Source organism: Cryptomeria japonica, chromosome 7 (genome assembly GCF_030272615.1).
Source record: "Cryptomeria japonica chromosome 7, Sugi_1.0, whole genome shotgun sequence".
In the NCBI taxonomy this organism is placed as follows: domain Eukaryota; kingdom Viridiplantae; phylum Streptophyta; class Pinopsida; order Cupressales; family Cupressaceae; genus Cryptomeria; species Cryptomeria japonica.
Genome location: NC_081411.1, coordinates 322,853,060 through 322,997,238, shown reverse-complemented (window position 1 = coordinate 322,997,238; position 144,179 = coordinate 322,853,060). Strand labels below are relative to the sequence as shown.

Genomic DNA, 144,179 nt, shown 5'->3' with positions numbered 1-144,179 from the left:
CATCTCCCATATCGGTTTCCATCCTATACCAGTTGACATCAATGACAACACAATGCCAACAATAAAGGGAAAGAGTGTGTCTCTTTCCTTTGGCTTTCTTGTGGTTGATCTCCTCTTGTATAGCTTTCAACGAAGCCAATTTTTTTAGAACCATCTCATGGCTTCGATTATACATCTACTCAAAAAAAAAATTCAGTATCTCCTAATTTTCCTTTAAATCCAAAACCTTCCTATCTTCATTCTTCTACAACACCTTTTGTAAGAGCTCATTTATCTTCTCTACCACCTTCTCCCAATTTTCCAACTTCTCAGCAATGTTTCTCACTACTTTCCTAACATGTTCATTCGTTAAATCCATGATCCATTTATCCACTCTATCCCCTACCTCTACCATTGCCTCAAGTCTATTATTTTTCCTGATATCCACATCAAACTGTGAAACAAGTCATTTGATAACCAATTCATGTCGTTCCACATTCTTTTCTAGCATTAAGACAATATATTCCTAAATAATGGGGCTCTTTTCATGGTGAAGATTCTCTTGTTTAGGGAGAAGAGGGAAAATCTTCTTAGAAGTCATCGAGGACCATTTAGATTCTGAAATATAAGAGGACTCTGAAACCTCCACCTTCTCCTCATTACCTAACTCTAGCACCTCCACCTTCTTAGGAGGTGTAGTAGAAGTTTTCTACTTCGCTTTCCTTAAGGGATTAAAGTGGGTGGGAATGAGATTAGGTTTAGAAGAGGAACCAATAATAGGGTTAGAATTTTCTATGGGGGGCCCAAAAATATCGATCACCAAATTTGGGTCTAGGAGAGGGTTAGGAGAATTTGGCAGGGACCCACCAAGAGGGGTTAAGACAAGGTGAAAATTATAAAGCCTAAGAAACAAGCCCTGATGAAGGGGCAAAGAGTTTTTGGCTTTACCCATAGAAACAAATTGAGATAAAGAAGAGAAAACCCAACAAGCAAAGTTCATGTGAATACCATACCATAGGTAGTTAAACATAGGGAAAATATGAGTGTGAAACCTATGGTATGATTGTTATCCATTGAGGTATGTACCGAAAATTCCAAATTACATGTCTAGGTTAGTATATTCAAGATTATCATTTTTTGACACTTTTATTAATAAATATCATATTTGAAAAAGTTACTATAAAGTAATCATTTAACACGTCATAATTTGGACTAAGTTTTAGTAGCATGAAAGAAACTAAATAAATCAACATACTTTACCCTTAGTGTATATCTCCATTTTATCTTTATTCAACAACCTCAAGGACTATCACTATTAACAAATATCTTAAAATGACCCTAAACTTGGTTAAGGAAGCTCTTCCCTCTCCCAACATAACATTCTCAAGTAGTTGTTTGAGGATGACAACCATATGATATTGAGATTGGATTTTTATTTAGGAGAAGTGGAGCAACCTTATGCCTAATGGTAAAGAAGAGGAGGAATAAATCCTACAAAAATGGGAGAAATTACCTAAAGATAATTTCATGGGTCGTGGTGTATGGGATGACACTATGTTTCTAGAGAATTGGAAACTAAATATAGAGATTTGATTGGAGACATTGGAGAATAATTTTCAAGACATTAAAAGAAATCTTTCTAAGGTTGCATACATTAGTTGATACTCCATCTAGAATAGTACTAAGAGCAACTATATCCTATCCAACTATGTTGGCATTTTTAGTTTGTTGGAATTTTGCATATAGATTGCATTAATGATATGTTGTCATTGATGTCAATTGAACCAGTAATGGTATTCATGTTATTGTTGATATTGTTGTTTTTGATATTGGCTAGTAACCAGTAAGAAGAGCTTTGTGGAAGATATTGTAAACCAGTGTGTTAAGTTTGTGAGTTGAACCCGTAAACCAGTGTAAAGGGTTAAATCTTTCTATGCAATGTAACCGGTAAACCCTATCAGTTGTTAAACCCTGACCAATCAAGTTTGTTGGTTTATTATCTTATGAGCGATAATGATGGAGACATGTGTGATCATTGTGTGAGGATAAGTTCAAATTGTTTTGGCATGTTTTTTTGTTGTCTAGGGAAGGAGAAAAGTGGATTGCATCTAATGCATAGCTCATGATGAGTTACAAATTTTGATGAAGCGGTGATCATGGAGTGGTTGAAATTTTCTTCAAGAATGTGAAGAGATTGTTATGATTTCTAATGGTCAAGATTGTACTGACTTGTTTGTAATCTTGATGATGAGAATTAGGTTTTTATTGTGTTGCCGACCTAATTGATTTGCATTTTAAGGTCGATGAAGTTGTTTGTAAAATTTGTTAGCAAGATTGGCATAAACCTTTTGAGTGTGTAGTTGCCTAACCGGTGAATGGATGTGCACTTTGAGTAAGGCAGATAAAATCTTAAAAGGATCTGATCAAGCAAATGTAGTGCTATTCAAACAGATCAAGAAAACCTGTTGTTTTCTAACAATTACATCAGAAGTGAAATCCCTTAACCGAGTAAGCTCTAACAAGCTTGGTTACTTATTAAATCCTCTAACAAGGTGGTCCATTAGCTTGGATTCTTAAATCCTCTAGTGAGGTTACTTTTAACAAGGTATTGTGCTTTTCATCAAGGCATATTTGTAAATCCCTTAACCGGGTGATTCCTAACCAGAATTAGTTCTTAACAGGATTTATTGTAAAGCTTTAACAGGCTTGGCTCCTAACAGGGTGAACTTTAGAAGAGTTCAGATAGCTATCCTTGTGAGCCTCATCTCACCATGGTTTTTACCTATTAGGGTTTGCCACGTATAAACATTTGTGTAAAGTGGTGAATGTTTTTGTGGTTATGATCTTATTTGTTGATTTGATTAACTTTTGATAAGGCGTGATAACTAGAAGCATTAAGAGATGAATATGTTGAGATATGTTTAAGCATTGTTGATGTTTACAAGATTGGAGTTGTTTACTATTAAGTTGTCATAACAGTCAAACCGGTTGATGTCAAGTATTCTTATGAATATTGATCTTAACTATGATATGTTTACTTTGTGTGATTGAATTTGAGTTTGCAAACTTTGTATCAATTTTTCAGTATACTGATTCACCCCCCCTCTCAATATTCTATCGGATGCTTATTCTTTCATCATACCATCAATTGGTATCAGAGCATCTCGGGTCCTCTTTAATCTAAAAGCCTAACAGCTTGAGGAAAACATCTTGTAGATCATGATGAAGAAAGAAGGTCTGAAGTTCAACAAAGATAACTATAGAATATGGAGCGATAGAATGAATATTTACATTAAGAGTCTTGGTAGTCAGTATTGGGATCATATAGGAACTAAGTATATTACACCTCTTAGAACCCTAACTAATGATCAGAAGAAAGAACGGCAAGAAAATCACCAAGCATTAGAGGCTATTATCAGTTCCATGTCTGATGCTGAATATGTAGATGTTCATGGTCTTGAAATTGCATATGAAGTGTGGAAAAAACTTGAAGAGATTTATAGCGGTGATGAACATGTTAAGATTTCTAAAGAGGAGAGTCTGAGAGGAAATTTTGATGACATGAGAATGTCTGAAGGTGAGAATATCCAGCAGTATGGTCAAAGGATAAAAGAGATAGTTGGTGAAATAAAGAGTGCAGGAGGGAAAGTGGAAGATGCCACAGTGATCGGTAAGGTATTGAGAACCCTGCTACCAATCTATGCTATCCGAGTTGCAACTATTTAGGAGCTGAAATCCATTGACAAGATAAAGGTATCTCTTGACTTTATTATTGGCAAACTTACTTCTTTTGAATTAAATGGCTATGATGGTAGTGTACAAAAATCAGAATCCGCATTCAGAGCTTTTGTCTCTAACCCATCTCTAAGAAGAAGTAAAGATATCGATCATAGCTATGAATCTAGATCCAGCAGAGATGTTGATGATGAAGACAGCTTAGTGGAACATGAAGCATTGTTGGCAAAATGACTGCCTAGAAGCACTAGTAAATATAGAGGTAAGATACCTTTGAAATGTTTTTCATGCAACAAGATTGGTCATATAGCAGCTAATTGCCCTAATGGTGAAAATGAATACAAGAGAGACAAATTTAAGAAGTATAAGGGTAAAGGCAAGAAAGATTGTCTTGTAGCTATTGACAGTGGTATTATTGATAAAGAATCTGATGATGATGCTAGTGAAGATATTGTGTTTGTAGCTATTAACGAAGAAATATCAGATCAGAAGGCACTAGTATCCAGGATGGATAACTTTGATGATTGGATCATTGATAGTGGTTTTTCACATCACATGACCGGTGATCGGAGCAAATTTCTTTCCCTGAAGGAATTTGATGGCGATGTTGTTAGATTTGGAAATGACTTGCCCTGTATGGTTAAAGGTAAGGGAGTTATTTCTCTTAATGGAAAAAGAATTGCTGACGATGTCTATTGGGTTAAAAGCCTAAAGCACAATCTTTTGACTGTGACACAACTTAATGATAGAGGATACCCACTGGAGTTTAGAAATGGTATGTGCAAAAGCTTTGACAACAAAGGTGAATTGATTGCAATTAGGAAACAGACCAAAGGTAATCTATTTCATCTTAATCCTAAAGTTAGCAACTGTTTGATTGCAAAAATAGATGATAGATGGCTTTGGCATAGGAGATTTTATCATATAAATTTTGACAATATTGTTAAAGTAAGAAAATCTAAGATAGTAAGAGGTCTATCTCAGCTAGACAAACCGTTTAATGCTATTTGTAAAGAATCTCAGTTAGGAAAGATGACTTCTTCAACTTTCAAGAGCAAGTCCTTCTCAGCAGAGAACTTGTTAGATTTGGTTCATACAGATCTATGTGGACCAATAAGAACAAGAAGCATTCAAGGTGATAAATATTTCATGATCTTCACTAATGATTATTCAAGGATGATGTGGGTCACATTCTTGAAGGATAAGAATGAAGATTTTGGTAAATTCAAGGCATTCAGGGCCTTAGCTGAGAAAGAGAGTGGAAAAAAAATAAATGTCTGAGAACAGATCAAGGCAGTGAATTCACTTCTGCAGAGTTCACTAAGTATTGTGATGATAATGGTATCAAGCGGCAACTTTCTGAACCAAGGACACCACAGCAAAATGGTATAGCAGAGAGAAACAACCAGTTAGTGGTTGAAGCTGCTAGAACTATGTTGATACAAGGAGGTGTGGCAAAAACATTTTGGAAAGAAGTTGTAAGTACAACTGTCTGCACAATGAACCGAGTTTTGGTGAAAAGACGTAAGGACAAGACCCCTTATGAATACTGGTATGGGAGATCACCTGATGTTAGTTATTTTAAGATATTTGGAAGCAAATATTTTATTAAAAGAGGTGATTACATAAGCAAGTTTGAAGCTAAGAGTGATGAAGGCATATTTCTTGGCTATTCCACCAAGAGTAAGGCCTATAAATGCTTCAATAACCGGACATAGATAATTGTTGAGAGTGTTGATGTTTGTGTAGATGAATGTCCTAAAGTCTCTAAAGGAACCAATTCTGAGAAAAAGGATAAAGATCCTTGCATTTTTCTTTTGGAACCTGAAACTGTTAAATCAGAAACCGGTAAAGCAATTCTTGATGTACTTGTTCAACCAACAAATAATTTTAGAAGAACATGATAATGAAGAAGTTGAACCTGAAGAGAATGACCATGTTATTCCTAGGTATGTGAGACTAAATCACAATCTTGAACAGATTATTGGGGATAAGGATGTTGAAGTCCTAACTAGAAGGAGAATAAGAGAGAACTCTTGCATGATCTCCACCTTTGAACCTAGAAGTGCTAAGGAGGCATTTGGTGATGATCATTGGGTTAAAGCTATGGAGGAGGAATTGGATCAAATTGAGAAGAACAACACTTGGACCCTGGTACCCCCGACTGGTAAACAAGAATGTTATAGGTACTAAATGGGTGTTCAGAAACAAGTTAAATGAAGATGGTGTTGTAGTTCGCAACAAGGCAAGATTAGTCTGCAAAGGTTATGCACAAGAAGAAGGAGAAGATTATGGAGAAATTTTTGCACCAGTAGCAAGACTGGAAGATGTCAGAACTTTACTTGCATTTGCAGCTCATAAGAAGTTCAAGGTATACCAGATGGATGTTAAGTTTGCATTTTTTAATGGGATATTGGAAGAAGAGGTTTATATAGAGAAGCCTGATGGCTATGAATTGACAGATAAGGAAGACATGGTATGCAAATTACATAAAGCTTTTTATGGATTAAAGCAAGCACCCAGAGCATGGTATGAATGGCTTCATACACATCTGATGAAGATAGGCTTTGCTAGAACCAGTGATGATATCAACATTTATCTCAAGTCTGAATGAGATGAAATACTGGTCAGTGAAGTATTTATTGATGACATTATATTTGGAGGTAATGACGACATGAGTAATTGTTTTGCAGATGAAATGAAGAATGAGTTTGAGATGTTATTAGTAGGGGAAATAAAAAAATTCATAGGCTTGCAGATACAGCAAATGAAGAATGGTATTTTCATTACTCAATCTAAGTATGTGAAAGAGGTTTTGAAGACTTTTGGTATGAGTGACTGTAAACCACTTGGAACCCCAATGGTTATAGATTGTAAGTTGTCCAAGGAAGATGCATCTGTGTTTGTAGATGAAAAGGAATACAGGTCAATAATTGGCAAATTATACTATGTTGTTCACAATCGACTGGATATTGCCCATGCAGTTGGTATTATTGTTAGATTTCAGAAGAATCCAAAGGAAGCACATTTGATGGCAACCAAGAAATTTTTTCCATATCTGAAAGGTACTATTGACTATGGGTTATGGTATCCATATGGTGAAAATTTTGATTTGAAGGCATACACAAATGTTGATTGGGTAGGCAATATTGATGACCGGAAGAGTACTACTGGTGGAGCATTCTTTCTAGGAGGACGGCTAGTTTCATGGAGTAGCAAAAAGCAGAGTTGTACATCACAATCTACTGCTGAAGCTGAGTATGTAGCAGCTTATATGAATTGCACACAAGCTATTTGGATGAGGCACATTTTCGAAGGTTTTAAGATGAAAATATCAAAACAATAAATATTTTGTGTGATAATACAAGTGCAATAAACATTTCTAAAAATCTTGTTTTGCACGCAAGGACTAAGCACATTGAATTGAAATATCACTTCTTGAGGGAAAAATTTCAAAGTAAAGATGTTATCTTGGAGCATGTTTCTACCAAGGAGCAGCTTGTAGATATCTTTACCAAACCTCTACCTAAGACCACTTTTGAGTATCTTAGAAGTCAATTGGGGGTTGTCCCTCTTCATGAAGTTAATTGAGCATGATGTTGATTTCATCAGTCCCTGAATTACTTGTAGAATCTTACATGGATTGATGAAGGAGTGGATGTATTCCACAGGGGGAGCATCAAGTTGTAGTATGTTGTTGATGCACAGTGAGAGCAAAATTACCTATTTTTAATTTCACTTTGGCACGGTTGTCAAAGGGGAGGAAGAATTATGTGATTGAAGAGAAGAATTATGTGTATGATTAGGTGAACTAGCGGCAGGCTGAAGACAGGCAGAGAAAGGTGAATACTTAGTAATGTAAACTGGGATTCCTATTCACCAATCTCAACAGCAATCAGAGGCATTGATATTTGTATTGCCATCAATGCCAAAGGGGGAGATTGTTGGCACTTTTAGTTTGTGGGCATTTTGCATATAGATTGCATTAATGATATGTTGTCATTGATGTCAATTGAACCGGTAATGGTATTCATGTTATTGTTGATATTGTTGTTTTTGATATTGGCTAGTAACCGGTAAGAAGAGCTTTGTGGAAGATGTTGTAAACTGGAGTGTTAAGTTTGTGAGTTGAACTGGTAAACCGGTGTAAAGAGTTAAATATTTCTATGCAATGTAACCGGTAAACCTTATCAGTTGTTAAACCCTAACCGATCAAGTTTGTTGGTTTATTATCTGAAGAGCGGTAATGATGGAGACACATGTGATCATCATATCAAGATAAGTTCAGATTGTTTTGGCGAGTTTGTTTGTTGTCTAGGGAAGGAGCAAAGTAGATTGCATCTAATGCACAGTGTGTGATGAGTTACAAAGTCTGATGAAGCAGTGATCATGGAGTGATTGGAATTTCCTTGAAGAATGTGAAGAGATTGTTATGATTTCTAACAGTCAAAATTGTACCAACTTGTTTGTAATCTCGATGATGAGAATTAGGTTTTTGTTTTGTTACTGACCTAATTGATTTGTATTTTAAGGTCGATGAAGTTGTTTGTAAAAGTTGTTGGCAAGATTGGCAGAAACCTGTTGAGTGTGTAGTTGCCTAATCGGTGAATGGATCTGCACTTTGAGTAAGGTAAATTGAAGCTTAAAAGGATTTGATCAAGTAAATGTAGTGCTATACAAACAGATCAAGAAAACCTATTGTTTTCTAACAATTACATCAAAAGTGAAATCCCTTAACCGGGTAAGCTCTAACAAGCTTGGTTACTTATTAAATCCTCTAACAAAGTGGTCCATTAGCTTGGATTCTTAAATCCTCCAGTGAGGTTACTCCTAACAGGGTATTGTGCTTTTCATCGGGGCATATTTGCAAATCCCTTAACCGGGTGATTCCTAACCAGAATTAGTTATTAACAGGACTTATTGTAAAGCTTTAATAGGCTTGGCTCCTAACAGGGCAAACTTTAGAAGAGTTCAGATAGCTATCCTTGTGAGTCTCATCTCACCATGGTTTATACCTATTTGGGTTTTTCACATATAAACATTTGTGTCAAGTGGTGAATGTTTTTCTGGTTATGATCTTATTTGTTGATTTGATTAACTTCTAATAAGGCATGATAACTAGAAGCATTGAGAGATGAATATGTTGAGATATGTTTAAGCATTGTTGATGTTTACAAGATTGGAGTCGTTTACCTTTAAGTTGTCATAACAGTCAAACCGGTTGATGTCAAGTATTCTTATGAATATTGATCTTAACTGCGATATGTTTACTTTTTGTGATTGAATTTGAGTTTGGGAACTTTGTAGATCAGTTTTTCAGTATACTGATTCACCCCCCTCTCGGTATTCTACCGGATACTTATTCTTTCATCATACCATCAAACTAAATATCTTGTTTCTTAATCTAGGCTCGGGATCCCAACGCTAAACGGGATCCCATTTCAAATTTTGGCTCAAGATCCCAACATGAAAAGGGACCCCATTTCATTTCTCATGTGCTTCGTGTGATTTGCCATTTTTTTGAAGTGTAAAACTTCCACACTAAGTGGACACAACTTTGTGCACTTACCCTTCAAACAACCTACAAATCCAACATACCTATGACATATCAAAATTAGCAAAAAATCATGACTAATGTAGTAACAAAACCAAAGAGAAATATAAAACTCATATATATAAAATAATCTAACACATAGATTCAACAAAATATTGATAAAATGCAAAAAAAAGACAACAAGAATTAATATGTATATGTATTATGTCTCAAGGATTACATTGGATATAAGTCCAACCTAACATAAATTCACAACATAATAATGAGAGTTTAGGAACCCAACAAGAAAAACCATGAAAAAGGTTGAACACACTTGATACTCATACACGAAGAAGATTAGAACTATACTCCTCAAATCATGCATAAACCTTACATGAAAATATACAACTATCTACATCTAGAACAGTTATCTCCATAGATCTACAAAATATAAGTTATGATTAATATGTAAATCTTGTAAAGGTACACATGTAAATATGATTCAATTTGATCAAATTTAAAAAAAAAAAATTAAAAAATCCCAATTCTATACAAAAACAATACTTCAACATCAAATAAGCATAAACAGAAATTTGTAAAATCCATAGAACCAAATAAAAAGAATTGACAACATGTAAGTATAATTATTAATAATGATTAGAGGGTTGTCTAAGAAATATGAGTGGCCAAAAGATCAATTCCATAACCCACATGCAACTAGGACTAATCATGATATAATACTTCCACATATCTTGGTATTTAAACCATAAATTCAATGCAAGTTCTCCTAATGATGGTTAACATAGTGATTTCTCATGCAACTGGGGAGACAAAATCAAGCACCCAATCCAAGCACTCTTTTACCACGAATGATCAAAGGATAAAATAATGTACAACATCCATGCCAAGGAGGAGTTCAACATTTTTAAATAGGATTTCCATGTAACATGCAAATGCATTAACAACATGATCAATCACCTTGATCTTTCAAGGTGCAATAGTGGTTTCATTAAACCTTTCCACCTTTATACATCCTCTCAACATCTTATTTATTGAAACAAAAAACTAGATCCACTTTAAAATTCCACTCATCCATGGATTAACAAAAAAACAATCTCCTCTAATAGATTCCCATGAACTTGCAAAACTAAGACTTTTGAGTGAGGAATACCCAAAACCAAATAACAATGTATCAGTCATATTTTGTCACATTCAAGCACATGTAAGAAAAATTAATTATATTTTCAAATATTGTGTAAGTACATGAAAACTATATAATAATTTGTCTCTAGTTTTAAATGTTAGGGAAAGTTCCTACTAACCCATTAGTAATTAATCTCAAAGAAAAGTTCAACAACTAAACATATAGGTACTCCATGAAATGCTTTGGTTATAATATAATATAAACCAAATCTATAGAAAAAAAATAGAACCATTCTAATATGTAAATATCACTTAAAAAATGAAGAAAGAGAAAAAAATAAAAATAACTACAAGAAGATAAGAGACAAAAACATAGCACGAAAATACCTTCTGGATAACTATTTTTCCTCTAAAGTATTAAACATCTCAATGTATCATGGTTACATTACATTCATAGAGATTCTCTATGAAATACTTCAATAAGGTCAACAATCTTGCTCCTCTTGTATAAAATTAGTATTGTAACCTTGTAAAATGTATTCCTTTACATCCTCTTTACCATGCATCCCATATATTGACTTAAATAGGCCTATATAATAACCAAACAATAATGCCTTTGGGTCCAAAAAAGTGTTGAAATGTGGCAACTGATTAGCAAAGTACTGTACACTCAACATGTATCCTCGCCGGGGTCCGGGGCAGGGGTTCGGGGGTGGCAGCCCCCGAGAAAAAAAAATTGGGTATTTTTTTGATGAAAATCGACATTGTAATAAAACCCTAAAAAGGCTGACTTTGTTTTTGCCCTAAAAATGCATGTTATAAGCGGTTGGGATGCTTAAGGCATTGTAATGTTGATGTACTATTTTTGCTAGATAATAAGAAAGATTGGACGACTGTGTATGGTGGACGTAACCCATTCTGGGTGAACCACGTTAAATCTCTATGTTATCTGTATCCTGTTTTATTTCTTTATCTTTTGTATTTAATTCTGCATATAATTGTTAGTTCAAATTTGCTTCGGATCTGCTTGAAACCCTAACAATTGGTATTAGAGCGAGGTTTTCTGTAAATTGGCACAACTTTTAGATTTGAGTGGGAGCAATGGAGGATTCGAAATTCAAGGTCAAAAAGTTTAACGGCCAGAATTATCAGTTATGGAAAATGCAGATGGAGGATTACCTATATCAAAAGGATTTGTGGCAGCCATTGGAAGGAAAGGCAAAGAAACCGACCACAATGTCAAATGAAGAGTGGGACATTTTAGATAGAAAGGCACTGGGATCCATTCGATTGTGCCTTGCACCGTCTATAGCATTCAATATAACAGAAGCAAAAATGATTGTAGATTTGATGGTGACATTGGCTAAGTTGTATGAGAAACCCTCAGCTTCGAATAAGGTATTTCTTATGAAGTGTCTGTTTAATTTGAAAATGAGTGAGGGAGGATCTGTAGTGGAGCACTTAAATGAATTTAATACAATTACCAGTCAATTGTCTTCGATAAAAATTACTTTTGCAAAAGAGGTTAGGGCTCTCTTGATTTTATGTTCTTTGCCAGAAAGCTGGAATAGCTTGGTTATGGCTGTAAGTAACTCTGTCTCTGGTAAAAATACTTTGGTATTTGATGATATTGTTGGTTTTAATTTTAAGCAAGGAAATGCGTAGGAAAAGCACTGGTGAGACTCCAACATCATCGGGTAGTGTTTTGAATGTGGATAACAGAGGAAGATCAAAGGAAAGAGGAAAAGGCCCTAGGAATGAGAAGTCACGAGGGAAGTCAAAGAAAGGACGCTCTCAATTTAGAGGAAAGAAAGATTGCTGGTACTGCGGAAAGCCTGGTCATCTAAAGAAAGACTGTTGGTCTCAAAAAAACAAAGAAGGAGACAAAAATGAAAATGACAGTAAGGAAGCTAATATTGCAAGTAATACTTTACAAGATGCTTTAATCTTATGTTTGGATAATGTTAATGATTCCTGGGTAATAGATTCTGGGGCTTCATTTTATGCTACACCCCATAGAAAATATTTTCTAGATTATGTTCAAGGTGATTTTGGACGGGTATATTTGGGTGATGATGAACCCTGTCAAATTGTTGGAAAAGAAAAGATAAAGATCAAGTTGCAGAATGGAAATGACTGGTTTCTGTAGGAGGTAAGACATGTTCCTAATTTAAGAAGAAATTTAATTTCTGCAGGGCAACTAGGTAGTGAAGGTTGCATAGTCACCCTCTCAGACAGTATGTGGAAGGTCGCTAAAGGATCGTTAGTAATAGATAAAGGTGCAAAGGTAGGCACATTATATCTGTGTACAACTAACACTTACTCTATCCTAGCTGCTACAGATAAAGTTATTGCAGGGACAACAACAATAAATGTTGCAAGAACATATTCGATAATGTGGCACCATACGCTTGGGCACATGAGTGAGAAAGGGATGAAAACCCTTCACTCCAAAAATCTATTGCCAAAACTAAAGAAGATTGATTTAGAGTTTTGTGAAAACTGTGTTTATGGTAAACAGAAAAGAGTCAGATTTCTCAAGGTTGGGAAAGAGAAGAAGAGTGAGAAGTTAGAGCTTGCACATTCAGATGTATGGGGACCGGCTCAGGTATCATCTCTTGGTGGCTCTTGTTATTATGTTATTTTTATTGATGACTCAACCAAAAAAACATGGGTATATTTCCTAAAACAAAAATCAGATATTTTTGAAACTTTTAAGAAATGGAAAGCTTTGGTTGAGAATGAGACAGGAAAAAAGTTGAAGTGTCTCAGATCGGATAATGGAGGTAAGTATTGCAGCAAAGAATTTGAAGATTATTGCTCCTTAAATGGGATTCAAAAGTAGAAGACAGTTCCAGAAACTCCACAGGAAAATGGTGTGTCAGAGAGAATGAATAGGACTATCATGGAACGTGCAAGGAGCATGAGATTGCATGTTGGATTGCCCTTACATTTTTGGGCAAATGTTGTACATACTGATGTCTATTTGATAAATAGAGGACCTTCAACCCCTTTGGATGGTGGTATTCCAAAGGAGGCATGGACTGGTAAAAAGGTAAATTATTCTTTTCTAAAAACTTTTGGTTGCGAAGCTTTTATCCATGTTGATAAAGAAAACAGAACCAAGCTTGATGCTAAATCTCAGAAATGTACCTTCATTGGATATCGGATAGATGAATATGGCTATCGGTTATGGGATTTTGAAAATAAGAAAATAATTAGAAGTAGAGATGTTATATTCAATGAGAAGGTCATGTATAAAGAACAGATGCAGGAAAAGAAGCATGAGTAGGATAAACAAGAATATGTGGTGTTGGATGAGATTCCTGAAAATGAAATGCCATAGGTACCTGATGCTCAGCAACAATAGATTGTCCCACAAACTCCTGCAAGTGTTAGACGTTCTACGAGGACAAGTAGACCCCCTGAAAGATTTTCTCCTTCTTTGTATTCTATTTTATTAACGGATTCTGGTGAACCAGAAGAATATGAAGAAGCAATGCAGGTAGATGCCAAACAACAATGGGAGCTAGGCATGAAAGAGGAGATGGACTCCTTGATGAAAAATAAGACTTGGGACTTAGTCCCTTTACCTGCAGAAAAAAAGAGCCTTGCCTAACAAATGGGTTTATTGGCTAAAGGAGGAGGAAGGAGGTCAGAAAAGATATAAGACCAGACTTGTGGTAAAAGGTTTTGCACAGAAAAAGGGTATAGATTATGATGAAATATTTTCTCTAGTTGTAAAAATGACTTCAATTAGAACTGTACTTAGTCTTGTGGTTGCAGATGATTTACATCTTGAACAATTAGATGTCAAAATAGCTTTTCTCCATGGAGATTTGGAGGAGGAAATTTACATGTTGCAACCATAGGGATATGAGGTCAAAGGTAAGGAGAACTTGGTGTGCAGGTTGAAGAAAAGTCTATATGGCCTAAAGCAAGCACCCTGACAATGGTATTTAAAAATTGATAGTTTCATGGCTGAACACGGTTATCATAGATGTCATTCTGATCATTGTGTATATTTTAAGAGATTTGATAATGGCAATTATATTATCATGTTGCTTTATGTTGATGACATGCTTGTTGTTGGGTCTAACATGCAACATATAAATGATCTTAAACAAAAATTAGCCAGGTCATTTGCTATGAAGGATTTGGGTGCAGCTAAGCAAATTCTCGGTATGAGGATTACACGGGACAGGAAAAATAGAACCTTGAATTTGTCCCAAAGTGAGTATATAAAGAAGGTGTTGAAAAGATTTAACATGTAGGATGCAAAAGTAGTTAGTACACCTTTGGCTAGTCATTTCAAATTGACTAAGGAGATGTGCCCAAAGGCACAGGAAGAGGTTAATAAAATGTCTAACATCCCGTATTCATCAGCTGTTGGCAATCTGATGTATGCAATGGTATGCACAAGGCCAGAAATTGCACATGCAGTGGGAGTTGTGAGCAGGTTTATGAGTAATTTGGGTATGGAACATTGGAATGTTGTGAAATGGATTCTTCAGTATTTGAAAGGAACTACTACGAAGGCATTATGTTTCAAAGGATCTAATGCTACTCTGAGTGGATTTGTTGACTCTGATTTGGCAGGTGATATTGATTCACGGAGGAGTACTACAAGGTATGTTTTTACTATAGGGGGAACTGCAGTCAGTTGGATTTCTAGGCTGCAAAAGGTTGTTGCACTTTCAACCACTGAAGCTGAGTATGTTGCTGCTACAGAAGCCAACATGGAGATGATTTGGTTGCAATGTTTTCTGGAGGAATTGGGTTAGACACAAGAGGATAGTCCATTGTATACTGATAGCCAGAGTGCCATTCATCTTGCGAAGAACTCTGCTTTTCATTCAAGGACAAAGCACATTCAACTCAGGTACCACTTCATCTGGACTATTTTGGAGGAGGGTTAGTTACGGCTTGAGAAGATTCACACAAGTGAGAATCCTGTTGATATGTTCACAAAGGCAGTTCCATAGGAGAAGTTAATTTCTTCATCAGTTTATGTTGGTCTTCTTGATTGATAATTGAGGAATTTATACCAGTCAAGTCCTAGTGTTTTATCCAGCGGATGTTGCATGTACAGTGGTGTCATGTAGTATTAGTCTCCAAGTGGGAGATTGTTCGGTGTGGAGCCTGATCAGTCTTCAAGTGGGAGATTGTTGAAATGTGGCGACTGATCAGCAAAGTACTGTACACTCAGCATGTATCCTCGCCAGGGTTCGGGGCCGGGTAGGGGTTCGGGGGCGATAGCCCCCGAGAAGAGCGGGGGTTCAGGAAGAAAAAAAATTTGGGGTATTTTTTTGATGAAAACCGACATTGTAATAAAACCCTAAAAAGGCTGACTTTGTTTTTGCCCTAAAAACGCATGTTATAAGCAATCGGGATGCTTAAGGCATTGTAATGTTGATGTATTGATTTTGCTGGATAATAAGAAAGATTGGACGACTGTGTATGGTTGACGTAACCCATTCTGGGTGAACCATGTTAAATCTCTGTGTTATCTGTGTCTTGTTTTATTTCTTTATATTTTGTATTTAAATCTGCATATAATTGTTAGTTCATATTTGCTTCGGATCTACTTGAAACCCTAACATAAAGTTCCCAAAATACCACAACATGAATATTCACAAGCATTGCATTTGTAGACCCATCCCTTAATTGAAAAATAACCCATACACAAGCTTCATTGCCTTCTTTCACTCAAGTTGGCATATATATCTTTGAAAAACTCCTTCATAAAGCATTGATTACAGTAAGAATACTCCCAAAAGAATTCTACCATTTCTTCTTGGTGGAAGGAGGTTGCTACTAATCTTCATCCATAGGTAATGTAGACTAATTCAAAGAAGGTTAAACTGATTTTTTCAACAGAGTTATGTGTTGCCCTCCATATGCCTGAGAAATGGCATAAGGAGGGACAAATATGCCCCTCTATCTCTCATATCAACACCTACACATGTGGATATTTTCCTAATATTAGGGTATAATATTAGAGACAGTTAGATTGTAATACAAAGAAAAAATCCTAAGAAAAAAATACACATGATATCTGGTACAGTCACCAGTTAGGAGGGACCTCAAAGAGATTAGTCTAGACTGGTCAGCAAGAGTAAACACAATGGAAACACAAGCAAATGATGGAGGAAATGTAGAACAGATTGAATTATATCATAAAAATTGATTACAACCAACCGCTAACAACCGAATTACAGTAACTGGCTCACAGGCCTACTAAAACACGCTCAAAATATAGATTAGGTCACAACCAGGACCTCAAATCTAAGATTCCTGCTTTTATGTTCTATCTAACTCCTTTGATACATTCTAATGCTCTATTACAATGATTTATATGATCCAAGGGGATCTGATCAGCCCAGAAAGGGATCAAAACCCGAAGAACAAAACCTAACGTGTAGAAACCAACAAGGTCGACCTTCGCCAAAGAAAATCCTCTAGGAAATCCAAAGAACGAAGTGAGAATCAAAGGAAAGGTCGGCCACACGCCAAGGAACAATGGAATCAAAGGAAAGATCGGTCACACGCCAAGGAACAATGGAATCAACTCTCAAGGCTCTACAAGCTATGGAAAGGATTAGGCAGATCACCGATGCAAATAGGTCCAAGCAACCGGTAACAGAAAATTGTCTCAAAAATCGGTAGTGATAACTTGCCAAAAAATGATCCAAATGCTCTATGGTTTGGGAATAAGGAAGATGATCAAGTCCTCAAGCAAAAATCCAATGCCACAGGTTCTGGTGAGCCAAATCCAGGAAACATAGAAAGAAATGTTGAAACTGCAAACAAAAAGAAAAATAGAAAGGAAATATTTTTGGTTGATGCAAGATTTCCATGAACCAAGGATGCTCCTGCATTAGACATCTAGAGTTGTTGAAAAAGGTGAGTCTCTCACTTTGTTGGGTTCAGAGGAAAACCAAGGTAGTCTACCTCTACCTGAGAAATCCAAGATGAATCTTCAACTGGTTTGTCCTTCCAATTCACAAGATACTCCTTATACTGACTTCTGTGGGTACTACACCCAATCCTACTATCCAAAATGTCTTCAATCTGATTTGGTTCCTTCCGGCGCAATTATTTCTTCAAGTCTGCAATATTGTCCTCACTGAATTCTGGTTCATGATACTGATGAAGATCTGTAATGTTAAACATAGGTGAAATACTTAGACTGTCTGGTAACTCCACTTCATATGCATTTCCAGAACTGAACTTTCTCAAAATCTTGCAAGGTCCAAACTTTCTCATCTGCAACTTGTTATAAGTTCCAACCGGGAATCTTTCTTTTCTCAGATACACCATCACTTCATCGCCAACTTCAAATTCCTTATGTCTTCTCTTCTCATCTTGTTTCTCCTTATGCTTGTTGTTCACGTCCTCCAAATGTTGCTTAACTTGAATATGTAAGTCCCTCATGTCATCTACAAATTCTTCTGCTTCTGAATTTCTTCGATTTGCACTGCTAATATCTCTTAATTCTGATATACCTCTGGGGTGTGATCCGATAACAATCTCAAAAGGTGTCCTTCCAGTACTCCTATTTACTAAATTATTGTAGGCAAACTCTACTTGTGCAAGAATCAAATCCCAACTTCCGATTTTGTCTCCAACTAAACATCTTAACAAATTTCCCAAGCTTCGGTTAACTACTTTCATCTATCCATCAGTCTATGGGTGAAAAGTAGAACTGAACTTCAAATTTGTCTTCATCTTCTTCCAAACTATTCTCCAAAAATAACCAACAAACTTAGTGTCTCTATTTGAAACTATGCTCTTAGGTAATCCATGCAATCTCACTACTTCCTTGAAAAATAGGTCTGCTACATATAATGCACTTGACGTCTTCTTACAAGGTATGAAATGAGCCATCTTCAAGAATCTATTCATTGCCACAAATATAGAATCATTCCCTCTTTGTGTTTTTGGCAATCCTAGTATGAAAACCATGCTTATATCCTCCTAAGGTCTTACTAGTACTGTCAAAGGTTTATACAATCCCACATTCTGACTACTACCCTTTGCAACTTGATAAACTCTACAACTTTGCATATATATCCTAACACCCTTATGAATATGGGGCCAAAAGTAATGCTCTCACCAATGCTAATTTTTTGTCAATGCCAAAGTGTCCGGTTAATCCTCCACTATGTTTCTCCTTTATCAGATTCTTCCTCGTAGAAGTCTTAGGTATGCACAATTGTATTCCTCGAAATAACATCCCATTTGGAATGAAGTAATCCAACCACTTGCTTCTATTATCGTAACCGGTTCTCTACATTCTCTCCAAGGTTCTGTAAAATTCGGGTCATCATCATACAAGGTCTTCAATTCCTCAAATCCTAATACTATTACTCTCATCTCTATTAGCAAATTCCTTCTACTCAATGTATCAGCAACATTTTTAGATTTCCCACTTCTATGCTTCAACACAAAGGTGGAACTCTGCAAAAATTATACCCCTCATATGTCTCTGATTCAACTTACTCTAATTATTCAAATACTGCAAAGCTTGATGATCCGTATACAACACAAACTCCTTAGGCAACAGGTAATGTATCCACTTCTTCAAGGCTTGAACTATGACATAAAATTCTTGATCATACACTGAATATCTCCTCCAGGCATCATTCAATTTCTCACTGAAATAAGCTACTGCTCTCCCTTCCTGACGCAAGATTGCTCCTATTGTTGTTCCACTTGTATCACAATCCACTTGAAATACTTTATTGAAATTCGGTAAAGCTAACATACGCTGCTCAATCACTTTTTGCTTCAACAGTTCAAAAAATTTGTTTTCTTCACTGGTCCACTTGAACTCCTTTCTATCTCCCCTCATTGTCTCAGTCATAGGGTTACAAACTGAACTAAAATTTTTGATGAACTTTCGGTAGAAACTAGCCAATCCATGAAATGATCTTACCTCTCCAATGCTTTCCGGTGTAGGCCACTCAACAATTGCTTTTACTTTCTCAGGGTCCATCTTCAAACCATCCTCAGATATCATAAATCCTGAATAGACTAACTCATTTTTCATGAAAGTACACTTCTTAAGATTTATCAGCAACTTTTCTTCTCTCAACCTCTGCAAAACTTGTCTCAAATGCAACAAATGCTCCTCTTTTGTCTTACCAAAAATCAGAATGTCATCCAAATATACAATAACAAACTTACCCAGGAATTTCTTCAATACCTCATTCATCAGCCTCATGAAAGTACTCGGTGCATTAGTTAACCCAAAAGGCATCACCAACCATTCATACAGTCCTTCATTTGTCTTGAATGATGTCTTCCACTCATCTCCTTCTCTGATCTTGATCTGATGATATCCACTCTTCAAGTCTATCTTTGTAAAGTACTTGGCTCCGCTCAAACAGTCCATTATGTCATCCATCCTAGGCAAAGGAAACCAATATTTCACTGTGATCTTGTTTATTGCTCTAGAATCAGTAGACATTCTCCATTCTCCATTTTTCTTAGGTGCTAATACTACTGGTACTGCACAAGGGCTTAGACTTTCTCTGATCAAACCTTTCTTCAACAACTCCTGTACTTGTCTATTCAACTCTTCATTCTCTGTCGGTGTCATCTGATGTGCAGCTTTGTTAGGCAAACTAGCTCTGGGAACAAGGTCCATGCAATGATTGATACTTCTCATAGGTGGTAATCCATCAAGCACATTATCTGAAATGATGTCTTCATATTCTGTCAACAAATATTTTATCTCTTCTATTTGTTCTTCTTCATGCTCTGGATTCTCAGTCTTCTTAGGAACTAAGGAAAAACATGCATTCTCATGTCTCAATCCATCCAGGAATTTCCTTCCATCCACCAAACAGATTCTAGCATTCGTACAGACTTCACTCTTCGTACAGACTTCACTCTTCAAAGGCTCCTCCAAGGGCAACAAGGTTTGCTTCATACCATTGGCCACAATAGTGTATGTATTATTCCTCCCATCATGTATTGCCTCTCTATCAAACTACCAAGGTCTACCCAACAAAAGGTGACAAATATCCATAGGCATAATATCACACAAGACTTCATCATGATAATTCCCAATTTTCAATTTCACCAAACATTGCTCACTTATTAACAACTTATGTTCATCCTGAATCCATGCTATCTGATAAGGCCTAGGGTGTTTCAATCTTTCCAAATTCAACTTATTCACCATCTCTTCTGAAACAAGATTTTATGAACTACCACTATCAATGACAAATTTACAACACTTACTGGATACCTTACATTTGGTCTTGAACAAATTCTTCCTCTGCAAGGGCTCTTCATCTCTCCCGGTATGACACAAAGCTCTCCTCATCATCAACAATTCTCCATCTTCCGATTTATTAGCTAGTTCGGTGGGGTTTTCTTCCACCACTACTATTCTTTCGGTATTCTTTGTCTTCTTACATTCAAAAGCATGACACCCTTCTCCTCCACACTTATAGCAAGTTCCTCTAAACACTCTCTTGTCTCGTCTTCTGTCGTCTTTTCCAAAATTCTCATTCCGATAGCCATCTGGGTCTCTCCTCCACTGGTATGAATTACCTTCTTTTCTCACTTCCTTGTCTTTGTTTTGATCCGTACAGGTTCCTCTACCTCCTATATATACTCTTCCTCCTTAAAATCTTCCTCCGAAAAACCTTCCACCTTTGCCTCTCTGTCTGTGCTCGTGTCTTTTGTTTAGCTTCTCTTTTTCTTTCAGGGCATACTGGTAAGCTTCTTCAACACTCTCCAATTTGATCAAACTAAGTTCATCTTGTATAGACACCCGCAATCCATTCAAATATATTGCAACTTGTAAAATGCCTCGGTGTACTCTTTCACACTAGATTCCTTTTGTCTCAAATTTTGCAACTTCCGGAATAGATTCACTTGATAATCAGCTAGCATAAATTTTGATTTCAACTTAACAACCATTTGATCCCATGTCTTGATCTTCTCTTTACCTCTTATTTGTCTATCAACCTACAAATGCTCCCACCAAAGAGATGCATGACCTTTCAACCGGATACAGGCATATTTCACCTTCCTTTCTTCTGCAGTGTTTTCAAAATCAAAATATATTTCTCCATCTCCGAAATCCAATCCATCAATTCATCTGAATCCAACTTTCCATCATATTCTGGTGGGGTAAAATGAGGTTTAGGATTCGCCCTACTCAAAACCCTCAAAAACCTTTCTTCATCCAGATCAACCACCGGTGGGTTTACTTGTTCTGTCGGGGCTTCTTCTCCTTCATCTTCACTTACATCTTCAATATGTCAGCCTCTTGGGTTGTCTCAACGGCTTCCAATCGGGATGCTATTCCTCACAACATTTCCATCACAGTAGGGTCTGCATTCCCACTCGCTCCACCATTCCTATTTCCTCTTCGCGCCATCTTTACGCCAGTCCTCTACAGCTGCAAGTCGGATCCACAGTCCACCACCCTACAACAAAAATCTCTTAGGACAACGCAATCTCCAAAATGAAAACTCACTCTGATACCACTTGATGCAGTCACCGGTTAGGAGGGACCTCAAAGAGATCAGTCCAAATCGATCAGCAAGAGTAAACACAATGGAAACACAAGGGCATGATGGAGGCAATGTAGAACAGATTGAATTATATCATGAAAACTGGTTACAACCAACCGGTAAGAACTGGGTTACAGTAACTAGCTCACAACCCTTCTAAAACATGCTCGAAATACAAAACAGGTCACAACCGAGACCTCAAATCTAAGATTTCCGCTTCTATGTTCTGTCTAACTCCTTCGATACATTCTAATGTTCTATTACAATGATTTATATGATCCAAGGGGATCCGATTGGCCCGGAAAGGGATCAAAACCTGAAGAACAAGACCTAACATGTAGAAACCAATAAGGTCGGCCTCCGACAAAGAAAATCCTTCGGGAGATCCAAAAGACAAAGTGAGAATCAAAGGGAAGATCGGTCACATGCCAAGTAACAACGGAATCAACGCTCAAGGCTTTGCAAGCTATGGAAAAGATCTGGTAGATCACCGATGCAAATAGGCCCAAGCAACCGGTAACAAAAAACTGTCTCAGAAACCGGTAGCGATAACTTGCCGAAAAATGATCCAAATGCTTCGTGGTTTGGGAATAAGGAAGATGATCAAGTCCTCAAGCAAAAATCCAACTCCACAGGGTCTAGTGAGCCAAATCTGGGAAACACGGAAGAAATGTTGAAACTACAAACAAAAGGCAAAACAGAAAGTAAATATTTTTGGGTGATGTCGCCATGAACCGGAGATGCTCTTGCATCAATATCATACTTTAGTCACATAACAAAATGAGAGAGAAAAATGAGAATCAAATATAGATCTGGGATAGCTCTTTTCTTGATTTTTGTCCTGGCACCCCTTCTTGAAAGTCTAGAGTGCATTCACTTGTTTCTATACTTTCTACTCTAATAAAACAAGTGTGTACCCTCGCCTCATTTAAAAATTAAAAAACAAACTTGAAGTCAAATCTTCATCATTCCATTTTAAACTTGAAGTCAAATCTTCATCATTCCATTTATAAATAAAAGACTAATTGTCTGTGGAAATCTAATATATCTTATTCAAATTTTACTTGAAATTATACCCTTCATTTTTCTTAAATAATCTAAACCAAAAGTAGATATTGTGTGTCCAGTTAGTTTACTTGTTAGTTATTAGTTATTAGATCTGAACATGGGAAATGTTAAAGTTGCCCCAAAAAAATAGAGTTGCTTCTCTAAATTTAGCATGAACGTCATTATCCAAATATAGTATTCTCATTTATATAGAACATGGTTAGCTATTCAGCACTAGACAGTTCATGTGTTCTCATGGTAGTACACTTAAAACGGATGGCTTAAATCACACACACTAAGCTTTGACTTTTAGACTTAAAAGTGTTAAACACTCAAAATTGACTGATATTCTTTAAACTTAATAGCTTAATATGTGTGATTTAAAACTGACCCACATAGCGCAACTATCATTTCCAGCCACTTACCAATATTGCATGTCATAATAAGAAATGACAGAGATGATGGCAGTCACAAATCATGATAACATTAGAAGTACTAGGAACTGAACTCTTTTCTAGCCCTCATCAATAGTATGAATTCGTGTCAATGAGTAAAGAGTTGATGGTTACGGGATATCTTGTCGTAAGTAAGCAGGTGGGTCATATTGTACGTGATTTCTCACTATTTCAGTAAGTGGGCACTTACATTTGCTTGAAAAGAAGAAAATATGAGTTGTCTTCTGATCCATTGATTTACAACATCCATTTGTACCGACCATGTTTTAGTCAATCAAAAACCAAAACAGAACAATGGAAATCTATTACGATGCTCCCCTTATGTACTTTCTCAGATTTTTTTTGCCGTCTAGCATCTTATTCTACAGTAACTTGATTGAACCGGTCTGCCGATCTGATTGTAAATGAAAATGGATTTTTAAATTTGTTTTAATTTTCTTTTTTAACCTTGGTTCATTTTGATGGTATTGAAAATCGTTTTAGTATATCTATTCAGCCTTCTTATAAATTAAAAACAAGTTTAATATTCATTAATTATTGTCTTTGGATATGTAGTGTCACGGTTAAAACATTTTGTTGGTGAAGCGATCATCAAGGTTCAAACCCTTGCTGGGTCATTGTGCTTGCAGGCCCATTGTGCTCGCGAGTTTGAACAAGTGAAGTGTAGAGATGAGGTCCCCTGTGATCTCACCTGTTACACTTTTATATCTTTTATGTTTATAAGTGATCTAGCCACAAATAGATCTTATGTATCCAGTTAGTTTACTTGTTAGTTATAAGATCTGGACATTGGAAATGTTAAAGTTGCCCCCAAAATATACAGAGTTGTTTCTCTAAATTTAGCATGTCGAAATATAGTATTCTCATTTATATAGAACACAGTTAGCTATTCAGCGTAGGCAGTCCATTTGTTCCCAGGTAGTAAACTTAAAATAGTCAAGTAGTTGTGTTAGCTAAAGCTGTCCTTACAAAACTGGCTATGATCTACAGTTGCTAACTGCAACTACTATTTCCAGCCAATGGCGAATATAGCCTGTCATAATAAGAAATGACAGAGATGATAGCAGTCACAAATCATGATAACACTAGAGGTACTAGAAACTGAACTCTTTTCTAGCACTCATCAATAGTATGAATTCGTGTCAATGAATAAATTGTGGATGGTTATAGGATATCTTGTCGAATCTCAAACGTAAGTAAGCATGTGGGTCATATTGTACGTGATTTCTCTCCATTTCAGTAAGTGGGAACTTACAGGTGCTTGAAAATCACTTGTTAAGAAGAAAATATGAGTTGTCTTCTGCTGCGTTGATTTACAGCATACATTTGTACCGACCACGTTTTAGTCAATCAGGAACCAAAACAGAACAATGGTAATCTATTACGATGCTCCCCTTCTGTACTTTCTTAGATTTTTGTCGTCGACTAGCATCTTATTCTACAGTTACTTGATTGAACCGGTCTGCCGATCTGATTGTAAATGAAAATGGATTATTGAATTTGTTTTAATTTTCTTTTTAACCTTGGTTCTTTTTTATGGACTGGAAATTTTTTTTAATTGGAATTTGTTTTTAGTATAGGGGAAGAGCATCAGTAGCCGTCATAGCTAACTTCGCGCACCCACAGATCCTAAATGGTACATCGGATTTTAAATTTTTTTTTTAGTTGTCTTCGTATGCAACTTAACTGCTTATAGCTATTGATCTGGCTTCTGGGTAGTAATGATGCACACTGTGGAATCAGTTATGCGCACAAAGGTCAAAAAGTACACATTTCAAAGTGTCGCCTGATACCTAACTAAAGATGTTCCAGTAACCGTCAATTCAAAATCGCTAGTACTTGTTGACAAATGTCCCAATAGTGGTGCACAAATGTCCCAATAGTGGTACACAAATGAGACAAATGTTCCAATAGTTGTGCACAAATGGGCCAATTAATTACAAAAAATGATCGGCTATTGGTACAAAACAAATTTATTAATGGTGTTTTCACTATGATGGCTATTGGGGGGTCAACATGACAATAAGGTGACGGTTATTGGAACTATGTTATCTATTGGTGCTCTTCCCCTATCTATTTTATGTTTCTGAATTTGATCGTGTATGAAATTATATGAACATCAATGTTTGGTCACACTATGTGATCTGTCTTCAGGATGACAGAGTGTTCTCTCTCATCCTAATAATGGATCACATAGTGTGACAAAACGTTGATGCTCATATAACTTTATACACAACCAAATCTGTTGATGTTCATACACAAGCAAATCTAAAAAGCATAGAACACCTTTTTAGTATATTGAATATATTTTCAAAATTATAATAAAAAGATGTTTGATTATTATTTTCTTATTTAAAATGATATATATTTGAAATATTATAATATAACAAAAAACTTTGCTTCTTTTCATAACAATTGTTTTTTGTTTCAACAAGACCACAATCATAACTCTCCAAATAAATAAAGTGTTCTTGTCCTCTTGTCTGTAATCTGTAATCGCTTTTCTTAACTTTCTCTCCTATCAATTATTTTCCTCTTTTCTCTTCTCCATCTTATTATCAACTTTCTACTTTAAATTTCTTTGTGATAAACCATTTCTCCCAAAACTAGTTTCTTGTTATCTTAAAGAACCTTTTATTAGACTGTTGTTGCATACAGTTCCTTGTATCTTCTAAACTCTCTCTCTCTCTCTCTCTCTCTCTCTCTCTCTCTCTCTCTCTCTCTCTCTCTCTCTCTCTCTCTCTCTCTCTCTCTATCTCTCTATCTCTATATATATATATATAATTTCCTCTGGCTTCTTTGGTACAATCTTTTGTAATAAATATCTCTTCATATTTCAAAAAATAGGTAAAGATGGTACAAGATATCTCAGTGATAACATATGTAACTTACTAAATAGAATTAATAATATCATTTTTTATGCAATTCGTTACATAAAATCAATGTTGTCATTTTTTAAATTTTGTTGTGGCATTCAAATTTAATCATTTAATATTTTATTTTAAATATTATCTTTTTATGATTATTTTTATTATTTTTAATTTTGGTAATTTTTTATCCAATGTTCTTCTTAAATGAAAATTTAAATATTAAACTTATTTATGTTTTATAGAATTACTAGTGATTTCATTTTCATTCTATCTAATATTTGTCAAATTATTAGTTTCTATATTTTCTTATCTTATCTTTCTTTTGCATCAAATATAGTATTCAATAAACTATCTTTATAAACATGAAATATTGACAAATTAAACATACACGATCTTTTCAAGAACCTTTCTTTTAATAAATTTGTATTTGTTCAAATAGATAGAGAAAAATTATAGTAATATAAGTAAAGAAATGACAAGGATAATTTGACAAATTGTTTGTCAAATACTTTATACAAGCTTTCAAAACCTCTTGTTCACTAATTCAATTACACGTGTTTGCACATACTTACATTTCTTTTTATATATAGAAAACTCCCACATAATTTGTTAGGTTCTAGCCTTAATATTTGCCATATATCAAACTCCATCAATTCTCTATCAAACTATAAACTATCATATTCATGTCAACTTGTAGAAAAATATTATGTATTACATCTATAAATTGCAATTTAATAACCATTCTTTACTACTAGTTTCTACTCATACTAATTGTAGACACCCAAAATTGTCTAGTCTAATTAAATAAATATTTTATTTATTTAATTATCTAAGCTTAATTCTTCTATTAATTAAATAAATCTTTATTTATTTAATTAATTCATTTATCCTCTGCTAGCCTTATTTCTCATTTAAATAAATACATTTATTTATTTAAATTATCCTTTTCCTATAATTAAATATATATCTTATTTATTTAATTGATCCCACTTCCTCTATTAATTATATAATATCTTATTTATTTAATTAATTCATTAACCTTTTCTACCCATGACACATGTCATTCATCTCTTAATTCATACACTACCTACCCCTTTCATTATTTTATTATTTCTTTTACCTACCCTCTAATCATAGCCGACCTCCTTTTACACCTCTCAATCTTATCCCGCCATTTCATATAGTATTTTCTATATAAGGAAATACTTCCTTCATTATCAAACCCTAATCATTTTTATGCACTTGACTACACTACGCTTTTGAGCATATGTGATCCTACTTGCAACCACATTTCGTTCTTTGTTGAGCTCTTGTGCGCATAAAATCTGAGAGCAAATATATCAAGCAAGATCAATGGAGATAGGAAGAATGGAGATCCAAACCCTATTGGACATGTGATGGTATAATCTTTGTGATTTCGTTTGATTTGCATTGTCTTAGGTAATCTTCATATGTTATGGTGGATCTTTGTTGTTGTTAGGCTAGGGTTTTGTGGTTGAATTCATTTAGCCTTTCAATATCGTTATTATTGTTATCCATTTTCACCATATACACTAACCATAACTACTTTATTACTAAAGTCTAATTCATCTCATATCTTGGTAATTTGTATACTTCATATAACATGTAAAATGACCAAACTAATTAATATGCTCTAATTGTTAACTTTATTTTTAAAATTTATCCACTTTAAAGGGTGGCAACAAGTGGTTCTCTAACTTAATAAATAATTTCAATTTAGAAATACTAGTTTTGCAATCTTACCGAACCATGGAAATGGTAGTAAATATATTGCACAAACTTAAACACTAACACTAAACAAAGTACACTCTCTATGGCATATACCTAGACTACAACCTCTTGCTCGAGGAACCAAATATTTGACCTTTCTTGTGTATCACATTGTAATGACCCAACCAATGATTTAATGAGAATTATGAGGTTTAAAAATGATGCCAATCAATTTTTACAATATTTCCTATGAATCAACACTATCAATGAACCAAAAGTGACTAAAAATTCTATAAATTCTATAGATGATATAAAATTATTTATTACATAAAAAATCTTTGAAATCGGAAATGAATAACACCAAAAAATACATCCAAATAGACCAATGAAATCTAACTAGTCAACACCAAGTTTTTAATTAATTTAAATCTTTAAATATAAAATAAGAGTGACTATTATGATAGTCTAATATGCTAACAACAACATGAAAAAATAAATTTCTGAAAATATTTTCACACTTCTACTCAAGATTGGATGATTTATAAATTATTGATTTTAACAATACATTATCATATTTCACCTAAACAACATAAAAAGAAAGCTACAACAAAATAAATTATACAAAGTGTTGAAAAAATAGAATTATGCACCTACAAAATCAAGCACTCCTACAACACTTCAAAAAACCAAAACTATAACTTACACTTGCACACCAAACTCTACATGAAAGCAATAAAATTGTTCAATTTGATGAAGCTCCAATGCACTCCATAAGTACTTGAATGTTCTTTAAAATAAAATTTATTTCATCCTATGACCCTCACAACCAATAGGTTTCCATCCACAAGTTGTATTCTCTTATAGATTTTCATCCACAAAAGAAATCGCAAAATAGAAATTCATAAATTATATTTTTTGGAAGATAAATTGACAAAACAATATGAAAATACATAAAATGGAAATACAAGAAGTGTCACACCTATTTGTGAGGGGAAAATACAATTTGAATTTACATACAAACTCTCATTATTTTTTTGCCAAGTGGCACTTGTTCTCTTCATATCTCAATATGATATGTTCATAACCACCACAAGTTCCTGTCCAAAATAGCTCCATAATTTGATTAATATTTAATATTTTAGACTCAAATTCACAAATTGAATTTAAAATAGAATCAAGATAAATATTAATTAAAATAATTTCTCTCAATTAACATTAACTCATTAGAAATATGAAAAATGAGCTAAAGTCCAACTATCTAGATTTTTAAATTTATTTGAGACATTAAAAGTCCCTCCTCAAATTTTCTCAGCCTCAAAATAACACAAGAGAGTAAATCATGCATAATCACTTCTATTGGTGGAAAAGCATTAGAAAAAATTGCTTTACATCGACGAAATCAAAAATATAATAAGATACATTGCGAAAAGGATTCTGATATCACATTTTGAGAACCATGCAGCCCTAGCAATGTTGATTTCTACCTTTATTTTTTGATAAAATAGCTATAATAGAGGTCAGAAATAATTGTCAAAATTGTTGGGTATGATTGCACTTTCAGAAAACATGTTTAATGGTTTCCAACTTGTGACAAAAAGGACATTTGGAGGAGTGAGAAGGAAGAAAAGTGAGATGTTCTCCAACAACAATTTTATAGTCAATGATCTTCCAAGCTAGCAATTGTGCCTTAGTTTAAAGTTTTGATTTCCAAACAAGAAGACTCGAAGTTGAACCACTTAAACTCAGACCAATTCACTTTCCATTTCAGATTTAACCTTGATTGCAATTGGATTGGAGGCAGAAGTTTATGATATAGAAGTTTGAGAGGAAAACTGTCAATATTATAGCCCAGAAACCATCTTCAATCCCTAAGAAAATTGCATGACATAGGACTAGAGATTTTTAATTAAAGAGATAGAGGGACAACCTCATGAACCTTATGTATGTCATTGATTAGAGTAGTGGACAATTTGAAGTCATTTTTGAGTTGCAAATCACTCTTCCAAGTTAATAATGAGAACTCCCAAATATCCCAAAATTCCATGATGCATTTTTTTGAATAAGATCTTGCTATGAAAATCAAGATTCAAAGCAAGAGACTTTCTCATGTAAGTAAATTAGTCTAATGTCACCATGACCGATACTAGAAAGGAGCAAAGGGTAACAAAAAACAAAACAACAAATGGAATTAGACTGAGACCCACAAACCATCTACAAAATCAAGTGTTAGAGTGTGGTAATTAAGTCCAATCCTACAAAACAAGATATCATCTTTAAAATATTTAAAATCCAACACCATGTTTAAAAGAATTACCACAATGTCTATGTTCTCCAAATTTATTTTTTTGGTACAAATCTATTACCTCTCTTCAATTTGAATTTACCTACAGCATCATATTCAAAAGAATTATCATATTCAAAAAAATTAGCTATACAAATCTATAGGCTCTCTTCAACTTTAATTGTAAAATACGGCCAAATTTGGCAGAAACACAGACCACAGACCTGACCCACATCCTTCATCTTTCTTGTCCATGAAAACGATCTTATCAGACACCTGTCGACTTGGGAGTTTTAGAAGAAAAGGAAACAGAAAATACAATGCAAAGCTGATCATGGTGGGGGACCAATTCCTTCATCCTAATTGAAGCAGAATACCAAAATAAAAGGTTTCCCGAAGTTGTCGGTTATTGTACTTGAAAGATATGATTCTATCTGATATACAAGCAAATGTGAGCCATGTTCTTGGAAAGATGTGACGTTAGATTGCACTGAACTTTTAGAATACCAGGGAATAGCTTTTATATGTATAATTTACGATTTGACAGTCTTGTGAAGTTACTCAACCTAAAGCTATATCCAATATAGCTTCTTTACTCTGTCGCCAACGTCAAAACACAGTGATAAGGAAAGAGAGAGGTTAGAGTGAAAGTCATATATATCTGCGAGGGCTTTAGTCCTTTGACAATGGCCTGCATGAATGAGCGTTACACATGTGAGCAGCACAACTGGTGAGAGAGCTTGACGTACATCTAAAGGAATCTCCACCATATGTCAGCAGATGGGTCATATTGCACTCAGATAATCGAATTTACTGAATGGTTCTGTGGGGGAGATCTGGCATCTGTCAACAAAATAAGCTGGTGAGTTGTTCAAACATATAATTGATTGCAATCATGTCATATCTCTAAACAGTCTCATAGGACCCATCTTTAAGTATTAGTATTAATGTTTCTTAAATGTTTCTTAAATGTCTATTGGATTCTAATATAATGATGATGGGAATATTTTGATAAAAATGACGTAGATTAAAATTTTATATAATATTTTTTATTGCGTCAACATAAAAAAGACGTGATAAGTTGGATACCCTGTTAAGTAGGGTTATCTGATAATTCGTCCATCCTTTGAAGGTTGTCATGATAAAACTAAGGCACGTGGATATAAATCATGATCACATTAAACTATTTAAATATAACTGTATATTCTTTAAAAGAATAACATGTTATATTTCTGAGTGACATGTGACCCAGCTTAAGGAATTAGTATTAATGTTTCTTAAATGTCCATTGGATTCTCATACATTGCTGATGGGATGTTTTGATAAAAGTGACTTAGATTAAAAATTTATTTTGAGTTTTTGGTATTGTTTCTATACAAACAAAAACTAAAATGTGATAAGTTGGCCACCTTGTTAAGTAGGGTTATCTGATAAATCGTTCATTCTTTGAAGCTTGTCATGATAAAGCTAAGGCACATAGATATAAATTATGAGCACATTGAACTATTTAAATATAATTCTTCATTCTTTAAACAGTGTCATGTCATATATCTAAGCAATGACATATGACCCACCTTAAGGAATTAGTAGTAATGTTTCTTAAATGTCCATTGGATTTTAATACAGTGGTGATGGGATGTTTTTGATAAAAGTGACTTAGATTAAAATTTGGTTTTGTGTTTTTTGTATTGTTTCAATATGAAAAAAATTAAAATGTGATTGGTTGGCCATTTAAGTAGGGTTATCTATAAATCATTCATCCTTTGAAGGTTGCAATGATAAAGCTTCCCAAGGTTTAATTACTAAGGGTATGGATCCTCAACTAGATCACTTATTCCAAGAGAATGTTGGTGCTTCCTCTAATCCAACTAATGACATTATTTACCCTCATTCTCCTCATAATTCCCTTGATGTGGATGAATCACTAACTAGGGTTACTATTGACCAATTGGAGAAGATTGACAATGAATTTGAAAATATTCAACAATGGATGAGTCAACAATACCCAACAAGTGAAGAAATCCCTTTACTTGAAGGATTACAAAGAATGGTGCAAAGTGATAAAATTGGCATTGATTTGTTGTGTGGCCTTGCTCATATTGTTGACACTAATATCATGCCAATTAAAAGTTGTGTTGAAGTCCTTGGTTACTCTTAACCCACTAGTCAAGTCAATCATTTCATTCCTATGCCTACATCCTTGCCTAGTGTTCCTACATTTACATCTTCTATCATGGCTACTTCCACACAAAATGTTAATCCTACACATGTTAGCCATGGGGGAAATCTTGGTAATCAATATTCTTACATACCTCATTTCGTGAGTCTTCCATGTGTATCCCAATCATCTCCCATACCAACATACCACAGTGTTCCACCTACTTATTCACAACCTCCACCTACATATAACAATGTTACTCCTCCATCACAATCTAACATGTCCAAATTCAAATCCATTCATTGAAGCAACAATCAATAATCTATCCCAAATTGTTGCATCCCTACAACAACAATTGGCTTCCATTACTCAATCCAAGTTTAATGTGCCCACATTTGATCTAGCAAGCCCATTATCCAATGATATTGTCTGTGCGGCTCCCCCTAAAAATATGGAAGTCCCTCAATTGGAGTTGTATAATGGAAAAGGTGACCCCTTCACTCATGTGAAGACATTTCAAACTTTGTGTAGTGATTTTTCTCATGATCAAATACTTGCTAAATTGTTTACTAGAACCTTTCGAGATAAATATTTGCAATGGTATTTCTCTTTGTCTCCTTATTCTATTACATCGTTTCAACAATTGCTTAATGCTTTCAAATTCAACAATTTCAAAACAATATTGATCCTAAAATTACTTCGATGAATTTGATTCATTGTAAGCGAGGAGTTAAAGAAAATGATGCAAAGAACCCAAGGGTGGATTGAATGACTCAACTCAACAAACAAACTTAGAGTGCAAGATCACAAGGCATGACTCATTCTTTGATTAAATAATCCATTCAATCTTAACCCAATTTACACCAAACTTGACACAACCTCCAAAAAAGATTGAGGAACTCAAGGGCAAGCTTTTAAAATTACTAAAGGCATCAATACAATTCCTCATATGCAGTGGTGTGACTCCAAGACACTCCCTTACAAGGTTTGCCTTGCATTGGCTCATACACCCTACTAGCCCTACTTAGAGGGTTTTTTGGCAATAACTCACAAACCATTGATTAGAGACACAAAAATAAAATGTTTTCAGATACCCATTAAGGATTTTGACAACATATGTGAAAACTCCTATAGGCTACTTTGGAACAATAGGGTCAAATTCTGACTATTGCAGGGTTTTAAGTGCACAATTAGGTCACTTTTACACACCAAGTGCCTCAAAAACAACTTACCCATACACAAAAACACTTATAAAAATGCAAACATATCATGAACAAATATTTTTCATAGGTTTTTGCAACCCCACAGTTTGTTTCGACCACAAACTCCAAACCACTCACCATACTCATGCTCCCATGACCTAACACATGAGGATGTTAGGCATTCAATGCCTCATACATGCTTCAAAACTTGTTCCCTGCAAAAATGGAAAAGAACCCATTTTAATAACCCTTATATCTACCATTACCCAAGATTTGGCCTTTTGATCTTAAAGGAATGGTGATTTATTTACATTTCTCAGTCTAAACCCTTGCACCCAGGGTTTCAGAACATTTTTGGAAAAAATGCCCAACAAATGCACAAATCTCAATGAAATCTCACAAAATTTGTCTTGAATTAAATTTGATTAATAGGGATTTACAATGAATCCAGTCTCACATCTTAGTTTGTTCGTACAAGAAAGTTATGAACGCTGCAACGAGACTGTTACTGGAAAAATCTGGAAATAACAGTCATTAAAATGACCATAACTACCTCAAATCTTAACCAAATGTGATGCCACAAGATTCAAAAGAAAGGTAATTCAATTATAATTCATTTCCAATTATTTTAAGATCGCCATTAATCCATAAAGGCATGTGGGAAGCAAAAGAGAAGCAAAAAACTAATTTAGATTGCAAGAAATTGAGATGCTTTATTGATTGTTTCTTCTTCAAACTTCCTCAAATCCCCCATGGTCAATGATAAAATTATTTTTAAAGGTTTCCCAATTATTTTTTAACTTTCCTTAACCACCTTTCAAATTAATACCTCATTAAACTTTATGCTAAGATAATGTCTAAAGTTGCTTGTCAACACTATGCAACTTTGACAACATTTTGTACTTAACCTCTAAATCACCCCTACTGACCTAAGAATGACTCAAATAAATTAAAAGTGGTCCACATGGACCTTATTACATCACAAAATGGCTTTCTTATGCCTAGACCCTATCCATTTCGCCCAAAATTACATCAAATTTTGAAAAAGAACTAGGTGCTCCTACACCAGAAAAAGTGATTGATTTCATTGGTAGATATAAAAATTTGCATTCTCAAATTGCTTACCAAGTGGCTAATTATGATGTTCCAAGAATTTTTATGCCTAATTTATAAAAATACATTAGAGATAAACTTATATTTTTTGAGTTTACTTCATTTACGCAACTATTTGCAATGCTTCATAATTATTAGCTTCAAGTGAGTCAATTTAAATCATCTCCTTCAATGGCTTTGATTGATAAGAATGAGAGTTATCAACAATAATTTGTGAAGTTTAAACCGAATAAGGGTTACATCAAGATAAATGACAACATCAACACTCAAGTGGCAGCCATGACATCTGGTGTGGCCCCTTTATCCAAATACTATTGAAAAGAATTTACTCCTCTTTCTGAATATTTTCATAGTATAATGTAGAAGTTGATAAATGCTAATGTGTTAAAACTTCCTCCCAACAAGCCCATTGATACTTCTAAACCGTTGTCATCTTATCATGATCCCAAATCATTTTTTCAATATCATCATCAACCTACCCATAATACTGAGAAATGTTATACATTAAGGAGTAAGATTCAAGACTACATTGATAACAATACTATATTTGTACTTGGTGTGAATTATAAGGGAAACAAGTTCGTAGCTCCTCCTAATCAAAACCTCCAAATATTTACCAATATTTTTCCTTCTCACTCTACTAATGTTGTTCAGTTTGATTCTACTAATGTTGTTCAGTTTGAGTCTCTTGCCTTTTCTCTCGATGACCTTATTGTGGAATCTAACAATGTTGTGAATCTTGTGGATAAACCTATACCTCCTAAAGATCTATGCATTGTGTTTTATCCTAGTGAGACTATTGTTGCACCTGATGGCCCATTGTATATCACTATGAAGATCAAAGACAAACTCTCACAAGGAATGCTCATTGATCTTGTGCGTAAGTTGAATATGATTACTAAAGAATATATTTATACTTTACAATTGCATCAAGTCACATTTGATAAATTTGATGTGACGGTCAAGGTGTCTGATGGTTTCTCTTGTCCTACAATTGGTTCTATTACTCTCCCTGTTGAGGTTGGTACTACATTCTTAGATGTGACTTTTGCTATCATTCCTACATCGGATCAGTTTAGTGTGAAGTTGGGACATCCTTATCTCTCTTCCATGAAAGCTATTCCTTCTACAATCCATAAATGTTTAAAATTCTGTCATAATGGCACTATCATAACAATTAATCACAACCTTTACCAACCCACAGCGAAGTGTGGTAATTTCACACTTGATTAATTTTAGCCTTAACAACTTGAACCTCTTAAACATTGAAGTGATATCCTTTTATTATCTTATCAGAAGTGTAAAATTGAGATGATCATATCCTTGAGTAAACCTAGAGATCTATTAGATATCCATGGATATTCCTCCTCATAATGGACCTAAGAATCTTCCTACTCCTTCTATTTCTCCCATATATGCCACAATCCTTCCTCCTACATCTTACAAAGGAAAGCGCTTGGCATCTTTTATGTCTCAACCTAGTAGGCTTTCTCCTGTTCCTCCTCCTTTAAAGGAAGACAAGAAACCTATGTCCATTGATCCTCAACCTTCACAAGTCTTGGCTGAAATGAAAAGGAATCGTTGTGTGAGAGAACGCTGACAAAGACGTTGTGCTAAGGCTCATGAATGCGTTTCCCAAATCATTTCCTCCCTAAAGACACCAAATTTTGACTTGATCCCATTTTTCCAACCTTCACCTAACCCTTGGGAGGAAGTTTTGTTGGATATTGCTGCTGCTAGGATATGTTGTTGTCATTGATGTCAACATATTCCTATGTTTTGGTACTCCGGTGATTACGGAGAGTTGATCTAGCTGGTTTATTTGTTTGGGATATTGAATCAACTAGAGATACTTCATTCTTTATTCTTTTCAATGATTCGGAAGTTTACTTGATCGTGTCATTTGATTCGGATTGAGGCATGGTTTTTATGTTCAGTGGTTGGCAGAGTCTATTATTTGATCCTTTGTGCTTTGGTGTGATCATATCTTTGGTTGCGCATTTGGGAGAGTGTTTGGGATGTTCATGTGTATCTTCATTTTAGATGGTTCATGATTTGGTGCTCTGCAAGTTATCTTTCTAATCCGAATTGTTATTGTTAATTGTTATTGAGTGTTAGCGTGTTGATCGATGAAGATTTGATTAAGTGGTGTTGGTGCCGCTATTGTAGATGGTTCTAATGTTCTTGTTGGTGTATCATAATTGTGTCCTGTTTTTTTTGGTAGTCCCCGCATTGATCATTGTTCACAGTATTTAATATCTTTTGGGTTCGGTGATATTCTTCATGTTATATGGTATTTTCGGTGGTATAACGTGTTGCAGTTGATCTTGACGAGATTTCTGGTGGTGTTGCATGTTCAAGGATTGATTTGCGTCCATTTTATGTTGTTTATGACATTGTATTAGTCTGGTGGTTGGTATATGTATCGTGGGATGTAATTTTGTAATTAGGTGTTGAGGGTTTGGCCAACCTTGTAGTCAATGTTGATTATTTGTATAAATAGCTGTTATATTCATGTAATTTAGGTGTGGTGGTTATGTCTACATTATCAAAGAGTGGTGTATGTGCGAATAAGCGAATTTATCTTTCGGTGTGATGTATTGAGCAAAGAATGTTATAGAGCAGAGAAATGAGCTTAATCGGAACTGTCATCAAGCATCGGGAGATGTTATTCTTTCAATTCATCTTAACCGAATTATAGTCCAAATATTATTATAAGGTAGTGAACCTTCCTGAGGGTTGTAGCCTTATGGGTTATCATATTTTGAGTAGTGAGCTCTAGGCAGTGTGCCTGAATGCATGTACATTCCCCATTATAATATTTACACACACTATTGCAGAGTATTATCTCATTATGGGTAGGTTCCCACTGTGGTTTTTCCCTTAATCGGGCTTTACACGTCAAAATCTTGGTTTTATGTGTTGTTGTTATTATGTTTATCTTTATTTTTGTTGCAGTTGATCAAAACTGAGATTTTTATTAAATTGTTTAATTCGGTGAAAACTGATTCACCCCCCCTCTCTGTTTTCCTTCATTGATGTTGCCAACAATTGGTATCAGAGCTAGATCCTTCGCAAGAAGCTTGACCGCTTGAGGAGATTTGGGATAGCAAGTTATGTGTTCAAGAAGGAGAGTCTGAGATTTGATGGAAATAATTACACTGTATGGAAGGACTGGATGGAAGTTCACTTGAAATGTCTTGGCGAAGAGTTTTGGAAAATTACAAAGAATACCTATAATGTTCCTTAGAATGGACCAGTTACTGTTGTTGAGATCAAGGATGCTTAACATAAAATAAGAGCTAAGGAAGCATTTTTGAGTGCCCTGACTGATTCAGATGACTGATGTGATGGGTTTGCAGACTGCACATGAGATTTGGGAGAAGTTAGAGACCTTGTATGAAGGTGATAAACATGTCAAAGTTGCTAAGCTTTAGAGTTTGAAGGGTAAATATGAGATGTTGAAGTTGGGATAAGATGATAACATATCTACCTTTATGGCTAAGGTGAATGAACTTGTCCTAGGTATAAGATGTGTTGGTGGAATTCTTGAAGAATATGAGATTGTTGCTAAAGTGTTGAGATCTTTGCCTCTTGCTTACAAGCCTAAACTAGCTTCTATTGATGAAATCCAAAGTGTGACTAGTATGACTAGAGACATGTTGGTTGGTAAGCTTGTTGCTTTTGAGCTGAGAGAGTTTGGAGAATCACATGGAAAATATGAGACTGCATTTAGAGAATTTGTATCTAGGAAGCAAAAGTATGAACCGAGAGAGAGTTCTTGTTGGATTTCAAGATATGAAAAAGAAAAGAGAGAGATGGAAGAGAAAGAAAGAGATTTGGATGAGCTTGAAGCACTTATTGCTAGAAGATTGCCTAACAGAGCCAGTAAGTATGATAGAAAATTGCCTTTGAAATATTTCTCTTGTAATAAGATAGCACATTTTTCTTCTAGGTGTCCTGAAAGAATGTCTAGGTATGATAAGAATGACAAATTTGAAAGGCATGATAGACTTGATAAGCATGATAGATATGAGAAGCATGATAAGTATGATAAGCCCTATAAGCCTAACTGGAAGTTCAAATATTAGAAGAGATGTTATTATGTAGTTGATGAAGGTGTGATAGATGAAGAGTCTAAGAATGGGAATTCAAAAGATGAATTTGTATTTTTTGCTATCAAGGAAGATGATTTGGTACTAGTGAATTCTACAAGCTGCATTGTTGAGGAGAAATCTTTGGCTACTAAGATTGAAGAGAAAGATGAATGGGTGATTGACAGCGGTTGTTCACATCATATGACAGGTGATAAAAGAAAATTTGTGAATATGGAGAAGTATGATTGTGGTATAGTGAGATTTGGAGATGATAAAGCTTGTGTGATTCATGGTAGAGGTTTAATTTTTTTTTATGGTAAGCATAATATTGATGATGTCTTGTATGTTCAAGGTTTGAAGCATAATCTTTTGAGTGTTGGACAGATGGTTGACAGGGGATATGTTTTGCAATTCAAGAATGGTAAATGCAAGATTCTAAATGCCTCTGGTATAGAGATTGCATCAGGGACTAAGACTAAAGGTAATATATTTCATTCGAATGGTGAGAAAAGTTGTTTGATTGCTCAGATTGATGAAAGTTGGTTGTGATATAGAAGGATGTGTCATGTTAATTTTGACTACATGATAAGGATAAGTTCTACTCAAGTTGTTAGAGATTTGCCTAGAATTGTGAAGCCATCTAATCCGGTATGTAAAGAATGTCAGTTGGGAAAGCTAACAAGAACTACATTCAAGAGTAAGTCATATTCATCTAATGGATTGTTATATCTTGTGCATACTGGCTTGTGTGGTCCTACAAGAGTGAGAAGCATGCAGGGTGACAAATATTTCATGTTGCTGATTGATGATTAATCTAGGATGATGCGGGTTACCTTTCTAAGGGATAAATCAGAAGCAATGGAGAAATTCAAGATATTCAAAGCTAAGGTAGAGACAAAGACATGGTTGAAGCTAAAGTGCATAAGATTTGACAGAGGAGGAGAATTTACATCTGGTGAGTTTGATTCATTTTGTGAGAGGAATGGAATTAGAAGATAATTATCTGCTCCTAGATACCCTCAAGAGAATGGAGTCATTGAAAGGAAGAACAAAACTATTTTGGATGTTGTCAGGACTATGTTGATTGAAGGAAATGTTGCACAATCCATTTGAGAGAAGTTGTTGGCACTTTTGTTCACACATTCAGCCGAGTGCATATAAAAGGTGATTCTGGTAAGACTCCTTATGAGTTATGGTTTAGTCATGTTCCTACAATTAGATATTTCAAAAAAATTGGAAGCAAATGTTATATCAAGAGAGATGAGGATGTAGGAAAGTTTGATGCAAGAAGTGATGAAAGACTCTTATTGGGTTATTCTACTAAGAGAAAGGCCTATCGGTGTTACAGTAAGAGGTTGAAGAAGATAATGGAAATTGCAAATGTGAAAGTTGATGAATGTCATCGAAAGGAGATCAGAGCATGTGGATATGAGTTTGATGATTAGGATGTTGTTTTAAAGCCTGTGCAGACTGAGATCTTAAAGCAAAATACTCTGGTAGAGATAGTTAATCTAGATATTACTGTTGTCGGTGAAGAAGTTCAAGAGCCTGACAATCAGAACAATCAGAAGACTCTGAGGTATGTAAGATTGAATCATTCAGAAAATCAGATTATTGGTGATAAAAATAAAGGTGTGATGACTAGGAGAAGGATTGTTGCTAAAGAGATATGTTTGATTTCAAAGATTGAACCTAAAGATGTTGCAAAAGCATGTAAAGATGAGAATTGGCTAAAAATTATGGAAGAAGAGTTGAATCAGATTGAGAAGAATAACATAAGGGAGCTTGTTCTAAGACCTAAAGACAAGAATGTGATTGGCACTAAATGGGTGTTCCGAAATAAACTAAATGAATTTGGTGAAGTGGTTAGAAACAAAGAAAGATTGGTATGTAAGGAATGTTCATAGATGGAAGGAATTGATTATGAGAAGACTTTTGCTCCGGTAGCTAGAATTGAAGTTGTTAGATTACTACTTGCATATGTTTCTTATAAAAATTTTAAAGTGTATCAAGTGGATGTCAAGTTAGCCTTTTTGAATGGTGATTTAGAAGAGGAAGTCTACATTGAGAAACCGGATGGATTTTCATTATCAAATGAAGGAGACATGGTATGCAAATCGAAGAAAGCACTGTATGGACTTAAACAAGCCCCTAGAGCCTGGTATGCTAGATTGGATAGACATTTGATGAAGTTGGGATTTTGTAAAGGTACCGCTGATAGTAATTTATACTTTAAGGTTGATAATGATAACATTTTGATTGTTGAATTTTTTGTTGATGACATTATTTTTTAAGGAGATGATGACTTGAGTATGAATTTTGCTGACTATATATATGCAAAAGGAGTTTGAGATGTTTATGATAGGTGAGATGGAATTCTTCTTAGGATTGCAGATTGCACAAATTGACAAAGGCATTTTCATTTCGCAATCTAAGTATGTGAAGGAATTGTTGAAGAAGTTTGGGTTAGCTGATTTTAAACCTGTTGGAACTCCTATGGTGACTGGATGTAAGTTGTCTAAGCATGATGAATCTCAGAAAGTTAATCATACCTAAAATAGATTTATGATTGGTGGACTATTATACTTGAGTCATACTAGGCCAGATATTATGCATGTTATTTGTCTCTGTGCTAGATTTCAAGATGATCCTAAAGAGACTCATGTTACTATTGTGAAGAGGATTTTCAGATACTTGAAGGGGACAATTGACTATGGTTTATGGTATCCAAATAATGATGATTTCATGTTATGTGCTTACACTAATGTTGATTGGGCAGGTGATGTTGTTGACCGGAAGAGCACTACGGGTGGAGATTTATTTCTAGGAAAGAAGTTGATTTCATGGTCCAGTAAGAAACAAGATGCTATATCTCTATCTGTTGCAGAAGTTGAATGCATTGTTGTTGCTAGCAACTGTACTCAAGTAGTTTGGATGAAGCAAATGTTGAAGGATATTAGAGTTTTTTATGATGAGCCTATTATTATATACTGTGATAATTCAAGTGCTATTAATATTTCCAAGAATCCAATACTTCACTTTAAAACAAAGAATATATTAATTAAATATGATTTCTTGAGGGAGAAAGTCAATGATGAAGAATTCAAATTGGAGTATGTATCTACAAAGGATCAGATTGTAGATATTTTTACTAAGCCTTTGCCTGCATATACATTTGTCTATTTGAGAGAAAAGTAAGGGGTCTCTGCCCCTCCTGATGAGAACTAGATGCATTAAGTTGCATCAATCCGGTGGACTTCAAAGTCTTATCCTCTTATCTGGATTGATGAGTGGGTGCTTCTACTCAGCCGGAGTAGTCAGTGAGTGATTCAAATGTTTATATTTATGAGTTTATACTAAGGGGGATAGATTGTCCTTCTTAGAGGGAGAGAATAATGATTTGTATTATGTCTTTGGCATTGTTGTCAAAGGGGGTGAGAAGCATGTGAAAAAATACCTTATCTTTGAAGCTTTGTGTGCATGATCCTAGGGGCGAGTTTGTTGGTGACTGTTGGTGTTGATTAATTCCTTTGCATTGATTGTTTTTCAAATTCATATGTTTCCATCGATACCAAAGGAGGAGATTGTTGGATATTGTTACTGCTAGGATATGTTGTTGTCATTGATGTCAACGTATTCATGTGTTTTTGTGATCTGGTGATTATGGAGAGTTGATATGGTCGGTTTATCTATTTGGGATGTTGAATCAACTAGAGATACTTCATTCTTTATTGTTTTCACTGATCTGGAATTTTACTTAATCATATCATTTGATTTGGATTGAGGTGTGGTTTTTTTGTTCAGTGGTTGGCAAAGTCTGGTATTTGATCTGTTGCGCTCTGGTATGATCATATCTTTGGCTGTGGATTTGGGAGAGTGTTTGGGATGTTCATGTGTATCTTCATTTTAGATGGTTCATGTTTTGGTGCTCTGAAATTTATCTTTCTAGTCTGAATTGTTGTTGTTAAGTGTTCTTGAGTGTTAGCGTGTTGATCGATGAAGATTTGATTAAGTGGTGTCGGTGCAGCTATTGCAGATGGTTCTAACATACTTGTTGGCGTTTCTTGATCATGTCATATTTGTTTTGGTGGTCCACATTGATCATTGTGAACGTTATTGAAGATCTTTTGGGTTTGGTGATATTCTTTGTGTTATACAGTATTTTTGGTGGTGTAACGTGTTGTGGTTGATCTTGGCGAGATTTCTAGTGGTGTTGCATGTTCGAGGATTTTATTTGGGTCCATGCTATGTTGTTTATGACATTGTATTGGTCTAGTGGTTTTTATATGTATCGTGTGATGTAATTTTGTAATTAGGTGTTGAGGGTTTGGCCAACCTTGTAGTCAAGGTTGATGATTTGTATAAATAGATGTTATATTCATGTAATTTAGGTGTGGTGGTTATGTCTACATTATCAGGTAGTGGTGTATGTGTGAATAAGTGAATTTATCTTTCGGTGTGATGTATTGAGTAGAGAATGTTGCAGAGCATACAAATGAGCTTAACCGGAATTTTCATCAAGCATTAGGAGATGTTATTCTTTCAATTCATCTTAACCATACTGTAGTCTAAATATTATTGTAAGGTAGTGAACCTCCCCTGAGGGTTGTATCCTTCCGAGTTATCATATTTTGAGTAGTGAGCTCTAGGAAGTGTGCCTGAAGGCATGTGCATTTCCCATTGTAATATTTGCACACACTACTGCAGAGTATTATCTCATTATGGGTAGGTTCCCACCATGGTTTTTCCCTTAACCAAGTTTTCCACGTCAAAATCTTGGTGTTATGTGTGTAAAAAATACTGGAGAAAAATGATGGTTCATACTCTTTTCGCATTAGAGATCCTATTTTTATTAATCTAGATAATGATATGGATGATGATGTTGTTCATGCTAGCAATGTTGATTCTGATGATTCTAATGACATGTATGAGCTTATTGATGTTAATCATGATTTATCTTCACATTTTTCAAAAGCATTAACTCTAGCTCCTAGTGACAAACAAAATGACTCATCATTAGAGCATGGTCCTTGTTTAGAACTTGCAGTAGCTCCATTTGTCATACTCAAAGTGCTTCCTCTTGCATATTGTCCACCTTTCCTAAATAATGTGCAGCAAGATTGGGAGGTGGATTATTTTCTTGATTAGCTTCATTGGTGTTGTTGATCCTCTCTTGTGTTCTTGCTTGTTCGTAATGTGTTTCCCATGTGATATGTTTTTGTGTTATATTAGGTTCTCTTTTGATGACCCTTGTTACTTTGTTGGTGCAAGGTAATAAAGAGGCCAAATTTTTTGTGAAATTCTTCTATTTTTATCTCAATTCTTCTTTATGTTTTGTCTTGTGTTGTCTACTTGGGGATGATGCAATACATTGAGATCTCTTTTGGTCTCTTCCATGTTGACTCAAAAAGACACATGTTCCCTTCTTCCATTGTGTTTGTAGTTTAACTACCTTTGGAGAATGAGGTCAATTCAATACAAATATCCTTGATATACATTATTTATCATAAGATCATACTGACCCCAAAGTTAGTGGATCCCCTATGTGTTTTTTCATATATGTTTTGTTTACCATTATCCTTTGATTTATCCTGTCTTGGGGGCATCTCATTGTGGTAACGTCCTTTTCTTTTGGATGCATGATACCTTAAAAAATTGCTCCCAATAAGGTGTATCCAATCACTTGAACATGGGGGTATACACTTCGTTGTATGTTACACTTTATTCACACACTATGATATGTTTTCATACTCAAGTTACTTTGCAAACTAAGCACGTTGCTTTGTAATTTGGTATTTTTCTTTTCATGACTCATAGTAAGCAATTCTTACTAGGCTAGTATAGTCATCTATTCTTTTTATTCTCCTTTATTATTTTGTCCCTTTTATCTCGATATTAGAGAAGTGATACACTAAAGTCCTTGGGAGCTTAGTGCTTCTTATCTCTTTGATATCTTGATAGAAGTTTTTCAATGCAACTTTCTACTTTACCATGAGTAGTCTCATACTCCCGCTAAAGTGGGGGACAATTGTAGCATCCTATATTATACTTGCCTATAATTTTGTCCTCACCTAGGCCTCACTTTGGCGTTCTAATTTCCAAGGCTTGGTTCCAATGTTGATTCTGCTCACACCAATTTATTTTGCATTTTCATCGATTTCCTAGTTCTACCCCCAATTTGGATTCCTAATTTCTAGGAATAGGATGTGCCATGTCCTGGTCCCAAATTAGGACCAAGGCATACCACAACCTGGGCCTCCTTATTGGGTCCCAAGTTCAACCCTCCTAACGATCATCATTGATGGGTGGGAATTTGGATCCCATGTTGGCCTGTTAGGAAATTTTATTTTATTTTCGACAGTAAAGTATAAAAGGAGGTCTACCCCTCTCATTTGAAACTGAATTGATCAATAATCATCTTAACGCTAGAAAATTCAAGTGAGCAAGCAATTATTCATTCAGCAAGCATTGGAGTAGAAGTGAAGTCAAGTTCAAGCATTGAAGATGGAATTCATGATCAATGTTTAATGAAGACATCCTACATGAAACCCTAAATGCTTTGTGTGAAGAGAAACAAAAATTCATAAAGGTAAACATTGTGGTTTCAAGTATTACATTTTAGATTCAGTCTTTCCCTCAAAAGGAAATTACTTTACTCCAATCTTTCAGTACATTTGTCAATTCAATTTCATGATTAATTCCATAACTAGGGTTTGACCTTAGGCAAACCCTTATTCCCAGCATATTTCCCTTTCTTTCTGTCTGCAAGAAATAGGTCTAGAGCTATACTCAAGAAATATGGCAGAGTCAACAGTGACAAATAGGTTTAGCATTCGACAGCAGAAAATTCGGAGGACTAGGGTGAATCTATGCTACCTAGTCCCAAAAAATCAGGCCAAACTTCTGAGAGTGTGACCTACACATCTCCTTTTGCCCAAATCCAATTTGGCTCAATGGGACATCATTAGCTTACTGTTTCTGTCAATTTACTTGAATAATTCATGGTTTTTCCCTAATTTCACAATTACATTACAAATTCAACTTAGAAAGAGGTTAATCATTCCCAACTAGTTGAATCCAATCAGAATCTTAGTCTCTTTCCCACAAGGATTGAATCTAGATATATTGGGTTCAACCCTCTTTCAATGTAAGTAGGTTAATTAGGTTAGTTAGTAGTTTTATTATCTTAAACCCTATTTCCTAATTTTCCCTATACTATACAGCAAGTGGTGTGGCTAGTAATGATTGTTCATAGAAGTTTGGTATTGCAGTTGAATTTCATTAATGATTCTATTTCAAGAGACATTATGTGAAAAGCTTTTGAATTATTTTGAAAAACACTTGATTATAAATATAGGTTAATGTGAAATATGAATAAGAGCAATGACATATTGATATTCTACTGATGATTTTGAATTATGAGTTTATTTTAATAGGGTTTCTAAAGATTGCAAACAATTTTCAAATTGTGAACAACTTGTTTTGCAGATTTTCGAGGACAAAGGAGCTCAATAGTACATGATGAAATTAACATTGTATTTGTGATAATTTGATTATGCATGCTTAATAATGTAGATGTAATAATTGAGATCAGAAAATTTGATAAGTTGTTTGATACTAATATTCCAAGGAAGCATTCAAATTACAAAGATATAAGTTATAAAAGTTTTGATAATTGTAGTATTGAATATCGGAAAATTGTCTATATACTATGTATAAGAGAATGTTTATATACTCCTTATGTTGTAAAGGTGTTGAGTTGGTGCTCAGGTTGAGAAATTGATGATTGAGAAGAATTGGTGCTCTAAGTAAGGAATTTGGTGATTCCTAAGGGTTGGTTCCCTTAAGCATTGTACTCAATTTTTTATGTGAGGTTGGATTAGGACAGTCGATCCTAGGAGCATTTCTCACTGTGGTTTTCCCACTTTGGTTTTTCATGTATCTTCTTGTGTATAGGTCCCATTGTGTGGTGTATCTTTTCCAAATTTCAATTTGGTGTTTCCATTTCAGATTTCATATTAAAAACTTTTAATAAGTTTGTGAAAAGATTTAATTAGATTAAGTATTTAAGTTTTATTTACTATTGATTCATCCCCACTCTTAGTAGTAAATTTGTGTTCTACAAATACATACCTACATCCACCACATACATTAGCTTTATCTCAAAGTCCACTACTCCATCACCTCAAATACTTAATCAAGATCAACAAAGGTACACATCCTTGAATTTATTCCAATATTCTTCCTCCATCACCCCATCCATAAGATCTCAAAATCATACATCCTCATGCACCCCTACCTTTTCTATTGGAAGCAATTTGGATGTCAAAGATTCTAAAATTCATAAAATCAAAAATCCACCAAATACAAGGATCATCATGTCGCATAAAAAAGACATGTTGAAGCAAAGAAAAATATGGTCCAAAAGAAAGAAAAATACAAAATGCCACAAAGACCCAAAAAGGAAAAAGAAAAAACCATGTGGATTCCCAAGCAAAGTAGAAGAAATGCATCTCAAATTGAAATCAAAATTGGCAAAACTTGTTGATCCAAAATCTTCTTCCACTCCATTTAAAAATAACTTAACTTTCAACTCCACTTTGGGTCCTTTTGTTAAAAAATCTACTATCCTAAGTCCATCAACCCCTTCATCTCTTTTGGGTCCTCGAGTCCCCAAATCCACATTTGATTCTTCATCTAATTAAAAACCACTTTTTGAAAAATCCATCACTCCTCAAGGTGTGTGCCAATGTCGATCTTCCCATCATCCTCATCCATTTATCCACAAGTCTTCCAATACCCCATAGATTATAGATAACATCCATCTTCCATAATTTCATCTTTTTCATGTAAGATTTTTAATATATCCTTATCTTTCCATCTCCTCATCCATTTGTACCAACATCTATCAGCATGCCTCTAATTATCATGGTCTATTATAGCACATCTTCAAAGGATGCCTTCAATGGAACTTGATGCTTGAATTCTTTCCACCATCTTCCTATCACACATTCACTACCCCCCAAATCCACTTATCTACATCCTTATCATCATCCATATTCATCCAAACTATTCCAAAACTTGTAGAAAAAGCATTAAAGAAAAAAAGGAAAGAGAAAAAATACATTCAATGGTGAAAACCACTTGTGGCACCTTGGCTAAGTGCACTGATGAAAACTTGGTAAACAAGTGTCATTTATAATCCTCATTCTCTTGCACTTTACACTTGGTGAAATCTCTATCCATGTTGTCCTACCATCCACAACCTTTATATTCCCTATACTATCTATGTCCATCCCCATTCCTCATATTTTATCTTCACTATCCATTCTATTTAGCCTTCATCTCCTATTCATTATCGTATCTAAGTCCTTCTCGCTTGTCTATCTTTGTCTATCTTTGATATTGACTATCCTATCCAAATCTTCCATTTCATGTACCCCATCCTATCTAAATCCATCCTCAATTTCTACATAGCATGATTATCATCTATCCCCTCTCTATATCTACATATCCATAAAAAATTATTGTATTATTGTCACTTGATAGAGAAAATATTGCATGATGGTCAAGGAAAATATTATACATTTTTCATGACTATATTGGGAACCCTAACTCTACCAATACCTTCATCTTCTAAAAATAAATATTAGCAATATGAATTTTCTCACCATTTGTATCTTTGAGAGTATAAAAAAATACTATTATTTGTAATGTGATTTGTGCAAGAAAAAATGAGATTTCAATTCTTATCACCATTATGAGAAATTAAGGCTTCAAAATAAACAAGGGCATAATTATTAGTCTTTTTTCTTAATTATCCATTCATTAAAACTTTTCGTGCCTTATTTTAGCTATATTGATGTGATGTATTGTGTCAAATGTCAAAATATTCTTTAGGGGCTTGTATTTTTCTTGTAGAGGAAGTTTGCATATTTTTACATTGTGTCTCTCTATTAACTCTATGATATAAATTAAGGAATAATATATCATAAGGGTTAATGAGATAAATGAGTGACTTTCGTATTTATCTATCTTCCTTATTCCCTCCAAAATCAATATTTTTTTATTGGAAGTCATCCATTTTAAAGAAGTATAGATTAATCATTTTAAAATAATCAAGTTGAGAAAATGGGATAGGTTCATATCAATAGGGTTCTTACCTTAAATTTAGCTCTCTCACTAGAGGCCACATGTATGATTAATTTTATTAAGAAATTGTCTTGTTGAATATGAAAAGTTACAAGCTTTTATTATGAGAAGCATATGTTCATTCAAAAATAGTAGCATTCTTAAATCTTAATTAAAATGACTTCTAGAATTATTACTAACTACTTATAGTTGCACCAATGTAATATTGGTTCAAAGAGATAGTTCATAAGTATAGAGCTATTTTTCTAGAATAATTCTAACTCTTTTGGATTATAGTATTGTATAGAGTTCATTATAAGCTTTCCAACCTTAAAAATGGATGAAAATAAACTTTGCATCGCAAAAATATGGTTAATTTCATGATTGATTTACTAGTACAAAAAAAAATCAAATATTTAAAACAATTAAAATTTTAAAAATTGGTTGGAAAACACCTCTACGCATCAAATATTCTCTTTTCTCACCACTTGTCAAATTGTGATTTGGTAGGAATTTGATCATTTTTATTTCATTTGAAGGGTAAACATAAAAATTTGTGTAGTGACATTCAAACATGTCAATCACCTCCATAAAACATGGAATTTGTGTCACATTTTGGCACATAAATGTCAAATCAAACTATTTAAAAACAAATAAGAAAGATTGCATTTAACCTTAAAAATTTGTCAACACAAATGTCAAATAACTATAGTTGTACATTAAATAGAATCATGTCATGTAAGCCTCAATATATACCTCATTAGCTACACAAATTAACCAAATAAACCTTGGGCTTCAAACTAGCAAGTTTAGTTGTATAGGGGATATGTTATTAGTATTTGGGATATGCCTTACATTCAATAAGGATTTGACACCTTGAGGTTTTGAATATTTTCAAGAGAAATCAAGCACACATTTTTCATGAATCTAACAATTGCTCCATGATTCCACACCTTCTTCACTCAACACTTCCATGGGTTTTAAATAAGACCTTCACTCGTTCATTTTCCCTAGCTTGCATTATAATTAAGAACACTACTAGCACTTTTGAACACCTACACTATTTTTTGGAGTGTTGTCATCAATGTCAAAGGAAATATCTAAGGACATCATGTTTCTACTGAAGCAGGGCCAATGTAGAATTTTTATACTCAAGCAGCGGTAAATAAAAAATAAGAAATCAAATTAATTTACTTAATTTTGGGTTGACCCCCTCTACTTTGGTGCGCAATTTAGAATTTTAAAAAGTGTCTATCATAAATGAATTCACATTTATTGTGTGGGTCGACCCTTGATATTTGTGTGCCCCTCCTTGCAATTGAATTTCAAATAAATGGTTTTCAAAGGGGGCCAACACTCTTTTGGTTTGAGTGCCCATTTATGGGGAAGGATTTTAAATTAAATTAAAAACTTTATTCCTACCTTGGTTGACCTAGAAAGAAGAGGTGCATTAGTTGATGAAGAGTTGCATTGGTTGGTGATGAGGTGGGTTTGTTGGTATAAATAAGAGATCATTTTGAGCATATTTCATCAAGATATTGATTGAACATTATTCATATTCATAGCATATCTACATTGGACCTTAGAAGCAAATCTAAGGTGAATGTTATAGCAAAATTGAAGGTGAAATATTCTAGACTTAACACATAATGTAAGAGAAATTTATTGCAAATCGAAGAGAAAAAAGTATTGAATATTACAAACAAATTTCAAGAAGCCTTTTTTTTAGCATATTTGCAAAGGAGGATCAGATCTGATTTGAAAAGAAGATTAAACACTTATCACTTTGTTCTTTTGGAGGTTGGCGCTTTGTTTTCAAAGAGATTGATTTCTCTTGCTAAGTTGGTGCTTAGTTGTGAGGATTGGTGTCTCCAATCGGTTGGTTCCTACAAATCATCTAAAGGGGATTGGTGCCTACAAAGATTGTAAGAATTTTCCTACAAAAAAGCAATATTTTGGTGTGGTTTACTCCCACAAGGGTTTCCATATAAATTGTGTTCTTCTAATGTTCCTACTTGTCAAATCTTGCTTTTGTGGATGATTAAGTTTTGAAGTTTTCGTATTATGATCAATTAAGTTTTGAAAAGTAAAAGTTCTTTATTATATTGATTCACAGCCCCCCACCTTTCGTCTCAATAAAATTGAATGCTCTTCACTATCACCAAATCATCAAGCATCTATCAAACATTATCATTATTAAGAGCTAATGCTATCATTATCAAGAGCTAGCACGATCATTATCAAGTGTCAAGGCTTCATACTATCATTGATGATATCAAAGTTGTGCTACAAAATCTGAGAGCGCATCTACATCAAGCATTCAAGCAAATCTCAAGTAGCAATGTAATCTCTTAAGGTCTTTGTCAAATTATCACTTTCATCGGCATTTTCAATCAAGTGCTAGCAACTATCAAGCATCTATCTATCATCCAGAGAGAGAGAGAGAGAGGGGGGCGGGGGGAAGTGAACAACGGAGAGCAAAGGGTCCAGAGAAAGAGAGAGGGATGTGGCGGGTCAGGGTGGGGCAAAATTGTAACTTTGTCATTTTTTGCTCATTCTAAGGATGTTGCAACTTAGGACCCTAAATTTTAAACATTAAATAATATATAACGTAAGTGTAAGTGGATAGATAGTCAATCACCAAAGTTGTCACTTGATCATCTAGACCTTGGTTACAAACATAACACCATTTTCATAATAGCTTGCCAATTGACCTTATCTATTACACAATTAATAAAAAATATAAAAATATACTAGCCTTCCACAATTTCAACACACCCAATGCACAACAAGATGCAATTGTTCGTATTTTTAAAATTAAACAAAACTGAATTACATAAGAAAAGGCAGCCAAAGACTACAAAAGGGAAGAATGTGACAGTTGTTTATCAAGAATACAATATAAATAACTATACAAAACTAGAAAATGCCTTACAAATAATTCATGCTCTTTAGCTTCCAACCTTTTGTCAAATTTTCTCCCTTTATAGCCCAATAATTAAAATTCATATATATCATCATGACACCATATAAAAGTCATGTAAATGGAATGTCGAATGGCATGAATACAATTCTATCATAGAGAACCATGAATTAAACAATCACATAGCTGGAAAAAAAAATCCAATCAAACATGATGAATAATGTTTGTGCTGGGGGATACAAGGAATGTGGGTAGGGATTAAGGCGGACATAAAGAGGTCACCCAATTTCTTGAACTTTAACTTGTGTAAGAACATGAATTCTATCTAAAAATTTGACATTCTATCTAAAAAATTGCCATATTTGATATTTATGAAGGCTATTACTTTTACATTCTAATATGTAGTCTAGTTTGATACCATTTTTTCTGATTTTTTTAGTAATGTTTTGATATACTATTTGCTAGTCCTTTCAACCATAATAGTTATGCAAATACAAAAATAACTTGCAACTCTTTGAATACATTAAACGTCATGAAACTCAAAAGAAATACTCTAAATAATTTCTAGAATTTATGACCCAAAAAAAGCAGCTTTCTTCACCAATCTAACAAAATTTATATTAGAAAGAGATTACTTAACAATTTCTTACGTACCTAGAACAGTTGTGCTGGAAAATAAGGATTTTTCTTTACAAATGTCAACAACAATAGTGCACCAAACCCTAGGCGCTCACAGTAGGAACCCAACAATAGTATGGTTGGAACTAAACAGTCACAACAATGAGAAAACATTTGGCAACAGCAGATTCGAGCCCTCAATAACCGAGCTGCTCCACTCCAAAACCCTACATCCAACAAAATCTGAAATAAATGCTTTAAATGGGACGACTTAAGCAAGTACAGAAAGATCCAATAAGTGTGGTTATAGTAGCAAATGAAATCTTAATCAAGCTTCCTCAATCGCCCTTCTACAATCTCCAAAAGGTTGCCAATCAAATCCTCTAACTGCAGGTTCTAATATCTATGAAGCACAATGTGTACCTTAGATGAAAACACCCAATGTATTATTCAAATTGTCTCTCTCAAGAAATTATCTCTAGCAATAAGCTCTCAAAATTCTTCCACCAAACATACCAAATGAACTTCACTAGTTTGTTTTTATAACATTCTCAAGGCGCTCCACTCTCTTTACCAATCCATGTGGGATAAAACATTTCTTTGTTAAGGACATAAAAGGGCCTCCTTTTAAAACAACATTGTGCAACTAGGCCAAGGGGTACAATTTACTTAAGCCAAAAGCGACAATATAATAGACTTAAGTAACTAAAAATCAAAATATATTTCTTTTAACACAATTAAACTTCACCCAACATCCAAGAATGACATATTTCATTGTTGGTAAAATACAGGTCGACTCACTGCTAAAAATAGACACACACTAAAAATAATGTGTCCAAACACCAAACTGGCCCAATTCGAGATGCACTAAACTTACTATAAATAGTAAGTGCTTAAAATGGCCACTACTAAAAATAGAAAGTCTCAGACAAGTTGTTTGAAATCACCCCAGAAGGTGTCATTCATCTCCATTAATCCATCTAAACTCACCGATGCATCAGAAAACCCCCAAAAGCCAACACCAACTGCACTATGAGAGAACCCTGAAAAAAATGGGGACATTACAATCCGCCCTTCCCAAAGACTACTTATCCTCAAGCAATGCCAATGCAATCCACAATCAACTGATTGATCCAAATTAAAACCAAGAATAATCCCAGGGTCCCAAGTCCACCTAGGATAATTGCAGTACCATCTTCTCCAAACACTATCCTGCTAAACACCCATACAAGAGACCTCCTGAACTCCACCTGAAAGAAGAGCAATCCAAAACTGCAAAAATTTTGTCAACTCCTCCGAGAATTGCCCTTCAAATATCCCAATTCCAGGCACGATCGGAGGAAGATCGATAAATTCATCATAAACTATCTCATTCTCAATACCTTGCATTCCTCCAAAACAACTGATAATGAACACTAATCTGTTGTTCCAAAGATGGGTACAATTTGAAATTAAGCAATAATAATAATTGGGTGCCCAATCATCCAACCAACGCTCAAATTGATTAACTAAATTAGTCATCATCCTCATCTGAGGTGCAAACATGGCTATGTCATTAAGTTGATTGGACTAAAAGTGCTCAAATTTGTTGTTGTGCAAATCTGAATTTTCAAGTTGCAACATCTACAAAGAAAAACTGTCACTGCATAACTGAAAAATCTTGACCAAAATTAATTTTTTGCTTGTACACCTGGCTAAAAGTGTCTTTCCAAAGGTTACCAACTCAATAGGATACCAATTCCTATTCGTAATCTCCCTCCAATCTACCTGCAATAACTAAAATGGGCTTCTATGTATTCTAAAATAAGGGATGGCAGCAGCAACAATATTACTTTTAAAGTCCCTGACTTCCAATGGAATGTTTCTTCAATCATCATTAATCATCAACAGCCCCTGAAAAGGTCCTTGTGTATAAATACTAATGCAAAGCGTAACTCCACCATGCTCAAACTGCTCTACTCTTACTCACATATGATGTCCACCAAGAGTGTAGTTGATAATGTTTGTAGAATCAACATCAATGGTATTTACTCTATCATTTTGTAAACCACAAACAAGCATCGACCCTAAATAATCCAATCCACAATAGTCCACTGCAAAAAGTAAACCATAAGTAATCCTAGGTGACCCTATATTCAACCCAGTTGGATCCACCACATTACCACATACTACAACTAAATCTTCATAAATCATCGAAGAGGAAGGATATGCATCACACATTAAATCATCAACATCAGAAAACACATTCCAAGAATTGAAGTGACATTTTTTTGCATCTTGTCCTATGCAATCAGCTGCTAACGACAATGAAAAGTCTGAACACTTAATGATCAACCTAATAGAACAACATATAATCATCAAAGTACTCGCTGAAATCCTTTGGGCCAAGTCAGAAAACTTCTTAATCTATTGCACACTTTTATTGCTGACATCAAAAGTCTCATGCGTCTCATCAACTAGTTTTGGTTGATCATCATCAATTGTTGATCTCTCAAATGTACCCCACTAAAATCTGTGTGCATATCCTGTTATAGCAGCAATCCCAAGGCTGCAATTTGTATCTTCATGTGATGAATGATCTTCCAAATTCAAGATTTCAGATTCTTGATGTATTTCCCAATTTCTATCAACATATTGGATCTCCTTAGTTTGGAACATATTGGAATCAATGTGCATTAATTCACCCTTACTAAGTGCGTTGATCCCTTCAACAATTTGTATGATCTCCATAATTTTTGTATTAGGTTGTCCTTTAGTAGGGATTGCCACAGGTGATTGATTTTCTGATTTGGATGATGAAGAATGTGCCAAAATCAACTCTAAACAAAACTCATCAATCTGATTTTCTACTTCTTGTAAGGCCACTTGAGTAGTCTCCAAAGAATTTTTTGTCTTCATAAGCTCATAGGTAAGATTGTCAACTTCTTCTTCTTTCCCTCTCAATGCATCAAAATATATTTCAACGAGATTGAGGAGATGGTCTCAATCTGAGAGTAGATGTAAATAATCTAATTTCATTTTTTTTATAGCCTCCTTCATTACCTGTAAATGAGAAGGTTCTCCTTCAAATCCCTTTTGCCTTCTCTCAAGTTGAACCCTCCAAAGGTGAGCTTCAACCATCTTACGAGTGTTATCAAAATGTGTTAATGTTGCCACTATCTTATCTTCATTGACCTTCAATTGGTTCTCCAATGTATGTGACTTACTAAGCTTATGAACTCCATCTGCTTCACATGATGAATTATCTAATTGGCCTTGAAGAACTTGACTCTCATAATCAATTGCCTCTATGATATATTCTTTGCACACTTGCTGATTAGAATTTGGGGCAGTGTTAGGCCCTAAAATAAAATCATCATTATCATCATTTGGTTTCAAAACACAAATAGGCTCATCCAATTTAACTTCCTCACTAGTTGGTGTCATGCACTTTTCATATAGAGAAGGTTGAACAACATTAGGATCAGGTTGTCAGCGTCTCTGGGAAAGGGTAAGAGAAAGATGGAGGAAGGCAGGCCAAGTAAGGAAGAGTTGATTCAGAACAAAAAGAGCAAAAGTGCTACTGGGTTGAAAAGTCAAGAGGACAAGGATACTCAAATGGAGACGGAGAATGTTTCAGAGGATATTGGAAAAGACGGCAGTGAGATGGAAACGGAGGAGTCTGGAGGGGAGGAAAGTTGTAAAGAAGAGGATGTGGGGGAAGAGGAAGGAGAAGCTGAGGATGTTTCTGACCAAGATAGTCCTACCTGCAGTGTTAGTTTAGTCAATGTCGATAGCCAACCAAGGGAGAAGGAGGATGATAAAATTAATAAGGAAAAAGATATGGATCTTGAACAGGAGAAGAATGAGCTCGAGCAGGAGAAGGACAAGGAGAACCCGAGCAAGGATAAGGAGTTTGCTGGAGAAGGGTTAATTCTGGATAATCTCAAAAATCTCTCTGATGCTAGAATGGCCTTTGACAGGTGGACTTATGAAGGTATCAAGAACCTTGAAAAAGTGGGAAGCACTAGGAAGAGGAGAGGATGAAAGATGAAAGGGATCAGAAGCAGGGGATGAAGGATTTGGAGGAAAAAGCTAAGAAGATGGAAGCTCAAATTGAGAAGCTGGAGGAAGGAAAAAATGCAATGAAAAACCTATTGGTTATGATCCCGGATATCTTGACTGCTGTTACAAAGAACTTAGAGGAAATCTCTAAGGTCCTTGAGGGATCCAGCACTCCTAAGCCAGTTGTGGACCTTGATATGGATGAAGATGCCATTGAGATTGGGACTACGGAAAGTGCTCCTGGTGGAGGTGCAAAGAGAACGAGGACGAGCATGAAGAAAGTTGTTGTGGCTTCTCCAAAGGAAATCCCTAAACTTAGGGATAATATTAAAGAATTGTATGGGATTAGTGGAAATTTGGCTAATGCCCTGAAAAACATCTAGTTGCTCCTTTTCTGGATTTTGTCTGTTTTTGCTAGTTGTTGCTGGTTTTGTGGGGTTTTTTCCTTGATTTTGATCGTTTCTCTGCTGGCTTTTTAGCTATTTGTTTCATCTTGTCACTTAATGCTTTTAAATCTTAAGGACCTTTTGTAAAGGGTTTCGGGGCCCCTTCAAAACCTGCTTTTACCTTAATCAAAAACATTAGGATCACATTTAGTGTCATCAAAAGAAACTATCATCTCACCAATTTTGTCAAGCCTAACCTCAAAGTTACCTACAAAGAAACTAATGCAATCTTTACCTAGAGGAACAATTGATTCTTTCTTGATTTCCTTAACATCATTGTACCCATATGTGATAGGAGGACATGAAGAAGTTACTTTATTTGCATTTTTACAAGCATCAAGCCCATCTGGAGCAATTTTTTCTTTCCCAGGCTTTCCTTTTGTGCATTTTTCTTCTGCTAACACCATACCCATTTCCCCTGTGCATACGTGATTAGGCTCTCAAGCCTCTTTGCAAGAAAAGCAAAGGTTTTGTCTTCTCAGATCGTTCTTACTGCTTTAGGGAGACTTTGCAACCTATAAGCCCATTGAGATTAGTTCATTTTCAGTCATCTGTTTCTTGAACCTTTTAATTTTCCGTTCAATCAACCCTTTTGAGAACTCATAAGCCATAGGTGAGATAGTATGCTCCTTTCTCCAAATGGCTAACAAATTTAATTGCAACTACCTGAAGATATCATCATCTTCATCCACAATTAAAGACAATAGTTTACATACTTGCTTTAACACTGTCTGAATGTTGTTTTCTGATTTTGGTTTAAAAGAATTGAAACATTTGAAGAATCAATATATCACATTTGAGATCCAACATAATGACAAATGATCTAGCTCTTGCCATAATTTATAAAATAGTTTACATATTATGCTCCTTTCTCCAAATGGCTAACAAATCTAATTGCAACTACCTGAAGATATCATCATCTTCATCCACAATTAAAGACAAAATAGTTTACATACTTGCTTTAACACTGTCTGAATGTTGTTTTTTGATTTTGGTTAAAAAGCATTGAAACATTTGAAGAATCAATATATCACATTTGAGATCCAACATAATGACAAATGATCTAGCTCTTGCCATAATTTATAAAATAGTTTACATATCATGCTCCTTTCTCCAAATGGCTAACAAATCTAATTGCAATTACCTGAAGATATCATCATCTTCATCCACAATTAAAGACAAAATAGTTTGCATACTTGCTTTAACACTGTCTGAACATTGTTTTCTGATTTTGGTTAAAAAGCATTGAAACATTTGAAGAATCAATATATCACATTTGAGATCCAACATAATGACAAATGATCTAGCTCTTGCCATAATTTATAAAATCTTAGCCCTCTTACCAAAAGTAGGGGCTTTGACATCATGTAACCCATGAAGGCTCTCCACAATCAGTTGTAGAACCACTTTCAATATGTCATCATTATAGGGTGTTACAAGAGTTGTTATTCTTATGATCTCACTGCAACAAGAAGCAATTGCAAGACTCACTTCTTCACAAAGATGTTCCAATAACCTGTGTTGTGGACCGAAGCAAGCATTGATGGCTTTAAAGCCCAATTTAAAATCCTCCAATCTGATTGATCTACCTTGAACAAATATGAGTCTAATTCCTCCAACTTAGAGAGAACATCATCTGAAAGTTTCAAAGACTCCAATTGTAATCCAATTGTATAAAACCAACTTCCCACTTCCTTTTCTTTCTACAAATGCCTTGGCTGATCACCATTAAATGTATCATTGAATTCTTTGAGAAAATATCACTTTTCTGATCTGCTCTTGGCTTCATTTTGTTTTTTCCAAGTTAAACTTTGTGAATTTCACAAAATCTGATGCACACTTAAACTAAATTCCACAGGCTGGCAGGATGATTTACACAATGATACCACTGTAATCTGCAGTCTAGTTTGATACCAATTTTTCTAATTTTTTGAGTAATGTTTTGATATATTGTTTGCTAGTCCATTCAACCATAATAGCTATGCAAATACATAAATAACTTGCAGCTCTTCGAATACATTAAACATCATGAAACTCAAAAGAAACACTCTAAATAATTTCCAAAATTTATGAGAGACCCAAAAAAAGTAGCTTCTTCATCAATCTAGCAACATTATTATTAGAAAGAGATTACATAGCAGATTTCTTACGTACCCAGAACAGTTGTGCTGGAAAATGAGTTTTTTTTTTTACAAAGATCAACAATAATAGTGCACCAAACCCTAGGAGCTCATAGCAACAACCCAGCAATAGTGCAATTGGAACTAAACAGTCACAGCAACAAGAAAACATTCAGCAACAGAAGATTTGATCCCTCAATAACCAAGCCACTCCACTCCAAAACCCTACGTCCAATAAAATCTGAAATAAATGCTTAAAATGGGATGGCTTCAACAAGTACAAAAAGGCCCAGCAAGTGTGGTTACAATAGCAAATGAAATCTTAATCAAGCTTTCTCAGTCGCCCTTCTACAGCCTCCAAAAGGTTGACAATCAAACCCTGTAACTGCAAGTTTTAATCTCTATGAAGCACAATATGTTTTCTGGATGAAAACATCCAATGTATTCTTTAGAATGTGTCTCTCAATAGCATGAAGAATGTTATTCAAGTGGGTTTCTGTCCTCAAGAACCTCTGAGAAATTATCTCTAGCAATAAGCTCTCAAAATTCTTCCACCAAACATACCAAATGAACTTCACTAGTTTGCTTTTATAACATTCTCAAAATGCTCCACTCTCTTTACCAATCCATGTGGGATAAAACATTTCTTTGTAAATAAGCCTCACATAAGGACATAAAAGAGCCCCCTTTTAAAACAATGTTGTGCAACTAGACCAAGGGGGTACAATTTACTTAAGTCGTAAAGTGACAATACAATAGACTTAACTAAAAATCAAAATATATTTCTTTTAACATAAGTAAACTTCACCCAACATCCAAGAATGACATATTTCACTGCTGCGAAAATAGAGGCCAACTCTACTAAAAATAGAAACCTACTAAAAATAGTGTCCAAACACCAAACTAGCCAATCTAGGATGCACTAAAACTTACTATAAATAGTAAATGCTAAATATGTCCATTGCTAAAAATAGAAGGTCTCGAACAAGTTGTCTGAAATCACTCCAAAAGGTGTTGTTCATCTCCATTATTCCATTTGAACTCACTAGTGCATCAAAAAACCCCAAAAAGCCAACACCAACTACACTATGAGAGAACCCTGAAAAAAATGAGGACATCACATACATGCTCACAACTGAATGTTTAAATAACCCTTATGAACATATATCTACACTGTGTATGGTGAAAATGGATAACAATAATAACAATATTGAAAGGCTAAATGAATTCAACCACAAAACCCTAGCCTAACAATCAACAAAGATCCACCATAACATATGAAGATTACCTAAGACAATGCAAATAAAACGAAATCACAAAGATTGAATAACCCTTATGAACATATATCTACATGTAACTCCTTAGGTTTGAGTTCCATGGATAAGATTGTACCAACTCAAAGTTGGTAACAAGAAATTTCAGAGAAAAATGGGGCACTTACCATAAAATAATCAAAGCAAAGCAAAATCTTTGCCAGTAATGACCATTTAAGTAGTTAAGCAGGCCATGGTCTATTAGTAAGGAAAAGACAGTGTCGCGATGATGGTTCAAGTTAAGCCACACTGGACGTGCTCCTTTCCTTGTCTTATTAGAGACATAATAATATGCCCCCACTTGAGTAAGGCTGATGCAAGTCCAACATGTTTGGGAATAGATATCTCTCAGACATGGTTTCATAGCCAAACACTCTAAGCTTCATAGTGTATCCATCCGGTGCATTCAAAAAGACAGCAGATGCAGAATTTAGCAGTTGACCAAAAGTGCAGGCAGGTGTGATTTATACTGCCTGGCTGAACCAAAAAATTCTTTCAGGAAATATCTCCCATTACAACACAATTTACGTTATTTACAAACTTCACAAGCATCATGTATGATTAAAGAGACATAACATTTGAGAAATTTTTATTTACTTGAAAAGACATTTACATTTAAGTGAACACCTCTAAAATATCCAAACGCTTTTACAGAGTTTCTTCTGTAATGCAATATATGGGAAAATATTTTGGAAAATAGGCCCTGAGAGACCAATACCTATTATCTATCCAAGTAAATGAATCCAATGCAATTCAATTATTTTGTGTTCTGCTTTATAAGTAGCATTACATAGTACTTGCAAAGATTTTAAACTAAGTTCAATATGACAAATCTCATCTCCTGGCATCAATATCAAATCCAGCACCAGTCCATCCAGAAGCAGTTTCATCCTTCGGTTTCTGAAGTACCAAATTACCTTTTCCTCGATTAACATTATTGGTACGACCTTTTATTATGTGGGAAGGCTGCCGTTCAGACCCTGATTTGATTGATTGTCCCTGATCATTTGAATCTGATTTATCAATACCCTTTTTTTCAGAAGAATGCTTTGTGTGCCCAGTATTTGATGAATGATCTGGAAGTGAATGAGAGTTTGTTGAAGTAACAGAATCGCCGGTTTCAGACTCATTCAGTTGTTCACTTGAAGATGTATTCTTGACATTGTTTGGTGCCACTGGTCCCATTTTTGTAGACTCCTGCAAAGCAACAGTTAAAATCAAAATGATACAACTAAATTGCATACAGATGCATCTAGCAATTCTGCCTGAGATCAATATAAGTTGAAAAAAGCTACACTATTCTTGTCCATTATGCAGTATGCATGTTGAACACGGAAAAACAGTTATTTTTTAACCAATAAACATTACAGCTCTATTTGCAACACAATCCTTGTCAGTTATTTCCATATTGATGTCAAAACTAGAGATAAAATCTGAACAAAACTGAAGATAGAACTGATGAAAGTCATATAATATTAGATTGATTCTAGTACTGACAGAAGGCCCTTTCAGGGAAATGTCTATTAGCCATTGCATTCTCAGTTTCAAAACTAACCTTTTTTTCTTCTGGATTCAATGCTTCTAGCCGCGTCTTTAGATCCTCTAACCTTGAGTATTGTGCAGCTGCACTCTCTTTAACCTACAGAAATCATGAAAAGAATTAAGTTTTCTTTTTATTTTAATGACATCTGAATGCATCAAAGGATTTGAAATAAAACACATACCAAACTATTTAGATCCTCACAAATTCTTTGCTTTTGGGCCTCCTGTTCTTCCAAATCCTTCTTTGCTTCTTCCCACACCTAAAGAGCATCAGTTGGATCTTTCTGCGGTCAGATGATATAATCTTCTGCACAATTTCTTTCATACAATTTTCATTTTGCAAGGCAAGAAAAATATGAAACAAAAGAATGATATATTTCCTTGTTCTCTCTTCCAATATTTGATCAAATTATTATTTGCTTGTTTCACTTCAACATCCGCATAAGCATTAAGGATATTGTCATAGCTTGATAAAGCTCATTCTAGTGTTGTCTATAGTACTGGAAATGGTTTGCAAGATCTAAGAGATAGTTTCGTACATTTATTGTACAATTTAATAAAAAAAATCATATATTTCATAGAGTGGAAGATTTGCACGAGTTGAAGAGATGGATCACAAGAAAATTATTTCCTAATCAGTGAAAGAATGCTGGGCCTGAGCCCAGTAGGTAGTGAATCAATATCTTTCTGGATCCATGCTAGTTTGTGTTAAGTGGCATAGTTTGAAAGCCTTCAATTTCCCTCAACTGTGAATAACTGTCCTGCATTTTCCTTAAACCTGGATCTTCCAAAGAAACTAACAGCTGTTGGTGTTGAAAATAAGCCACACCCGGACCAATGATGGACTGGTCCAAGAGGGGCTAGTAGCTCAGTGATAGAGCACTCCAGCAGCATATGGAAGGTCCTAGGTTCGAGTCCTAGCTGGTCCATGTCTTAACATGGTATCAGAGCCAGGTCCAGGCTAGGAGCCCCCAGCACACGAGAGGTGTGGCTTAAAGGGGGGTGTTGGTGTTGAAAATAAGCCACACCCGGACCGACAATGGACTGGTCCAAGAGGGGCCAGTAGCTCAGTGGTAAGAGCACTCCAGCAGCGTATGGAAGGTCCTAGGTTCGAGTCCTAGCTGGTCCGTGTCTCAACAATAGCAACTAGCTAAATTGTTTACTAAAGATACTTGCACATCTCTAATAATCCAAGAGTCAACCAAGAAAGGACCTTAGCAAGAAAGGGAAGCAATCAAATAATGTTCTACACAATTTGAAGCCATTTCAAATAAATTCTTGAGGTGTGGCTTTTCCAGAAGATGTGACCAGTTGTCTCATCCTAATAGACTATATTTTTACCAGTAAACCTTGATGGGTCAGCAGCCACCTCATTACCTCATGTTTGGGGAAGTTTCTGATTCTCTAAATGTACTAGCAACAGCTTTGCAATCTTGTTTCAAGGTCCTCGACTCTCCAATGCTTGTTTGGATGGAAAGAAATGGTTGTAATGCTTCCGAGTTGACTGTACACATTCTTTGCAACCTAAGTGCAGACAGCCTTTCCAATACTCAATTTCCAATCCCTCGTATAAGGACCTGTAAGTAGCAACTTGAGAAGGCAACTTTCTGGGATCATTTTGCAAAGCTTCTGAAAAGAAGGTTTATCTACCACGCCCAACACTAGCGTGTAGTAACCACCCTAGATTTTTTCACCCACCTTTTTGCACTTATTTTCAATGTGCATTTTGTCAAACATTTTGCATGCATATGAAAGGAGTTGTTTGTGATTTTTAACTGAATATGATGACAGGTTTACAAGATCTCATATGATACTTATATTATACTTGGGATTTACAAATGGAATAAGAAAGAAACTGCACTTGTAATGTCCCCTTCTGCTTTTGCCCTAGTTTTTACCCTAAAATCACAATTTTAAGTAAAACAAGAAATGGAATAGGGTTAGTGATATCATTTACCTGATTGAGACCCTGCAAACAGGTTAGAAACCATTTGTAACATAATCCATAAAATAGACTTTCTTAATTAGGAACATCAAAAGCATAGATCTTTCCTACTATGTTGGAAACATTAATTTAATCATAAGATATCTCTAATCCAGTTGGAAAAATTCAACCATAAGGAAGCTAGAATAAGGTAACTTGATAGGGTGCCCTGGAAATCCTCTATCCTAGGCCCAAGAGCGGATATACCATCCCTCCTGGCCTCATATGGCCCTTGCCATCCATATGAGGTGGTGTATCTAGTGACGTGTCCTATAACTATTCCCCTTCATCATGACATTATTTTCCACTTCCTTGGATTCCTTGGCATAGTGATCCACCATGATAGAGGGTCGGGGTGCATTTACAATACGGTGTCCTGGAATCCTTCCCTTCCAAGCCAAAGGGCAGTACTCCTTGTACCCCCTTCGCCTCATGGGACCCTCAATCACCACCATGAGATGGCGTACTATTGTGACCTTTTCACACATTGCCCCATTGCAAATGGGGATCCCCTCTTTCCTACTTTCCACATCTTGTTAGTTAATGTTTTTGGCAGCCGGGGTGGCAGTTTTGAGCTTTCGATGCCCAAGCCTCGTTTTTGAAATGATCTTGCCCAAAGGTTTTCCATGTGCCGGTTACGGTTTGAATTTTGAATTTTGAAGTCAATAGGATCATATGTTTTAGAAATGTCAAAATGCTTATGTGATCCTGGATTTTGTGCAAGTCTAAGATTGCAACAAGTTTTAAATTTGAGCATAAAATATGTGTAAGTGTTGCAAATCGGTGTTATTTTTGTGTTTGAGCATCAAAGAGTCCTATAGGAGTCATTTTTCCACTCCTAGGAGGTTAAGTCAATATGCACAAAATCTCGATGGATTCCAGTTTTCCCCCACTCAAATCGAGTTAAAATGATAAAAGTCCCGATGCAAAATGATAGAATTTGATAAGTTTTGACTTTTACAGTTTGAAAATTGCCACTGTCCCAATGGGAAACGTTTCTCCCCCATGAAATTAAGGCATAAAATCAAGTTGTCCAGATGGGAGACGTTTTTTCACTGAGTTTTTAAGGTAAAATGGACTCTGTCCCAATGAAGGGCGTTTTCCATTGAGTTTCATGTGTTTTTGAGGAAAATCCCGATGCATCAAAATTCTCCACTACAATTGTCTCGATAAAGGTCGTGTCACGAACCATATTTATCTATAATTATTTTATTAGGAAAATAATGCTTATTTTTCATTTATGAAATTGAAATGAAATGGAAATGGAATTTTTAGTGAAATAAAATAATAATGAAATAGGAGATTCAAATGCAATTGAATGATCAGTATTATTTTTATTATGAAATTGGGATCGTCATTGCAATTGAGTGCAAGTGAATGCAGAAACAGGTGAACGCGGATGAAGGTGAGAACATGGTTCAAGTAGAGTTGTTTTAGCTCTTGGACTTCGCTAGAATAGATGGAATCTCACACACCACATAACATTAGAATTCATAATTTGTATCTTGCAAAGATAGATGATTTAAATGACTTTATTTGTGTGTTTGTTTAAATTAGAATGATGAATTTGGTATGAGTAGTCTTAATTGACATTTCTTTAATTCGAAGAAAGATTGATTTTAGTGTTTTTAAATGATTATACATGTATTTTGATGATTGTATGTGCATTTTGTGTGCAGATAATGAATAAATTTCATTATGAAATGGATGAAATATCTGTGAGAGTTGTGAGAGTTGAGAAATGCAACACCACAGGAGCCCAAATGATCTCTGCAAGCTGAAATAAACCTATTACAAGGAGATGCAAGGAAGCAACAAAGAGAACCCAAATACACAGAAAAATGCTCAAAAAGATGAGAGCTCAATATTCACAAAAATGTGTAATAGAATAATGATACAAAATAAAAAATTCAACCTCTAATAGGTCAAAAAACCCTAAAAGGGAAAACCCTAGGCTTGTACATAATAATTAATAAAAGAATTAATTATTATGCACCTAATGTTAGCTTAAGTGTAAAAGAGATAAAGGGGAACTTAATTAATTAGACAAATGTCGTTTAATTAATCAAGTAAAGACCCGATTACTCTAACACCCCCCCTTAAGCTAAACTTAGGGAGAAGCTAAAACCTAGAACAGCTACTGAAAGCAGGAAAGATGAGTCCCGGCAACAAGGCCTGATCAGGTACACAAATACAATGAAATCTCTATGAAACGGAGAAAAAGGAGAAAACCCAGTGGGAAAAAACTCCTCTCCAAAAAAAGATAAAAGAACATGCTGAAAGAAATAAGAAGGAAGGCCTCATAAAGACCCCCCAAGGACAACTTCCTTCACCCCAAGCATAGAGCGCAACTGAAGATAGCGCGGTGATGCAAAAGGTTTCATGAAGATGTCTGCAACCTGCTCAGCAGTGGGAATGTACTCCAGAATGAGAGAGCCATCATGAATCAACTGGCGGATGAAATGCATGTGAAGCTCAATGTGCTTCATCCACTGATGCTCTACCGGGTTGCGAGAAATACCATGTGAGAGTTGAGAAATACAACACCACAGGAGCCCAAATGATCTCTGCAAGCTGAAATAAACCTGTTACAAGGAGATGCAAGGAAGCAACAAAGAGAAACCAAATACATAGAAAAATGCTCAAAAAGATGAAAGCTCAATACTCACAAAAATGTGTAATAGAATAATGATACAAAAGAAAAGATTCAACCTCTAATAGGTCAAGAAACCCTAAAAGGGAAAACCCTAGGCTTGCACATAATAATTAATAATTATTATGCACCTAATGTTAGCTTAAGTGTAAAAGAGATAAAGGGGAACGTAATTAATTAAACAAATGTCGTTTAATTAATCAAGTAAAGACCCGATTACTCTAACAATATCGTGCTTATATTTCCACTTTTTGATTTCTAGATAATGACATATATATATATATATATATATATATATATATATATATGTGTGTGTGTGTGTGTGTGTATGAATTCGATATACATATATGATTTATATAATGTCTTGAAAAAGAAAAGATAATTAAACTTGAATTGATTTATTACTATAGTTATATTTATATATAAATAATGATACGTATTATATATGTATATGAGTTTGAATAATAACTCGATCATATACATGTATATACATATGTAGTTATAATATATGTAAATATATTTGATTATTTTGTTTTATGAAAATTCATTGTTTATAAATTTAAATATAAACATGAAAAGTGATTTATTTAAATGGCATATTAACCGATATGGTTTGGCGGACTTATTAATGCCATGTCATATTTAACAAAGCATATTGCATGTTTGCAAGGAGTAGTCGATATGACTGAACTCGACTTGGCATGGTCTTTAATGCCACAAAGGTTCATAGAATACGATTTGCAAAGGGAGGTCAATAAGTATATCAACCATGCAACTGAACAAACACTTAGTGTTTGTGTTGAACACGAACTGCAAGTTTAACACAGACTGTTAGACGTGGTAAAACCGTTGGAACAGGCACTGTGTGGTATGATACGTTGGCCATGGGCCATGCAAAATGCTCGACATGCCAATGGATATGCATGGGTGGCACGGTAAAACAATAATAGTAGTAGGAGTAAGGCCAAATTATAGCAGAAAACATTTCATGCGATCTGCATAAATATAGATCATTAGGAGAACAGAGGAGGAGACGGTATTGGGAAAAGACAGTAAGTATATGCAGAGAATGGTGAGAATAGAACAAAAAGAATGAAAAATAGTGAATAGAGAAGAGAGGTTAGAGAATAGAGAGGAGAGAACTTAAAGGATTGAACAGCATAGAGGAAGAAAAGAATTGGAAATCTAGAAGTATTGCAGTCAGAATTGGAGAAGATTAGCATTGATCATATCAGTCTTGGCTCAAATTTTCAGAGGTAGGCTCTTAAACAAGTAATAGGTTATTTTATAATTATAGTATAAGAACAGAATTATCTTGAGATTTGTTTGTTTAGATCATTAGTGAAGAAAAGAGTTTAATTTCTGAATTAGTTTCTTGCAATAGAAGTCATGATGATTATTTGAAATTTCGTTTGAAAAAGCCATATAGTTATGTGCAATTTGAATTATCATTTTTGGTAAATTACTAAAATTAGCTAGTTGAATTCATAGATCATGAAAAATACCTGTTAGTATCAAACTAAATATGTTATTCGAGAAAAGAAGTAGATAGTCAAAAACATGTGGAAAGATAGAGAACTTATGCATTCTAAACTTGGAAATTTGAAACCATAAGATGTATGACTACGCTATTTGGATTTTATGAGAAATAGATAAAAGAATGTATACTCATAATTTCTATTTTTGAATTTTGATTTTGTTTATATGCTAAATATGCATACATGTGTTACACCACCTTATTTTTAATTCTTATCCTTGATTTATTTGAAAAGATAGAAGTGAAAGATTGTATTCTTAATAGATGTATTGGTTGTAAACGAAAGATTGTCTTCTTTTATATTCATTTTTGGATACCATACAAACAATAGGAAAGCTAGATATGTTTGTGTTTGTGGGAAAGTTACCTTCTGGGACAGGTGTCGAATGTGGAATTATAGAGAGAATGGTTTGTTTTTCCAAACTATATTTTATTGATATGCATGGCATTATACTCGGCCGAGTAACTTATTGACCATTGAAATAGATGGATATATTTATTTACGCTCTCTACCATATCCTTGATTGATCTTGCTTGTTTCTTTATGGAATTAGAAAATTGAAAATGCATGCATAATTCTAGACACGCACTAGATTCCATCTTGTCTATCGAATTCTTTTTGCTAAGCAATTCGTGCAGTGTCGGGTATTCTTGATTGACCAAGAATTCCGGGGAAGTGCAAGCTTCAAGGTTGGGTTGGAAAAAGCACCTGAATCTTGTTCTTGTCTTCATTCTAAAGATTGCATTGAGGATAGCTTGGATTGTAGATCAATGGATGCATCTCATCCTTTACTTTATATTTTTCTTGTTATTTGAACTTAAGGCATTAGAAAGGCCTAAGTATTGTATGTAGATATGATTGAGATACTACTACATTTTCTTAATGAATAAAGAATCCTAATCTCTTTATAGAAATCTCGTGTTTATTATGATATCAATGGAATGATCATTTAGAGCTAAGGATGGAATAGTGGAAGTAAATAGACTTATTAAAGGAATTATGAGTTTATTTAAGAATAAAGAGTATTTCGTTTTATTATTGAATTTAGAACGTATTACGTCTTTACAAGTCGTTTTCTCCACCAAACCTTTTAAGCGAAATTGAACATGGAAAGTTTGTCCAAATGGACCACATTTTTCCACCAGAGGTAAAGATGACCAAGTTAAGTGCTACAATTTGTCCAGATGAGGTTTGAATTTCCACGAGGTTGGAAAATGAGTGTGACAGAGTTAAGTATGGACAGAATTGTGTTGTCTCGATAAGGTGCATTTTTCCACTAGGATGAATTAATGAATTTTGATGAACTTTTATTGTCTAGATGGAGTTCAAAATTCCCTTGGTGACTATTTTGATTAATTTTTGAGTCTAGATGAAGGACGATTTTCCACTAGGGTGTGCCTTGCTGCACATATAGTGCCAGCATCATCTTCTATGCCATAGCTCGCTTGACTTAGGTGCTTCATGAATGAGAGCTTGAACTGGATGAGCTGAAAGCTTATATAAGCTCTCATACCGATTTCCATTGACACGAGCTGATTTGATGCTGGACTTCTCAGGCCTGAGAAGTCCAGCATCAAATCAGCTCGTGTCAATGGAAATCGGTATGAGAGCTTATATAAGCTTTCAGCTCATCCAGTTCAAGCTCTCTTTCATGAAGCACCTAAGTCAAGCGAGCTATGGCATAGAAGACTTGGACACCTTCAAGCTCTCATTGATGATGCTAGACTGGAGAAGGTCGTCCTTGTCTAGAAGAAGACCAAGCCAAGACAAGGACGACCTTCTCCAGTCCAGCATCAACAAGGACGACCTTCTCTAGTCCAGTGTTCCAAGGAAAGGTACACCATCCATCCTGCATATTGAAGACAAAGGAGGTTAAAGCAAGGATTCGTTGAAGAGGCAGACAGTTTCAAAAGAGTTAATTAAAGTTAGCTTCTCTAGATAGGCATTGGTTTTCCCCTGGAAGGCAGATTTTTGGACAAAGTGCATGAAATAATGGACTTTTATTGTCTTGATGATGGTCGATTGTCCCCTCAAGATTAAAATGTGCAAGTTGGGTGATTTTTAATGCAAATAATTTGTCCAGATAGGGATCCATTTTCCCCAAGTGGCTGGACTTAAATGTGATGAAGGTTTTAATGACAAGTGTGCCCCAAATGATTTAATTTTGCCTTATCACAATCATTTAATAATCAATTGTAAAGCATGAATTGGTGAATTTATTTGTCTAGATAGGCATTGGTTTTCTCCTGGAAGGCAGATTTTTGGACAAAGTGCATGAAATAATGGATTTTTATTGTCTTGATGATGGTCGATTTTCCCCTCAAGATTAAAATTTGCAAGTTGGGTGATTTTTAATGCAAATAATTTGTCCAGATAGGGATCGATTTTTTCCCCAAGTGGCTGGACTTAAATGTGATGAAGGTTTTAATGACAAGTGTGCCCCAAATGATTTAATTTTGCCTTGTCACAATCATTTAATAATCAATTGTAATGCATTTAATACCAAATATGTTATCCCAATGCAAATCAATTTTCCACCAAGCTGATATAAAGCGATTTTTTTATCCCACATTGCTTGTGTGGTGAACTTGGAAGGTGAAAACATGAATAAAAACACCCAGCCAACATTAAAATATTATGATATTGCCATTGATTTGACAAGTTGAAGGCTGATTGGAGGTGACATTGCTGGTTGGAGGGTTCGAATTTGTCCAAGTGTGGGAGTTCACCATTTTTGGAGAAGATTTGCAGGTTTTTGAGGGCCACCATTGCTGATTGGGGCGACTTCTATTTGTGGCGCCACCATTATTGGAGAGGCAGCGACTTTGTGTGTGGCTGATCGCCTCACATTTGGGGGCGATTTGAAGTGATTTATTTGAGGCGCCATTGTAGTGAAGGGAGTAATTTTGCCTAAGTGTCATGGGGCGCCATTGTTGAGGAGATTGAAGACATTTGTGTCAAGACACCATTACTGGTATAGTCTGAAACTTCAATTACCAGCATTATTCTCAGACTGATACATCATTCCCAGCCACTTATTTGTGCCCAGGCGTGGCCCATTTGGAGTCTAGAGAGGCAAAACAACTCAAGTATGGAGGTGTGCCATGGCTGTGACCACTTCCAGCCATTAATGTGGAGCTTATTCTGAGTGTTTTCAGACTTTTGAGAGACGTTTTCAGACAATTGGAGGGCGTATTCAAATTTTGTCCTCAGAAAACAAGACTTTGGTTACAACTTTAACATCTGAAATTTGTCATTTTTTGAGTGTATTCAGACCTCCAAACTCAGAATCCAGACCTGAGACATGTTGGAGCAGCCAAGATCATCCATATTCAGACCAACAGAGGGTGCATCCAGACTTCAATATCAAAAGATCAAACTTTAATACACCAATTTCTGAGTGATTTCAAACCTGGGTATACATTTTTGAGCTTCAAATACTTTATTTTCTAAGTATACCAGGTGTCTTCAGACTTATGTTTTATGATCAGACCCCAAATAAGTCTGAAAATCAGGTTTAAAGAGGGGTTTTGAGCCCCATTTTGATTGAAATTCATGAGGTTTTCAGAATTTATGTTCCATATCATTGAAATTTCTGATTTTGAGCCTTTAAATGTAAAAAAATTATTAGAAATCAGAACTTAGGAAATTCTGAAAACAAACTATTAGAGATATTTTTGTCATGATATTGACTTCGAGCTTCGTACAGGTGCCATGTCTAAGGCCGATAGCAGCGAGGAAACGTCAACTGAAAGTTGTCCAAGAGGGCTTGTATCCGGAGTCGCTGATATCATCTCCATGGAAGGTCACGGATACGAACATGGAGTACCTGGACATGAAGCAAATGAGGCAAAGAATGTTCAGATTGAAGAATCATCTTCCTTCAACCGTATCGGCTGATATCATGAAGAGTGGAAGTTACAATGCAGCTAGCTTTCCATCCATCCAATGCAGTGAACTTATAATTGAATGCGCAAAGCATTATGATCCTCAGACTAGAATGATCAGATCACCTAAGAGAGCAGTACTTGCGTACCTAGCTAAAGAATCAATTGGAGAAGTATTTGCAATCCCTAGAAATGCGGACATGCAAGAGATAACTAAGGATGAAGCCTTAGCAACATTTGAAAAGAGAGCGGAAGCATGTATGACAGTTGTGAACAACGAGTGGGTCCTTGAGACAAGACGTCACCACTCCAGATTGCCCAAGAGACTTCTATGTTCAGACTTCAAGGATGAGTACAATGACTTGGTATTTTTGCTCAACCAAGTCATGGGACGCCTCAAGGGTCACTATTTGAGAATTGGATATATTATTTTATTAAGGAGATAACAAAGGGTATATGGTGATCAACTGGGCGAAAATCATAAGTGATAATCTTGATATCCAATTGAGAGGTTTGGAGAAAATGAAGAAATTCAGTATGACCTCCTACCTTGTCTACGTACTTGCCAGATTTGTTGTGTACAAGGGCGAAGTCAGGAATGGGCCAGGATAGTTCAGAGTTTATGAGTGCTATCCACAACTCCATCTGCACAAAATTGAACATTACAAAAGGGTGAACGATGCTTTCACCATGAACATCACAAGACTACTACAAGGCGAGATCCACAAACGTTTGACCAAGGAGGCAACTACACTTATTGAGAAATATGGATCATGGTATATACAGTTTCCTACCTTCACATATCTACGGATTCAAGGATTTTAATCTAAACCATATAAGCTTCCTAGGTACCTGACGGACAGGATGATCTTAGGGGAGGTAGTGAGACAACTTTTGGAGTATGATTTCCTCCAAAAGGAGAAGCATAGAACAGGGTTAACTCTTCCAATTGTACTTGGAAAGACATTGGAGGTATGTCACACCGCAACAACAACTAATTCAGTTATTGAAGAATTGGAGTTCTATCATCTTGGAACCTGTAAGAGCAGTGATCGATTTGATCCATTCAGAATATTGTAACGATCAAGGGAGGAATATTCACACATAGAATCGACATTGAGGACTATTGGGCTAATTTCATGGATGAGCTCGCAGTTAGGAAGAGGAAGTGGTATTGTATGTCAATGAATTTCATGAGGAAGTGTAATCTCTTCTCCATTCCAAATCAGGTTCAGGATGACGATGACCATGTCCATCCGCAATACGCAAATGAGAAGGATGTGCCTATCATGTTACCCAGTTGGACACAGCCCAAATTGGTAGACTTGAATGTATTGATGAGAGAAGTGAATGATTACTCCAGGGAATGGGTGGACAAGTACGTCAATGAGTTGAGAAAGATGAAGGTCACCTTTACCAATGATAAAATGAGAAATGAGGAGCCTTCTCTCAATGATGATGAGAGAACAGTCAACAATATAAGGACACATAATGATGAGGAGAGTTAGGCTCCCAAGAGAAGAAAGGGCATGCCTGAAGAGTTGCAAGCAAAGGGCAAGGAGATTGTTAGCCAGAATTCAAGACAGGAGAAACATAAGTCCAACACTCCTCACTCCACCATGAGCTCCTCATCTATGAAGGAGAAGGATGATGAGTCCAAACGGTATTCCAATACGGAAATCCTACTAGAGACCAATCAGGAGTTACATGCTACAGCACAGTCGACACCACATGATGATGATGAAGAACAGTCAGGATCTCCTACAATTCAATTAGAGGTCAACTTGGGCAACAATGTGGTGGATTTAACTAAGGACAAGGACATGGATGATGATGTTATTTAGCCTTGAGAGGACTTGATCAAGATAAGAGCCTCGAAGACGGGATGAAAATTTCTACTATTCCCGATTGGTTGCTGCAGAGCATGGAGAAGAAGAAAATGATAGAGACACAACCCACAAAGGATATTGATGATTTCCTAGCCAAGGTTGGCAAAGAAAAGGAGCAAGAGAAAGCTAAGGTTCTCTCTAAGATCACTAGAGATAATAAAGATGTGCGAATCGCACAAATGGCCATCTGATGGGTGATAAGGCCAAAGATGATGTCACTCCTATGAATTATCAAGTCACCACAATTGACCTTGGACCTACTACAAAGAAGCAAGAATTTTAGGAGTTGAATGACATGGTCAAGGCAATTGAGGCACGATTGAATAGAACTATTGAGAAGAAGGAAATGCTTGAAAATGAGAATAGGAGACTCAAGGAATATATTGAAGGGATGAATTCCCAAAGGCGTGAGGATCCTACTTTTGTCTCACCTATTGCAATTGAGCATGAATTCCCTTTTGACTATGAGGCAGCAAGGAATACACATCAGGAGGTTGGAAAGTGGATTGAAGATATTTCAAAGCAAGTGGATGATTTTCTAGCTCATTTTGTCCAAGCATTTCACAAATCAATGCTCATATTCAAGATGCAATACTTGGAAGGAGTTTGGGATGATTTCCAACCAGTGCAGGAGAGGACTATACCTCGTCTCAGGGTGTTGAAGTGAATCCCAAAGCCCACATTGATCCAAGAGGGAGTTATTCAAGAAGGGGATGTTTATGATTTTCAGGGACGGTATTGTTCATTGGTCATGCGGAAGTCAGCTTATGATCACACAAAACAGGATTACACAGCAATGGAAGGATCGATCCAAGAGATACAATCCAAGATCCTTACATCCATTGAAGAGTTATTGGGACTGAATGTCCATGCTCCCAACAAATTGAACTTGGAAGAATTGAAAGAAAAGATGAAGTTTATCTACTTCAGTCAATTAGAATCTTTGAAGAAGAATTAGATAGATGATTTGGTTTCTCTCGTGGTTCACATCCACAATTTACAGAAGATTATGCCGGATTGGGAAAGTATCTTTGATACTTGCTCAGATGCCTTGGATGTGATCGATGCACAATAGGAAGCTTTACCCAGTGTCACGATGAACTCAATTCAATCTTAGCCAGATTCGTGGAGCATGCTACTAGAGAGAGGGATGCAAGCTGGAATCTTCTAGAAGACTCTTTGCTTGATGACTAGGCATCATCCTATTGGACCTCTTCTTTTTTATGCAAACCCTAATTAGGGTTATTTTAGGGCAGTGTTGGCAAAATCTTGGACCTTGATTCTAAATGAATCTTGGCCATTCATTTCATTTGAGACTCTATATAAACCCATTTGCCTCTCATTTGTAAGAGAGATTTTTGAGAATTGTCATCTACATGCTACAAGTTTGAATACAAATCACTCAAGTGTGGTGGTTTTGTTTAGATTTTGTATGCATTTGTGGTTCTCATTGCCTCCAAATTTAGAGTAGAATTTATATTAGAATTTGCTTTCAAGTATTTTAGATTGAATTAAAGAAGTGTTATATGCATTCGAATGAAATTCGTATAATCCATACCACTAGCTTCTTGCTGATTGTAAGTTTGCCTTGTGTGGTCAACTGGAATTGAACTGAACTTCACTTCAATTATTGCACATCCATTGGTATGCATTGCCTTGATGGTGTTGATGTTGATGGTGATAATTTGAACATCTACAACCTTACCTTAGATGATTGCACTAAGCAAGTGTTGAATTGTTCTTTGATGGTGAAACCTTGCCTAGTTGAGTTTCATTGAATCATTCACTATGTCTTGCATTCTAGGTTTTAGATTAGAATTTCTAAACCCTCATTCCTTTTGCATTTTATTTGAAAAAACCTTGTTAGAATAGATCAAGCTCAATTGCAAAACCTTTCGAAAACCATTGGCAACCCATGTCCATTCGTGAACAAGTTTGATATTGTTAAGAACATTTGTGTAAGTCCCCAAGTGAAAACAGCAAATCACATCAGCCATTGAGTTACCCACATGTCAAGAACTGACCACAGAAACCTTGGAATCGTCTTAGTTGATCAGATATTTAGCATCTGAGATGATTGTTTTCAAGAGAGGGTAAAATAGTTGGGTATTTTATTCTGTGTTCAATTGTGCATCAACACAAATCAACATGTACATAGAGGAGGATCCCAATGCTGTTTCCCCTGCTTGAAAGCCCTTTAAAACCCTATCATGGCTGATTATAACATTTAAGCAAAACATACAAAGAGCCCTACATTATGGCATGTATATATATATAAGCAATCATATGTTAATATCATTTTCCTAAACTGTATACACATTATTCAGCAATAAGAAATCATTAACAGATTTGTTATGCTATATACAACACAAGAAAACCCATACCAAATCACAAATACAATATCAAACTGCTGTATGCCTGAATTAGTTATCAATGTCAGATCTGATCCCTTCAATTGAATAAATTACTTTGATTGTATGACTTGAAGTATTGGTGAGTCATGATTAAGTGATGGTTGATTAAGTGATTGAAGAGTGATGATGTAATGAATGCTGGTTTCATATATTGGTGAATGATGATTGACTGAATGCTGATTTGATAGTATGACTTGCTGATTGATTGTTTGCTTGATTTGATAATTGATGATTGCTTTTGTGGATCCATGAGTGATGAGTGTGTTAGCATCTTCAAAATTGTGGCCCCTCCATATGTTCCCTAGGATGCTCTTATCATTTAATTAGGTCACCCCGAGGACTTATCTTTATTTGCATAAGCTTTTAAATGCAACGACCCCTCGACCCTTCATTAAGTTTTGATTTTCTCATGTGATTGAAAAATGCACCTAAGTATAAAGCCCCGCAACCCTGCGATGTTGTCAATTGCTCCCTGTGCAATCATGCAGGTATGCGGGTAAATGACAAATCAGATGGTGCCACGCGGCCCTGCTTTGTCGATAAGTGTCTTTTGTGTTGCCACACAGATGTGTGAGAAGGCAAGAGATGAGAGATGTAACTAGCCCGCAATCCCATAGTGTGGAGGCAAGACATTCAATTGAACGTGCGGGTTTGTGGGGAGAAATGGACAGAAAGAGACCGAACAGTTGGATTAACCCCGAATTCCCGTAGGGGTTGTGTTCAATAGGTAAGGCACCTTGCAGGCAAACGGGATCGATAAAGTGGATAAGTATAAAGTGGTCCCTACCGAACAACATGACACGTATGTGGATTACAAGGGAGGGCAAACCTAAGTATCTCGTTGTGTTCGAAGGGTCGCAATGAGTTGTCAGCTCCCGTGTAGTGCCATGTGGACAGAAAAGTGTTGATGAGGACCAATTCGGGTTGTCTGTGTTTGCCTAGTAAGGAGAAAGATTGACAGATGGAATTTAGAATATGGTGCAATTTCCCAACGAAAAAGGTCCCGATAATCAATGCAAGCCAGAATCATTAGCCATGCCATCAAAATTGCAAGAATGTCCTAGTGAATTTGTAAAAGTCCAAAAATGTCGGTGCGAGAAATATTCAAGTTGTTGAGTTGTGTATAGATGTTAGAAAATCAAGGTCATCATGAGCTTCTCACACAATTTACTGATGCAAAAACAGCCGAAAAGACCGACTTGCACAGATCAATGCATTGTGCAAACGAGATTAAATGTGTGAGTTGGACAACTAGTTGTCACCACTTTATGTTTCAAAAAGTATGGTTGATCGCAATAAAGTGGTAGTATAATATATGAGCTATATCACAGAGTTGTGAGAGAAAGAGATGTTCCTAGCGATTAACAGTTTCTGTTGAAAGAAGTTACTTCTTTGTTTACATTGGTCGCAAAGTGACGTGCATGGAGAATACAACGAAGTTTTGGCATTTGGACAAATGGTTAAAAAAGATCGTGTTGCTGAAAAATTGCAGAAGTCTTGAAGAAAAGCAGATGGATATTATACCTTGTAGCCAAAGGGGTATTGAAAATGCTAACGGTTTTCAGGGAGATGTTAAAAATCATGAGTGCAACTACAGGCTTTACCTGTGGTTTACAAATAATTTTGATATCTCTGTCAACCAATTTTTCCTCTCAGAATAATTAAGTTGTGGAGACAACGAAGGGTGGGAGTGTTGAAGATGCGGGTTTGGAGCCATACAATCCTACTTGTTAGAAATTCTCAAAGTTCTCCCCTACCAGGATGAGTAACGAGAATCCCTCATCCTAGTTTTCTCTGCATCAATAACCACCCATGATTGATTGTAGCTTGGCTCACAAGGTGGTTGGTTTTTGTAGAAGCGCTCTAACCTTGGCACCAAAGCTTTCATGTATAACCAGCTAGGTAGTTTCACTTCAAGACAAAATAGAGGCAACCGGTTCTACTGGGTCATATCCTTTGTAAATGGGCTAATTGGCTAAAAAATTTGGACACATGTAAATAGCTAGTAGCTTGTTGCATTCCTTATTGTTATAAAAGAAATACCAAAGCCATGATTAGGGGTTTTGAAAATTTTGGGCAATTAGAAGCAAGGCTATCTAGGGTTGGGTAGTCTCATAATGAAGGAATGTTAGAGTCCTTGTAAATATTTCAATTAGTTAATGGATAGAATGCAAGATGTTTGCAAGGACTGTCTCCAGTTGTATTCCTAAATTTCATATGAAATAGAATATCAAGGATATTTTGTTTCGTCTTGGCAATGTATTTGTCAATGTGTGGCTTTGTATGCATGTATTCTTTAAGGATTTAAATTCTATTTACATGTTACAGTGAAATTGAGAATGTTGAAAATAATAGCTAACTCGAATACCTGATTATTGCATTCTAAATACAAATGTATTCTCTCTTATGTAAATCGAATTTTGAGTTGGACCCAAACATGTAACGTGGAGGAAATTAATTGTAACTTTGGGCTGGACCCAAACTTGTAACGTGGAGACACTTAATTGTAGCTTTGGGCTGGACCCAAACTTGTAACGTTAAAGGCAATAAATAAAATAAATCAATAAACTAAATGCAAGCCGACTTGAGGGTTGGCGCCAAAGATGGGATATAAATATAACAGCAAATGAAGTCATTACAAAAATAATCATCTCATGCAAATGATATCTGCTCTCCTAGCAGCGATCTTTCCTTCACTCATGTGAACTTGTATAAGGCTATTGTGCGAACTCTTCAAGGTTGATTGTGTGTGGCGAAGTTGTCAAAGGTCTTCATGTGAACTCGATAAGGGAGAAAAGATGATAAATGTGATCGTGGCCAAGAAAATGATGATCCCTCTCAACCTATAGCTAGTGGGAACACACCATTTTGCCAAGGGAAAACCTCAAGACATGTGACCAATGATGTTGGAGTTATGAGGATGACATAAGATACCATCTTCTTGTAATTGTTATTCAATTCTCAATTCAAAATGCAAGTTATATTGTAGGTTATCTTTACTTTTGTCTATGTATTATCTATTTAATATGATAAATCTGATTATCTTCTTTTATATTGCAGGTGAGAGGAGCATTTATTGATTTCGATGTCCTTCTCACAAATGCCAATTGATATGTATATGCAAGCAGGGAGGATCAAGCAATGCTTTGACCGGTCATGTCTTTTAGACATGACCGATCAAGACATTACTTGATCGCACCCTTTGACTCATCGTTACAATTACCAATCGGTGTTTACTTAATTAACAGCCCGATACCAATCGGTGTATACTTAACTTGCTACCCGATACCAATCGGTTTATACTTAACTTGCTACCCGATACCAATCGGTTTATACTTAACTTGCTACCCGATACCAATCGGTGTACACTTAACTAATCATCCGATACCAATCGGTGTATGCTTAATTTGCCACCCGCTAACAATCGGTGTATACTAGTTAATCCCGATAACCGTTATTGTTCACTGTTTAATATATCAACCGATATAAATCAGAATACATTGGTTAGCCCGATAATAATCAGTGATCACAGTTATAATGTAAACCAAATTTAATCGGTATTCTATGCTATGATATGATTATCGATAGTTTAAGCATTGATCGAACTAAGTAGATTGAACATATACAAATGAAGAATGATCATCAAATGAAGGAACAATAGCTTGAAGTTTTTCATCATAGTTTATCGATAGGATAAATGATTGAATGAGAGACTTCATTTATCTCTCATTTTATCTCTCATTCAATCATTTATCTTACCGAAGCTATAATGCATTAACACTCCCTCTTAGCTAGGTAAGATAAATGAAAACAATATATCAAGCATCACAATTCAAATGATGGTCAGTATTCTTTACACAATCTGACTCTTTAGAAAATCATATCACCTAATCACATGATATGAAGTATCACCTAAACACATGATACAAATGTTCATCACATCAATCTTGTGATGACAGGATATCACCTAAGCATGTGATATCAGTATTGCCTAAACATGTAATACTTAAGGATAAACATATAAGAATGATTAAATTCTCATCTTATCCAAGTTGTGGTATGTGCACTAACATCTTATACAAATGTTTTACCACAACACAATCATGGCACATCCATGACATACCAGAGATCCAACATGATAACTGGTTTGGACATCATAAGATCGTCACCTTATAATGTCTACATACAAGTGTTCATTATCTTGAGAGATCGTCACCTCTTAGATATGAACCCATGGGATAAAATCCATAATGTCCTATCATGACAAAGAAGTTTACACATTAAACATCTTATTGATATGTAAATACAGATTACAAAGCAACTTACCTTTCTATCATACCTAAACCTTTTCTGAAGTGATCAACCTTCACTCTGGAAAGAGGTTTGGTCAGAATATCTGCAGTTTGATCTCCTATACAAACATATTCTAATTGGATCACATTCTTGTCTACCATATCTCACACATAGTGGTATGAAATCTCAATATGCTTGGATCTGTCATGGAACACTGGATTTACTAAAAGTTTTATGCAGCTCTGATTGTCACAATGTATGATAGTTGGTTTCATAGGCTCTCCAAACAATACCACAAGCAACTTCCTAAGCCATACTGCCTCTCGAGCAGCCATGGAAGTTGCAATGTATTCGGCTTCGGTGGAACTCTGAGCCATAGAAAACTGCTTTCTGCTGATCCAGGATATCATGGCTGAGCCTAAACTGAAGCAACACCCTGAAGTGCTTTTCCTATCAGTCACACTTCCAGCCCAATCTAAGTCTGTAAATCCGTGTAGGTCTAGATCAACTTTCTCATATTTGAGACCAAGGTTTAGAGTACCTTGTAAGTATCTCATAATGTGTTTTACTGCAATTAGGTGGATCTCCTTAGGCTCACACATAAACTGACTCAATGCATTAACTGCATAACATATATTTGGTCTTGTATTTACAAGATACATCAGAGACCCAATCATTTGCCTATATAGAGTAGGATCTGATGTTTGTGATTCTGTTGCTGCTTCCTTAAGTTTATGAAGGTTTGTTTCCATTGGAGAGGTCATGGGTCTGCAGTTTAGCATTCCAAATCTCTTCAAAATGTCCAAGGTATATTTACCCTGGTTTAGTATAATGCCATCAGTATTCTACCATACTTCCAACCCTAGGAAGTAATGAAGGAGTCCCAAGTCCTTCATATCAAATTCTTTAGCAAGGTCTTTCTTACACTGATCTATGAGGTGGTCTTTTCCTGTGATTAACAAATCATCAAAATATAAAATTAATATTAGCATATCACCTTTGTTTTGCTTATAGTAGAGATTAGGATCTGCATCATTCTTGGAGAAGCCTAATTTTGAGAGATAGGTATCAATTCTTTCATACCAGGCCCTGGGAGCCTGTTTAAGCCCATAGAAAGCTTTCTTGAGTCTACACACATGTGACTCTGCATCATGAATCTCAAACCCTTCAGGTTGCTCTAGGTATACCTCTTCTGAGATCTCTCCATTAAGGAATGTTGTCTTAACATCCATTTGATGAACTTTCCATCCCTTTGATGCTGCAATGGCTAAGACTACTCTTACTGAAATGTATTTGGCTACAGGTGCAAATGTTTCCTCATAATCAATTCCTTCCTTTTGAGAAAACCCTCTGGCTACAAATCTAGCTTTATGTTTCTCAATGCTGCCATCTGCAGCGTGCTTGATTTTGAAGAGCCATTTTGAGGTGACAACAGATTTGCCAGTCGGCCTAGGAACAATTTCCCAAACATCATTTTTCATAATGGATTGGTATTCTTCAATCATAGCATTCTTCCATACTTGATGTTTAAGTGCATCTGATACATTAGTAGGTTCTACTCTTGAGAGATTATTCAGGAGAGCAACGTAGTTGGTCAGTTTGTTAGGTCTTTTGCTTTCTCTAAAAGTCCCTGAAGGGGCAGCATACTTCTGAGCTTCTTCTACAATTTTGGTGGCCCATAGTGGTCTTTTCTTGAAATTTTCTCTAGGTGGGTTTTGAGTTTCATTTTCATTTTCCTCAAGACTCTCCCTCTGAAGCTCAGGAGCAAGGTCTTCATCTATGCTAGGGGTAGGGATATAGACTTCAAGTTCTAGTGAGCTTTGGGCTCTTTTGAAGGCTAAGTCTTCTTCAAAGATCACATCCCTACTTAGTTCAATATTCTTTTGACTGGGTATATAAATCCTGTAGGCCTTGGAGTTTTCACTATATCCTACAAGGATTCCCCTTTTTCCAGAAGGCTCTAATTTTAATCTTTTCTCCTTAGGTACATGAATATAGATAGGGCATCCAAATATCCTAAGGTGGCTGATATTTGGTTTTGATTTAGTAAAGACTTCCTCAGGGGTTTTATCTTCAAGATGGGAGTGAGGACATCTGTTTTGAATATATACAGCAATGCTAGTTGCTTCTGCCCAAAGATTGACATTTAGATTCTGATCAAGAATCATAGCTTTGGCAGCTTCTACGATTGTCCTATTTTTCCTCTCAGCTACCCCATTTTGTTGAGGATTATAAGGTATTGTTAACTCCCTCTTAATCCCTGAATTTTTACAAAAGTCTTTAAATAATTTTGATGTGTATTCCCCCCCATTATCAGTTCTTAGGGTTTTAATTTTATTTCCTGAGTAGTTCTCTGTTAGTGATTTGAATTCTTTAAACCTATTGAGGATCTCTTCTGATTCTTTACACTTCAGAAAGTAGATCCAAGTTTTCCTAGAGTAGTCATCAACAAATATTACATAATACAAAAATCCCCCTAAAGAAGGTACGGGCATGGGTCCACATACATCAAAATGAACTAACTCTAGAATTTTACTTGTTTTCCTAGTACTATTTTGAAAAGCACCCTTAGTATTTTTACCTAGGGCACATCCTTTGCATGCCCCTGAATGATATTGCTTTAACTTAGGTAGGCCTATGACAAGGTTTCCCATTGATGACAAAGCTCTAAAATTCAGGTGGCCTAGTCCTCTATGCCAGACTTCATTAGCATTTGTAGTTTCATGGATTAGGACTAAGTTGGGCTCTGTGCACAGCTCATACAAGTAGCCTTGTCTTTGACCAATAGTTTTAGCTTTCTTGATGGATGAATTCTTTGGCCAAGCCAACACTCTGTTGTCCATGAAGGTCACTCCATATCCATTATCCTCCAGTGCTGATATGGAGACTAAGTTTCTCTTGATGCCTGGGACATATAGTACTCCTTTAAGTTGTAATGATACACCTGACTTTAGTTTGATGGTGCAGGTTCCAACTCCTCTGACTGGATGTGTGGAGTCATCTCCGATAGTCACTTCCTCATCATTCTCCTCTATCATGGAGTCTAGAACTTCTCTGAAACCTGTAATGAGTCTGGATGAGCCATTGTCGATCACCCAGGAGTTAACTTTGTTTGATGCTTGGTTTGTAAGTGCTGAATAGAGTACATACTTCTCGGGGTCTTCTTCCCTTTTAGATTTTCCTGTTTTGGCAAATGTGGCTTGTTGTTTGGCTCTTTCTGGACATTTGGCAACATAGTGCCCAAATTTGTCACATCTGTAACATTGAATCTGTGAAAGGTCCTTCTTGAAGGTGTTCTTGCCATGACGACCTTTTCTCTTCCTAAATTGTTTCTGCTTGCTTTTATTGTTTGAGTTTGTATTTAGAACTTGGAGATCTTCATCTATATTCTTTTGCTTGATCCCTTTCTTATTTAACCTTGATTCTTCTTGGAGACAGTCTGCCTTTAGCCTATCAAATTTTGGAAATTCATCCCTTGCACTAATGCCTTGGACGAATGTTTCCCATATACTAGGCAACCCATCTAGAGCAATGAGTGTTAATTCTTTGCTTTGGATCTCATATCCAAGAGTTGCTAGTTCATCCCTTAGGGCTGATATTCGCATGAAGTAGGCATTGACTGATTCTCCTTTGATCATGGCTATGTGATTTATTTCTCTTTTTAAAGCCAAGGTTCTACTAGCATTGGATATCTCAAATGCATCTTCAAGTGCTTTGAACATGTTGTAGGCTGTTTCATGTTTCCTTATGATGGGCATAATATTATTTCTCACCCCATCAACTATGATTTTGATGGCCTTTTCATTTCCCTCTCTCCAAGTTGTTTTGTCAGGTTCAGTCTCAGGTTCTGCAGTTTCAATTTTTACAAATGATTCGACTTTATTTTCTTTTAGAATCATTTGAATTCTGAACTTCCATGCTGAGAAGTCATCACCTCCTCCGAGTCTATCTTCAAATCTGATAGCGCTAGCCATTAGAAGAATTGTGATGTTGAATATATGCTTGTTTTGAATTTTCCACAAAATTGAACAGCCTCAGGTTCAATTTAACTATAGCTCTGATACCATGTAATTGTTATTCAATTCTCAATTCAAAATGCAGGTTATATTCTAGGTTATCTTTACTTTTATCTATGTATTATCTATTTAATATGATAAATCTGATTATCTTCTTTTATATTGCAGGTGAGAGGAGCATTTATTGATTTCGATGTCCTTCTCACAAATGCCGATTGATATGTATATGCAAGCAGGGAGGATCAAGCAATGCCTTGACCGGTCATGTCTTTTAGACATGATCGATCAAGACATTACTTGATCACACCCTTTGACTCATTGTTACAATTACCAATCGGTGTTTACTTAATTAACAACTTGATACCAATCGGTGTATACTTAACTTGCTACCCGATACCAATCGGTTTATACTTAACTTGCTACCCGATACCAATCAATGTATACTTAACTTGCTACCCGATACCAATCAGTGTACACTTAAGTAATCATCCGATACCAATCGGTGTATGCTTAATTTGCCACCCGATAACAATCGGTGTATCCTAGTTAATCCCGATAACCATTATTGTTCACTGTTTAATATATCAACCGATATAAATCGGAATACATTGGTTAGCCCGATAATAATCGGTGATCACAGTTATAATGTAAACCGAATTAATCGGTATTCTATGCTATGATATAATTATCGATAGTTTAAGCATTGATCGAACTAAGTAGATTGAACATATACAAATGAAGAATGATCATCAAATGAAGGAACAATAGCTTGAAGTTTTTCATCATAGTTTATCGATAGGCTAAATGATTGAATGAGAGACTTCATTTATCTCTCATTCAATCATTTATCTTACCGAAGCTATAATGCATTAACACTTCCACCTATAAGAAATGCTATGTATAGAAAACAAGCTTTGATATAAGTGGCATAACAGAGCAGGTCTAGGATACGTGGATGTACTACCTAAAGATGTCCCTCCTAGTAGCTCTAGTGATGGTCTCCTTCAAAGGAAGGAGATGAGTAGAAAAATCCAAGGAATACATGAAACAAGGGAGCCTATCAATAGAGACGTCAATAGAAAGGAGCAAGTTAGTCTCAAAGTATCAAGTTATCAAAAATGATGTCGCCTAATAGAGCCCAATTGAGAAACCCACTTAGAGGAACAAAGAGATAAGTATGGATACTTGTCACAAACCCCCATGTATCTAAGTTTGTGGATGTAAGAAGTAAGCTGGAAGATAGCATCAAGATACGATTGCTGAGTAGCAAACTTAGCCTAGACAATGCTCTTAGGAACAATTCCCTTGCAATAGATCATGCACTACAATATGAGAGTTTAGACCCACTCAATATGAACCAAGTCAATGGATCCCATGCTTGACCCCAAACCTCAAATCCATATAAAATTATAGGCTTGATGATGGTGACAAAAAAGATGCATCTTAGAAGGGATATATTGGAAGTAGATCTAGAAACACTAATTCTCCAAAACAGAGAGAGGCATTACACTTGCAAACATGTGGATGAGAGACAAGCTTCATGCTAAAGAAGGGACTAGAAAATTGGACCCCCAAGTATAAGTCAAAGAAATTTCCAAAGCTGCCCCCTTGTTAAAGAACTCAAATCTGGAAAGAGAATGTTTGGAGATGTTGAAAATCGTGAGGTTGACCACAAGCTAGCAAAGTTCACAAAACTGAGCAAACACACCCAATTACTATTGTAAGCTCTCAGCAAAATGAGAGAGGAGAACATAATCTGCAAAAAGTAGAATGGCTATAACTATAACCACCTCACGTAGAATGTAACAATCATCCATGTGAGTATGTTGCCCAAAAAAACTCCTCCAACTCATCAATGTAAATGTTAAAGAGGGTCAAGAATACCCTTGTTTAACCTTAATGGTACTCCTCACAAAGTCAGAAAGACCATGACATGAACAAAACTGCCCAATAACTGTGTCATAGAGCCTCCAAGCTGCGGTAATGAAAGAATCGGCAATGTTGGTAAAAATCATTAATAGAAAAAATTCTAGCCTTGGAAACAGTCGATTCTGAGATGGATGTTTTCAATGAAAAAGTAATAAATTCTTATGCAGAAAATTACTGACTTAATTTTACCAAAAAAATCAACAAAGGCATCAGTTCCTTTTGACAAGCTTTATATATTAGAAAAACAAACCTTCCTTGCTTGTTCCTCCTTCTGCCTTGCTACTTTGATTTTCTCCGTTGATAATTCTATCTTCTTCCGTAGATGCTCAAGAGCTGATATAATGTGACATAAAAATAGAACTTGATAATGTAAACATTTTCAGATGTTGACCGTATTTTTAATCAGCAAAATCTTGAAAATTGTAACCAAAAAATCAGCCAAATGACTTCAGAAATAGCCCACTTATCAACTGATGATACAGATCATTTATTTGTGTGATGAATTACAAAAAATGAAGCCAAACCATACCTGCCTTCTTTGGGCCTGCTGTGAGCTTTAACTCCAAAGTAAGTTTTTCAAACTCACGCTCAACATCCCGAATTTTAGAGTAATTTTCTTGGATATATCTGTATAAGGCATGGTCAATTATAAAAGGCATACTTACAGGTATTTGGAATGAATTTGTATCCCTCTAACAATCTTCAAACTTAAAAAGAAAGTAAACTGAACCTTCACAAACAATGACAAAAAATTAATTCAAGTGTTTTCTGTAACGCCTACATTAAAAGGGGAACAATGGACTATGGAGTAAGTGAGATGGGTAAACTGAAAAGTAATGAAGCTTTTATGTTATCATTGTGTCAATTTGGGATAACATTTGACCAGTTCTGCTTTACTGAGGATAAGAAAAGAGGAAGTGCAAGTGTCCAAAGAATAAGTGCCTAAAAGAATGCAAAGCAAAGATCTAGCCAGGACAAACATGTCACATCTTATTTTTTCATGTTTATCTGTTCGTTTCTCATAGAGTGAAATGCAAACCTATTTCTATCAATTTTGGGGAAAAAAACTAATGATGCCCCCATTTAACCATCATCTGCACAATAGCATCAAAAACATATAGAAATAACCAATTGGCTAATATAAAGGGAAAAACATAAAACATTGAAGTATGCTTTCTTTTCAATCACAGTTCATGAATATCTAAAATATTTGTATTTGAGCAACTTTTTGAAGTGTGTTGTTTCATGTGAGTTTTCTAAAATCATATGTATAGTATGTAGGTTCACCAAATATTTGGTTTCATCTGAAGGACCCATCATCAGGGTTAAAAGTGGAGCCTGTACTTGATTTATTTAAACGTTGTATTTCAGGGGTGTTTGATTTATCTTACAATGATCAAGACTGTCGTAAATATCTCAATGTCATACATCCCACAGTTGATATCAAAATTGATTGATTTTTCTGCTACAAAAACACATACATACTTGTTATGCAGCAAAGTAAAACAGAAAGAAATAACTACCATGGTAAACAATGAGAAAACAGAGAAACAACCAATTACATCAAATAAAGGTGAAAAATAAAACCTGGGATATACATTTTGTCGGAATCACTGCTGCCGTTACACAAAAAGCTCGAGCTATCAATGAACGGGAGAGCGGCCAGAGACAAGGATCTACGGGAGGCGGGAGGAAGCACATGTCGGAAATCCCGAAGAAGGTGCTGACCAAGTCAACAATCTCCCCCTCAGCACCGACTGAGGGTTCCGCACTGACGGAATGAAGGAGGCCTCCTGGGATTCGAACTTGTAATCCAACGCTCTGATACCAATTGTCGGAATCACCGCTGCCGTTATGCCAAAAGCTCGAGCTATCAACGAACGGGAGAGCGGCCAGAGAAAAGGATCCACAGGAGGCGAGGGGAAGCACATGTTGCGAATCCCGAAGGAGGTGCTGACCAAGTCAACACTTTTTCATCACATTTCTTACATTTATCTAAAATATTTGCTTTTGACTCTTTGAGCAACTTTCACAGTGTGCTGTTTCATGTGAATCTTCTGGAATCATCCATGTAGTAAGTAAGTTTACAAACAATTCAAGTTCATCTAGAGGACACATCATCAAGGTTGAGAAAAAATCCTTTGCTTGATTTATCTAAAAGTTGTAATTCTGATGGCATTGGATGCATCTTACAATGATCAAGAGTCAAGACTGTGTGCCCTAAATACTCAATGTCATATATCCCACAGTTAATATCAAACTGATCGTTTTTTCTGCCAAGCTAACACATATGTACTTGTTACACAGCAAAGAAAAACAGCAATAAATAACTACCATGATGTAATGGCCCCACTTTGAAACAGGATTTAATAATAAATGATAATGACAATTATAATACAAAAGAATAAAAATAAAATTTAATTTAAATATAAAAGAATATAATTAAATATAATTAAAAGTTAATTAAGTTAATGAATGGTCAAAAGACATGAAATGAAAAGTTGTGACTCCCTCAAACATGAGATATAAAAGGGAGAAAAGAACCACATTTGAGAGGGGGAGGAGAGAAAAAGGAAAAAGGAAGGGAGCATTTAAATCAAAGAAAGATTACTGGAAGAAAGGAAAGGAATGGGAAGTAGATAAGGAAGTGGCTGCATTCTTTCAAAAGGGTGCTAATTGTGAAAGGTTGTGTCTCTTGCCAAAAGGCATACATGATGAAGAGGTGCGGCCTCTCCCTCACATTGGGAGATATAAATGGAAGAAGGTTGTAATGTCCCCCTTCTGGGATTTACAATAACTCAGTCCTGAGACAACAATTTCAACCTTGGTTCACTTAATAACCTTCCCTGGGATTGTTGTGTCCAAGGTCTGTTTTATCTCTGCATGGAATCCTTCTTCACAAGTCTGATAATATATTCGTAATGATGCTCAGATTCTAAATAAATCTGCTAAAGCCTGAACATGAAATGTTCAGAACTTTTCAAATGTATCTGATATAAATTCTTTTCTCAGCATATACTTTCTCCTTCTGAATTATTTTCTTCAGCAATTACATATCAAACTTGGTGTATTCCTTCGATCTGTCTTTCTTTTTAAACTCCACACACAACACCCTAATTTCTAAAATAATTTCCTTTCTCCGTGTGAGACCTCTGATAAATCTGCTTTAAATGTATTCACACCACACGTACCACATTCTTCGCATTATTATTCATACCACATCTGCATACTCCACACTCTAATATATATATATATAGTTTTTACTTCTATACACCACACATATTTCTCACACTGCTTCACCCAGATATTTTCTGTCTGAATTATATTCTCCGAATTACTGTCCCTCTATCTCACAACTGATCAATCTTCTTCTTATATCTCCTTTTCTTGAAGAGACGTTTTCCTTTACCAAATAGTCACAACTTTTCAACCAATTCACAACACTTCTTCATATCAGTTAATAATTTACTTATCTTAACATATTGCATCCCTCATTATTTCAAATTCTTGTTAATAATTAAATCGTACCATTCTAGCAATAATTACGTCTTCCTTTAATGCTTACTCTTTTTAAACTGAAACATGATGTACTTCAAACGCACCCTTCTGACTATCGCACATCTTCATATCAAAACATTCATTTGGTTTAATCTATGCCTTGAGATGAGACGAGGATTAATTGCTATTTCTTTTTAAAAATCGCTGCCATGTTCTTTGTATTTGACTTTGATTAATTTGCACCTCCTCAAGATTAATCATTATCTTTCGAACGATCATTTATTTAGTTACTGAACAAGATATGAATCGGTGCTTGTTTTGATTTTTCTGTTTAATACTGAACCTTAGACTTTGTCTTGACTTTATTAAATTGTCCTTGTAATTATCGCTGCTCTATAAGAAAACATGGTTATTGCAATTTAGTAAAAATTGCTGCCTTGTCAGTCTCTTACGTAGGACTACGTATTGTCTTTTATTGAGGACTCTAACATTAAGAGGTGGGCCCCATAAATTTGTCTTTTAGGGGGAATAAGGAATTACGCCAAAAAGAATTAAAGAGTTATTCATTAACATTTGTAAAGAAATAATTAATATCTGTCATTAATATTATTATTGGTTATTGAATTAATAATTAATATTATTATTTGATAACTATGAAAATTAATATTAATATTTAATAAATATATAATTTATATTAAATCTTGTTTATTTTTTTATTTTTTTTTGATAAGTGCTATCAAGAGTGGGGATAGCGCCCTCTATTAAGCTTTTTTTTTAAATATATACAAACAGAAATGCCACCCGCGTAGTTACAATACGGGTGTATGAACATAGGCTGAATGCTTTAAAATCTTCCTATGGAAAGACAGCACCAGTATCGGGTAGGCGGAAATAACAGTAGCAGAGGCCATATACATCTATTACGAGACAGTGATAACCTAGAAACAGGTAAAACCATGTCCGTATTGGACTTTGACGCAAATGAAAGAATATTAATCACCCCCTCGGATTGCCTGGAATATGAGGGCCGCATATTCACCCAGACTGATGACAGTCGCAGTGGAATTGTCTATTAAATCTTGTTTATTATTATTATTAAGATTTTATTTAGTTCATTCTATTTATTTATTTGGTTATATATATATATTTTTATATTTTAATTGTATTATTATTTATTATTAAATTCTATTTTAGAGAGGCATCATCATGTTTTGATTGTTTAGATGGGGACATCACAAAGGTTCATTTGAGGAAGGGATCCAAAGGAGATCAGTTTGGAGAATAATATATTATTCTCAAAAGTAGCAATGAAAAGTGGTGACTCAATTCTCATGAAAGATTTGAAGATCATTATACCAGACTTAAGAGCAGATATATAGCAGACTTGTGAGCAGAATATAAGGATTATGGCAGTAATCAAACCAGAATTACATCTGCATCAGAAAATGCAATCATATCTACCACAACGTGATCTGATATAATCTATTAGATTACTTTAGAAATATGCTTGAATCTGAATATCCATACACTTGTCGATCATGTGGAAGGAAGGACGGGAGTGCAAGGAAGGGGAACGGTGAAACATTCCTCACTAGGTATGGCGCCTCATAAATGTAATGTCCCCTTTTAAATAGCCTAAAATAATTAAAATGGTCATCAATTCCTAAATGTTAAGTGACCACTTTTATGTCAATGGGCCACTTTATTATTTCTCAGGCTAAAGTAATAAATTAAAAGAAAGGGAAATATGAAGAGAGAGGGAAGCTGAAAGGGTGGAATTGAAGAGTTACCTAGAAGGTTATAAAAGAGCATTGAGAGGCTTATTGAAGTATGTTGAGTTTTATTCTTTCTTTGCTTCTAACCCTTGTGGTTCCAAAGTTTGGATTTGATCCAACTCGTTCTCTTGAAGACGCAAACCCTCTTGGGAAGATCAGCTTCAATGATGAAACTATCCACCCTAGCTCATGTGGGCGGGGTCGCACAGATTTTGCAACTGAATTTAATGTATGGAATTTTGGAAATTTGACTTCAGACCTGCAGTCAACAGGAGTGCAACCAATTCAAGCTGAGTTTGGCGTAAGTTTTTCTGCGCTGGTTAAATCTGCAAAGTATTAATGAATACTCATTGAATATTGGTGAAGCTGGTCATTTTGTAATATTGCAATATCATTTCTAAGGTTGCAATAAAAGGTCAGATCTTCATAATGATTTTGGATGTATTTGGTTTGTCAATAACTCTACAATAGCATTTCTGTTTTTAATATTTGCACTTGTAAATCATTGCTATACCACCTGGAACATAGCAATACTAAAGATTATGTATGATCAGAAATAAATGGTTCAAGTGTGAAAAATTGGATTGCATTTTGGGATAGCATATTACAGTAAAGATGGTTGAGGACCATTGGTTAAGGACTACAAGGCCACCTCATGATGACAGTTAAGGACCATCTATTAAGGACCACATGAGGTCAAGGAGGATAAGGTCTTGGCCTTGGGCCTAGGATTGAGGTTTAAGGGCACCCTATTGCAGCTCCCCTACTATCTCCACATTGATCAATTGTTGAAGTGAATCAATCATAAGAGGTGAGAGGATTACAAGTAGGGGAGCAGTGTTGGGGTCATCTTCTAGGTATGCCACCTCATGGTATATGACCAGGGAATCCCATGGGGCCAAATATTACGGAGAAGTAATTGGTAAAAACTTAATTGTGTTTACAGAATGATCAATAGATCATTATAAATAATACAAAGGATCAATGTTTCTAAAAGAAAAAATCGATGATGAATGAGAAAATAGAAACTTCTAATATGTACAAAATTACATCATATTGACCATTAAACAATAATAAAGAATATTATTCTAATACCCTCCCTTAATGGTCAATCTATCAACAACACCAAGATGCCCCCTAAATTTAGCAAACTTATCTGGGCTGAGATACTTGGTGAGAATGTCTACAGTCTGATCCGCAGTTGGAACATACTGCAACTAAACTGAACCGTCTTCAACAAGCTTCCGAATAAAATGACAATGAGTTTCCACGTGCTTGGTTCTTTCATGGAAGACGGGATTCTTGGAAAGTTTGAGAACTCCCTAATTATCACAGAACAAGGGAGTCGGACCTGCTTGCGATATTTGCATATCTGCAAGCATCCGACGAAGCCAAACTGCCTCATAAGCTGCCTTAACTGCTTCTCGGTACTCTTCTTCTGTCGAGGAGAGAGCCACTGCTTGCCGCTTTTTACTAGTCCATGTGACTGCACCAGATCCCAAATTGAAGACATACCCAAATATTGATTTCCTTTCATCAACCGAACCTACCAAATCTGAATCTGTGAAACCATTGAGTCTAGGATCGTGACTCCTAGTGTAAAGAAGTCCATAATCTTCAGTGCCCTTCACATAACGCAGCACACGCTTTGCTGCTACCCAATGATCAACCTTGGGGGCTTTCATGAAGCGTGAAATGTAGCGCACTACAAAACTAAGATCAGGTCTAGTGGTAGTGAGACAGATGAGACTATCCACTAGTTGTCTGAATGTTGTTTCATCTACAGGAGGAGAATCAGACTGAGCTGGCAAGTTTAGTCCTGTCTCCATAGGTGTGGAAGCAGGTTTACAATCCTGCATTTGAAACCTGTCAAGCAAGTTCCTGGCATACTTAGACTGAGAAATAAAAATGCTACCATCAGTCTGCCAAACCTCAACACCTAAACAATAATGGAGAATCCTCAAATCTATCATATCAAAAGCCTTGCACGGGTCTTGTTTGATTTCTACAATCAAATGTGCTAAACTACTAGTAATGATCAAGTCATCCACATAGACAACAAGAAAGAGAACATCATCACCAGAGTGTTTGATATACAAGAAACTGTCAGAAGGGCTACGTTGAAAACCATGAGCACCAAATATTGATCAATCTTGATGTACCACGTTCAAGGAGCCTATTTTAGTCCATAGAGTGCTTTCATGAGTCTACATACTTGATGACTTTTACCGGCAACATTGAAACCAAGAGACTGTGTCATGTACACTTGTAATGTCCCCATTTTCCAAGCCTTTCATGAAGACTTAGCCTTTTAGCTAAGTGGAGAAATAAGGAGAAATTAGTTAATTTAATTTCTTATAAAGTCATTAAATAAATTAAAAATTAAAAAAGTGACTTTATATTTAATTAATTTAATTAAAAAGTGACTAAAATTAAAATATTAAAAAGTCACTTAAATAATAATAATAAATAATAAAGGGTACCTACCCTCTTCTAGAAGGAATCTCATGATGGGTTATGAAAAGGATAAATAGAAGGGGGTGATGATTGATCAGGCAGATTGGAGATTGATTTGGTTATGATGGCATAACTGATGCGTGGCATTGGTTGAATCTCTGAGGACGCAAACCTTCAGCAGATTGAGGAAGGGCTGGACAAAACCCTAGCTTCTTCTTGGGAGTGGGAGATACTCAGTTTTCCACATTTGAGCATAACAAGTTGATGATGGTTGGGAAGGACAAATCAGTCCTTTCACTTGAGCTTAAGGAGATTTTATATCAGTTATAACAAATGGTGTATTGCTTCAGATTTCATTAGCCACGATTTTGACCATTGGTGGGTTGGTGAATACACATCTTTCTATTGGAGACCAGCAATATTGCCTACAGAGGAAGGCAATGCCATCATGAAGACTGAGAAGTGAGATCGAAGTTTGCAGATTGGCATCAGAATTGTGCTGACTTTCCAAACCCTCGACTTGGCTTATTATTCAATGTTGGTGCCTCGAATCACAAGTTGGAAGTCAGCGAATTGATCCTATCAAGAAGTTGATTTATTTTGTTTGAGGGCAGATCGAACCACCTGGTGCTTGCTGTCACCTTGGTTGCAGATTTTTCTTCTCCTTCGATTTTGATCATTCATTTGCTATTGAGTATTGATTTTGACTTATATTGACTCCAAACTTCCTATGAGGAAGAGGCGATATCTGTGGGACAGTTTGGAAGGCGATTTGGTGACCATTTGAATTATTTTGGTGGATCTGATCTGAGGCATGTCGTGGGCTCTCTGACCCTTCGATCTGAGTCTTTAATACATATTAAAGCTTGGAAATCTTTTGTTGAGCAAGGCGCTACATTGAGAGGAAGGACCGATCAGTTTGGGAAGAGCATTAGACCATCTAGGCGGCAGATTACACTTGATTCTCAGACCTCCTTTGGCAGCAGCAGGGTCAGTATATAGAGGGTTTCGATCTTACACATGGAAAGATCATAATTGAGGATTTGGGCCAGCATCTACATCACTTGACTAGAGAACATCAAATCAGGTTTTGAACACTCCATTCCATTGTTTCAGTTGTATATATGTGAGTGTTAATCAGTCCTTAGTCCTCAGAACATCTGAGACTCAGTCTTGTATATCAGTCCATGCTTGGGCTCTTTGACAGCATAATGTAATGATCTTTAATGAGGATTGAACTAGTTTTTTGGATTGCATCTTATTTGGTCGGTAAACTGAGGATGTATGCCAACTATTTGATTAAATGACAGCAAGTAGATGTGTCTCATAATGGGCCCTATTTATCTCTAATTCCGTGTGGTTATTATTCCAAAGTATTTCTATGTTATTATATCATTGCTGTGACTCATATTACACGAAGTAATTGCCTTAGAATGTCCTTGGAGTCAAACTGAAACTGAAACTGAAAACAGCAAATTAAACCATAATAACCAAGTGTTTGATGAAATGTTTGAGTGAAAAATACTAGGATTTCATATCAGAACTTAGCAGGGACACTACGAGTCTGTTTGAGTCCATAGAGTGCTTTCATGAGTCTACATACTTGATGTTCTTTGCCGGCAACCTTGAAACCAGGAGGCTGCGTCATGTAGACTTCTTCCTGCAACTCACCATTGAGGAAGGCACTCTTAACATCCATCTGATGGACTTTCCATCCAAACTGAGCTACAATAGCGAGAAGAAGACGAATGGTACTCATCTTGGCAGTAGGAGCAAAAGCATCCTTATAATCAATGCCCTCTTGTTGTGTGAATCCTCGAGCAACCAATCTAGCCTTGTATTTATCTAAGGTAGAGTCCATAGAGTGCTTTCATGAGTCTACATACTTGATGTTCTTTGCCGGCAACCTTGAAACCAGGAGGCTGCGTCGTGTAGACTTCTTCCAACAACTCACCATTGAGGAAGGCACTCTTAACATCCATCTGATGGACTTTCCATCCAAACTGAGCTGCAATAAAGAGAAGAAGACGAATGGTACTCATCTTGGCAGTAGGAGCAAAATCCTCCTCATAATCAATGCCCTCCCGTATCCTCGAGCAACCAATTTGGGTTTGTATATATCTAAGGTACCATCTGAATGATACTTGACCTTATACACCCATTTGCAGCTAATGGGCTTCTTCCCTAGAGGAAGATCAGAGAGAACCCAGGTGTTGTTCTTCAGAAGGCTCTGGTATTCTGCGTCCATTGCATGTTCCCACTCTGGAATCCCTTTTGCCTCTGCATATGTCTGAGGCTCATAAATACTATGGACGTTGGCAATGAGAGCAAAATTGACTGTATTTTGCAGCTTGCTCTTATTTCTGGAAGATCTACCCTCAATGAGCTCATCAAGATGAAGATCACTTCTGGTCTTAGCCCACCATTTAGGCTGGAAAGTAGAAGAACTAACATCAGGTGCAGGAGGAATAACTGGAGCTGGAGGTGGAACTGGAGGAGGAAAAGGATCTGGAACAGGTGGAAGATTAGCATCATCCGGAGGCAATTAGCTTCCTCAAGTCTTCCCCTTAACAGCATGAGTGGGAGACCTATTAAGGAGATAGACTGCAGTAAACAGTGCTTCTGCCCAATATTTCTTAGGAACGTTCTTGTGTTCCAACATTGACCTAGCCATTTCTGTAATGGTGCGCTGAGGGGTGTACGGTGTGGTTAACTGATGTTTTATGCCATGTGTATCATAGAAAGTGGAGAAAGCAATGGAACAAAACTCCCCCCCATTATCGGACCTGAGAGTAATAATAGAACAACCAGACTCTTTTTCTACTAAGGCCTTAAATTTCTAAAATACAGGAAACACATCTGATTTTCGTCTAGGAAAGACACCCAGATTTTACAACTGTAATCATCAACAAAAAGCAAGAAATACCTACACCCAGTAACAAAAGGAGTATTCATTGGACCACATACATCAGTGTGGACCAACTGTAGTACCTTAGAGGCTCGCCATGAGTCACCATCCTTGAACGGTGTCTTGTGTTGCTTCCCAGTCTGACAAGCTTCACAAACTCGTTGATTCTGAGTTTGAATTTCAGGTAGGCCATGTACTAAATCATCCAGAACAAGTTGAGGAAGGTAGTGAATGTTTCGATGACCATATCGCTGATGCCAGAGACTGCTGATAAAGGAGGATTTAGCTACAAAAGCATGCTCAGGAGAATCACCTATATCCACAAGTCTATATAGACCATGATCCTCAATGCCAACAGCTACAGTAGTGCATGTTGCATGATCAACAATCAAACATTTGTGGGAACTGAAAATCACATCAAGTTGAGTAGAATGCCGCATAATCTGACTCACAGAGAGAAGGTTTAGTTCCATGCTAGGAACATAGCATACACTGAGGAAAATGAGATTCCTCCCACCAGACTGTATCTGAACGTTGCCCTTGCCAACAATGGTATACTCTTCACCTCCTCCAAAAATGACTGAATCAGTATAGGAAGAGAAATCTGTAAACCAATCACGCCTGTGAGTAAGAAGTCGAGATGCACCAGAATCAATATACCAAGCAAAAAACTTCACATGGTCTGGACGTCTTTTAGACATTAAGGCGTAAAAGGCATACTCTTTCTGCTCTATGTGCTCAGCAACATTGGCTTTAGGTTGAGACCCTCCCTGCTTCCACTGCTTGGAAGCTATCCGATTGCGACAATCCTTGATCATATGGCCATATTTATGACAGTAGTTGCACTGAACCTTATTCTTCTTCGAACCTTCCTAAGACTGGCTGGAGCCCTTCTTTTGAGATGACTGATATGACTGAGATTTGCCTTTATCCTTGTGAAAGGATTTGGCTGCAAAGGCTCGTTTTGAGGAGGACGAAGTGGCACCACTACCAAACTGTTGTTTCCAACAATTCTGCTACAAAATTTTGGTGCATAACTCTGGAAACTTCAGATCAACATTCGTTGAAGTAATATTGAGAGTTTCTATAAAGTGCTCATAGGATTTAGGTAGACTTTTCAAGGTTATGACTACCATATCCTCTTCATCCATTTTTCGACCAATAGCTTCGAGTCGATCTCGAATGTCCTTAATCCTTGTGAGATGCTCCTGTAAGGACATACGTTCATCCATCATGATGGAGAACAACTGGTTTTTCAGGAAGAATGCTCGGTTTTGTCAAATGTCTCATGCAATTCCTTTAGATGCTTCCAGATTTCTAATGCTGATTTGCTAGAGGGAATCTGAGGCAATTGATCATCTGTGAGGGAGAGCTTAAGGAGCATGACTGTTTCCCGATTGCAATCATCAAACTTGTCATGATCTGGTCCGACTGTGGTAGGACGAGACTCCTTTCCCAAAACAAGATCATCAAGGCGGCGATATTCAAAGATTGTTAACATGTGTTGCTTCCAGGTGTTATAATTCTTGTCGTTGAATCTCTGACTGCCTTCCAACATTAAGTTGGTCAATGACGCCATCTTGCATGTTTCCCAATGTACAGAAAATGAGAAATCTGAAAAGGCGTGAAACTGAAACAAAGGCAAAATCAGGTACAGACTTCAAAAAAAGATGAAGTACGGCTAGCACGAATATCGAAGTAAAATATTTCTACTAACCCAGAAAAATTTGATGAAGACCCAGAAAACTACTCGAAAAACCCACCAAGAATCTGCAATCAAAATACTTTTTCGACTAGAAATGAAGGGTCAAAACCCTAGCCGATGTTGCAGAAATCCTAGGTCGCTGTGAAAATCGCGGGTTTGATGCAAAAGTGTTAGAAACCCTAGACACCGCACCCAAATCGTGAACATGCGGTAGAATAGAGACACGAGGATCAAAAAAATAACAGAGATTGATTTCCAAATTTCTTAAGACATTCCTTTTGATTTTTTTTTGAAAAACAACCTTATTTTCTTTCCTGCTCTGATACCATATTACGGAGAAGTAATTGGTAAAACATAATGATCAATAAATCATTATAATGAATACAAAGGATCGATGTTTCTAAAAGAAACAATCGATAATGAATGAAAAAATAAAAACTTCTAATATGTACAAAATTACATCATATTGACCATTAAACAATAATAAAGAATATTATTCTAATACCAAAGGGGTACAAAGGGTACGCCTTTGGGCTTAGAAAGGATGGACTTCTAGGGCACCCTATTGTGAAAGCTCCTCATGCTCTCTATCATGGTAAATGAATGTATTAAGAATGTTCAATCATAAGGAGTAGGATAGAAGTGGCAAGATTGAGAAGAACCGTTGAAGGACACCTCACTAGGTACTCCACCTCATATGGATGGCACAGGCCACATGAGGCCAAGGGAGGGATAAGGTCCACCCTTGGGCCTAGGGTAGAGGATCTCTAGGGCACCCTATCGAGTCACCCTATCTTAGCTATTCTATAATTGAGCCTTCTCAAACTGATTTAAGAAATCTTGTGATTAGATCTATAATTCTAATATATGTTTGATGATTTCTGATTAAAAGATATATTTTATGAATTATGATTGTAAATGATTCCTAACTTGTTTGCAGGATCTCAATTAAAGTGAAAGGTATCTCTAACCCTACTTTGTTTTTAATTAAATTTTGTGATCTAGAGCAAAAATTTGGGTATTTATAATTTGGGGGCATTACAAATGCTATCAGGGCATGATCCTACCAACCTACAGGGTAAAGATAAATTAATGGATACATGTTAGTCGAATAGAAGGAATCTAATAACATGTATATTTGTGTGTATGCTCCATGTTTGCATATCCATGTGTATGCTTTGTGTTTTTATGTGTATGCTTCGTGTTTGGTTCATACCTGATGTGTTTCTAGCATGTCTACTCCGTGAATATCTATGATTATTGTAAACATATTCCTATCATCATGAGATTTCTATTTTTGGCTGATCTAGAATATGAGAATAACTAGAGTGAACCAAAAAACGTTATGGCATTGCTCGAGGACAAGCAGTTTTGGGAACGGTGGACTATAATGTCCACACTTTGAAATGGAATTAATAGATAATAATAATAATAATAATAATAAAATTAAAATACAAAAGAATAAAAATAAAATTTAATTTAAAATATAAAAGAATATAATTAAATATAATTAAAATTTAATTAAGTTAATGAATGGTCAAAAGACATGAAATGAAAAGTTGACTCCCCCTCAAACATGAGATATAAAAGGGAGAAGAGAACCTCATTTGAGAGGGGGAAGAGAGAAAAAGGAAGGAGGGAGGGAGCATTTAAATCAAAGAAAGATTGATGGAAGAAGGAAAGGAATGAGAATTAGATAAGGAAGTGGCTGCACTCTTTCAAAAGGGTGCTAATTGTGAAAGGTTGTGTCTCTTGCCAAAGGGCATACGTGATGGAGAGGTGCGACCTCTCCCTCACATTGGGAGATATAAATGGAAGCCGAAGAAGGTTCATTTAAGGAGAGGATCCAAGGGAGATCAGTTTGGAGAATAATATATTATTCTCAAAAGCAGCAATGGAAAGTGGTGACTCAATTATCATGAAAAATTTGAAGATCATTATAGCAGACTTATGAGCAGATATATAGTAGACTTGTGAGCAAAATTTAAGGATTATGGCAGTAATCAGACCAAAATTACATCTGCATCAGCAAATGCAATCATATCTACAGCAAGGTGATCTGTCATAATCTATTAGATTACTTTAGATATATGCTTGAATCTAAATATCCATAAACTTATCGATCATGTGGAAGGAAGGGAGTGTGAGGGGGAACGGTTAAAGATTCCTCACTAGGTATGGTGCCTCGTAAAGATGGTTGAGGACCATGGTTAAGGACCACGAGGCCACCTCATGGTGATGGTTAAGGGCCTTCAGTTAAGGACCACATGAGGTCAAGGAGGATAAGGTCTTGGCCTTGGGCCTAGGGTTGAGGTTCAAGGGCACCCTATTGCAGCTCCCCTAATATCTCCACATTGACCAATTGTTGAAGTGAATCAATCATAAGAGATGAGAGGATTACAAGTAGGGGAACGGTGTTGATGTCATCTTCTAGGTACGCCACCTCATGGTATATGACCAGGGAGTCCCATGGGGCCAAAGGGGTACAAAGGGTACTGCCTTTGGGCTTAGAAAGGATGGACTTCCGGGGCACCCTACTGCGAATGCTCCTCATGCCCTCTATCATGGTAAATGAATGTATTAAGAATGTTCGATCATAAGAAGTAGGATAGAAGTGGCAAGATTGAGGGGAACAGTTATAGGACGCCTCACTAGGTACTCCACCTCATATGGATGGCATGGGCCACATGAGGCCAAGGGAGGGATAAGGTCCACCCTTGGACCTAGTGTAGAGGATCTCTAGAGCACCCTATTGAGTCACCCTATCTTAGCTCTTCTATGGTTAAGCCTTCTCAAACTGATTTAAGCAATCTTGTGATTAGATCTATAATTCTAATATATGTTTGATGATTTCTAATTAAAAGACCTATTTATTAATTATGATTGTAAATGATACTTAACTTGTTTGCAAAATCTCAATCAAAGTGAAAGGTATCTCTAACCCTTTGTTTTTAATTAAAAACTATGATCTAGGGCAAAAAATTTGGGTCTTTATAATTTGGGGACATTACACATGAGGAAACATTGAGAAAAACAATGACACAATTTGTTTTCATTAAAAAACTTGAAATTATCTAGAAGTTACCTTTTCGATGGCGTATTATTTATCATATTATGATCAAGACTTTGGTCCTAAATGTCTCAAGACCATATCTACCACATTTCGTTAGAGACATGATGTTTCCAAAATCCACAGTAGTGCAAGATAGTGCTTATGGATTTACCTGCATAATTTTTTTAGCATCAATGTTTTAGATCACAGTCCATATTCCTTCATCGGGATGATCAAGTTCTTCCTCATCCTAACGAAGGATCACCAAGTGTGATTATCAACCCTCATCCTAATTAATGTAGACATAAACGGTAAAAATCCTCAAAAGAGTCAACCGGCTTATGCAGCGAGAGAGACACAACGAAAGCAGCAAGAAAACATAACAAATTCACATAAACAGATCATATTAAAGCCATAGAACTTTTGGCAATCATCCGGCAATCATTATATTATCATCAAAGAACATCCGGTAATTAACCGGTTACATGCAGGCTTCAAGCCAGATACAATCCAATCGGGACTTTAAGAATCAACCGGATCACAATATGCGAATTTCTATCCTTATTCTCAGTTCTCCTTTCTCTGCCCTACAAATGATTACATAATATCATATTTATACCCACCGGAACACATCTGGGTCGGCCTCATAAGATTACATTCACCAATGCAAGAAAATGAAACGTGCAATTAGGTCGGCCCTAAGAATTAAATAAATCTTTTTGAAAAATAACAACCAAGTGATGCAGTTTAGTAGGAAAGTCAGCCACACGCCACAGAACATCGGACAAGACCCAAGATGGATCCACACACCAAGAATCGTGCCGGTAATGAAGGAAAACCAGCCAGTAAGCACAAGAACTGTCCCGGAACCCAGAAACAATCAACCGGAAGCGATAACTGACCAGAAAAGAACCCAAATGAACTAGAAATTTGGAATCAAGCACATGAAACCGTCTGGAAACCGAAAATAAGATCTGCCAGGAAGAACAAGCAACTACCAGTACATACCGGTAAGAACACAGAAAACTGCACAAAGAACTAAACAAGAACAAAACTGAAAGGAAATATTTTTGGTTGATGCAAGATTGCTCATCAACCGGGGATGCTCCTGCATCAGACAACCCAGGTAGAAAAAGATGTTCCATGAGAGGCAACTCATGAACATCTAAAAGGATTCGGAATGAAGATCCTATGCTCATTTCTAATCCAAACATCTTCCTTGTCTGCCAACCTCTTCTTTAGCTCCTTCGGTGCCTCAACCGGCCTCTCTAACCTCTGACCCTCTTTGTTTCCCTTTCTTTGCTTCAAATCTACACATTGTCTCTGTTTCTGCAACTCTGATCTAGTTCTGCCACAAGACTTCATCTGGTTTGCCACCATCAACTCTCTGTCAACCGGTTCCACCTATCCATCAGGCTCAACTGTCAGATCCTTCTACAAACTCATGTCACCCTCCGGTTTAACCTCTGCAATTGATTCTATCAGATCTTTCTTCAAACCCTCTAGTATAACTTCTGCAACAAGTTCTATCAAACCTTCCGGCACAACCCCTGCCACCGATTTCTCGGTAGTGCAACTACTCTCAGGACTCAGAGTCTTCACCTCCTTCTCTTTCTCCTTCAAAGAAATCAATGTAAACTTATGTCCATCCTTTTCAATAGTAACTAGGTTTCTTCTACAGTCATAAATAGCTCCTCTATCATATTGCCAAGGTTTTCCCAACAAGACATGACAAACACTCATTGACACAACATCACATAAAACTTCATCTCTGAAAGGCCCAATATTGAAACTCCCCAAACACCGCTCCTTTATCTCTATCTCCTGATCATCTTGTAACCAACTCACCTCATAAGGACAAGGATGCTTAAGCCTCTTCAACCCAAGCTTCACAACCATCTCCTCAGATACTAAATTATCAATACTTCCACTATCTACAATGACCTTGCAACACTTACCACCTGATTTGCATACAATCCAAAAAAGACTCTTCCTCTTAGTAGATCCGGTATCCTTTCTTCTGAGCATAAGGGATTCTCCTTGCTCCGGTGCACAGTTAGATCCGGTACCATCCGATTCTTCACTTGCCACACTACTTCTTGCCATTCCTTGCTTACATTCATAAGATCTATGTCCGGTTTCTCCACACTTGAAACATTTGCTAGGAAATTCTCTACCAGTACTGCTACTACCTTTCCTCGGTGTCTTCTGTTTTGGTTCTTTACTCCACTTAGGTTTTGACTGTTCCGGTTCTTTACTCCACTTAGGTTTTGACTCCTCTTCTTCAACTGGTTTCTTCATACCATCACTCATCTTGAATTTATCCTTTCCCTTATTCGGTTGTCTTCTCCTCACCTTCTCCTCAACCTTGAAAGCATACTGGTAAGCTTCTTCAACTATGGAAACCTTCAACATACTCATCTCATCTTGAATGTTAAAAGCAAGTCCATTGATGTACCTCGCCACCTTTTCTCTATCCATCTCTCTATGTCCAGATCTAATCACCACCTTGTAGAATTCCTCAGTACATTCCTTCACAGTCATGTTTCTCTATTTCAAGTTCTGCAACTTCTTGAACAATTCCAATTCATAGTCTCCCGGTATGAACTTGGCCTTCAATCTTGCAACCATCTGTCTCCACCGGGTGATCTTCAATTCACCATTCTCCACTCTATCTTTCTGCAATTCTTTCCACCACAAGGCAGCATGCCCTTTCAACTTGGTATGTGCCAACCGGACTCTCTTTGGGTCCTTGATATCCTCAAACTCAAAGTAGTCCTCCAACTCTCCGATCCAATCGATCAGATCCTCCAGGTTCAGCGTTCCGGAAAAGTTGGAAACCTCAACTTTATGAACTTTACTCGCTTACGCCACTGCTCTCAAGAATCTTTCCTCTCTTTCATCTTTCGGTTCTTCAGCTTCCTCAAGCTCTTCACCGACTTCCGCATATTCATCCTCAGAATCAGGGTTTCTCCACAAACCAGCCAAAGCGTTTCGGATTTCATTCCTTACTTCATTCTTGAAGTCTTCCATCATCTGCTCTACCCTCTGGGGGTTTGTCCTCCTCAGCGGCATCTTTCCTTCCACTCCGGTGAACTACCTCAACTCAACGATCTGACTACCGGTTTCAATTGCCTCCCCTCGGCGATCTATTGAACACGCGCAGCCTTCCTCTAATCAGCGATCTATCCACCCCAAGGAATGCCTCAATGTTCGCAAATGATTCTTCCACCAGCCAATCCATAATCAGCTCTGATACCACTTAATGCAGCCATAACTGGTAAAAACCCTCAAAAGAGTCAACTGGCTTATGCAACGAGAGCGACACAACGAAAGCAGCAAGAAAACATAACAAATTCACATAAACAAATCATATTAAAGCCATAGAACTTCCGGCAATCATTATATTATCATCAAAGAACATCCAGTAATTAACCGGTTACATGCAGGCTTCAAGCCAGATACAATCCAACCGAGACTAAGAATCAATCGGATCACAATATGCGAATTTCTATCCTTATTCTCAGTTCTCCTTTCTCTACCCTACAAATGATTACATAATATCATATTTATACCCACCGGAACACATCTGGGTCGGCCTCATAAGATTACATTCACCAATGCAAGAAAATGAAACGTGCAATAAGGTCGGCCCTAAGAATTAATAAATCTTTCCGGAAAATAACAACCAAGTGATGCGGTTTAGCAGGAAGGTCGGCCACACGCCACAAAACATCGGACAAGACCCAAGATGGATCCACATGCCAAGAATCATGTCGGTGATGAAGGAAAACCAACCGGTAAGCACAAGAACTGTCTTGGAACCCAGAAACAGTCAACCGGAAGCGATAACTGACCGGAAAAGAACCCAAATGAGCTGAAAATTTGGAATCAAGCACATGAAACCGTCTCGAACCCGAAAATAAGATCTGTCACGAAGAACAAGCAACTACCGGTACATACCGGTAAGAACACAGAAAATTGCACAAAGAACTAAACAAGAACAAAACTGAAAGGAAATATTTTTGGTTGATGCAAGATTGTTCATCGACTGGGGATGCTCCTGCATCACTTATGAAGGATTACCAAGTGTGATCCAAAATGTTGATGCTAAAAATAACTATGCAGTAAATCTAGACACACTATCTTGTATAACATTTTGTTTAAAATTGAGTGTTAATTCCCTTAGTGAGATGCTAACAAATACATAATTGCTATCTAGACATAAATCTCAACCTAATTCCTACCAAACAATTCCATTTCCGATACAAAAGTTTCTATCTTACAAAATGTTCACATTATTGATTATTGTGATACAAGTACACATCAATTTCTCATATACTCTAGCCTTTTAAATTAATTCTATTCAATTCTTTTTGCATCGTGACCTTCTGGGAAATATTGTTTTGAGCAAGTCAAGGCAAAAGCCATTTGCCTTTTCCAATATGCCACTTAGATCGATGTATCATGATTAATGAGTTTTTTGTGTGCCTTTAGTCCAACATGGGATTTATGTGATATAGTCAGCATAAAATGCCTATTGTTATGTTTGATAATATTTGTTATCTGCCAATCTATTAATTGTTTGTATTAAGTGGGTTGTCACTCTCGGGTAGTTAATGTGTCGGTTGGTTGATGGTTGTGTACCTCTGGGCAACTGCTGGGTCCTTTAAATATGTTGTGTACAGCCAAGGAAGGTAGTACGGTATAGTCAGATCTATTATAATCCTTGGCCGACCATCTCTAGTCTTCTTCTTTGTAATAAATGCATGTGCGAATAAAGATATATTTTATTGTTGTGTCTGGTATGCATTGTCATGTACATTATTATTTCCTATATTTAATTTATCAGTTGTAGCAATAAACATTTTGGCGCCATTGCCATAAAAGAAATTGGGTCAGCCTTGAGTGATTCATGCTATAGACCCCAATAAAGGTGAGAAGAGGCCACAGTGTGGTCAAGACCAAGCAATTAGGTGATTTATCGACCCTCGGTCAGAGGGTGCATAAAGACGAGTCAACGCCTGGAAGTACCCGGAGTGTTGGGACGTACCCGAAGTGTTGGGACGCTGGAGGTGGATGTGTACAGGAAGTGCGTGTGGCCAAGAGTGCAAGGAAAGCACCGGAACGTGGCAATCAAAACAATCCACTTAGGTCCAATTTCCCACCACCCTTTGGGAGATTGCCATTGACTGGTACACAGACCTTGACGCTAAGCACAAGGCAGGATGGACTAATCTAAAGAAGGCGTTCGAGGAGTTCAGACTCTTGAGGGATGACAACGAGATTGTAGCAGAAATCTAGAATACCAAATAGAGTAAAAATGAGAGTGTACGGGCTTACAATCGTAGGCTCAAAGAACTGCTGAACAAGATGGAGAACCAGCCAGTCGACAGGTTGAAGAAGAGGTAGTTCACTAAGGGATTGATCCCTTTGCTACGCAAGAAGATGAAAGTAGTGCCTTCGTCCTCGTACGTTGATGCTTACAATCAAGCAATGGACATCGAGAGTGAAAACAAAACCTCCTCTCGAGGGAAGAGGAAGACTGACAATGACGAGAGCACCAAAGGTAGCAATGACAAAGAATCCAAAACAGTACAAGCCCTTCATTGGGATATGTTGAAAATAATGAAAGAATTGAAGGCGGAGAAAGGAACCAATAAAGAAAGTAATGGGCTATGGTGTATTGAATGAAAAAGTGAGGGGCACACGAAAGGTAATTGTCCTAGAAATACGTTTTGTGAGATTTGCCAAGTGCTGGGGCATTCAATCAAGGAGTGTCCATACAATTTGAAGATGAGAAGTACACAAGTACTCTTCACATAGGGAGAGTCCAACCCATCGAAACCACAAAATGTATCGACCGAGAGCAATGGAAATCAACAAGGGTGAAACCAAATACAATACGACTCCAGAGGATGTTCTATCAAACAATGCCGACAATGTAGTGAATGGGGACACTTTGCAAGAGACTACCAAAACAAGAAAGACAACGTACAATTATTGTGCAAATGGTGTGGACCAGGTGACCATGATGACACCAACTATCTGAAGCAGAAGGGTATTAAGATGTGGAGGAACAAGAGGGCACAGTTTTGGCATTCATGAGAGCATAGACAAAAAAGGTGATGTATCCAAACTCTTGTACGAAGGAACGATTTTGAAAAGCCAAAGCCGAAGTAGAACAAGTGCTAGCAAAGGAACGAGTAACCTCCAATGGAATTACAGGTACATCATTGCAGAAGTCAAAGAAGAACATAGTTCGGCAGGTGCTACGGACAACCATACCCATCAAGGTGGCAGACCTTCTTCAAACTATGCTGCAATTGAGAATGGCAATTCCCAACACAATCAGTGACGACACAGTCATCCAGAAACAATCTAAGCCACAAGAGGAGGAACTGACGGGAAAACCACCACCCAAAGGAAATGAGGCTAGTGATCCAATGTTGCTAACAGTGAGCATTGGGAGGAAGCCGGCAGTCGTCAAGATGGAAATAATGGGGAAGAAGCTGACAAACACCATTGTCGAAGGAGGCTCGGGAGTAAATGTACTACAAGAAGACACCTGGAAATGTCTTGGGAAGCCAACACTCTGGCCGCCAACCTTCCACTTGGTAGGTGCTGACCAACACGGCATCTACCTGTTGGGAACATTGATGGCACAAAATCAACGTACAGGTAATTTATGGAGAAGCTCATACTCAACGTAATGTGGAATGTACAAGTACTTGTGAAGGAAAATCAACGTCACAGGAAATTTATGGAGAAGCTCATACTCCCAACTTCCTTGTACAGCAGTTTCATTCTAAACCTGTACGACATTATGTATAGCAGTTTCATATTGTACCCGTACGACAATCTCATTTTGCACCTGTACAGTGACATTGTGTACGACATCATGCACCCATACAAACTCCCTACTATTTTGCACCATGGCAACTTGTTTCATTCCACATCGTACAACAACGTTATGTTCTTCCCGTACGGCACATCTTTGGCCACACCATACGGTGGTGGCATGTAACCATACAGTCACGTCCACTGAATTCCGTACGGCAAGGTAGTCATTTCCACACTAGGCAAGTTGTTCCTAAACCTGTACGGCACCTAACATTGTGGCACCTTGGCATCCCCTTGGCATCTATCATGTACGGCATAACTATTGCAAGGTGTGCGCCCTTGGTCTCCTTGTGTTGTGTAGCGCAGCGCTCAGATTTGTGACATGGCTTAACCGCCTCTTGTGGATTCTATTAGTCTAGTGGTTGTATTGGGCATTAACAGGTCGATCTTTTGGTGCAACGGCAACCGCACTTGTAACAAGTGGTATCAAAGCTTGGTCACAAGTTCAAACCCCTCGCTTGCGCTAGGGGAGGATTGTTGCAAGTTGTGCGCCCTTGGTCTCCTTGTGATGTGCAGCGTAGCACTCAAGTTTGTGACATGGCTTAACCGCCTCCTGTGGATTCTATAAGTCTAGTGGTTGTATCGGGCATTAACAGGTCGATCTTTTGGTGTAACGGGCAACCGCACTTGTAACAATAACTATTGCATACCACATTCATCATGTACGGCATACCCATTTTCCATACGTCCATACCATTATCCCGTACAGACCTTGCAAGGACATTTTCTCGTATGGTCAACAGTCAACCCGTGTGTACGACATTCTATTTGTAGAGTGCAGTGTTCAAGTGTACACACCGTACGACATCTTATTTCTCATTTCGTACGGCATCATAGGTCCACTCATCCCATACGGCTTTCTTGGTATCTTGTATAGCAGTCAGTAGTTCTCTTTGGAAAACATTTTTGTCAAGTCATAAGCTTCAGCGTTACCCCGTACGACGACTATGTGCTTCAGTCCATATCGTACGACAGTTTTCCACCGTACAAAGATTTCATGCCTTGTTCGTACGATTATCCTTGGTTGTTCCTATGGGGTCAGCCTTTGATTTTTTCGTATGACAATTTCTTGGCCAGCTTAAAAACCCCATACAACATCATTGCTACATTGTGTGGATGCCATTCATCTTCGTACGGATCCTCTTGCATCATGCATGACACAATAAGCTACAGCAGGACTTTTCCGTACGGCAATAGCAACACACTTTCGTACGTGATGTGTACCAGGTCGTATGGGAAGAACAGAAAAACAGGTGGTAGGAGTGAAATCTCCATTTTTTGGCTTCATCGATGATGTTTTTGGCATCTTAAAAAATCTCGAAAATCATGTGCGCCATGGAGTTCCGTGTGGTTTTGAAGGTCTTAATTTGTGCTTGGCCACAGGGGCATTGCCCCTCAACCTCGCCCTATACCAAAAACGTTATGTTCCAACAACGTTTTGAAGGTCCCTGGGCACTACCTCGGGACCCCGCAAGGGGCGCTGCCCCTCGACCCCATTGGGCGGATTGCCCCCAAACCCCCCTTTCATTTGGCAGGTACACTACAAGTTGGGGTTGTCCAATACAAGTCATTGCCTACACTCTTGTAATTAGTCTTTCTAGATATTACTTGATGTTTACTTGTTGTCTAGAAGACGATTTTTTTTCTTTGGGGGGGGGATCATGTTGTTGGCATAAAATGCCTATTGTTATGTTTGATAATATTTGTTATCTGCCAATGTATTAATTGTTGGTATTAAGTGGGTTGCCATTCTTGGGTAGTTGATGTGTCGGTTGGTTGATAGTTGTGTACCTCTCGGCAACCGTCGAGTCCTTTAAATATGTCGTGTACAGCCAAGGAAGGTAGTACGGTATAGTCGGATCTATTGTAATCCTTGGCCAACCATCTTTGGTCTTCTTCTCTGTAATAATTGCATGTATGAATAAAGATATATTTTATTGTCGTATCTAGTATGCATTGTCATGTACATTATTATATCTTGTATTCTAATTTATCAGTTGTAGCAGTAAACATGTGAATTAATATAAGGTAAATAGAGTTTTTTTTCAACCGGTTTTGAAGAAAAATGCTAATGATGCACCCATTTAACCATCCATTTGCACAATGGTGTCAAAAACATAAATAAATAAGCAACTTGTTGTGACCATTTCACCCATCGCCCCATTATGGGGACCCCCTCTTTTTGTTTAGGTCCTAGCCTCTTAGTCTAGTCTCTCCCTCTCGCAGGTGAAATGAGTAAGTTCATAGGGTCTAGATTTCATGTGAGTCAGTCATGAGCTCAGCCAAAAGTCTAAGAAGCTACTAGTTAGTGGCACTCTAAGTGTTCGAGGTTAACGACAAAAGCTTCAAGTGCTTCTCATGAGGAGTGAAATTCACCTCAAATACCCTTGACTGAGAGCGAAGTTGTTCCAAGAGCCTTACCTTGCAAGTTTGAATGGAGAGAATGAAACGAGATCATGAACAAACACTTAGTATTCAATTTCAACCTACTTCATCTCCAAGCCCCTAGGAGCGAACTTCATGATCAACCCTAGGAGAGCGAACTTCATGTTTGAAGGTAGGAGAGCGAATTTCCCTTAAAAGCCTTGTTTGAGTGTGAGTTTGAGCAAAACCCAAGGAATGAATCAATATGCAACAAAATGATTGTAGGCAAGCTCGTTTGAAATCCACTTCATCTTCAAGCCCTCAAGAGGTTTACTTCATGTTTGAGCATAAGTGAGCGAACTTCATGAATTCAAGGAGGAGGGCTTACTTCATGTTTAGGCCTAGGAGAGCGAATTTGTTTCATTTGCCTACAACAAGATGCAAATAATAGATCATTTCCTTGAAGCTAATTTGATGCCTCAACATGTTTAGGACTTCATGTTTGAGGGGAGATAAACAAACTTCACAAGTTGGAGGAGATGAGTGAACTTCACAATTTGAGGGAGATGAGCAAATTTCACCTTTAGCAACATGGAAGCGAACTTCATAAACTAAGAAAAAGAGTGGTTTCAAGAGCAAGATCAAAAGCGAAGTTCAAGAGTCGCCTCATGTGATGGATGATAGTATCTAACTTCATGTGCTTGGCGAAAGAAGCGAACTTCAAGAATGAAGGCACATGAGCAAACTTCATATTTGAAGGCACATGAATGAACTTTATATTTGAAGGCACATGAGTGAACTTCATGTTTGGAGGGAGATGAGCGAAATTCATGTTGGAAGTAGAGAAGCAAACGCAATTGCATTTACCTTGAGTTGATTCAATTTGGAGCAAACTTCATGTTCAAACACCCAAGAACGCACTTCACAAAATGTGATACATGAGCGAACTTCAAGAATCAGCCTACATGAGCGAACTTCAAGAATCAGCCTACATGAGCGAACTTCAGGAATCAGCCTACATGAGCGAACTTCATGAACCCAACAAGATGAGCAAACTTCAAGAATCAAACTATATGAGCGAACTTCAAGATTTTGGGTAGATGAGCGAATTTCATGAACTTAAGAGTATGAGCGAACTTCAAGATTGAAGGGACATGAGCGAACTTCAAGATTCAAGGGAGATGAGCGAACTTCACCACTTGAGATAAGGGAGCGAACTTTCTTAATGTTTCAATGCACCTTAAAGATTAATCAAACATTGTTTTGGCACCCCCTAAATAAAATTCAAAATTCAAATAAAAGAAGGTGAAGTTGGCCAGCTTCAAGGGATTTATTAATTTACTTTTATTACACCAAGTTGGCCTATATGGGAAAAGACATAATCTTTCCCTAATCACCTATAAGAAGAAGCTCAAACATTCATTTCAAACATCAATCAAATCAAACTCTTCTCTCTAATCAAGGAGCAGATTAGCGAATTTTAGCAGCAAGATAGCGAATTCAATCATCATCAACAGCGAATCTACCCCAAAGGAGCAGCGATTTCATCATCACAAGGGTGAATTTTAGCATTAATATTGCAGATTGAAAGGCGAATTTCACCCTTCAACAGCAACATCAGTCAAAGAATAAAGACGAATTTGAGAAGACAGCGAACCCTTAGACATCAACAGTCATATCATTGATCAGATTTTGAGGTCAAATATCAGAAATCAGAAGTAAGTGCATCATTTGGACTGATATAAAATCAAGTACAGGTCTTCTTAAGGTCAGAAATTGATTTTGTTTAGGCAAATTAGACCTCCCTAATTCATCTAAAGGTGCGAATGGATGGAAAATCAGTCTTATCTAACAATTGATTTCACATTTATTAAGATGCAAGATTGAATTAGATCAATTTCATAAGTGAATAGGCTTCATTACATTAATATTTTACCACTACCCTAACTTGCATATCTCTTATAGGTGAAAGATGGTGGCTCCTAAACCGAATAAATCCATGACCCGTCATGCACTCATCAAAGGACGACTCGAAGAGCGGCGCATTCAAAAGCAGGATCACATCTCATTGGAGCAAAATAGGAGACACCAATCTCAGGAAGTTCGACACCAAGAAGTTTCAGCACCCGTCATACACAAGTGAACCTACTGCTATGGCCAAGAAGATGATTGATAGTGGGATCATAAATGCAGCTGGTTTCCCTCCCGTGGTGCAATTAGCGAGGCAATTAGCGAGGCATTTCATCTACCTGAGCCTAAGGACATGGTCTACATAAGCATGGAAGGAGCTAAGTCTGCCTGGGATGATGATCCAGATGCTTGTTCAAAGATCATCAACAAGTTTTGGTTGAAGAAGAGTAGAGGTGGTAGAAGCAGATGACCCGACAAATTACATAGGGTGGACTTCAAAGATGAATTCAGAGACTTCATCACTCTACTTCATCAAGTGGTTGGTGCACCTAAAGCTTCTTATTTCGAAGACTAGATGTTCTACTTCATAGAGACTGTCACTAATGGTAAGGATGCAATCAATTGGGTGAGGCTCATCAGCAAAAGTATTGATCTACAGCTAAGAAGGTTGGTGCGCACTAGAACATATAAGAGCTCCTACATCGTATACTCTCTTGCAAGAAATTACGAGTATACAGGACTGATGTATATGGGTGTAGTTGGAAGAAGACCCAGAGAGATAAAGGTGCATGAGTGTTATACACAGCTTCATCATCCGCCTAAACAGCACTATAGGAGGGTGAATGATGCATTCACTATGCATATCACGAGGATACTTCGAGGTGGACTACAGCAAAGACTCTCTCCAAAGGCAAAAGCATTGGTAGAACAACATGGTGCATGGTTCATCCAATTACCGAAGTTCACCTATATCAGAGTTCAAGGATGCCATGTTCCTCCCTATATGTTGCCGCACTACCCAACAGATAGAGTGGTGCTACTTGAGGTGGTGAGGCAGTTGGTGGCATATGTCAAGACATATAGGCATAAGCATGGAACCAGTGTTTCTTTTCCTATCACGCTTGTAGACTCTATTAAAGTGTGCCCTTCCATTCATGTAGTTGAGGATGCCGAGAAAGAGTTAGCACTCCATTCACTCAAGCCATTCACTCCCAGAGATTGCTTCGATCCATATGATAATGTAAAAGGAATTTTGGGAAAGAAGTACAAACACCAGTGGCAGTTAGAGGACTATTAGATAAACATTAAAGATGATGTAGAAGTGAAGAAGAAGATGTATTCCAGGCTACCTCTCGATTTCATCAGGAAATGTAAATTGTTTCATGTTGTCGATCAAGTTCAAGATAGCAGCAAATATCTTCAATCAGCCTACGCCAAAGAAAACAAGGAGATCCACATCAAATGGGTTGACGTGGAGGTCGTGGATTTGAAGGAGTTGATGAAACAAATCTTGGAATACACTCGCATATGGATAGACGTACAGCACCAGAAGTTGAAAGAGCAGAACATAACAATGACATTCCACTTAGTAGAAAGAGTAGACGATGAAAATGAAGCAAGCGCAAGTGGGAGTGCTCCTCAACCATCTCACTCAAGAGGTTCGAAGAGAAAGGATGATCGTGGAGAAAAGGAGCCATCAAGGAAGAAGCATAAATCAAGTTCTAGTCAACCTTCCTCCAGGCATGAAGAAGAGTTGAATCAAGAAGAAAGACATGAAGAACAAAGAGTGGAGAAGGAATTAAGTCAAGGAGCAAACGAATCAATGGAATCCACAATTCAGAATGACAAAAGCAAAGAGAAATCATCACAAGGACAAGAAGATCTCACTCATCACACCCAAGAGATTGAAGGAGATGAGGAAGAAGACAATGATGAGACTACTTCACCACCTAGGGATGAACAAATGCGTGAAGAAACATAGATTCAAGAAGGAAGTTCCTCCATTCCTGAATGGCTTAAGGAAAGATTAGCCCAAGAAGTGATAATAGTTGATGAAGAACCAACATACGACATAGCGAGCCTTCTAAGCCAGACTAGAGAAGTCACCGAGAAAAGGAAAGCTACCAAGATGTTCAAAGTGATTAGAGATGATTCAGGATCAAGAAAGTTGCAAATAGCTACTCCAACGGTTGATAAGTATGAAGGAGAGAGATCACAGTAGATGAGTATGATATGGAGACTATTGATTTGGGCACACTCACCTCCGAGCAAGCCATAGGCGATGCAAATGATTCATTGAAGGCGGTTAATGATATGTTAAGAGCTGAAGTAGAAAAGAATAGAAGGCTAGAGAAAGAGATAAGTGTGTGGAGGAATTACTTCCAATAATTCCAGGAGCCATTGAGACATCAGAGTCCAGCAGCTACACCGCCACCCTTGCTTTCCACGGAATCAGTTGATCATATGGAGAAGATGAGGAATTCGGCACAATTGATGGACACATGGATAGAAGATTCATATATCAGAGTTCGCGAGTTCATGAAGGGCATAATGAAGACACTTGACACAAACATAAGAGTCCTTGGAAGAACTCATGTTCTCATAGAGGCCTTTGAAGCATTTGCTCATGCTAGAGATGTCATCATTCTCGTATTGCAAGTAATAAGGAAAGCACCCAGGGAAGTCTTATCAAGAGAGAAGATAAGAAGAGAAAGATCTACACACAGCTTTCTAAAATGGAGTAGTCTGCTTCGCACAAAGAAGATCATTTTTGAGGAGATTGGAAATGGATGCAGTCAAGTTCAAGATGATATGCATCGTATTCATGATAAGGTGGTAGAAGTAGCACAGATCGTTTTGTAGAGGAAGATTGATCCTGGGACGATTATAGAAACTAAAGAATTGGAGGAAAGGATAAGAGTTATCTTTCATGAAACTGATGGAATGACCACCAAAGGACAGTTGGATGATATGCTTGAACTCGTGGTACTAACCAGCAAGACTCAAGAACTCGAACCTGAATGGGAAAATGCCATTGTCAAAGCTTTCGATGAAGTCATGCACATGGAGGAATAGTTGAAGTCTCTACCTGAGATCCCGATGACTGAGATTGAAGGCATAGTGTCCAAATTCATTAAATATGCCAAAAGGGAAGGAGAGAAAGGAAACAAGATTCTAGAAGACAGTTTGTTATGATCCTACTTGGCAATCCATTCTCATTGGAGGATGCTTCCTCAATTTCTGTGTCAGCACATGTTGTTTTCTCATTGGTTGATTCCATAATCATGCTAATCTAGATAGGGTTTCATTTGTATCAAACCCTAATTAGGGTTTATGTGGCAAAATCTCGGCCCTTGATCTTCATTTGATCTCAGCCCTTCATTGTATTTGGAGACCTATATAAACTCCACTCATTTCATTTGTAAAGAGATAATTAAAAAGTTAGTAAGTTAGGCAGCGATTAAGCTAGAGAGACTAGATATTAGAGATAGAATTCAAGAGTGATAAGAGAAGGACTTGAAGAGTTGTTGTTGTTTGGTTTTTGGATTAATAAAACATTGAAGTCGTGGTGTTTCTATTCAATCTTTGAAGCTTATTACATGGTTTTTCATCTTCTCAAGTCAATCTTTGATATTACTTTGAGTACTTAGATTGAATGATGGAATGTTATACTTGATGCATAGTGAAGCTCGTAATCCATACCACTAGCCTCTTATTGATTGTAAGTGCGCCTTGTGTGGTCAATTGGAATCATTGAAAGTGCTTAAGTTCAATTGTTGCTCAATCATGGTTATGCATCCAAGTGATGGTGTCTATGTTTAGTAACGATTTGAAGATCTCTAAACTTCCTTAGAAGATTGCACTAGTTTTGGTAAAGTTGTTCTTGTATGGCGATACTAAGACTTCTTAGGATAGTTAGAACCTCTCAACCTTCATCTTTTGCCATTTTTTTGATAAAACATCTCGTAGTAGTAAGAAAAGACTTCACGGCATATCATCTGCAAAGTACTTCAAGAGTCTCTTCTCAAGTTAAAAGGGCCCTTGATAAAACAACAATCACAATGACCACTCGTGCTTATCCACACATCAAGACCTGACACTTATAAACCTTGGGAGTTGTCTTAAGGACCAATCTTCAGGATTTGAGAAGCTTTATTCAAGAGAGGATAAGATACGTTTTAAGTATTTTATTTTGTGTTCGCATGTGTGTAAAAAACACATCAACACAGCTGAATAAAGGGAAATTTTGGCATATACTTTTTTTTCATCACAGCTTATGATTTTGTGATGTCCCCATCTAAACAAACAAAACATGATAATGCCCACTCTAAAATAGAATTTAATAATGCATAATAATACAATTAAAATATAAAAATAACCAAATAAATGAATGAACTAAATAAAATCTTAATAATAATAAACAAGATTTAATGTATAATTTATATTTATTAAATATTAATATTAATTTCATATTTATTAAATAATAATATAAATCTTACAATATTATATTATTGACAAAAAACAAATAAAAAGTTCCCAACTCACCGGTTCCTTGAGATTGATTGCTGCTGCTAGCATATCAAATGGTGAACTTTGGGCAGACCAGATCTGATGCATGTCAGAATGGTCTCCCTTGCAACAATATATCTTTGTATTGGCTACTTCAAAGGAATGCTAACGATTACACATGAAACCATAGTTGGCAAACTCACAAAGAACTCGTGAGTTTTGAAAACTCGTCGAGTTTTTCTGCTCTGTGAGTTTTTCTAACTTTTACTTGCCGAAAAACTCGCCGAGTTTCTATAAAAAACTCACCGAGTTTCTATAAAAAACTCTGGTACACTAAAAAAAGAGGCCCAAACACGTCAAAAAATTATCTATTTTTGTTTTTTCAGGTCAGTTTCATTCTCTTCATCAAAATATATACATGAAATATAACATTTAACTTTTAAGTATAAGTGGCATTTCAATATGTCTTTTTTCTTTCTTATACTTTAAGTTATATTTCATGTATATATTAGCAAGATGTTTGAGAGTGGTTTCAGATCTCTAGGAGTTATAATGCAAATTCTAGGTTTTAGAAGATCTTTTAATTTTTCAGACAGTCGAATTTCAGTAATCAATATGCTCCTATCAACATTCTCTCGCTCTCTCTATCTCACTCACTTTATCTACCCCGAATTTTAGACCTATCTATCTCCCTATCACTCTTCCTCTATCCCCCTCTCTACCACACCCCATCTCACTCTCTCCTCTCTCCCCCAAGATCTAGACCTATCTCTCTACCCCTCTCTTTCTCACCCTCAGACCCCGGCGAGGGGTGCTACTCTCAACCTAATTTTAATTTGCAGATGCTTGGTGTAAAGTTGGGGTGGAAATACCCATCTCAAAAAATTTGCCCTCAAAATCTTATGTCAGCCTTGTAGTTCATTTAATGGTGAGCGCAATTGGAGCTTGTTTGAAGCAATCCAAACAAAGAAGAGGAGCAAGTTAGCGCAAAAATGCCCCAATGACCTTGTCTTCGTGCAATATAATCTTCAATTGTGCGTAAGGAAGGTAGAGGAAGTAGAAGGTGGTCCAATTGACTTGGATGATATAGATCCTTACGATGATTAGACATCATAGGAGCAGCCTCCATTGTTTTTCGAGGATGACATCACTGATTTGGAGAGGCAGGCTACGGAGGAGGAGGGGGTGGATTTGGTTTCACGCTAGATGACATTGAGGAGGAAGAGGATGAGGATGAGGAGTCATTGCCAGTGTCAGAAGCAGGTAAAGACATAGCTTCATCCAGGATGGAGGATGAGCCAGCCGTATCGAGCGAGGAGGCACAATCACGCGGCATGCCCACTACAGACTTCTAGGACTAGACCCTCTAGTTCTACCTCTCCCCTAGTTTTGCTAGAGCTGGGAAGAGGAAGTTGTAATTGTAATGATGTATTTACTTTTGGTTTTACAAAAACTACTTACTATTTTGCTTCCAGGCTTCCAGCCATCAACATTCCTCATGAGGATGCAATTTTGTAGACACTTTGCATTTAAATATATCTAGAATCAGCTTGTTTCTTTGGTGTTCTCATTTATTGACTCGTTGGATGCATCTTCTCATTAAATTTTGCAAAAAAAAGGCATTTTTAATTAAATTTAAGCATGTTTTTAAGTTGCCGAGTTTTTCGTCGAGTTTTTCCAAGTTTTTCCCGAGTTTTTTTTTTTCAGGCCTTGGCGAGTTTTGCCGAGTGGTGAGTAGTTCATCTATGCATGAAACTATATGCCAGCGGTGACTAAAGAAGCAACACTAAATTAATTCTCACTTGGCTCAAAGCAATGATTGTATTGAGACTTTTGCTTATTACACAAGGCAAACAGCATCGAGTAAGATTATCAAAGACTACTATTTAATACAATATAGTGGCCAGGTACAAAGTATCATAAGTAAGACCTTAGCATCTAATAATAAAGATAATACTCAGTGATATCTCCATTACTGATCAGAAAATGACAAAAGAAAAATCACTATAGATTAGCGATATAATGGAAAGGAATTGATTAACTATTATCAGGGATCGATGGGTTAAGTAATAGCAAAGAAGATGTTTACATAGATCAACACTCCAACAAGTGTCCCATCATTATCGTCACTAAAGGATATATGTGGATCGTCGAAAACTAATCGTAGATTTGTTATGGAAGTGTAGCATGAAAGGATGTAACCATTCAATATTATGAATACTTATATCGATAGACATTTGAAAAGGAAGGGGAACATCGATTTATAGGCTAATGGATTTACAGCAACAATGTAAACCCATTCCATCATGGAGGAGTAACGACATATACATTCCAGAATTGGATCATTGACGGGAACATTAACCTCTGGAAGATTATGGGATTATTCTAAGGGAACTTATAGCAAATTGCGTAGGCTATCAAGGGGGAAAAAAAATCAGATTATCTAAGGGAATTTGGATCTGCTACGTAAGAAGAAAGCTGGTGACAGTATCAATAGCAAGCAAGAATATTACAGAATATAGATGGCACCAAGGGATTGCAGATATCAAAGATATATATCAGACATAGTATCTGTTGATGTGTTTTTTATGCACATGCGAACACAGAATAAAATACCTAAAGGGTACCTTATCCTCTCTTGAATAAAGTCTCCGAATGCTGAAGATGTCGCGAAAAGGATCAATCGGGATGACTTCAAGGTTCTTTGTATGTAGGATCTCTACGTGTGGATAAGCTCTCTGTGGTATGATGTGATTTTGCTGGAATCACAAGGGGACTTACACTTGATGACCTAAACGTCTATTTTGCTAGAATCACAAGTCCTATTTACTAACTAGAAGACAAACAAATGGCAAAAGATGCAAGGTTCAGGAAGTCTACTCTACTACCTAGAATACGAGAAGATGGATGAATGACTAGGTGGAGTCCTACTGGGCTGGGTCTCACCATCAGGCTGAACAATTCAACACCAACCCAGTGCGATCTTCTAAGGGATGCTTCCAATATGTTCAAATTGTACACCATCTGACACTGATCACCATTCAAGATAATGCATGAAACAATAGACGTGTAACGACTTAAGATTAAGCTCATTTTATTCTAATTGACCACGCAAGGCGCACTTACCATCAACAAGAGGCTAGTGGTTTGGATTAGACGGATTCCACACAGATGCATTCAACAATTTCCTTCATTCGATCTAATCATCTGCCATCTAAAATTGAAGATTCAACAAGAAACCATGCATATTGCAAGAAACGACACACTTCACCATTACTTCAATGAAAATGGAGTTTATTTACAATCATTGGCAACAATTTCTTGCCTTGTCCTCCTATTCTACTCTAATTGCTATTCTATCAACTGACTACTCACCTTCTAACTATTGACTAACTATTCCTATTTTCTCTTTTCCATTAGCCTTTCACAAATGAAGAGTCGGGGCTTATATAGTGCCCTTAATACAATTCAATGGCTAAGATCAATTTGAGATCAATGGCCAAGATTCTACAATGAAAACCCTAATTAGGGTTTGTTACAACTATTACATAACATTTAATGCTTGACCAATGATAAAATTACATCTTTAGGACACATGTCTTCTCTGGAAAATTCGAACAATGGATAGCTGGGGTAGGTACATCGAAGTTTGTGCCACCTCCCATGAGTTAGATACATTGAATCTGGACATGCTGAGGTGGACCAATCCGACTGGAGGAGCGATGACTAGGATGCCACCTCGTTTAACACTTGCAACTTGGTAGATATCCAATTCGATGATGTTGAGAAGCTAGCTTTAATTAACTCTTCTGGAACTATCTGCTTCTTCAACGAATCCTTGCTCTAACTTCTTTTGTCTTTGATGTGCAGGATGATGATGTACCTCGTCTCGGAATGCTAGATTGGAAGAGGTCTCCCTTGTCCTTGCTTGATCTTCTTTGGTGAGAGCCGGGCGACTAGTAGATGCTCCTGCCTTTGGAGTCGCCATCTTGACACCTACACAACATTTCGCAATTAGTATTATATCTTGAAGTGTAGAAATTAGACTTAAAAGGAAGATTTGAGATTTTAATTAGGAAACTTCATGATAAATCTAGAGTTATCATTTCCTAATTAACCATGCAATACTTAGACTTTTCTAAAAAAAATGTCTAAAAATCAAACCTTGAACAAGGGTGTTAAGATGATTTCGCCATACCTCCTCTTGAGTATTAAACTCTAAGAAATGATGTAAAAAATAGATTTCGCTAGGCAAAGTGTAGATCAAAGCCATCTCTAGGATGAATTGCGCCTCCTCTAGCTTGAAAAGAATAAACTCCACTTCCTTCTAGCCTTCAATTCTTGAAAGAATTTTGCTCCAAACCAGCACTATTTCGCACCTCCAATTAGCTCTCCAATTTCGCACTTAAGGCAATGATTGAATGATTTGAAATGTGAAACAAAACATCTCCTATCATATAGAGTGCTCACCCTTCTTCTCTCCAAGGCCGACTTGCCAAATAAAAGGTGAAATAATAAATAAAACCTCAAAAGAGTAGGCCGACTTGTCAAATAAAAGCAAAATAATGCCTTGTGCGCTCAACTTGTAATCTTTTATTTTTTAAATTAATTTTAATACCTCTAAGATGCTTATTTTGATTATTTCAAGGTACAAAATTAATTTATTAAATTAAAATGCCTTTAATTTAATGCGAATTTGATTTAATTCTTCCAAAGGCTTCGAAGTGAGCAATTTTGAGGAATTTGAGGAATATCAATGCTCAAATATGGTAAAAATAAAGAATGCTACTAACTTCGCCCTGGACCCTTAGAGAGGGTCAGGAGCGATTTTTCAATTTTGCTCTTAATCCTTCATCTTTCTAATGTCAATCCACCTTATAAGGGTAAGCAATGATCTCCTTCATCCATTCCATGCATGTTTGATTTGTTATTGTAAGACAAAATAGGTGCTCCAAAGATTTTCGCCCTGGGCCCTCAGTAAGGGCTAGGAGCAACTTTTGCAAATTAGGCTAGGATCATCAAGCTTTGGAGGCAAATCCTTGTTCATCATGTTTTGGAAGACCTTCTCTACCTTAGCACAACCTTGCCTTAGCACAAACTTGGGAAGAAAATGTTGGTTTTGTGATTTTCGCCCTGGACCTTCAGAAAGGGTCAGGGGCGATTTTGAGTCTTTTGCACAAATTCTTGATCATTCCAACTTCAAATTACTCTTAAGGCGTAGAACATCATACTTCACTCCCCACTGAGTCTTGAGAACAAAAATATCATCTCGAAATGCAAGGAAAATGGGCATACTTGGAAATTTCGCCCTGGACCTTCAGAGAGGGTCAGGAGCGATTTTTCCCATTGTCATCAAAATTTGCACTCTTAGCATCTCAATTCCACTTCAAGGCATTTCAAACATCGTTTCAAACTTGTGTCTAGGCTTAGCTTCATTCAATTCTAGAGGAATAGGTTTGATTTTAGGTTTTTCGCCCTAGACCCTCAGAGGGTCAGGAGCGACTTTTTGGTTTTATGCCTATTTCTTCATCTTTTGGACTCCAAATTGCCTCTAAGGCATAAAACACCACATCCTCTTCCTATCCACACAAGATTTTGTCTCAATTCCACAAACAAAGGAGAGAATCCTGAAAATTCGCTCTGGACCCTTGGCAAGGGTCAGGAGCGATTTTTGTAATTGCCTTCAAAATACTGACTCTCAACAATCTCTTTTCACTTCAAGGCAATTTAAACATTATTTCAAACCCATGCCTAGCCTTGGCTTTTCTCAAACTTGGATGAAAAGGTCATATATTAGGTTTTTCGCCCTGGGCCCTCTCTGAGGGTCAGGAGCCATTTTTTGATTTTGGCTTGATTTCCTCTTTTGTTGATCATCCAAATTATATTCAACGGGTAAAACATGCTTTTCTTTATCCATTCCAATTATAAAAATCACTTTGACCCTGCGAGAAAAATGCACATTTGAAAATTTCGCTGTGGACCCTCTTTGAGGGTCAGGAGCGATTTTTGCTATCTGGACCAAAATGCTTCACTTTTCATCTCAAAATTTCTTTGCTAAGGAAGATGTCATCTTGTTTCATGCTATGAATAAGTTCTCATGTCCAAGAAAGTCAAAAAATGTGCATACAAAGAATTTCGCTTTGGACCCTCTCTGAGGGTCAGGAGCGATTTTACCTTTCCTGGGCAAAACTTCTTCAATTCATCATCTTCAATCAAGTCTGGATACTTTATCATGCTTACTTCATCCTCCACCATGCCTTTGACATCTCAAATCGACCAAATAAGGCTAGCAATGACCCCTATAAGATTTTTCGCCCTGGACCCTCTCCAAGGGTCAGGAGCGATTTTCCATTTTTCAACAAGGTCCTCCATCATTTCAAGTCAAAACTTCCTCAGGTGAGTGGAGAAAGTCATTCATTTCCCCTTCATGCTCAAATCTTGGTCTCTTTCCACTACAAAATGAAGGAAATCAAAATTTCGCCCTGGGCCCTCAGCAAGGGTTAGGAGCGATTTTTCCTTTAGTCTCCAAAATTCATCCTTTTTCATGTCTTCAAACCTTCAAAAGCATCAAGTCACATCCAATCGCCCTTCCAGGGTACCCTGCACATCACAATTTAGCCAAAATTAGCGAAAAATAAGCTCCAATAAGATTTTCGCTCTGGACCCTCAGCAAGGGTCAGGAGCGAAATTCACAATCTAGGCTAAAATGCTCAATCTTTTAGTTTCAAACCACTTCACAGGGCAAGGTAAGATCGTTTTCAAGGCTAGGAAAAAGGTTTCAAGTTCAAACAAGGTGGCAAATGAAGTTTATAATGAATTTCGCTCTAGACCCTCAGCAAGGGTCAGGAGCGAAATTTCTAATCTTGGATAAAATCCATCATCTCAAAGTTTTTAAACATTTCCAATTTTCCCTTCAAAATGCCTCGCAAATCAAAATTTGGTCAAATAAGGCCAAGAATGAGTCCTAGGTTGATTTTCGCCTTGGACCCTCTGCAAGGGTCAGGAGCGAGATTCGCTTTGGACCTCCTGAGAGGGTCAAGAGCGAAATCCGCTTTGGACCCTCAGCAAGGGTCAGGAGCGAAATTTGACTTCTTGAACTCTCCGTCAAGATAATTTTATGGAATATAACATTTAAGTATAAGTCCTTATACTTTAAGTTATATTCCATATATACTTTCAGGATGTTTGAGAGTGGTTTCAGACCTCCAGGAGTTATATTGCAAAATCTAGTTTTGGAGGATTTTCAGTTTTCCAGACTTAGTCAAATTTCAGGATCAGGACATTCTAGGCTTAGACAAATTTTAGGATCAGGACATCACTCCAGCAGGACCTGCTATCCAGGTGATCCCCTTGGCGACACTCAAAACACAAAGGCTAACAAACAGAACCCTAAAAGACCTAAAGAACAAACCCTAGAAAGCAAAAAGTAGGGGTCCCCATTTGCAATGGGGCGATGTGTGAAATGGTCACAACAGTATCCAATATCAAGTTACAAGCATTCAGTTACCAATAGGAAACCACAGCCTATCACAGTTACGAGTTATCTATACATGGCAATAGACAAATCGATATATCAAACATAGCAATATATTGCTAAGAACAGTATATATCAACTGCATCAGCATATCGTATATCAAACACAGCATCACTGTAAGTGCTTAAGTAATTTCATTTATAGAATATCTCATAATTGAATATCAGATATTGCTACCAATCCTATATCAATTCCTGCATATTTTTAAGAGGATTAGCAGTCGATAATTTGTGCAATTTCCTTTACTGGGTTTAACTGCAATCATTTGGTGGAGTAAGAAGAAGAATCTAGGTAATTTTCCCAATTTTTCAAGTTGGCCAAAATAGGGACATTACAGATTCTATCTAAAATATTTGTATTTGAGTGACTTTATGAAGATGTGAATCTTCTAGAATCATCTGTGTAGAATGCAAGTACACCAAAGATTTGGTTTTCTCTTTGGGGCCCATCATAAGGGTTAAACAAGAAGTCCATGCTTGATTTATCTAAAAGTTGTTTTCCAATGGCATTTGATTTTCAAGAATATGTCCTAAACCTCTGAATGTCATACATCTCAAAGTTGATATCAAAATTGATTGCTTTTTCTGCCATAAATTCACATATGTACTTGTTATGCAGCAAAGTAAAGCAACAAGAAATAACCAAATGGTGAAACAATGAGAAAAACATCAATGTAGAACTTATTTTCATTTAAGGCCTTGAAATCTAAATGTTACCTTCTAATTTAACCCTAAATTATTTAGGTATTTCGCTTAGCACATACCCATCAGATGGTTATCCTTCCTATGCCTTCTTATCTTTTTAGCTACATTACCAGGAGTCCCATCTCCTACCCCCTGAGACGTGTACCGGAGACGGAGACGTGTCTCTGGTACAGGAAACATCTCTAAAAACTTCCTAATGCACAGGCCACTTAGATTGGCTATGGTACCAGTATTATAAGCAATTTTAATTTCAATTTTTGTTCAATTTTAAATTTAACGTTAAACTTTACCACTGTTCTTGTTTTCAATGTTCTATGTCATGATATTTTCTATAACTTATAAAATTATATTAAGAAAAATTTGGCATCTCGAAGTACCCACGTCTCCTATTTTTGAAATTTAGTTGTACCAATACCGGTACCAATCGCCAGCGTCTCCAAGTACCCCCGTCTCCCGGTAAACTTGCTTTTTAGCATTGTTGTACCTAACTATTGCTTCACTTGTCTTTTCCTCTTTGTCTAACGTCCCCACTTTGAAATAGGATTTAATAATATATAATAATAATAAAATTATAATACAAAAGAATAAAAATAATATTTAAATTAAAATATAAAATTAAAAATAATTAAAATTTTACTAAGTTAATGAATGGTCAAAAGGCATAAAATGAAAAGTTGTCTCCCTCGAACATGAGATATAAAAGGGAGAAGAGAACCTGTTGAAAATATTATAGCTACGGTCGGATTCCTCAGATCAACCTAGCTAATACAAATGTCTAATTGGCCTATCGGCCTTAGACATTTGTATATTTGATTTACTTGTTCCTGTTATTATTTTTGTACTTAAGTTGCAGATCAGTTAGACTGTTTGTGTTTACAGATTTATCATATTATATAATCCTTATGATTACTGATTTATCTATCTGATTTATCAACGTATATATCCGATTATCGAATTGCATTGCATAATCGATATTTGTTAGTATCGGTTCTACATAACCGATTCCCTTTGTTAACATATTGTGTAATGTCGGTTATAATTGAATCGATTTGATTCCAATGGTCATCGGGTCTATTAGTGAAGAGTCATGACTTCTTTGAAAGTCATGAGGCATCATATATTAGTATGATTCATTTGGAGCGTGACAAGAAAAAAATCGATAGATGAAAAAAAGTCTATAATATGCATACTACGATAAATAAGATATCATTATACAGCAGTTCATGATAACACAGTCCATGATAACACAGTGCATGGCATATAGGAATAAATAACAATTCGTGATTATTGTCAACTTGGAGTAAGTCGATAACCCATAGCATTCGGTGAACACAACAGTTCGTGATTGTCATCAACCTATAGGAGGTCGATAATATACTGCAATTCATCATCACTAAAGATCATGGCTATATATAAATAAACCCTGAAGATCGTTTATATATTGTGACAGATTGAATTCATACCTTACATGGTTTGAATTAACATCAAACTGAGATCAAAGTTCAAATAAAAGTTAAAAACTACCTACTTATTAAATCTGATCAAAACTAACATGGTATTAGAGCTAGGTTGAGCAAAGATCAAAGATCAGATTGAAATAATCAAGATTATCCTCTATTACTGTCTTCAAGTTCATCTATCTCTATTAACGCCAAGATGGTGAATGGAATTAGAGTCGAGGATAGACTTGAAGGAGCATCAAACTTCGTATCTTGGAAGTTTAGAATTATGCTTGCATTAGGAGAAAATGATTTGGACGAATTTGTGAAGAAAGATATGACAAAACCAACCGAAGAGGATGAGAAGCTTCAATTGAAGAGAAAGAACATAAAGCAATGAAGATGTTGTTGACTCAGTGAAAGATCACATCGTACCAATTATCTCCTAGTTGGAGACAGCATATGGCATGTTCAAAGCCTTAGAGCAGATGTATGAGATAAACAACACTAGCCGAGCCCTTCCATTAAAGCAACAACTTCACCACATCAAAATGACAAAAGAAGAATCCATCACCTCACACTTGAGGATTACTGAATTGAGAGATCAACTCTCTACCATTGGACACATCATAGAGAGTAAAGAGTTAACCACGTTGGCACTCAATGGTCTCCCTTCTTCATGGGAGTCATTCATTCAAGGGATAAGCGCAAGATCAAAACTTCCCAAGTTTGATCGATTAAAAAAAGACTGCATTCAAGAAGAGTCAAGACTGGTCACTAGAGGCATTGGTCAAAGTTCTACAAATGAAGATATTCATGTTCTTGCCTCTCACTCCTCAAAGAAGAAAGGTAAGAAAGGACACTTCAAAAGAAGGAAGGATATTTCAGAAATCCAATGCTTTAGATGTGACAAATATGGTCACTACGCATTGAAATGTCCAACCAGGACTATGCCTCAAGCTTCCATTGCGGATGTTGGTGAGACTCTTTCACAAAAGGATGCAGATGGATTCATATTCTGATTTGAATGAGATAAGTTTTTATGGTTGAATAATATTCATGAATTTCATATGTAGTTATTAATTCATGCAATTACATCATGCGTGTTATTTGTGAAACAACATTGTCTCCAGATGTTCGCTTACGACAAGCTGCATTTGGATATCTTGTTTTTTAAATTTCTTCAATTTACTATGAGAAACTTGTCTCTTACATACAAGACATCTTTAGAATCACAGTTTGTTGCTTTTCAGGCTATAGAGTTTTGAAGTTCTATTTGTGATGAAGAGATGAAATTCAGGAGGAATATGCAAAGGAATTTACTGGAGATTCTGAGATTTTGCATTTCCATTTTTTAATAAAACAAATATCTACCTACAGAGGTGCAACAGTTCACTTGTGAAAGCCATAGAGGCACTTATGCCAGTAATGATAGCATCTATGGGTTACAAAGCCAAGATTGAGACAAGAGGGCTCTCTCAGTAAGAGGGAGCATACTGAAAGGGGATTTTGTTCTAAATCTCAAGATGATCATATTCCTGCATAGGGCTCGATCTTATGACAGTAGATCCATGGTGGTTTTGGATCTAGCACTTCCAACCGTATGAGGATCATACCAGATGATGAGAGTCTCCTAAAGAAAGATATCTTCCATGACTGGGACCATGTGAGCAGGGGATGCTTCCGTGATAGACTGAGCAACTAAGAGGATGTGCTTCTATTGATATCCGAGGATCTTGGTTATATTGGTTCAAAGGGAGTGGACCATGTCAAGATGGTTTCTCTAGTGATCAGTTAAAGGACTCCGATTCATGGGATGGAGTCCCATTTATGTCGGCTGGAAGGCCTTTATGCTGACTTCTAGGTCATGATATTCCTGGATAGATGAATACTTGATGAGCTTGGAATACACCAAGAGTGATGTAGACTCCCACCTTGTATTTCATGAAAGGTCAAAGCATGTGGAAATCAAGTATCACTATGTTAGAGACATATGAGGCCATATTTCCACATGAGGACATATACGAGTCCATATGTTAGAGACATATACGAGTCCATGAACAAGCCAGCACCCTCACAGAGAGGTACCATACAACTCCTGATACCAACACAGATGGCCATATTTCAGCCATAGACGAATAACTAAAATTGGCATTTATAGGTGAATAACTGACATTGGATACTGGCATGTAAAAGCTGTAGTAGAAGTGAAGCTTGAAAATGATGCAACAACATCCAAACCGCAGCGCTTCTGCGTCCAAAACTGCAGCCTCTATTCTAGGTCTGGCACTAAATTATCATGCATTTCATTGCCTCTGACTGATCAAGTGTTGACTTCCGACATTTAAGTAATTCCATTCTACATTTCTTTTGGCAGCTATTTTGAGACACTGAGCTGGGATTTGACTCATTTCATGAACAGTTAAAACTCTTTACAAAAAGAATTTATTGCTATTTCCAAACTAGAAACAAATTTATAAATTTTCAGAGAGACTTGTAATGAATGCTAATTTTGTTCAGAAACTGCCTCAAATTTTACATAGCAAATTACATTCTATGGGAATGGCAAATAAAATTCTGTAGCGAAGGTTAGGTTAGTTGGGGTAAAGAGAATTGCGTACTTACTTTTTCAATTGCAGCTCCTTCTCCTCCAACACCTGAAAACATGCATTGTCAAGATATAGAAATCCCTAGATTTTCATTTTCAGGCAATGCTTAACTGATCAAATCGAATCAAAATCAAATCAATGCAGATCAATACAGCAGAAAGCAATATGCGGGCATGAGATCTGACCTTTTCAGTATAGGAAACGTGGGGCAGATCTCCTGGAATAGGATCACCTCCAACTCCAGCTGAGGAATTGGGCTGAGGTTGAGATGCATTGGCTCCCATTCGCATTCCTGCTGCTCTGCTACTCCTCTCTCTCTATCACCTGGCAGTTAAACCGTGGATGAGATCAACTGTTATAAATGTTTAGCGGCCATGGTAGTCTTGATTTGGGATGCCGCTAAGGTGAAGAGGATTAAATACTTTCTAAATCTACTAGGATCGAACCCGGCTCCAATCCCCACCCAGTGACTAATAATTTTCGCCTACTCTTTTCAATCACAAAATTAGCGGGTATCGAAGCCGGCTCCAATTCATCCCCGTGTGACCTTGGTGTGTCCTGTGTGGGGCATTGTCAGAGCACGTAGTATTCATAACTGAAATAAAGAGCTTTTTTCATTTTTGGTTTTTTCCTTTAAATTTTCTTTAAAACTTTGTAGTAGACAAGAGATTTTAAGGTAACTAGGTAGGTAGGTTAAAAATATAGTTTTTAAGGATAAATATTTAGAATTGTTCAATTTATTATATTATTTTATTTATCTTAATGATCGTCTAAGATCTGTACATATGATTAAAATTAATTATTAATGATTTTTTTAAATTAAATATTCTCAATAATCTTTCTTTTCTAAATATCAATTTTAAATAAAAAATAAAATTAAACAAAATTATTTTTCTTGAGATCATTTAATTAGTTGGACCTTCTATGATGGAAATCTTCACATGTCAAGTCAAGATAAAGACATTTGCTAATGAGTTTTGGTGTGCTTTTGACTAGATCATGACCCAACCATATTATATGGTCCCTTCTTGCCTATTATAATTATTTTTAGTATTAATAAAATTTCATAATAGGTAAATATGTTAATTTAAAAATTAAGAATATTAAAAATAATTAGTATAAAGTTTAGTGGAAACATAAAATAATTATATTAATATTCATTAAATTAAAATTACATTGATTTTTTTATAAATCTTGAAATTTTAGTCAAATTTTGATTATATAAAAAAATAATATAATTTTACAAGGGGAAAAATGATGAGTGGGTGAAATAATAGAACAGAGGGTGGAAAAAAGAAGTGCAAATTGATTATAGATGAAGTAGTGATTGATGTCTTGTTGTTGAGCTAGAGAAGACGGCCCTGATCAAAATGTTTATGGCAGTAAAATTTGTAAGATAATGTTGGATTTGTGTGAATGTTGTCATTGATGTCAAACCTAGTGATTTGGTTGTTATGTTGTGGAGTCTAATTAGTCTCCAAGTAGGAGATTGTTGTTATATGGAGCCTAATTAGACTCGGAGGTTAAATTTTCTCTACTTTTATCGGCTCAATTTCCCTCCTAATTTTTCGAAGAGGGTTTGGAGGCAGTGCCCCCAAGATGGGGTCAAGGGGCAATGCCCCTTGTGAGGTTCGCGATACAGGGCGGGGTCGAGGGGCAGCGCCTTGCGAGCGCAAACAACTTATATTATTTTATAAAGGCATCGGGTGTTATTTTTCTATTGGCTGACATATTGTAACCCTAATTTTGTAACCGACATAAGTCTTGTTAAAAATGGTTAAGGGTTAGGGTTTTCGGTAGAGAATTCTATAGCATTTTGCAGCGGTATTGAGTTGCAAGGGATTGTTGGTTGTAATCGATTTGATTTGCTGGATAATATTATTGGACTCTCTATTTGGTGGATGTAGTCCGAGTTTGGGTGAACCACATTAAATATTGTCTCTTCGCTATGATTATTTTTTGTGTTTTTCATTCCTTTATTTAATATTTATCTGCATATAATTGGTATTTTTTGCATACAATTCCTAACAATTGGTATCAAAGCAGGTTGTGTTTGATTATCATCTGCAGGAAGGTCTCACAGTTGAGTGGGAGTCTTACAGTTAAGTGGGAGCAATGGCAGATGAAGGTAAATTGAAGGTAGATAAATTCAATGGGCAGAACTATTAGTTATGGAAGATGCGGATGGAGGATTATCTCTATCAGAAGGATTTATGAAGACCATTGGAAGGAAAATCCAAGAAATTGTCAACAATAAGCATTGAGGATTGGAATATTTTGGACAGAAAAGCATTGGGAACCATTCGGTTGTGCCTGACACCATCTGTGGCGTTCAATATAACATAAGCGAAGACAACAGAAGATCTAATGAAAGCTTTGGCCAAATTGTATGAAAAACCCTTGGCCTCAAATAAGGTATTTCTCATAAAGCGTTTGTTTAATCTGAAAATGACTGAAAGTGGACCTGTGACAGATCATTTAAATGAGTTTAATACGGTTACCAGTCAATTGAATTCTCTAAACCTGTAATTTTTGATGAAGAAGTTAGAGCTCTCCTGATATTATGTTCTTTGCCTAAAAGCTGGAATAGTTTGGTAATGGTAGTTAGTAACTCTATTTTTGGTTCAAATACCCTAAAATTTGATGATGTTATTGGTTTTATTCTTAGTGAGGAAATTCGTAGGAAACCCTTAGGTGGGTCCACATTAGGTAGTGTTTTGAATGTAGAAAGCAGGGGCAGATCAAAGGAGAGAGGAAAAGGTTCTAGAGTTCGTGGGAAGTCACAAGGAAAATCAAAGGACGAGAGATATGTTGTGACCTAATCACACATCACCCCATCCCAGATAGGGACCCCCTAACATTTAGGCCCTTTCGGTCGTTTGGTCTTGGTTTTTTGTGTATTTTGGTGGCAATCTTGTTAGTCTCTCCGCTTTGCAGATGTTCGAGGGTCATTTGGAGTTACTCTGCTTTTCATTTGAGCAAGTTTGGTGAAGTCTAGGGCCTGTTCTATCTTTTCTAGGGTTCCTGCCTTTTGTCCTAGATTTTAGGGGTCTTTTGTCAGGGTTTTGGAAAATTGAAGATACGACTGGAATCAGGACCCTTCAAGGAACCTCCCAGTAAAATTTGAGCCAAAACGGAGCAACTTTCTATTTTAGAAAGTTCATTTTTTTTAGGGATTTTTCTAAGTCCCGGAATGTCGTCATTTTGCCAAAAATCAAACTTACTATTTTAGTAATTTCTGTTTTTAGTAAGTTTCTATTTATAGTAAGTCATTCTTGTATCATGTCTAAGGGTCTAACGCTGACACTTTGAAGGTTTCTATTTTTTGAAAGTCAGTTCTGACAAGACCATTCAGGCAAAGTGACAAAGATCAGATAGTTGCAGCTATTTCTAATTCCAGAAAGACAAAAAGTAGACAAGGAAAACCAAAAAATGGTTAAGTGCTGGAAGCCCATGCCTAAAATAGAAAGTTCAGAAATTCACCCAAGTCTAGGAAGACACTTCAAAATCACAAGAGGAAAAAAATGTTCTAAGTCTGGAAGATTGAATGATGAATTTTCATGCCAGGGACAAGTCCACACATGAATTCAGAACAAGGTGCCAAATCCAATTGAGTCTGGAATTCATAAATAATAAAGAATCCTCCATCATGTGGTTTTAACGCCCAAGTATGCAGTTGGGCGCCAAATCCAATTGTCCAGGGATAACATGGAAAGTGTGAGAATCCATGACCAAGGCATTTTGGCGCCCAAGAGAGGTGAAAGGCATCAAATTGAGGGATAGAAGAAATCCTTGGAAGTGAAATAATTCCCTCAAGTAAAAATGTGCCCTAGTGTTAGGGAGGGCGCTAAACTCAGCATCCCATGGAGAGAAAGGAATAACGATGGAATCTATGACCAAGGCAAAATCACGCCCAAGGAAGTAATTGGGTGCTAAATTGAAGGGACCAAGGAAGGATGGATAAGGAGTGGAATTCCTTCCATAGAGAGAAATAGCGCCTGGACATGAGGGAGGGCGCTAAAATGGTGTGCCCATGGACAATGAACAAATTAATGAATTCCTTCGTCAAGGGGAATTTTCACCCAAGGCCAAGCAAGGGCGCCAAAATGGAATATGCATGGACAATGGACAAATTGCAAGAATCCTTGCCCAAGTGTGAAATGCGCCCTAGCCTTATAGAGGGCGCCAAAATGGGGGGTGCAAAAAATTTATGAAAGTGTTGAAATTCACTTCCTAGTGACAAATGCGCCCTAGCTTGATGGAAGGCGCCAAAATGGACATGCCATGGAGAAAATGAAAAAGTGTGAATTCCATGCCTCATGAAGAATAGTGCCCAGAGATGAGCTAGGGCACCAAATGGAGGTAATGGAGGAAGGTTCAAACATGATGAAATTCCTCCCTCTTGAAGAAATAGCGCCCAAAGGTGATGAGAAGCACCAGAATGCAATGTGCATAGATAGACAAAAAAATCATGAATTCCACCACTTGGTCAAAATTCCGCCCTACTCCCCAGTTGGGCGCTAAAATCAAGCATCCATGAAATTGATGGAATTCCCTCGTCTAGTGAAAATCCATGCTCAAGCTTGAAAATTGAAAATTTTCCTAAGGAATGAAAACCAAGGGGTCAAGGAGGAATCAAAAGCTAAAAATCCCCTCGGGCGAAATTTTGAATTTGCTATTTTTAGACACCGAATCTCGACGGAATGTGGAAAATTTTATAGATTTGGAATCGTGGTCAAATAATCCATCCAATGAACCTGGCTCCTAAATTTTAAGAGGATCCCTAAAAAATAGGGATGTTGAAAAGAGACGTGGAAATTCCTTCAAAAGCAGGAGACAACAAGTTAGAATGGAATCAAGCAAATCCTGAGAAAATCCTTCAATTTCCCTCCAAAATTGGAAAGAGTGGAAATCAATGAGTTGGCGAAGAGAATCTTCCAAGTATGACGCATGACTTAGTGCATTTAAGGAAATTTCTAAATTCAAACTCACTCGCATGGGAAGTTTCTTTTGCATGGTGCGGTAATTGGGGAAAGTATGATGCATCATGAATGTAATTGCTAATTTAAATGTCTCCTAACTTAGCAAGACGTTTTGAAGAATTCTATATAATTTTGGAAAGGTATTTCATTTCTCACGTGCAGGATTCAAGAAAGAAGAGATGGATAAGTGAAGGGTGGTCATACTTAGTCTCTATTTTCATCATCTCCAAGGTGCTTCCCAGATGGCGGAATCAAGCAAGACATCTACCCTCTCCAGGCAGGCATTGGTCAAGGCAGAAATGAAAGGTTTCCTTCCCCATTCCCGACTGAATTCGAGATGGGAAGAAATCAGCAATACTAATTTAGGCACATTCAATTTGGCTGCATTCAAGATCAAAATGTTCAAGACAGTAGGGCACAGTCCATCACCAACAGCTATCAAAATTGTCAAAAGCGAAATTGTTGCAGCAGCTGGTTTTCCTCCTGCTATTCAATGCCCAGACTTGGTCCAAGAATGTACAGCACATTATAATTTAGAGAGAAAGAAAATCTCAATGCCTGATGGCAAGCTGCTAGCAACATTGACTCCGGAGTCAATTGGTGAGGCTTTCAGAATTATTTCACACTATTTCATGACATACAGGACCAGCAGCAGAGCTCAGGCAGTATATGAAGCAGGTCCTGCCAAGTGTGTTGATTTGATTAATAAGTAGTGGTTGTTGAAGCCTAGGGTGCATGCCTCCAAGATGCCAAAAACTCTCACTATCTTCGAGTTCAAGCAAGAGTATGTGGACCTGATAAAGATGTTGAGCAGAGTAATGGGGTGTTCACATTCTGTGAACTTTGAGGCCTGGATGTTCTTCTACATAGGCGAGATCATGAATTCAAATGGGCTAGTCGACTGGGCCATATTGATCAGTCACTACTTGCACGAGCAATTGAAAAACTTAAAAGAAAAAAGGTCCCAATCCTTTTTCATGAGCTCCTACCTATTATATATGCTTGCACAAAGGGGAGGATTCGATGGTCTGCCAACAAGAGGAATTATGGGTTGCGGACCAGCTCAATTGAAAGTACATGAGTGTTATCCCTAGCTACATCTTCACAAAGTCAATTCTTATAGGTTGGCAAATGACACCTTCACCATGTACTTGACAAGGCTTATGCAAAAGAATTTGCATGTAAGGGTGTTGCCGCAAGCAAGTGCCTTGGTCCAGAAGTATGGAGTTGCGTTCTTGCAATTTCCTAAATTCACCTACATCAAGACGCAAGGATTATCATTCCATCCATATAAATTGCCAAGATATCCATCAAACAAGCTCGTATTGCTGGAGCTCGTGAGATAGTTAACTACCTATGATCAATTGCAAAAGAAGAAGGAAAAGCAATCAATTGAATTCCCAATTGTCTTGGGTGACTTCATGGAAATATGCCCAAGCCTGGAAGCCGTTGAAAATGCAGCAAGGGAATTGGCATTCTATCACATGTCGTTTTATACATGCAGGGCCCAGTATGATCCTTTCCGCCAAATCAGAAAGGTTGTTGGCACCAAATTCATACACAAGTTTCACTTAGAAGATTATTGGGCAGGTGTCGAGGATGACCTTGAGGTCTGGAAGAGAATGCATTCCAAATTGCCCCTCAACGCCATCAGGATAAGTGAAATTTATCAGGTACCAGATAAGGCGAATGAGGATATGGATTTGATACAACCTGAATTTGAGAAAGTAAAGGATCACCCTATTCAGTTGCCAAATTGGTCAGAGCCCGAGATGGATGATTTGAGTATCTTAGCTAGACCGGTGGTGAAATTCACGAAGCACTGGATTCACAGGCAGATAAGGAAGTTGGTGGAAGGGAATGTTTATCTAACATATCAGCTAATGGGAAGTCTAGATTCCAATAGTGAGGCAACTGAAGGCTCTTCGCAAGTTTAGGAAGGAAGGGAAGTTTAGATCGATAAAAAAAAAATGCCCAAAAGAGACGAAGGATAGTAAAGAAGAAGGATATCCAGTAGGAAATCCCATGGGAGGTTCAACAGGAAGTCCAATAAGAAGAACTTCCACAAAAGAAAGCAAGGACGGAAAGAGAGCATTCACCAGCAAGTTCCTCGAGTGTGCAGGAGGTAGAGATGTTTCCACATACCATGGGTCCACTTCCAAAGAGCATTCTAGCACCATATATACTCAGCATTAACACTTCACAGGGACACCATCGACCAAGAAGTCAAAGGCAAGAAAGTCCCCCACATCAGGAAGAGGCTCGTTAGGATAGCTTCGTGGAAGCTATCCTTGGTGAAATGGAGGAAGAGTCACAGGAACAAGAGCAAGTAGAGGATCATAGTCACTCCATCCCCGTTCTAGATTGGTTGGTGGGAAGGCTGACAAGGGAATCAGAAAGGGAAACTAATCCTGCTCGGGAGTTGGAAGAATTATTGAAAAGGATGGAACAGCCAGCAGAAAGGAAGGCTCCCAAAAAATTTTCCAAGGTTGTTAGGGAAGAATCTAGATCCCGGACCCTGCACATTGTTGAGTCTGTAGTAGATAAGGACATAAGATAAATCAAGCAGGAGGATTATGTTATCAGACAAATTGATCTTGGCCATGCCTCCACAGGTCAAGTAATGGGAGACTTTGAAGAATCTTCCTTGGTCATGAAAGAGAAGATGTTGAAATCAAAGGCGAAATGTTAGTGGTTGGGGGAATAAAATAGAGCCCTATGCGAGTATGTCTGGAGTTTCAAAATACCCCTCGGGGAGGCAGGTCCTTCATGTAGACACCTAAAATTAATTAAATTAATATTTAATTAATTTAAGCCTATCAACATAATTAATTAATTTAATTGTGTTATCCTTATTCCTCTCATAATCAATTAAATCTAATTTAATTAATCATGTCACTGTTGTCCAATAATTAATTTATTAATTATTCCCCTATTCTTCTAAAAGTTCCCTCCAATAATTATTTCCTCTAAACCCACTTAGTTAATTAATTCCAATTAATTAACCTAGTCATGTGATTCCTACAAATCACTTTTCCTAATCCCACTCAACCTAATTAATCCTTCTTGAATCTCTCATAATCATGCTTATCATTATTCCCTCAATTTTTAATTCCCACTCATGTCACATCAACATTGAGTCTCTCAAAGAAAGTCAAATTTCTTTGAATCCTGCAATGCATCCTTATTTTGGAATTTTTAATTCCTCATATTTGAAATTCAAATTTCTCCCCCCAAGGAATTTTATATTCCTGTTTATTTTCCCAAGGCACCTTTGATCCATGTCTTCTATCTCAAATCAATCTCAACCCTTCATGATCAAATTAATTTTGGCCCTCCATTGGCCTTCTCCAATCTATAAATTGGAGCCTATTCTTCTCACGATTCATCCAATTCTCATGCATTGTCATGCTTCTCTTTTCTCCTTGATCCAAATCATCTTCTTCCTAGCCATCATAATGTCTTCATGATCCTCTATCCAATCCTCTTCTAATTCAAATCCTCATCCAATCCAAATATTGATCCAACCTATCTTGTTGAGAACAAGGAGAGCAATCCACATCCAAATCAAGCAAGCAACACGTCAAGTGGAGCATCAAGGGCACGTCCTCATCATCCACTTCATCAAGCTCAATCTGAGGGAGAGGTAAAATAGCAAGATATAAATGATTTTTTGATGTTTTAGTGTTTTCTTGCTTATTTCCTTATGTTTTTTATCATTTAACCTTTTATGCCATTTTCCCCTCTTCATTTTGGCATGCTTGGTGGGACCCACGTCCCGAATTTAACAAAAAAAATAAGTTTTTTTGTGAAAGTTTCTCACAGGTTCACACTTCAGCACGAGCGCACGCGCATTGGCACGATTATTTGCTAGATCAACGCGACCGCTTGCTAATCAGCGTGACCGTCTCGACTTCAGCGCGACCGCTCAAATTTGAAATTTTTTCTAGCACCTCACTGTGCTTTAGCACGACTGCCTCGGCTTTAGCACGACCGTCACGCAAATTCATCTATCTCTTCTTCATTCTTTCCATTATTCTCACTTCTATCTCTATTTTATAAAATCTAATCAAAAAAGTCTAAAAAATACGCTAGATTAGTTGTGTTTTTGTTTTCAGTTGTCGCTTCAGCATGACCGCTTTGCGATTAGCGTGAGCATTTTGTTAAAAATTTGAATTTGAATTTTTTGGGCGCTAACTCTAGTTGTTTTGACGCAAGTGCCTGCTAATCAGCGCGTCTTCTTTTTTTTCTATTTGTATTATACTAATATTCTGTTTGTTGGCACGACCGCTCGCGCATTAGCGCGAGTGTCTGCTAATCAGCACGGCCACATGAATAATCAAAAAACCCAAAGTAAAATTTATTATGTTTTTTTGCCATATCTTCTTTATCTTCACTCTATTTTCCTCCAAACTTCACTAGATCCCCCGCAATTTCATTTTGTACATTTCCTTCCTTGAGGACCTTATCCAAATTCCACTTTTTGAAGCCTGAAATCCCACATTTCTTTATTTTTAGGGTTTGCCATAACTTCTTCTAGTTTTATCCAATCACCTCCAAATTTTTCCATATTGTCTATCTCCAATTTTTGCTTCTTTGTCCCTCTTGGACAATTTTTTTCCATTCCTTCACCTCGGCTCTAAAATCCTCATTTTATGCTTGCCTATCTCTTAGAAAGTGTCAAAAACCTAGTCAAACCCCAGTTACCCATCAAAGTTTCCTCCAAATCCACATTTGTCTTTATTAGAAAAGTTTTTATTCTTGTTTTTCTACTCATTCCCAAAAAAATTTTAAAAAATATTTTTTTTGTCATACTTTTGTCTTTTGCAGGATGCTTGTTGAAGACTTCATTTTCAAACTACTAATCAAGTGGTTTTGCAGGTTGCCTAGGAGGTTCAAGCAAACATTGTGTTTCTTTTATTAGGCATCTAGATCTTTAGGGGGTAAAATAATCTTGTTCTTTCTTTGTCTTGAAGAGTCAAAGGGTAGGAGAGTATGTTCTTGCCTATCTAGGCAATCAGAAATCTAGACCCTTTGTCTTTTTTAGGAATATTTCTTGTGTTACCCTTAGTGGGCCTTCCCTCCCGAGTTGCTCTTAGATCTGGTGAGAGGGGAACGACCCAAGTGAGTACGCCCGGACCTGGGGTTCCCAACTCACTATAATAAATAGGCCATTGAGATTGAAAGAATCAATGGTTGGGGCTATTTGAGAGTTCACTCTCACATTGGGTGCTTAGTAGGATCCTAGAGATCTCAATCACACTTGCATGACTACTAAGTTCTTGGTACTTTGTTGTGCTATAGGCCTCAATTACTCTTGCGCAACTGCGAAGGGTAGCTCCTAACGGGAAGCCATACTAAACACCTTGTGCATAGTGGCCAAAAACCTTCTAGTCATTGGTGCAGGAGGTCGGACCTTCGAAGCCGCCCATATTTTTACAGCCCTTAGTAGAGACACAAAGTTTGTCATGAGGAGTTTTCATGGGAATTGATGCTTGGCTGCCTTGGAGAAGTGAGTGCCATGGAGGGGAGCTAGTGGGTTCAAGCATCTAAGTGTCCGCTCTTGGTAAGCGTAGCTGGGAAACCAATTGGGATCCATTGACTATTGTCTTTTCTCACCATAGGATATGTTGTGAAGGAGCATGAGTGTCTTTTGAGTCCAACTTATTTTGACCATTATGTTTTCTTTACTTGATATCTCTTGCCAATTCCATCCACCACAACCAATCAATCATCCCTCTTTCCAAATTCCATTTTGTCATCAAATCTTTTATCCATTTCTATCTATCTAAGAAATTCTCCAATCCCCAATCCGCTTTCATCCATCCAAACAATCATCCTTCCTCAACCAATATTTATGTCCAAATCATTCATCCGACTTTGGGTAGCCTCCCCCTTTATTCTTCCTTTTATCTATTTGTTCTTCCATAATCATTCCCCCTCTAATCCAATCAAATCTCCAAAATTCCAATCAATCAAATCCATCCATCTTCCTAATCCGGTTATCCAATCCTCCATCAAGCAATCATCCAATCCTTTAATCCAATCAAATCCAATTCATCATCCAAATCCAATCAAGTCCTAATCCAAGGACCAATCCAATCCAATCAAACCAATTCCTAATCCAAGGACGAATCCAATCAAATCAAATCAAATCCAATCCAATCTAATCCAATTCAATTCAAACCAATCCAATCAAATCAAGTCCTAATCCAAGGACCATTCCAATCCAATCAAGTCCCAATCTAAGGACCAATCCGATCAAATCAAATCCTAATCCAAGGACCATTCCAATCCAATCAAGTCCCAATCTAAGGACCAATCCAATCAAATCAAGTCCTAATCCAAGGACTCATCCAATTCCAATTCAAATCAAATCCAATCCAAATCTAATCAAATATAATACATCATCATTCCAAGACAAGTCCTCATCTTCATTTAACATCATCTTCATAATCTTTCCCCTCTAAAACATATTCATCCAATTCTAATCCAATCCTTCATCCACTCTCAACGTGACTACCCAAAATTTCAAATCTTGGTATGAGAAGATGCTCATGGAAATTCATTAACCTGCCTACCAAGTTAATCCCATAATCTCCCACTCGCCTATCATACCTTCATCCATCCCATCTCAACACATTACACCCAATCCCAATCTATACCATATCTCTTATCCTTCCTCTACCTTCGACAAGGGAAATCCATCTTATTCCCCATCCACATCTCCATCTTATTCCCCATCCATATCTTCATATTATCCCTCATCCACATACTCCTATAATCCAATATGTATACCTCCATCTCCCCCCCCCAGCTACATCCCAATCCCCATCCTTCTATAATGCATTCATTACCTCTACTCCCCATCCAAATCATTTACTCCATAGTCCTCCAATCATTAATCCTAATTCCCCAATCCATTATCATAATCCTCCATCCAATCCCAATCCTCCATCTAATCACAATTCTCCATCTAATCCTAATCCTCCAAAATCCATGTTGTCCACGTCCTCCAAATCCATCATCCATAATCTTATCCAAGACATGCTAGAAAAGGAGACAAAATCCTCACCTCAAAGCAAAGTGGTCAAGTCTCCTCAAGTCCTCCATCCACCCCAATCACCTCCACCTCAAAACAAATCCCAATCCTCTGCACTTCATGATACCCCCATTTCCCCATCTACTCACATCAAAGCTTCCATATCTTCCTCCATCACACAATCCCCATAACTCCAAACATGCCAAAAGATTGTTCCAAAGCATGCTAGCATAGAATCCTCTCCATCTCATGATACATCTCCCTCTACTCCATCTAATGATGGCATTCCCTCCACTTCCTCTCATGATCATATGATTCCTCTATCCAACCCTCTCCATCCATCACATGATCCTCTTCCATCTCATGATCCAATCATCCCTCCCACTCCATCTCGTGATACCCCTCCTAGTCAAGATCAAAGTATCCCTTCATCTCCATGTCACGATCCCAATCCATCTAAAGATCCTAATCTTCCTTCCACATCTCATCCCCCTCAAAATGGACTCGCATCTCATTTTTGAAATAATAAGGGTCCTCAAGCTAATGCTCAAGATGTTGGTACATACTATATTCCTCTTAAATCCAAATTTACTTCATACAAATCAAAATCTCGTTATCCTGCGTCATCCATGTCCATTTTGGGACCCTATATTCCAAAGCTAAATCCTTCTTCCTTCCATCCATTTTGGGTCCTTACATCTCTCCATCCACTATCCCTAAGTAAGATCAATAAAGGCACCCATCATTGAATGCCTCCCAACATGCTCCTTCCATCATCCCACCATCCATAAAATCCTTAAGTCATTCATCCTCATGCACCCATCCCATTGCTATTGGAAGCAATTTGGATGCCCAATCTAAAAAGCATAAAGCTCAAAATCCACAAAAATCAAAGGATCAACATGTCCCCTCAAAACGACATGCTCAAAAGAAAAATGTGATCCAAAAAAAAGAAAAATCCAAAAGGCCACAAAGGCCCCAAAAGAAAAAATCAAAAACTATGTGGATTCCCAAAGAGGCAATGCATCCCAAAGCAAAATCAAAATTGGCATCCAAACTTGCTAATCCAAAAGCTCCTTCCATTCATAATTCCTCCAATCCTCCATCTAATGCTCCTCCATCTTCAAAATCCATTTTGGGTCCTCATGTCCCAAAACCCACCATCCCAACTCCATCATCGCCCTCTTCCTTTTTGGGTCGTCATTTACCAAAATCCACACTTTATCCTCTATCTAATTCAAAACACTCTCCCCCACTACTCCACCACCCATCAAGGTGTGTGACAATGTTTATCTTCCACAAATTCTTCAAAACCCCATCCATTCCACCATCCACTTTTCACAATCCCATTTCGTTAGTCCAATCCTTTCCAAATCATTATCTTCCATCTCCTATCCATTTCATCTCCCCAATTACTGTTACCAACATCTATGAGCATACCTCCACTTCAAAGCAATACTAAGGGATACCATCTATGGAACTGGATTCTTCAGTCCTCCCTTCCTCTTTCACGCATCCACTATCCTCCATATCCACTCATCCTCATCCTTATCCATCCAAACTATTCCAAAAATTCAAAAAAAAAATAAAAAATCAAGAAAAATATAAAAAAAAAAAATCAAAAAAAAAAAAGTAAAGAAAAATCATTTCATCCAATGTGAAAATTGCTTCTTGTGGCACCTTGGGTAAGTACCATGATGAAAACTTGGAAAACAAGCGTCATGTGTAATCCCCTCATCACCTTCCACTCTACACTTAGGGGCAAGCTCCATTCACACAATCCTCCCATCCATCTACATCATATCTAAGTCCATTCTCCTTTCTTATCTTTGATCTTGGCTATCCTATCCATATCCTCCATCTCATATCCCTCATCCTATCAAAATTAATCCCCCATTCCTATCTTTCATCTTGATCATATAAGAGGCAAAACAATGTATATGCATGCATGCTTTGGAAAATACAAGCCTTAATCCTCTACCATCCATATCCATTACACATTATCCTTCCATCTCATACATCTTTATCCACCATCCTTTCATCCTTAATTCTACTACCTCTAGTGTGGGGCATTGCACTCCTTTCCAGCATAGTCCTTGGGTCTCCATCATCTTACCCTCCATCCTTTATTCCTCCATTTCCTATCCATATCCATCCACTTGA

The 144,179-nt window shown here is 36.7% G+C and overlaps 1 protein-coding gene across 1 annotated transcript; it reads right to left on the bottom strand.

Moving 5' to 3' along the window:
• Positions 1–61,035: 61,035 nt before the first annotated feature.
• On the bottom strand, positions 61,036–130,633 carry LOC131046697 (uncharacterized). Its single transcript, XM_057980478.1, has 7 exons — positions 130,178–130,633; positions 130,009–130,040; positions 87,154–87,251; positions 86,875–86,957; positions 62,204–62,281; positions 62,035–62,118; positions 61,036–61,676 (listed from the first exon to the last, which is right to left on the bottom strand). Exons 1-7 carry the CDS (start codon positions 130,280–130,282, stop codon positions 61,314–61,316), a joined length of 843 nt encoding a protein of 280 aa, XP_057836461.1. The 5' UTR covers positions 130,283–130,633; the 3' UTR covers positions 61,036–61,313.
• Between the last annotated feature and the right edge of the window lie 13,546 nt (positions 130,634–144,179).

Bases quoted from the DNA above. Each gene is read 5' to 3' on its own strand.
- LOC131046697 (XM_057980478.1), bottom strand. From the start codon at position 130,282: ATGCGAATGGGAGCCAATGCATCTCAACCTCAGCCCAATTCCTCAGCT. The intron at 130,041-130,177 runs GTCAGATCTCAT...GCATGTTTTCAG, and splicing joins ACGTTTCCTATACTGAAAAG to GTGTTGGAGGAGAAGGAGCT. The intron at 61,677-62,034 runs GTTAGTTTTGAA...GTTGCTTTGCAG, and splicing joins TGAATCCAGAAGAAAAAAAG to GAGTCTACAAAAATGGGACC.